The sequence below is a fragment of the Scleropages formosus genome, chromosome 20 (genome assembly GCF_900964775.1).
Source record: "Scleropages formosus chromosome 20, fSclFor1.1, whole genome shotgun sequence".
Taxonomy (NCBI): domain Eukaryota; kingdom Metazoa; phylum Chordata; class Actinopteri; order Osteoglossiformes; family Osteoglossidae; genus Scleropages; species Scleropages formosus.
In genome coordinates this window covers 18,457,111-18,581,626 of record NC_041825.1, presented here as the reverse complement: position 1 = coordinate 18,581,626, position 124,516 = coordinate 18,457,111, and the positions used below count along the sequence as shown (strand labels likewise).

The window sequence follows — 124,516 nt, the reverse complement described above, 5'->3', positions numbered from 1 at the left end:
AAACATTAAAAGCAAAATTCAGAAGCTGTTCATCTGCACCTGCGGAATTAGCAGGGGGCCGTGGGGCCCAACACTCGGAAAGGCGAAAATCGCCGATTTCCATTCAGTTTTGGCAAGGTGGAAAGCAAACTGGGCCTTACCCTTCTTGCCCCCAGTGCTCTAGAGCTGCAGCAATGCCGTGACCAGTGGGCCTGTCTGTTGGACAGAGAGTTGTGACCTCAGACTTGACCCTTGTCCCACCAAAGCCTCATTCCTGCCCTGGCATCTGCTGCAGTGCTGTCAGCTGTCACATCCCTTTCAGTTCCCCGTCATCAAGGCACCATGTCAGAGAGCGAGGGAGAAACAAGGGAGATGGATAGAAACAGGAGAGAGGAGAAGAAGCATGGATAGAGAAAAATACAAAGAGATTTTCACGTTCATTTTTGAATAGATAGGTGAGACGGTTATGTCAGAAGCACAGCCAGGGGTTCATGTTTGCACGGAATCAGTGTAAGTCTTACAAATATACAGTGAAAGGTTAGACAGTGTTGCTGCATCTTTCAATCTGCAGAAATAGGATTTATTGCAAGTGGCCACACGGGCTGAGATCGGAGTAAACTCCCATCTACAAATTAAGGCCGAAAACCTACGATGGAAGATTTTAACACGGATTTTCATGAGGCTGGATTCTCGTTAAGTCGGACTTGCATTGTCCAAACTGTAGTAACGATACACTTTGTGATGCTGCCTGTGGTCTGATTGAATTGAATGTCATGGTTAGAAGAAACTGGAGATGTTCAGCATGTGGCATTATCAGACAACCTTACCGTGGAATCCATCGTATGTGTAAAAAAACCACTGCCTGCTTCATTTGCTTCATCATTCATTCCCAAGTGTACGTTTGTTTATATCCATCTAGAATATAAGATTTACAGGCAATCATGTTATGAGGATGGTGGAAAGGATTATTGTCATCTTGAGAGCCTAATGATGAGCTGTTTACCTTTGGGTTTCCAATTACAGTTCTGCATTAATGAATTGGTTTTGTGAGTTTGCCTTGTTTTCACTCAAACACAGGAATCCAATTATTGCCCGTTCATTAAGAAGAGAAGAAAGAAAGGAAAATGCCTAGTTGCTACCCTGTGATGCTGATTAAATTAAATCGGCGTGCTCTTCCTTTGGGGGCATGGTGGCGCAGTGGGTTTGGCTGGGTCCTGCTCTCAGGTGGGTCAGGGGTTCGAGTCCTGCTTGGGGTGCCCTGTGAAGGCCTAGCATCTTGTCCTTGGTGTGTCCCCTTCCCCTACGCCCTGTGTTGGTGGGTTAGGCTCCAGCTTGCTGTGACCCTGCTTGGGACAAGCTGCTTCAGCAAGTGTGTGTGTGGGTGCTCTCCCTTTGTGGTACACGCCAGGCAGTTCTCTAGGCCAGGTCTTCATGAGGAAGGTAGTCCCTGGCTTCCTGGCACCGGCAGATGCCACAACCTGGAGCCCCCAAACAGGACTTCTAAGGGCTCTCTGGGTATGCCAGCCAGAATGAGAGTGCTGAATCTTACAGTGATACTGAGGTGCAAAGATCCAGTAAATTTCACTGTCTCACAGAGGCAGCTTCAGGAAATTTGCAATCCCCCCCAAAATCACTCACTTTCACTAACTGCTTGTCCTGGTCAGAGTTGTGACCATCCGGAGCCCATCCTGGAATCATTGGGTGCATCCCAAGAATGATCTTTGCTATTTGTTCATTTAGTAAATGCTTTGTTCCAAAGCAACTTCCATTAATTATTTATTTGTATTTTACAGAGAACTTTGTCCAAGGTGACTCATGGTGCTAGTGCCATTGAGTCAAGTCCGACTAATAGCAACCATTTGCAATTTTGCAGTTGCACTTTTTGCATTTTTGCAATTGCCCTTACACTGTTTTCCAAGGCAAAGGAAAAGCAGAAATGGTTTTTCAGTGGCTTCTTCCATGCATGCCTGGGGGGGGGGGTTGAAAACATGGGACTAACATGCAAACTCTGCACACCCTGAGCTGGATTTGAACCCCACTGAACAGCTACACACTGTGCCACCATCTCCCCCATAATGCTAAATACACTACACTAAACTCTATAAAACATTCAGTCATTTATACAGCAGTGCAATGCCCCCCCCCCCCCCCCCCCCCACCACACACAGACACAGACACACACAAACACACTCTGATGACCCACAGGCAATTTAGATTTTTCCATTGTGCTTTAATATTATTATTAATATTCTTAACATTACAGCACCCCAAGGGCACAGCAGGCAGCCCTTGTACCTTGTAGCTCCTGGGCCATGGGTTCAGACAGAGGCTTGAATTCAGTTGAGTCTGTGTAGAGTTTGCATATTCTTCATGTGTTTGCACTGGTTTACTCCCACAGTCAAAAGATGTGCTTCAAGGGAAAGTGGCACTCTAAATTGTTCTTAGTGGATGAGTTTGCGTCTGTGGTTGCCCAGTTACACACTGACATCAAGTCCGTGGTGTATTCTACTATGTCCACTAGACTTCTGGGCTAGATACCAGACCACTGTGACCCTGCAATGACAAACACTTACTGACGGACGGATGGATGGATGGATGGATGGATGGATGGATGGATGGATGGATGGATGGATGGGTGGGTGGGTTAGGGTTAGGGTTAGTGCTATCTGATCATGGCAAACCCTGCCTTACAACATACTGTAAAGGCTTAGCATTGGAAGTGGCTTTGGAGAAAAATGTCAGCTAAATAATAAATGTAAATGTAATGTAAAAGTTTTTTTCCAACCATGGCTCGAGGCCAAGTGCAAAAGCTGCTATTGAAAATAGACAGATTGATTTCTGGACTATTTAGTGCTGCAGAAATAGGCATTTTGGTATCAGTACATTACAGCAGGAAATGCTGAAAGCTGCCTGGTGGCTGTAGAATTATCTAAACTATTACCACAGTTACAAAGGTGGTGGGGGTTAATACTGCAATACAACATCACCAAAAAGCCTGTATCTTTTTGTGACTGAATGATGAGAGGCAGTACTGTACATGCAGCCCGCCCAAGGATTGTTCGTAATTTACATTTGGATATGATTTTTGTTTGAATGAAAAGAAATGAAAGTAGAAGATTCTGCCACAGCCACAGCACACAAATCAATCTGCATTCACGTTTGATGCACAACTGTCGCTGCCTTTATAAACTAGTTTATCGGCCATTTGACAAGCACCCTATCTGCAGATTGCAAATTCAACGGCGAGGCCAGGCAATGACTTCACGCTGGCCTCCAACAAAGGACCCACTTTGAAATTCACAGTAAGATTAGAAATTAAGTTGGCTCACTGCCCTTTTGTCCCTTTAAAAAAAAAAGAAAAAGGACCGGCAGTGAACGCAGATGACTTTTCTGGATTGGAATCAAATTATATCCTTTGAAAACACGAAAGATTAAAAGACGGACCCCACATTCCCACCCCCACTTACCAGAAAAGGTCCTCTCTATTAATTCTTTCCCTCTCTGTTTTTTATTGGCATCTCTTTGTGCTGGTCTGCTGTAGTCTGCCTCCGAAGTGAAGGAAAAATGATTTTCTCTATGAACCTAATCAGGGTGCAAAAACAGCAGTTCAATGTCATGTAGTGCTCTCCTTATATATGTGGGGCAGTGGGTGGGAGGGAGTACCACTGTGGTGGATGGAATTAAAAAACAACAACTGCAATGTGGACCTCAGCATGGTCACAGCTGGATGTGTGCAGTAAACTGAAAGAAAGAAAATCAAGGGTGATGTTGGCGGGAGGGGGTTGTGGTGGGGGTGAGGGTGTTACAGCCGTGTCTTCCGTTCACATAGTAGGAGGCCACAGCTGCCCGTTGAGCGGCTGCTAATTGAACAGCATGTTTTGCCAGAGGGAGAGTGGAGGCGTCTGTGCTGGACTGCGTTGGGAGAACCCCATGGACAGACGGTGGGTGGGATCTTCACCTTCACTAACATACTTTAGACTATGACTAGCTACATGACAAGTGACTGCAAGCCCACGCTCTCTAGTTCTCTACGATAATGAGCCTACTGGGGTGACCAGTGTGCCACAGTTTCTTCATATGTCTTCATGTAAACAGTCTTTTTGGTTCTTTAGGGTCTTTAACCTTTTGAAGTGTTTAAAGAGCAGAGCAGGGCAGCTGCTATAACAAGTTATTTAAGGGTTAGACGTGCAGACGCTGCCTGCTTGGAACCTGAGAGATGTTTCATGCAGCTGACTTACAGGATGCAGTGGATAAAACTCCTCAGAACTGACCTTACGGGTGTGGATTTGGCCGTCCAAACTCCCTCGGAAATGTGGTATCCATTTTGGTTGGTCAAGCTCTGCATTACTAAGTCAGTCAGGATGATGTGTCAGTAGTTTACAGGAAATGGATCTGAATGTGAGTGAAAGTCACAGCACCAGTTTGAGACTTACTGATGTAGAACTCCATCGATTTTTGACTCAGTTCCTGAGATTTGTTTATTTTTTTCTAAATAATGGAATTGGAATGCTGTGATCTCCTGTGTCTGCCATCTGACGTGATGTGTGATTTGAAGGTAGGAGTTGAATTAAGTGTCATTCTCCACACCTTAGCCAGAATTGGGCTCACCGAAGGCAAGATGGAGCCATTACGCTGTGGTGTTCAGTGTGAAAGTGTCTGTCACAGTAGCAAGGGCTGTTGTTTGTCATCCGTTGTGAAGACAGCGTGAAAATTGCCTGACAGAACAAGCTTTTTTTTCCATGGATCATCACGCTGAGTGTGAGCGAGACTTACACACGTGCGTTCCACCTGTCGCTTATGTGGTCTTACATGGCTAGGGAACAACACTGGCTCAACAGCGGACCTAAACCCCAATGTCATTTTGAGTGCTGTTATTTTTTCAATCAGTTATAAAATTCTGCAGTATAGTAATCAACCTAAGGAATGAAAATGAAAAAAACAGCATTATATTTTGAGTTATGAAGCCACTGATTTAACATATCAAACTGAAGCACAGAATGGTGAGGAGCAACATTAGGACAGCTCAACCTCTATCAAGACAAAATAAAAATATCTTATAAACAAGCAAACCCTGTTTTACCTCTATGAATGGATGGATGTGCCATTGAAACAAAGGGAATGGAAGAGATTTGCCACTGCCTTCTTTCGTGCATGTGTGTGGGGCGCTAGCACTGGGAGAACATGCAAACTCTGCCCACATCGAACTGTGAGCCAATGGCCCATACAATGGTACTGATTGAAAGAAGAGCCATTCACAGAATCACTTCAAGATGATAGAGTGCTGTTGTTACAACAGTGTTTTTCAAAGTAGTCTTTTGTTCTTTTTTATATGGCTTGTGCATCATCTCTGAGTCAGTGTGGTGCTGATGGGTAGCACAGGCTCTTTGATGAAGAACTGGGATGCACCATCAAGAGGAAGCAGGGAAGAAGCACTGCATTGCAATGAAGGATGAATACTTTCCAGGCGGAAGACTGCGGGCACATGCTCCAATTCAACAGATGAACCCAGGGTACAGATTGTATTTCCTCTGGTGACAGCAAATGGAAACCAGCTCGCACGTGTCCATATCTCTGTGGAGGCTATTTGAAGTGCGGGCAGTTGTTAAATGGCCCCTCCCCCATGGAGTGAACTATCTCCAGTACACCGAGTGCTCCTCACAGGAGTGATGTGAGAATATGTCCCTTTCACTGAGAGGATCTTCATGAATGTACCTGTACGTTGGCACACCTGAGACGCATGAATAACTAACACTTCACTCGAGCTGTTCACTCCTGTAGCACCAGTGACACTCCAACGTAAAGCTCTCTATGGTTGGGTGCAGTGGTCAGTGAATTGCAGCCATTACTGTCAAAAGTGATGCCATAATCCCATCGTTCCAGGTCTGGTGCTCCTAGTGGTTCAATATCCAGTGCAATCTATAACTACCCTGCTTCAGCTGACAACCTCATCTAAAAATATAACCTAATGGAGCAACATCTGTGCCCAATTGGATATAATCAGACTTCTGGAGAAATGCTACATGTGTCAGTGTAAGCACAAATAAAAATCTCAAAGATATTCCAAGGTATTTACCCCTGGATTGTTTTTTTTTTTTTAAAGCATCAGAAAAGGCAGCTCTGCAAACAAGTAAGTTACTTGTAAGCAGTAGTATGACTTTACTATGGCAGGGAAAGAGGATGATTAATGGGATCAAACATATTTTTAACCTTTGGAGATAATACATGCTGTGCAATATATAAACATTTAAATGTTTTCATAAGACAGCAATATTTTCTTAGTTGCTATGTTTAAGATTCTTATTTTCAGAATTACAGTTAAATTCTTTTGTCTGTGATAGACACCAACAACCACTGTTTCATTTCAAAAACATACCATCAATTGACTAAATCAGTGAAACAGTTCTTAATTAGTGGAATTAAGGTGAGTACAAGACTTCGTGACGTGCATGGTATTTCTTTAAATGTCATAAACGTATTTTACTACAACGTCGCTATTTCAGTACAGTACTGCAGCTGCTCGCAAGTCAGTGAACAAGCAAAACTGAGACCAACACCTCCAGTTCCTGTAGCGGCCACTAGATTCCGCTGTTTCGTCCTTTGCCGTCAGGCGGATGGGAGCGGGACTTATCCATGGTGCTGAAGTGTCCTTAAGCCACGTGTAGAACCACAGTACGTACAATACCACATACTATTTCATTTTCATTATTCCATTCTTCCCGTCCTGGGTGTGTCCCCTCCCCCTCCAGCCTTACGCCCTGTGTTGCCGGGTAGGCTCCGGTTCCCCGTGACCCCGTATGGGACAAGCGGTTCTGAAAATGTGTGTGTGTGTGTGTGTGTGTGTGTGTGTGTGTGTGTGTGTGTGTATTCCATTCTTTTTTTTTTACAATTACCTGTTTTATGCCGAGTATATAACAATATTCTGTCATTATCTCACCTGTTAAAATGAAATTGCATGTAATTCTTTTATTATGCTAGTCTTTTAGAAAATACACATGAAGTAGTTAAACTGTGTGTCCGACAGCACCAAAAGGACATCACTGCTCTTCTGGTAAACATTTATTTACCTTCATCATCACCCCTTGCCATCTGGCTATTACCTGGATGAGACTTCATTCTCCCACCTGGCCTACTGGACAACAAATAGCTTGAATGACGATGATTTCAGGGTGTTATTGGTGGCTTCAACACTGACCGGCTCAACTGCCCCAACTGCCCTGTTGGTGCATTGGTTCAGATCTCCCCTCTGATCTCTCAACCTACTGCGGGCAGAAATTGAAAAGGCCTGGAGAAAAAGGCACTGCTTTGCGTCCACCATCGGAACTCTTTCAGCGAGAGAATGAGTTTTAATTTAAATGTTTGTATTTATTCATTTAGCTCACACTTTTCCCCAAAGCAGCTTACACTTTTCATCCATCATCAAACAATTGCTTGTCCCAAGCAGGGCTGCAGCAAGCCAGAGCCTAACCTGACAACACAGGGCACAAGGCCAAAGGGGGAGGGGACACACCCAGGACAGGACACCAGTCTATTGCAAGGTACCCCAAGCAGGGCTCAAACCCCAGGCCTACCACACTGTGGGCACCAGCTGAACCTGCTGCACTATCATGCCCCCATTTACACTGTTCACACACACACATTGTCTGAAACCACTTGTCCCAAGCACGGTCACAGCAAACCAGAGCCTAACCCAGCCTAACCCAGCAACACAGGGAGTAAGGCTAGAGGGGGAGGGGACACACCCAGGACTGGATGCCAGTCCATCAAAGGCACTCCAAGCAGGACATGAACCCCAGACCCACTGGAAAGCAGGACCCAGGCCAACCCATTGTACCCCCCTCTTACACTGTTCACTCACACACACACTGTCTGAACCACTTTCCCCATACAGGGTCGCGGGGAGCCAGAGCCTAACCTGGCAACACAGGGTATAAGGCTGGAGGGGGAGGGGACACACCCAGGACGGGGCACCAGTCCATCACATCACAAGGCACCCCAAGCGGGACTTGAACCCCAGATCCACCAGAGAGCAGGACCTGGTCCAACCCCCCCCCCCCCCCCCCATATACTGTTCAGCTAATTACAATGATTTATCCATTTACACAGCTGGACAGTCTTCCTCAAGCATTTTTAGGGTAAGCACTTTGCTCAGGAGTACTACTGATGGAGGTGAGATTTGAACCTAGAGCCCTCTGGTCCAAAGGCAGCGATTCCAACCACTGCCCCACCAACTGCCCCATGGCTGGTAATACAAACATACTGCTTCGATTCACGTGGAATTATGTTTACACTTTTAACGTACTTTGACAAGCAGTTAGGGACCTGCGCTATGGACAGGGTCAGTAGCGCTCTTTTGGTCAATGGACGGATGGAGCAGTTCGTGTTGCCGGAGCGCAAGTGAGTCACCGAAGAAAGGCGTCAAACACACGATTGAAGTGTGGAAAAGACGGCTGTGTGCCGTGACTGAGCGGTAGGTGGCGCTCGTCAGATGATGAAACGCGCAAGAGAAACGGGAGACACACCGCAATTCGTCCACCCTCCCATAAAAGACCGCGCCGCGGTCGAGCCCCGTTCAGTGAGCTCCAGGACCGGCGTTCGATGCGCGAGCCCGAGCCGTCTCTCCAGAACGCGCACCGCACGGGGACGCACACGCCTCTACTCCCAGGTGAACTACGGGTTTCTCTTGGCATAAAGAAACGCGGCTAACGGTTGTCGGTTTAATCTCTTCTTTTCGTGGAAAAACGAGCCTGATTGTGTGCCGGAGGAATCATGACATGAGTTCCAGCAGGGCGACCCCAACCCCCAAGTTCGAACTGCAAAGCCATCGCGGCGGGGAATGAGTAGGGCTCGTGCCCGTGGCCCCCGCTCACCTCCACCTTCAAGTAACAAGACTAAAAACTAACTAAGCAACTAACCAACTAACTAGCGCTTCTTCGACGCTGCACGTTCGTTGCAGACGGACGCATGGATGCGCCGCTCGTTCGGTTCGGTCCCTCCAGGTGCGAGCGCTGGGCATCGGCGCCGCGCGCGTAACACGAGCCACCGGCGGGAGAGCGCGAGGAGCACCTCTTTGTCACTTATCAGTCTGATGTCCACCATGTCGGGGTTCCGCGCTTCCATCGCGTCTTCTGGAAAATGATAGAGCTGAACACTGACGGTAAAATAATGGTGAGAAGATGCCTTGTGACGTTCAAACCGTTCAGGTGAGTAGAAACGGCTTTTTTTCTCCTCCACCTTACCTTTTAAATGCGTCCCCCGCAATCATTCCGCCCGCTTCTCTAAGTTTCTTCGTGTCCAAGAAATCGCCTCACGAAGTCGGCGGTGAATAATGCCTGCCTGCATATTGTGTCGGTGACGTGTCAGTTATACACGTTCATCGTGTACAGCGCCTAACAGCACAAATCTGCCATTTGCGTGCGTTGATTGGGCAGTTCTTGTTTCATGTCCCTTTTTGGCCACTGCCGCGCAAAATACGGATGTATATTTGAATGAATAACACGCAGAGAAGGTGACTCAAGACCGAAATAACGTTGCTCGTCGTGTATTTTAGCCAATTATGAACTTGGGTGACGGGAGTCGCGATGCGCGCGCGCACGCGCGCGCTCCCAGTTCACTCGGCGCCGGCGCGAGGCCGCTAACGGCTCTCTGCGCACGAGACTCCCGCCGTCGTATCTGTACAGCGCCGTAATTCCAGCGCGCGTCAGGGAGCAGAACTTCGGGGTGTGAGAAGGACAAGTGAAGTAGGGATGCTGCTTCGGCTCAGGAGGGATGAGTTTCACCACAGAAGTGGGCTGCATTTATGAGAGAACTTTAGAGTTATTTCACCATTAATAAAATAAAGCTCGTACTTCAGTAACAAACGCGCACGACTTCAGACTGAAGCTTTTTTTTTTAAAAACACTACTAATGTCATTCTCTTAGGCTTAAGTTAATGTCTCAGGTGATCCCCAGCTTTACAAAACTGATGACAGAGAAAGGCATTTTAGATGCCCGTGGCATGGAACTGCTCCTCAGAATAGATATTGTTTTGTTTACGTAACTTTTTGTTGGCAGAAATTGACATTTCTTTTATGCTCGTATTCTATGTGTATTTACATTTCTGGAAGCAGCTGCCGTTTTTAGACTAGAACTGTTCCTACGTGTAAATTTTGTTATAACTGGAAGTGGAAGCCATGGAAAGACCATGGCACTTAAAACAGTTTTTAATTTATTTTAGTTTTATTTCAGTTTTAAAAGAATACTTTTACATTTATTTACAACTGTAGACACCTGCATGGGGTTAGCTGATAGCAGAGTAGTTAGTATTGCTGCCCTTGCACCGCAAGGTCCTAGGTTTGCTTCCCACCTCTGGCTGTAGTACCCTTGAGCAAGGCACTTACCCTGAATTGCTCCAGTAGAATTACCCAGCTGTCTAAATGGGTAAATTGTAAGCAGCTTAATACTGTAAGTTGCTTTGGAGAAAAGTGTCCGCTAAATAAATGAATAAATGTTAAGTGTGATATAGTATTAAATTGTGCTCCTGTTATGCACTTTGTCAGAAAGCACGAAGCAGAGAGTGGTGCCTCAGATGGCTGTTAAACTTTCTCTGAGCTACACTCGGTGATATTGTCACAGTAGTCTACGTTTCCGTGCGGTACACTGGAAATGTTCTGCCATTCTTCAAAAATATGAAGAATGTTGAGCTCTTTATAAACGCCAGGCCCTTTCAGATTTATACCCCTGGTCTAGTGGTGAACACAAGCTTAATACTGCACGCCTCACTCACAGCATCCTCAAAGCCTTAGAAAGAGCCCAAAACGAGTGTTTTTCACTGTAATCAGTTGTAACATCAACTTAATGAATGACACAGTGTGTATAAGGGACCCACTCGACATGGTTAAGAACACACACTTGTAATCTTTAGGCTTTTAGTTCTATTCCTTGAAGGGATCTTGCTGTAGCACACTTTAGTAAGGTACTTAAGCTGTATTGCCTCCATTGTGCAACTGCGTAAAATCATCAGTTAACAGCTGATAATAGTAAAATCGTTAAGTTTTCCAGTCCAGGGAGTGTAGCATCCTCCACAGTGCAGGAGAGTGAGTGCGAAGAACCTGTGGTGCAGTGTGACAGGGACAGGAGGCTCTGGAAAACATGTCAGAACTCCTGGAGAACATGCTGTCAAGGAACTAAAGTGGTCTGCAGTGAGCCCAAGGCGAAGATCTGATAACTGTGCCTGTTTTAAACCTATTATAATGCATTGGATTTCTCCCTCTGATCCAATTACAAGACTGAAGCACTCACTTAAAGCCTTTTAATTACAAACACACAGGGTAGCTGCCACGGAGCTATCACATGCTCAGTTTCGGAGACAACTACACAAGAACAAGTCACAGGTATCATAAGGAAAGTGGTCACATGAAGTATGTGATCTGAGCTCGTCTCACTACCAACCTTAGAGCGGAAATTTTGGGCAAAGCATTTTGTGAAGTGACCAGTCCTATAAATCTGAAACTCTAGTGGTAGTCAGCTAGGCCATGTCCCAAAACAACTGTTCTTCACCTGGATTAATTAAGGACCAAAAATCAAGCTGTACAAGTTGGTCCCATATGGTTATGATTGAATTTTATTCATACAATGTGCTAAGAGAACAGATGGATGATGTTTATACTTATGTTTTAGTGATGATTACCTTGCTTGGGAAAAATGATTAAGCAATGCTTCACCAAGATTTAACTAGTAGGTAGTGGTAGAGGACATTATGTGTAAAAGCCTAAATGGCACAAAATTCCTTCTAGTACAGCATTTAAATGGAAAGTGTTAATGATTATTTCATAGCTGTTGTGGTTTCAGCTAGTCCAACAGATGTGGAAGTTTCTAGATAATTCTCAGGTGTCCTTGTTCTGAGCGATTTGAAGTCTTTGTGGCGGAATAATGTAACCCCTGCCCCCAATTACTGGGGGTGGCATAGGTTTTGCTGTAACAAGGCAGTCATGAACACTTTCTGAGAGTGATCAGTGGGCTGCGCCAAGGGACGCATTCTTTGAGGATGTATGAAATGCCTTTGTCCTGAAACATTTCGCTATACCTGAGCAGCAGGCTGTGCAGTGGTTAAGGCTAAAGACTTGTCATCTAAAATCTGCTGCTTAAAGCCCCTTACTGCTATATTCCTGAGCAAGACAGTTGATTTTCATTGTTTGAGTGAAATGTCCCGCTGAATTAATGTACAAAATTATATAATTTTGAATAAAAGCATAATCTATGTTAGTTTGATTAAAAATAACATTAATTGGCAGCCTGTTGCTGCTGCATTGTTCCTATATGGAAACATGTGAAGCCTCTTTCTTTGCTTTCCAGCAGAGTGGACGCTACGTGTGCTGGTTCTGCTCCACCAGCCACAATCTGGATCGGTGCCAGGGCATCTCTGTTTCCATGCATGTTGCCACCATGCGATGGAGACAGACCCCCCTCTTTCTGCTCTGTACCGAGATGGCTCGCCTTTCGTGCATTAACAGTTCTCACAACTCTTGTCGCTAAAGCTGGTGCCAAACACGCATCAGAAATGACAGCCTTGTTTGAGGTCCCCGCTCCTGACCCTGTTAGCTCTTAATACTGTATTCAAAGTGCAGCTCACTGCTGAGAAAGAGATTAGAATTATTCACGCTTTAGTCACACACACGGATCTTGGAATGATTTTGTATATAATAACATTAAATATTTATGTTGCTCATCATCAAGGTGAACAAAACAACATATAATTAGCTTGGTAATTGGTAAAGACCTGTGTTACTGAGATGGATGCAATGGATTTTGTGGTTTATTATTATTATTATTATTATTATTATTATTCGATATACATAGAATCACCTGAGCCTGGCCTTTGACCTTTTACTAGGATAGACAGTTTATTTTATTAAATAATGTGTAATTTTGAGGTGTTTTTGTTAAAAAATCTTCATATATATTGTTTGTGTAATGTTATGAAAAGTCCAGTTAGGTTTCCTTTGAGGTTTTGTTTTCCTCCCTGGGGAAGAAGTTGAGGTTCCCAGGGGTTGTCAAACTTGTGAGTTTGGCCACACACATTTGAGGGCAGAATAATTCAACTTTTTTAATGTTGTGGGCTTTGGTTTTTGGTCCCAGCTAGGATGACGAGCGTTGAAATGCAGGCAGTCCCGCATACTGCGAAGAGCAAGCCATTATTGCACTGGAACGTGCAAAAGAAACAGTCATTTGCATGTGTTTACACATGCAAGCCACTCCTGTGGTAAAATTCACTGCTGGAGAAGTCTCTACGAGCGTGAAATTGGGGGAAATTCACCCATGTGTCAGTTGGCCCTCTGGTCTCCTGTGTCCAAAAGCATTATATCAACCATCTGGGAAAGACACGGACTCATGGGCCAAATACTGTTACATGTTTTTCCGGTGAATTTTCTACTGTTCCGCGACTTAGAAGAACTGCAGTGTTTGAAATGTAAAGTTCTTTTTCAGTAATCAGGCTTCTGGCCCTGGGATTAGGAAACTTGAATAGAGCCATAGAGCGAACGCTAGAAAGGAAATCAGATCTTTAAGATTGCTCTTGATCCCGCTCTCAGCCTGACGTTTCTAATTGCATGGCTTTTGCTTGCTGTTCTGAGACGACTTCTTTTTTCTTCTTTTTTTTCCACTTTTCCTCTCTCTCCTTCTTTGTCTTTTCCTTGGCTCTGCTCTCTTCTGCTGCCTCCTCCTTCCAGGATTTTTGTGGTGGGGATCGGCTTCTTCAGCCTGTGCTTTCTAATGACCTCCCTAGGGGGGCAGTTCTCAGCCAAGCGACTGGGGGACTCGCCCTTCACCATCAGGACTGAAGGTAGTGGCTCTCTGCTCCATATCTGTCATGCATGGGGATGTGGGGAAGGCTGGGGGCAGGATGAGATACGAGATATTTGGTGGGAGTGTCTGTGCTTAAATGACCAACACGCAAAATAAACATAGGACTAAACAAACCCCAGCGTGTCTTGAGCTTTCACTTGCACACCAAACTGCTAATGGTCCACCTGGCCATGCAGCGGAGGCGTCCACTTTCATTACAGTGTCTACATTAATGCTTTGTCAGGGTTTCTGGCATAGCGGTTAAAGGAAGTCACAGGTGCTTTTTAATTACAGCAAACAATCTTGAATTACTTTTCAGTAATTTTGTGCAACTCCCATGATGTGAAGTGTGAACCTTAACCCCTGAAGCCCTGACTGCAAACATTAAAGGGATCTAAACACACAGACATGTTCCTGCTAAAGTATCTACTATATTCCTTGGTAATACTATCTGCTCTCGTATGAGAATCCCCAGTACCCTAGTGGCCTGTTTCTGCACTTCCTTAATCTGCCCCCCAGGGTCCATATATAGGCGGCAGGGGCACTGTACGAGTGCACTCTTTTCCCCTCTTCCTGTCTCTCTCAGAGCAAGGAGAACACGTCCGGTTTTTTCTGGCGTGGGACCAACCACAGGGTACCATTGTGTCCGAACCCAGTATGCCCCTTCCCAGAACTGTGAAGTAAACCTATAAATGAGGCTAATCGTCTTGTGTAATGCACCAGCATGGGGAAAACGGGGCAGGGTTTGTGGGGGTGGGCTACTTGATTAATTAACCACTCATGCGCCACAGTCTGAGGTGGCATCTGGCCCAGGCTCATTAAGCAGTGCACAATACCCATTCTGGGATGATCCTGCGGGCAAAACATTTTGTGTGTGTGTGTGTGTGTGTGTGTGTGTGTGTGTGTGTGTGTGCGCGTGCACTCACATGTTGACAAAGTGGCAGAGGTGGGAGTGTTTAATGCAGCAGGCTAAGACAGGCACTCACAACTCCAGTGTACTCCTGACACATCCATGTGCTGGATCTTTGTGTCTTTTTTAACACTGTAGCACTTCTGTAACAACTGTGCACAATCCCCTGGGAGCATGCACACACACTCACACACAGTATTTTTTAGGTGGGAGCAGTGACAAGGGACTACTTCACTGGAAAGAGGAGTTTGTGTCTTTTGCTTCCGTTGTTGTGTTGAGTGATGCTCTTTCACAATGGTAATGTTTCTTGGTCTCATTCATGGAATGCATTTGAAGCGCAGCTGACAACAAATGTATTGTCAGGGATTTCACCTTGCTCACACTAAACACAGAAATACGGAAGACTTTGTCATGGCTACACACAAATCCTTCAGTTTTCCCTATTCATTTTCCCCTACTTGCCTAAAATAATGATGCTGATTCAAGGGCCACTATTTCAACTCGGACACTAATGCATTCTTGTCTGAATGCTTTTACCCTGTTCTGAACATTTCTGGGTGTTTACTGAATGGTAGTAAAAATGACATTTTTTTTTTTTTCCCCTTGGCAGCTGAACATTTCCTCTGAAGTGGCACTTCCTCCCATTGCTGTATGTTGTTGCAGAAATGCCCATCTTTATTGCCGTTTCCTGAGCTTCCTTGTTTGGAGAGGGTTCTGGGTAACTGCGTGTAGGACACATTAAGAGAGCTTTGCTAACTTGGCCTTTATTGGGAGCGTTGTTGTCCCACTGGATGGTGGCTTTGCGTTGGGAAAGGCTGTTTGTTCTGGAGGGAGATATGAGTATCTCACCCCGGGAAGAAAGGTCTTATGGCGGTGATGTCAAATGAGGCGACACTAGAGTATTAGTTTAATTCCCTTCTATATATGTTGTATCTTATTTTTGTTCCATGGATTATTACCCTTAAAGATTTGCACCATATTTCTTTTTGAACACCCAACAAGCTAGGCCAGCAGTCTAATTCATCAGCAGTTGAGCTGCTCTCATCCAAGTGTGTGTGTGCGCACGCAGGAGCGAGTGCGTGTTCACTTATGCATTTATGTACCTGTGTGTGTGTGTGTGTGTGTGTGTGTGTGTGTGTGTGTGTGTGTGTGTGTGTGTGTGTGTGTGAGAAAAAGACAGCGAGAGAGTGTGTTTGTGTGTGTGCTGGAAACTGTACTGTTAAGAAGGCTTACCTTTGCTTTCAGACAAAAAGCACAGGCTTGGCTTGATCAAAGGCTCTCCCTAAAGAACAGTTTTTACCTGACAGTTTGTATTGGTAATTTTATTTTTTTTGTCAAATGTAGCATTAACGAATTATGCCTCAGCCAAGATGTATTTGCAGTCTTCAGGAGCTACTGTTCTGCTTTGTTTATTTCCAAAGGTTCCGGGATTCAACAATTAACAGTTAAGTTATTTTGCATATTTGAAATTTAGTGCTGTGCCTTATAATGCCTAAGCTGTGCAGGTGGATGTGGGTTCGATCATTGCTTAGTTTGTGTGGAGTTTGCACACTCTTCCTGTGTTCATGTGAGTTTCCTCCCACAGTCCAAAGATGTGTTTCTGTGAATTGGTGACTCTGAATAGTACTTTGTGTGTGTGCGCATGTGTGTTTGTGTCCTGTCTACTCTTGTGTACTCAACAAAGTACATTTTCTGGAGAAAAGCAGGAGAATGGTTTGAAATAACAATCAATGCACCCATAGCCCTGATTTACAGTTCGAAATCAGCTTAATCAGAAATATGTCTTACTTGTGTTCAAATGTTGTACAAAGAAATAACTGTGTAATATTTCAGGAATATAGCTTTTCCCACTGCCACAAAACATGCAGTTTGGCTCACAGTGCAGAACGAAAGCCAATCTTAAGTTTTGTTTACCCTCCAGGCATTATCCAGGAATATGGTACAATAGGAACTTTCCCTTCTTTGGGACTCTGCACTTCTTCCGTTTTTAATTTTTTAAATGTTTTCTACAAGCAGAGGAGACTGTTCCATTTTCTTATAAGAACATTTAGAATATCTGGATATATCATCTTGCGCTCACTGACCAAAATTTGGTTTCTGTATTCCAGAGATTTCCAAGGGTCAAAAGGTAAGCCGTACTTACTTTATTGTATCACAGCGCAGTCCGTCCCTCATCACGGCAACTGACAGGATACTGGGCCTTACGAAGGAATCAATCACACTCATTTAAGCAGCAAATTGTCTCATTTCAAATTTGAAAATTTTACTGCAAGTACTTCAGATCCTCTGTGAGACACACGTTTCATGGTTTAAAAAGTATGTTGGCATCATACTTTTCCCGGAATAAAAAATGCATGTGTAATGAGGTAGGAATGAAAGCCTGCTGCCGCTGATAGCTATCGCCTAACTCCAAAGGCACACAAAACAAGAAGCAAACAAGTTTGTCGGTAATGTTAGTTCTCAACTCAGGTAGCCAGTGATAGCCCGCTTATTAGCCTGGAAGCAGTAGGAGTCCTGATACACTGGCTCTCTCCATTGTGAGAAAGGGGACTGGCCGGATAGTTACTGGAAGGGTGATTTCTCGTGCTGTGACATCTCTGTGCCTCAGCTGTTGTCAGCTGGAATTGAATTCTGCACAAAGCACTGCTTCTTCTCAGAAAAATAAAAACGAAATCCAACTAAAAGCACCGGGCCAACAATGCAGTAATAACATAATGCAGTAACAAGACTAATTTATGTAGAAATTTGTAGTTCCACAAAAGGTTTCTATATCTCAGCAATATTAGGCAGTATGTGGCATTTCAGCTGCTCTGCCTTTGAAATCTAGAACTCCTTTTATTTTTTGTCAAACAATGGTGCATTAATTTCAAACTTGACTACTGCCATAATACTTTTGCTGCGAGCCAATGACATATTTTACAGTCAGAACAGTTTCTTAGTGGAAAAGATAATGGAGTTCTCTTGTAAAGTCAGTATACACAAGAATGCAGCCCTCTCAAGTGCATTTATGTTTGGAATGCCATTTATTATAGAGCCATTTAAACTATAAAAGGAAACAATTATGTTATGCTATGGTAGGTAGGAGATTTTATTAAATAAAAGGCCATGACAGTACAATTGACAATGTGATGTAGTGTACACAATTAAATATATAGTTGTGTATACAAATATAAATACATCAATTCCTAAGAGCAAAGAGCAGGAGATGTAATTTTTACATTCATTTTACTATCTATCTATGAAGCAGATGAAGTAATTGCATAGTGAGATTCAGGAACGGAAGCTGCAGCATTGTGGTCTGGAAGAGCTCTTCTGTGTTTTCAGTGAAATGAGACGCTGCAGCCCAGCCCCAAATGCCATTTTGACAGCACAATCTGTGGTTTCAAACACTCCCCTTGGCCAACAAAATGAAAAGAGCTTTTACCAGCCATTTCCCTGTCCCTGTGTTCCTTGGTGCCCTCAAGGAGAGGTGTCCTCTTGCATTCCAATGCAGTTGAAATGCTGGGCGTGCACGGGTGTTCGCCATCAACGCTGAAATGTGCCGTGGCAGACCGCCTCTGCTGTCTGCCTGCCGCTGGCGGGACTCTTGCTACAGTGCTGCATTTGTGTTTCTGCGCAGGATTTATTTATTACCTGTGTGTGTGCTGATGGGGGCAGTTGCTGCAAAAATTTGTCTGCAGGACTGAAGAGGAACATAGGATCTGATGCCTGAGAGGTTTGACATTAGAGATTTCCTTATAGGGGTCGGTATTTCTCTATCTTTTTTTTTTTTTTTTTTTTTTGTATATAATGACTTCACTCACACTGTTTAGGTGCTTCTGACACTGATCCAGCCAGGCAGCTGGATGAATGACCGTGATATTTTGCGCGCTGTCCGTTTGCTGCTGGCAGTACTTGCACCTGACACTAAATGAAAGACTGTGTCCCTGTGGGAAATCCCATTACATTTTGCAGGAGCTGTTGCACACAGATCCCTTGTGCATGACCATGGCATCTGATGACACACAGGGCAGTCTGTGGGCTTGTTAGGAGTTTGCAGGGTATAAGATTACTCTGCTGGAAAAGATGCTGTGCACAAAGTGGGGATATTATGTGGGACTTAAATATTGCCCTCACTTCTGTTGTGACAGCAGAAATAATCAGTTATCCCGATCACTGTATGATCGGGAATAATTTCATCTGTGTGACATCTGCATGTTCTCTCCATGTTCACATAGGTTTCCTCCAGGTGCTTTGGTTTCCTCACACAGTCCAGAGTGTCTTCAAGGTTAAATGGCAAATCAGAATTACCTGTAGTGTGTAAATGTGTGAGGTGATATGTCTGGCTGTCCTGCCTAGTCCCTTATGAGACTAGAATGTGGACCGCTGCAACTCTGCATTAGGACATGCGGTTGTCAATATCAAGTGACTGATGTTGGGAGAGCACTGATTGCTGGTGATAGAGTGGATCACACACTCTGCTATGGTATAGTAGCTGCAGATGTAAGTATATTCACATATGGTGGAAACTGGGGAAAAAACATGCAGATGTAAAGACTGTTGAACCACAGATCCAGCAAACCTTTTCTTCTTGGTTTCCCTTCTAGTGTAAACTCCGTTTTAACAACAGACCGTTGTACATCCATTTTTCTTTCTCATGCATTTTCTGTGCATTTCTTGTAAATGAACTAAGGCATTAAAAGAAAATTATGACATTAAAAAGTATTGGTTTAATAAACTTCTTCTTTGTCCTTGGCATCATGAATTAGAGGCTGAAGTGTCCTCATCCTTTCCTGTTATTTTCAAAGAAAAATTCCTCTTGAATCCCACAAATTAAAATGTATTGTGTGTGAGCTTCCTCAGGGCTACAACTGTGCACTGCATTGACCTATTGATTTCTAACAGCATTTGCCAGCTGGAGAAGCTCCTTTACCTGATAACTGCACAGTAACTATAAATACTCAGGTAAAGCATATGCATGGTAAGGTGATAGACCACAGAGTATTTGTTATGCAGAAATCTTTGTTTACCTAAATTTGTCACACATATACAGTTGCCATCCATGGTGTGTCAAGGCAGACCAATAAATTAAATTTGTCCTGCTAGTTTGATTAATCTTTGTTAAAGGATTAAATTACTTATTTATTTTCTATTTATGCCCTAGTCCATCACTAGCAGTTATACTTCAAACTTAAAATTCTGGAAAACTCCAATTGTAATGTCAGTTTCTGTATAATAACATGTGTTCTGTACTTTAATTGATGATGATGATGATAATAATAATAATTATAATAATCAATTATTACCTAAACTAGAGTAACACTGCTATCTCAGTGCCTGGGTGGTGCCAGAGAATGTGGGTTTGATCCCAACTCAATTGATGTGGAGTTTGCATGTCCTCCTCGTGTGTGTGGTGAGGGTTTCCATCAGGTGTTCTGATTTTCTCCCACAGTCCAAAGACATACAGTTCAGGTGAATTGATGACTTTAAATTGCCCTTAGTGTGTGAATGGCTGAGTGATGGTGTGTATGTATGTGTGGCTACCCTGTAATGGACTGGCATCCCCTCCAGTGTGTACCCGCCCTCAACCTTGCACTTAATGATTCCGGGACAGTCTCTGAGTCATCACAACCCATGGATGGATGGATATTACATTAACTGATTAATTTAATTGATAGCCTAATTTGATTAATCAGTTGTTAAAGAATTAACAGAATTTTTACTCATAATTTTGTGATTGCATGTTTCTAAGGAGGCGATAAAAATCATAAATTGTAAATATATAATTATTTCAAATTTATGTGAAAGATGTCGTATATAGCACTGTATTAATGGATTTTGTGACTTATGGGTGTGTCAAATCTACTCATTTCTTGATACATTTTCTTTGTGAAATGGATTACATTAAAGCGTGATGTCCTTCCACTGTATGTACCTTACATTATTAGAGTGCTCCTCTGTGGTTAAAGTGCACATAGAAGGTTTAATACTTATCACAATTTTTTTAAATGTTAAAAATGAATCAATTTTTCTTTTTTTTTTTTTTTTCAGAAGATAATGACCCTACCCCAAAACCCTCTTTCTAAAGTGCACCGCTCTCAATCATGAACGTAATGTACTGTGGAGTGTTAACGATAAGACTGTACACAGTCAACAGCAGAACTATAAAAGCTGAGCAAGTGCAGAGAGGGGCACTCCGGAATGTGACAAATGTCATATAATTGAGTTGTTCAGTGGAATGAGCTGCCCTGGACTCACCCTCGCTGCAGGTTTGCACTTCACTCACATAGCCCTGTCAATCACCCGACTGTTTATCACGTTTTGCACGCACGCTCAACTTCATCCATGAGCTGTGAGCACATTGCTTCCAGGGTAAGCTGTTAATGCCGAGCCCTGAGACCACATTAGTCAGGAAGGGGCTTACAGATGTGCTCTCTTGCAGTATTTACCAACTTTAAACCATTTTAACCTGCCAGCCACTCGAAAGCTGTGGAATTCTGGCATTGTGCACCTGGCGAAGAAATGGAAATGGACTTAGCAGGCCTGGCGATAACAGAAGAGTTCTTAACGGAGCAAAACTCAGATTAGTTTCTCTTCCCTTCTTTGTCCCCTCCCAGAGATAAGTGTATTCATCAAGTGCCTGAAGTGAGACTGAGTAATTGCAGGCCAGTGTGGTTTTGGGCACGCTGGAGTCTTTTTTTTTTTTTTTTTTTTTTTTTTTTTTGGAGTTCCGGATCATGGTGCTGAAAGCATTTACCAGCAGCCTGTCCGCCGGAGGAAGAGTCTGCCTTTTTTTTCAGAGCGACAGTAATGATCACCGAGAGGGCACATAAAGTCATTTCCTTGACAGAAAAATGCTGTGGAACCAAACAAAACAAAATAAAAAACAAATACATAATTAAATATTGCTATCCAGCGAGCAGAGCACAAAGATGGGGTTTTTCATTCACTATACTGTAAACTTCTTTTGGCTATAACCCTGTGCAGTACTGGAGACAGGAGGAGAGAGGCAGCAAATCAGCACCACAGGATTAATGCCAGTAAGATTTTTTTAGCAAGTTAATTTTTTTCAGGGGAGCAAGAGAGCACAAAAGATTTCTGCACTTCTCCATGACTGACAGCTGGAAGCAAGTGCTCTTTCAACAGCTGCTGCCAAAAAGGAAGCCGAAGTTGTGCTTTCCAGTCCCAGACTGCATGCCAAAGGAGGTGTTCGGGACCTGGGGAGCACATATATTCACACTGGAACACTTCTCTATTTCCACATGCCATTGCTCTAAGTGTTGCCACTTCTGGACAGTGGCATAAATGTGAGGAGGGGACCAAAGCTGCTGCTGTGAACGTCAGAAAACATGCATGTTTATATGTGCCTGAAGTGGCGAGGCTCTGCCGGAGGGACTGGCGGCGAGGTAGGGGCTGAGGGGTGACTCATGAGCTTTCTCCGTACGTGCAGTTTTTTTGTTCATTTTTAATTCCTATTGAATTTTTTATAGTCTCAAAAAGACACAGGAAGCTGAAGCGCAGGAAGACAGCTGACGGCAGAGCAGAGAGATGAGAGTCAGATCCCTTGGAGCAATAAAAGAAAACTTTCCTGCACAGGGAATGAGAAATAGACAAGGTGTTTCGATGACTGTGCACGCAGAACTGAGGGGAGCCTGTCGTTTCCTGGCGTCACCTTGACGTGCCATTTGAAAGCAGCGCTTAAAGGTTGCCAGCAAGAGAGAAGGCCGTCACTGAGTCTTGTGTGCTGCTTTTCTGTTCTTGTTCTTTGTTTCCCACAGAGACCCCCCCCCCCCCCAAGCCAAGGGAGGTCTGTTTCCATCACACATTCACCCCATCGGATGCAGCCGCTACACCATGTTTTCCCACGCTCTGTCATGATTTTATCTGTGCTTTGCCATGCGTTGCCCTGTGCTCTGCTATGTGCATTCCTTGACACTGAACCCTCTGGCTGCACTCTCTGCCCTCTTTCCGCACTCTCCCCACTGAGTATTCCTGCCCTCTCCTGTGTTGTCTTGTGCTCCACTGTGTCTTTCCCAGAGCTGTCATCTTTTTCCATGTGCTCTGCCTTGCATTTTCCTTGTTTCAGGTGTGTGTAGGCATCTGGTAGTGTAGTGGTTAGCGCTCCTGCCTTTGGATCCAAAGGTTGCAGGTTTTCCCCACCTCTAAGCAAAGTATTTACCCCAGAGTGCTCCAATAAAGTTACTCAATGGAATAAATGGGTAAATGATTGTGAACTTACTGCTATAAGTTGCTTTAGAGAAATGTGTTATGTAAATGTAATGTGTGTTTGCCGTGCATTGTCTGTAACTGTGCTCATACATGTGTTTTCTGCTCTCTCTCATACAGTTTCCCATGCTATGCTCTGTGGTTCCCCATGCTTGTGTCAGACTCAGCATTCCACTGCTTTTGTGTTAACCAACCTCATGTCCGCAAAGAAATTTGCAATGAACATGATGGCCTTGGCTAATTCCCCTCATCTGCCACTCACAGTCAAGTGTTAATTTTGTTTGCAGTAAAACTTTTGTGCCCTCTTGTACAGCTGCCATAAGTGACTAACTTGTACTGTAAAACTTTCTCACATGCTGGATGAAAGCAGTGAAATTAGCTGCTGAAGATAACAGGGATGCCCTGTTAAAAGCAGGAGCATCAAACTGCCAGCACCACAGCTTTCACAAGCTGACAACAAGCAAACGGATCTCACTCGCATTTCCAAACAAAGGGAGGAATTAAGGAGAGGCCTGACATTGATGGTGTATTGATTTCTTTCCACTTTTTTTACAATCATGTCAGCTTCTGGCATCTGTGAACGACCACCCAGCTTTTTTGAAGAAAACACTGTAAGATGTGTTCTAGCTTTAATGCAATTCAGGTTCTGCAGATTGCAGTTTGATAGGTGTCTGCTTGGAACACAGGTGGATGCAGGGAAAACTTCTCTGTGGTTCAGGGGATTGAAAAGAGACAGAAATCATCCTAAAGAAAACACATTTTTAAGACTGTTGTATTGTAGACATTATAACTGAGCAAAACCACAAGTTCTCATAAAAATGAACGTTCCACAAACATTATTTGGGTGCACGAAAACACAGGCAATCCAAAGTGGCCAGAGAGGCTTACTATTGTTTACTTTTGTTTACTTGTACAATCGGTGAATGTTTTAGAAGAGCTTTTAAGAAGCAGTGTTCATACATGGTCATCATTTGGGTACCCTAGACAAATAATTTATTGATCTTAATTTAATATAGTTTTCAGAAAATATGCATGATGTTAATTGGATGATGGTAATACCTTTCAGTGACTCATTACTTTTGCATTCGAAGACCCATATTGAATTATGAGTGCATTCACATTTAGTAGTCATGAAAACCGCTGAAACTACTCAGCAGTGGTCGATATTGGTGTTAAATGTGGTTTGAATTGCAGTAAAATGTGAGACTTGAAGTTATTTGTGCAGTTCAGTGAGTGTGAAGCAGTGGCGTGTGCTGGAAAGCACCAACTCTACTGGATTGGCTCTGGCTCTCTGACTCAATCTCCCTCAAGCTCTTTTGCATTCCTCTCAAGGGAAGCACGCTGACTGGGAACCATGGTGATCAGTCGTCCATGCAGTTCTGGGCAGATACACCATCTTAACCAGAACAATTGACTGTTCCTTGGGAGAAAATGTTTGCTAGAGTGCAAATTCAATAATCCTCATTCTTTGACTTAGTGCTTTTGTATAGTTAGTTTATGTATGATGTTTAAATCAATTACTACACTGCCTGATGGCTTTATGCCCTTCAGGTGTTGGACTGAGGAAGACTGCTGAGAAATAGTACAATGGACAGATAATGCATAGTGCCAGAGCTGGAGGGTTACCTAATTTACTTCATGTTAATGACAGATTGGTGCTGCTCTGTAATATACCCGGGTATGGAAGGTACCACATCCTTAAAGCTCTAGATTGTGTTTGGAACAGCTGAGATGAAAATCTTCAGATCAAGCTCTTTGTGATGGACTTTAGGCAAATGCAGAACCAAAACGCATCATGGTGATTTCATTTTTCGTTGGAGCCCTCGAGACAGAAGCAGTTTAACATGAAAGTATGGTAAAATGTCACCTCATAAGCTGTAGCGCTCAGCAGCTTTGGGTTACAGAGATTACCGTGTCACCTCTGATCTGCAGAGAGTAATCGGTAGGGGTCCAGAAAGGGAGTTGGGGGGAAGGTCCTCCAGGTGGATTCAACCAAGGGAAAACACAGCAACTCCCTCTTCCCACCCTACTCCTCCTCCAGCTCCTCATACACATTTTCCCCATCACTAACAGTGTGGAGTGGATTCAAGCCGGCATTGTTTCTCTTCCTGAGGAGCTCGGCCACCACCTCCCTATAAATAGTTCCCGTACCACGGAGGCAGAGATATTAATAATTCACAGCAAAAATAAACTCAGAAGGAAAGAAAAATAAATAAGCTGTTCCTTCCGTCAGTCAGTCCCATGGGAACTCGGTGGTGGGGGTGAGGGGCTTGATGTTCTGCTGCTGTTTGTGTTCTTTGTCAGCCTGGCACCAGGACCAGGCAGCAAGCAGTCGACAATGAAGAAGTCAAATCAGAAGCCCTGGTGTAGCCACTGAGGTCATTCAGGAGATGAGCATGGATGTGTGATCCTGTGACCCCCCCAATACCTTATCCTCAGTGCATGAGGGTTCATCATAAGCAGTGTAGCTCATTTGATTACTAGGTGGCATGGTGGCACAGCAAGTAGCGCTGCTGTCTCACAGTGCCTGGGTGGTGTGAGAGAATGTTGGTTTGATCCCTGCTCAGTCTGTGTGGAGTTTGCATGTTCTCCCTGTGTCTGTGTGGGTTTCCTCTGGGTGCTCTGATTTCCTCCCACAGTCCAAAGACATGCTGGTCAGGTTCCCACATAGTGTGTGAGTGTGTTTCACTGATGCATGGATGAGTAACCCTTGTAAGTAGTGTATCTAGCAATGTAGTCACGTTGGTGAATAAGGTGTGGGCTAGTAACACTGCATAGTATCTGTTGTAAGTTGCTTTGGACAAAAGTGTCTGCTAAGTGAGTAAATGTACTGAGCAGAGCATTGTGGGCTTTACAGAAAGTGCCAAAAGAAATACAGTATGTTGTACATGGATGTCAAGGGCTTGAAGCTGATTTCACCAGGACTCCAGATTAAAGCAGCTGTTTTTGTTGTCTCTTGCTGCTGTTGTACCACCCTAAATTCAATATTGACACTTTTGTCAATTCACGGTTCAATGATATGACCCAGTTCTCTGATTTCCAGCCACCCGCAGAGCCCGTATTTTACATTTTGGAGCGTCAGCTCGTATTGCACATCAGTGTGCCTTTAATCCTCCTTGACTTCAGTAAATATCCAATTTGTTTGTGATTAATCGCTAGAGAGTATTTGAAAATTAATGTAATGTTACTCATCTGTTGAAAACCTTTGCAGTAATATTGGAATAACACTTGTTTGGACTGGAAAGATCCATGTGCAGAAAATGTTGATTTCCCACTGCAACCCGCATCGGACAAGTCTATAGCCACCTGGTGACACCAGTAGAAGTTCTTCTTGCTCCCTCTGACCACTGACTCAAGAGCTCTGTCCCTTCTGCCAGTTTGGCCAGGACCGTTTCTCATGTTGCCGCACTCATGTCACATGAGTGATGCAGGCCTGAGGCCACCAGCTCTCTCTGTTGCTCCACAGGCCCAATATCTCCTGAACACGACTGCCATCGTGGATGAGGGAGCGAGTTAGCGTGCCAGAGCAATGAAGTGTGCTGTCGAACACTACGGAGCAGCTTTTAAAAGGGTCGCTGTCTGATGGACGCTAATATATCTGCTGAAGCGTGAATTATTGAGACAGGCGCAGACAGGGAAGGGGAGAGGCAGGAGTGCATATATAAAATAATGATGAGGTAGAGCGGAGCATTTAGACACGACTGAGGCACAAATGTGGTAGGCCACCCGAGAGAGATATGACCCCCTCCACCCTACCTGACCTGGAACCCTCACCTTGTCCATTTCTATATATTAATCTATGTATGCAGTCAGTGATTTGAATGGATGGACGAAAAGGCCATTGTCACATTTGCTTTCTCCAAGGAACGAAGGAGCGTTTCAGCCGGCGACTGCAGGAGTGAGGCCCGCGCAGGCGAGTCAAGGCAATGTCAGGTTTCATTTTCCTCGCCCAGGATGGAGGGTACCCCCCTTGCTGCGGCTTTTTTCACTGTGGCCTGAACCTGTGGTACCTTAATCAACTGAGACATTAATGGGCTTGTCTCCCGGGCTGACCGTACTGCGGAAGGATCTGTAATTTCAATGCAGAGGCAAACCAGAATCATGGAAGGAAAGCAAAATTAGTGTTCTTGGAAATGAAAAACAAGGATTTGTTTTCCAGCATACAGTATCTACCATACTCTGTGAAGAAATGCTCTGCCCTCACCAGGCCTTGGGTAGGTTCAGCTATCTCTTTCTGCTCCAGTGCAGGGCAGACCACTAAAGCGTTGGTCATTTTTGCACATTGCCGGCAGTCATGTTTGTCCCCGGCGTCATCCGAGGGATTCCGTCATGCCTTGGGCAAGGCAGGCTCAGAGGGCGTCAGATGTGGGAGTCGAGGTCAGAGCATAACATTTCTACAGGCTTCTCTCTCTGCGGCCGGAGTGTGGCCCGCAGCCCCTCGCAGCATGAAGTCGACAGCGCTAATTACTCTGTTTTAATGTCTAATTACAGGCAGGATGAGGAAGGTCAAAACTCACAGCTTAGTCTGCCGTTGTGCCTTTCTCCTTGAAAAACATGGAGTGCTTTTACTCCGTGCGATAACGTGGCTTTATGAACATTGCGTACGATTCTTAATTTATTTTACTTACATTTATTATGTCCTATAAATGTAACTCAACACACCTTAGTTGTACTGAGGTGTAATTTTAAAAATACTCTATGTATTTGCTTAGACACCTACTCACAGAGGATATAATATACAGTATTCTTTCTAGTTCGTGCTCATTACAAATTATTTATTTCGATGCGTTTCCTTTGTATTGACTTTTTTTTACATTATTTATTTTTTAAGACCAAAAGAAACATACATTCTCAGGTGTTGGGGTAGAGGCTCTTACATAGGAGCAGCAACAGCACAAAGAGCAGTATGAGTAGCACATGATCCATAGTAAGAACAGAAGCTTCTGGAAAAGATTCACAACATGCTTTCTGAAAGGATCGATCTCATTAGAAAAGCAGGGTGTGTGATGGGGGAATGCAGGATTTAAAAAAGATTAAATCACTTGTGAATAGGTAGGGTAAGATAAGAGTATGTGAGGTTGAGTAGAATTCAACTCATGGTGACCACTGATGTGGTTTTCACCGTAAGGCAGGGTATGGAAGTGGTTTTAAAATTGACTATTGTTTTTTTTTTTTCCAAGGTGGTGCGGCGGTACAGTAGGTTTGGCTGGGTCCTGCTATCTGGTGGGTCTGGGGTTCGAGTCTCGCTTGGGGTGCCTTGTGACATATTGGTGTCCTGGGTGTGTCCCCTCCCCGTCCAGCCTTGTGCCCTGTGTTGCTGGGTTAGGCTCTGGTTTAGCGCCACCCTTCTTGGGACAAGCAGCTTCAGCCAGTGTGTGTTTCTTTTTCCATGTGTCTTTGAATTGCTAAAACAGGGAGACCATGCAATCTGTGCTGGATTCAGATATAATGGCAGTTTTACGTCCTGCAGGGCACCAGCACTACTCGCTGTGCCACTGTACCACAAAAATATGCACTCTTGTAAATATAGTCTTTGTTTTCTACTACAAGACAGCCTGAGAAGAACACTGGGCACAAAGGGCGCTAAAAGTGAGACAATTTGTGTGCCGTAATAGGCTCAGTTCTCCAGACTTCACTGAACTCTGTCATATCTCCCACTGAATTCATATTTCTAGCTGGAAACCGAGGGCCAAGTGTGCTACCAGCCAAAGTACAGGGTGAGTACACAGTTTTTCTGTGCACATGAGGGCGACTGGAGAGGAGTCACAAAGAGCGTGTGCCTTTCGTGTATAACTCCCCCAACACACACACACACACACACACACACACACACACACACCGGCACAGGCTCTCAAAGTCAGAGTGTTTGTTACAGGGTGAGTAATGCACAAAAACTATCAATATATAGTATCACTGGCCTTTGTCCTTAAGAAAGAAGATTTTGCTTCAAAGCCCACTTGATGCCGAATTGTCTCATTTGTCTGCCAGTTAATGTACATCTCCTCTGAGTTGTGTGCATTTTAATACCTTTTCTTAAAATTCCTGCATATACACAGTACTTCCACTGCTCCACATGGGTTTTATTTAATATTTTGCATCGTTTTTCCCCCCTCATCCTTGCTTTTAGTCTTAATTAACAAATGCCCTCTGGTGTAATTTTGGGTAATTCTTTGCCTTCATAAAAAAAAGAAACTCCTTTATAAAAACACCCATGTGTCAGGGAAACAAGGCAGCCATTTCACATAATTTCATACCAGAGTTTATCTTGCGATGAAAACTGCACACAGTGCAACTGCTTCACGCACATTAATTAAAAGCCATCTAATTCCCCGTTTGGAGATTACTGTACATCTGACAGAGATGACGATCAGATCATGTCCAGCTGTCATTCATCACAGCGGTGCTCAAGGTACAGTGAGCGCTATCACATGTCATATCATTTCCAGACTTTGATGTTATTTGGGCGAGATAACACTATAAAAACGCATCTTCTCACTCACAGGGAGATTGTTTGCTCTTCCTTCACTACTGAATGTGTCCTTGGTGTTTTAAGCTATGCGGACATAATGACTGCAAACATAGGCCCTGCTCTGTATGTTTATTGAATGGATATGATTATTTTATGCGCTGAGTCAACATTAAAGCCAGCCATGGAAAGAGAGACTGAAAGTACTTATGCCTGATGGGATGCTAGAGAGATTTGTCCACTGGTGTAATATTTCACTGTCTGTTAATTTCCTTTATATATGTACAAATGTAATTAATCCATGTTTTAATTCTAGGTCAGCAGGTACATTAAAATGATTAATTACATGCTATTAGGTAGCATGACAGTTACGGACAAAGACTTGCAGACAGTTAAGTAATGAATTAATAATCATGTATATTTCTGCAGTATTTGATATTAGTAGCAGGGTCATATGAAGTCCCATCCTTGCAAGATGTCTACATTTCTTTTCATTCGAAGACTTTGCATATTTCATTCACATTTGAGACATGCCTATAGTACTCTAACCCTAGAACACGGGACTGGGGAAATATGGGATGCTGCATGGGTGCCTCTGTGTGTGTATTTGCATTGACACTGCTATATCGTCAGTTTCCCGCTGGTGGACAGCTGGATACAGACTACACCCTCTTATAATGTCATAATGTCACGCCCTGTTGTAAGAAGGAAAATTTTTTCCTGATTAGCCACAGTGAACTCATTCAGGCCTCTCCCCTGCTGTCTGAGACCTGCAGGAATCAAATAAATTGACTATCTTGTGGATTGGAAGGACATCTTCCAGCTTTCTGGCTGCAGGTTTGAGCTGGTCTGCAACCACCCTGCTGTGCTGGATGGACGGGACTCAGAACACAGAGCTTTCAGACTAAAGGAGCCTTTCAAAGCGATGGCTGATGAAGGCTGCTTTCAAGGAAGGAAGACTGGGAAGAACTGATTAATTCTTTCAAGTGGTCTCTAATTCAGCATGACTCAGTCTGGCTGATCGGTGGATTCACACAGGCATTTCCATCCTTCACAACATACTCCTCTGAGATGCACGTATCTTGAAGTGAAACTCTGGTTTTAACAGAAACACCTGCCATGTCTATTGAGATGTAAAGACGAGCCATTAATAGGGTGGCCAAGAGTTGCACTCAGCTTTACATTTGTTTTTATTCAGCTGATGCTCAACGTCCAGTGGTTTATCCCTTTATGCAGCTGGGTAATTTCTACTGGAGAAATTCAGGCTAAGTACCTTGCTCAAAGGGTACTGCAGCAGGAGGGGAGATAACACACGCCCTTCAAGTGGGAGGCAGCGGCTCTCGCCACTGTGCCACCTGCTGTCTTCTGCTGCCCTGCTGCTGCTTACCTGCCATTTGGGAAACCTTCAGCTGTTAAAAAAGCACAACACTGATATTTACTGCAGAGCACCTGTGTAGTTTTCTATTAAAACAGAGTGAAAAACCATTTGTCGTTCAGGTATTCATACAGTAATAGTGTGTATCAGGACGAGCCGCATCGTGTGTACAGTATGTCACCATTTTGTTCAGTGTGACTACACTCACATGGCATGTATCGGTGCTGAGTGGTCATGGGTTTTCGTTTTGACAGGTGCTTATGTCTGTACAAATGTGAAAGCGTAAAGTTATTAAGAAGCACATCAGAAAAATGATGTGGCAAAGGATCAGTGGTGGGGAATCATGTGTGCGTGAAGGTGCAAATAGGTCTGGCATTCTTTAAACTCATGCTTTGGGATTCACTCTGTCCTGCTGAAGCAGGCGATGCTCATCAAATATGGCGTGAAACAGAATGGGACAGCCAAAGGAAGCAAGCTGTGCGCGTAGCCTTGCTGGACCCCGGTCCAAGACCACTGCTGTAGCAGGACATGAGGGCTTTTGGTCAGGGTCCTTGCATCGCTGTGAGCTCGCTGCTTTCCCAGCTCCAGCGCTTTGTTGTGGAACAGCGGTGGGCATGCAGCCCAGTCCATCCCTGCAGTAAACAGTGGACTCGCACCTGATGGGATGCGAAGGGGCCCTCGGGAGCCGTCATTACGATGCACATAATCCTTGATAAGCAGCTCCGTTAAGGAGCGGCTGGAGGGGAGGGCCAGGCGACTGGCATGCCAGGGCTCTCCTGCGTTAGGGCTCTCGGAGGAGAATGCTTCTGGCATCCGCTCCTAGCCCCCACGGGACCCTTCCTGTGTGTTCTCCTTCATTAAAATTCATCTTGTTTGTGCCGCATCCCGACTATGGCTTTTTTAACGGCTTGAATGCCATTTATTTGCCTTACTTTTAACTGTGCTTTCAGTTTAAAGAGGGCCCTTACTTGATTCCTCAAATTGCCTCCCAGTGAAATGTTTTTGCTTTCCACTGTAATGTTTGCATTTTTCTTGACTCTGTGTGTGATTCTGTCTTTTGCTGCGGCTCATTTATGCCACATTTGCTGTGTGTCGCATCTAGTAAAAGCATATGCTGTAGTTACATACGAACAAGCTGATGCGATTTTATTATCCGCTCACTTGAGTGGTGCTACAATTCTTCACTGAAGATTCCTTTGTATTTAATACGGGGTTGGCTGTAATTATATATTGGGCATTAGTGTTGGCATTACGGCTTTTTAAATTATAAAAGAGTCATTTTGGTTAATTATAACGAGTAATAAAACTGAGAGAGAGACACTATTCTGAAACCATCTTGAGACCTAACAGACAATGTGTGGTTGTGTCGTGACCTCTGGTTCCTGCACTTGCTGGTCCAATTCCTCCATAGCCAGTCCAGGCAGGATGAGCTTCACATGGGGAACCCGAGAGCATAATACGTAACAGATTGCTTTTTGATTGGAAGTGGTTAATGAAATCTTTTTTACACTGATGCCTCTAACACAAAGTCGTTAAAGAGATAAGCCTTCGCTAAATGGCCCGTTTACATGCCAGCCAATGAGATCTCAGTGAGGAGTTCATTAAGAATAAATAAATTAATTAATTCATAACACACACACACATTTTCAGAACCGCTTGTCCCAGATGGGGTCACGGGGAACCAGAGCCTAACCCGGCAACTCAGGGCGTAAGGCCAGAGGGGACACACCCAGGATGGGACGCCAGTCCGTCGCAAGGCACCCCAAGCGGGACTCGAACCCCAGACCCACCGGAAAGCAGGACCGTGGTTCAACCCACTGCGCCACTGCACCCCCTCTTTAATTCATAACATAAATAAATAAATAAGTAAAGCTCTTCCTGAGATGTCTCTTGAAGCAGAACCATTATGCCCAGGCTCAGATGTGTCCCGTGAGCTCAAGGCCCTGTCAACTTCGAACAGACCATGAACTCTTTGTTTGCTATGTATTGCAGTATTATCATTTTACAGTGTGTTATTCTATAATAACATTTTCATCAATATTATTAACTGTTATAAGGTACCTTTCTGCCACTGCTGTAAAAATAATTTTGCAATACGTTATGGTCGAGGGGGCTTGCTGAGATAATGATATTTGTCAATTGCCAATTGCTGTGGTTCTTCATCAACCAAGTGACAGTTCAGTTAGGCAGAACTGTTATTTTATACACTAACAAACTCCAGCTTTTCTCATCTGCCAAAACATCTGACTCAGAAATGAGCCCCTGTATACCTGGGATTTAATCAGTGTCATATGCTCCTTCCCAGATATTTAGGTTTTCGTGAGATAAGGTTCTGTTCTGTAAAATTTTGATAACATCTTGAACATGCCCCAGGTCAGTTTGTCAAAATCCATACTGTGCCTATGGCATATTTGCTGATTTATTTTAGGGAAGTTAAAAACAATCTGTTCGACCTCATCAACACAGAGTTTTTAGTCAGCATGGTCTGAGTCTTTCTGGAAATGTTACTGACTTGGGCAGGAGGTGGTGCGGGGGTAGTAGAGGGGGTCTTGCGAGCTGGAGCAGTGTCTGCAGCTGAGACAATGTGCGTCTGCACGTCGGGATCACGAGGAATAATGCATTCAAATATATGCTAATTTATTTTCCCTGAAACAGGGTAGATAAGTGATTAACATTTCCTACCTGATCCCAGCATCGCATTTCTGCGGGGATGTGAGGGGGTGCCGGAGGTTGCCGTGGTTCCTCACGAGTTCACGCTGTGCTGCTTTCGGTCCCAGGCTCCCCTTCCCCTTCCAAGTTCCCTCGGGGGCACTTTGCCCCTCACTCCATCTGCGTACTGGGCATCCTTATGGGCATCCTGTTAAACAGTGGGCCGCTCCAGTTGGATTTGACTGTTGTGACCTGCCCCTAGATGGATGAAGATAAACTTTATTGAAAATACAGACCTCTGAGTAGGTACTCATCGCTTTTTATGCTTTTACCTTAATTTTGTTGCATAACTAATGCATTTTCTAAATCATCTACCAATTTTGCCCTTTTATTCTGTTATAGATCGTACAAATGAAAAGTTCCAGGAAGTCCTTCTTGTTCTCCTTTCCTCTTCCAAGGATAATTCATAAGCCTGTGAAAGCACTGGAACCCTGTGGAAAGCCACAGAGCCACTTCCTTTAATTGTCAATCCCAGAAACAAGGGTAATGATGGCAGATGTAATTTCTAGATGAGTCAAGCTGAGCAGGAAATCTGGCTGCTAAACCTCAGTAAATATCCTTGCAGCTGGGGTGTATTAATGTACTTTTTATGGGCATCAGGGTCAGCAGGGAAATCAGTTTCAGGCCAGTCTGTAGCCAGTGTCCATGGAGCGGTGTAGCCTGAATATGGTCTTTGTTGCCGGGATCTCGAAGATAGTTAAAGAGAACAGCCAATAGTAGACCTACATCATGCTAGTGCCAATGGCAACACATTTGAAATATGACAAAAGCCACATTAAAGTGTGTCATGAAGAGGTTTTGGGGTCAGCTTCACTCTCCAAACCTCTTAAAGTAACTTCCTCAGAAGGAAAGGGGAGGAGATGCAGTCAGCAGCGCTCAGCCCTCCAGCCCAGGCCTTTTCATAATCCTCGCTCGGCAGCACTGACACGTGCCTTTCTGAGAGTTTGAAAGGCACAAAAGCAGTTTTGGGCGACCGCCTCGCTGGCAGAGGCTGGAGAGCAGGCCTCGGAGACATGGCCAGCCAAAAGCTGATAACATGTGGGAACTGGGTCAGAGCCTGGGGTCAGTAGCACATGAACATGAAAGATATGCTTTTCACTCGAGACACCCAGGCAGCAGTGCATCAATTAATTTGTCTCAAAACCCCATTTTGGTCTCTCCACCTCCCTCTCTCCTTTTCCCGCTCTCTCTTCTTCCCATCTACACAGTGTTGGGGGGTCTGGAGTCCCGTGGGGTCCTCCGCAAGATTAGCGACATGCTGGAGGTCATCATGAAGAGGGTCGATGCCCTAGCCAAGCTGGGCAACAACAGTGACTCCCGCAGGCTCGATGAACTAAGCTCTGCCATCAACAGGTATGGGAAACCAGAGGCAGACACACCCCTCTGACAGTGTGCTGGGTTCATCTTTCAATAACACTGAAACTCTTACAGGAGAAAGATATATTGACTTTTCTAATGAAATATAAGACATTTTCTGTTTCATATAAATATAAATTTCAATAAATACACACACATTTTCAGAACCACTTGTCCCATATGGGGTCACGGAGCCTACCCAGTAACATAGGGCGTAAGGCCGGAGGGGGAGGGGACACACCCAGGACAGGATGCCAGTCTGTCACAAGGCACCCCAAGCGGGACTTGAACCCTAGACCCACCCGAGAACAGGACTGTGGTCCAACCCACTGCGTCACCACACCCTCTAAATATAAATGCAATAACTTTAAATGTATTTGGCAACAGATTCATCTGTGCATAAGTATTTAAGAATAAATTTGTATGTTATACATGTGGTGTACACACACTTTGTTTTGTATTTTTAATTAGTATTTATTCATTTAGCTGATGCCTTTCTCTAAGGCAAAATATGATATTGTGTACTAAGCTACTTAGTGGTTTATATATTTATACTGTTGGATAACTTCTAGTGCATCAGTTCAGGGTAAATATCCTGTTCAAGGGTTTTTTCGCAATTGGTAGTATCCTTAGAATGCAAGGTGATGACCTAAACCACTACACTACATATTACTCCAGACATCCCTTTATGCAAATACGTATAAATGCATATATTCTAATGCAGTGTATATTGGTACATGTTTTGTTCAGACATAACATTGGGTATGTTTCTACATGTTCTCTACTTATAGGCCTGTTGGAGATACTGACTGGTTTTTCTCTATGTGGATCATAGGAAACAGATATTATCTTTAAACATTCTGGATGAGTCTGCCCTCCATTTCCCGTTGGCTCCTGCTAGGTTCCCCTCTGAGGTGATCTCCTCTTTGTTATGTGCTCTGACAGCCCTTTCATGGTGGCATCGGGGAGCGATTTAGCGCCTGTCCCCGTTTCCCCAGCACAGCCTTGGCTGTCACCTGAGATGATCCCTCATTTCCACAGTGTCAGTGTCAGGGGGCATTTTTCAAAGACCGTGAAGGACATAGGAGAGAAAAAAACAGCAGAGAGGTGAGCCCAGCTGAAAGTGGTGTCAGATTCAGGGTTATGTATCAGCCATCTTTCCATCACACTGAAAGGCGGCTCTGCTGGGCCATCCTGGAGCCAAGGCCATATACACCACCCGTCTACCTGTCTGTGAAGTCTATACCTTCTTCCAAGCCAGGATGGAAAGGAGGAAGATTTCAGTTAAAGTCTAACTCTCCCCAGACGATTAGCCTCGGCTGAGCTCCCAAGCAGGGCGTACCCACCAGCACCTCATCTCAGGGCAGTGGTATATTCCCAGGACTCACCTTCCTGCACCCTCTCAGGTTCTGCATAGTCACAGGAGACCTCCTCAGCCATGGCCCCAACAATTTTTGTCATCTTCTGCTCAGGGCACGCATTTGAACATCAGCATATCCCTGTTGCCGGAGCACCCCCCTTTGGTTCAGTTTGGTGGCATCACATACTCCGGTGCGTTAGTAATTTCGCACAGTGTATCTAGCACATCATACCGTGCTCTTGAACAGACACTCATGTTCAGCACAATTGGATTTGTCTTCTCTTTTGTTGTAAGGGCTAATAATCTGCAATCATAATTATTACTGCTTGCAGTAATAGCTGATTATCTGTAGCCAGGGCATTTTCGTCTTGTTTTTTGTTTGTTATGTTGGAAATAAGTTAATGACCGTGTATACAATGAGAATGGTCCCTGCAAGTCTTTTGTTGGTCTTTCTCATAGAGATGGTCCAAGTGGAAATGGCAGTTGATTTACAGACGTAAATCTGTACTATACACTATTGCTGTTCCCCCGAGATACTATAATACTTTAGATATTAATTTATACTATACACTTTTGCTGTTAGCAATCTTCATCTGTTTTGTGAACTTGTGCTTTTGTGATTGTTCGTGGTAGTATCTCAGACTAACAGCATCTCTTGGAGGATCGCTCACAAGGGGGCGGATGTGTAGGGTGTGATTAATGTGCCTTGTTACAGGTATGCGGAGATCTTAAGAAAACAACACGTTTTAATACCTCTTCCACCATATTACTTTGATGCCATGTGTGTTGGAGAAATTGACCTCCAAAGAGGTCGTAGCAGCTGGAATACAGCTTTAATGAGCAGAGGAATGCATCTTCGGGAAGTGGGTCACGGTCTGTTGCCCAGCATCGACCAGGGGGCGAGGGATGGGACTGAGCGGGGAGCGTGACACAGAAACACATTTTCTGCACAATGCCTCTCTGGTGCCGCAGTTTGAACAGCCTTGTTTGTTTTGCTTACGGTCTGGAAAGCAGGTGTGTGACTTGGTGCGGCCGACCCGGCGGGCCCCCGCGGCCCAGTTGAGGTGACACAAAGTGCAGCCAGTCTGGGCAGAGGTCCAGAAGAGAGCCAAGGAATCCCGACTCTACCGTCGATTTCTCCCGCAGCGGGGAAGCGGATGGGTCCGCTGCTGGCAGTCAGAGTTTAATTCAAGCCTTTTTATTTTTTTCCCCCAGTAACTCACCGTGGTCTCTTGTTCTTTTTGGGTAGGGACACAGATCTGGCCCTGGAGGGAATGAGGGGGTGGTGTTGATGTCAGCGGGGGGGATGTTGATGGGCCTGTGCTGACACCCTCCGACAGAGCTTGGCCCCAGCAACTCCCATAGTGGTCGACACCACGCGCTTGTAGCAGGGAATGCGAAGTGATGTCTGAAGGCTCCAGCCATGATTTGCCCACAGGGCAGGCGGTGTTCAGGGAGGAAGAGCTCTGCTTTAGCTGCACCGGGGGGTTGGGGGGGTGATGCTCATGGCTTGCCACGCGTATAAACATTATAGATTCTGCCACATCTCTCAGTAAGTGCTAATAGCTGCTCATGAAACATACAGGGCAGTAAAAAGAGATTTTGTCAGGGCTTCAAGGCCACACAAAACAGCTGGCAGTGTGGATTTCTGATTTCACAGTGTCTTAGAAGTCACCATGGCAGTTCAATGTGGATGGATGAATACTGTGCAGTTTGAGGTGCTTATGCGGGAAGTGGGAATTACTGTGGGTAAAGTGTCGTGGAGCAATTTTCCTCTCATTCCTCTCCTTTTGTCTTGATCCCTCCTTTTCATCTCTTCTTTCCTTCCCATCCGTCATGTGAAAAATATCTATCCTTTCCTTTTTTGCCTACATCCTGTTTTAACAGATACGAGTCAGCATACAGTTGGGACATGTTTTTTCATTGGCTTTTGTTGTGTGTACAGCGCAACTTTGGCCACAGCCTAACTGTGAAAAATGAGAAGATCGTTGTAGAAACACACAAAGGGAATGTTTTACCTTCTGAACAATGTCACTGCTAGTCTCTCCAATCATGAAAATAAACAAGGCAATGATAATTAAATAGCATAGGGATGTATTTGCAGATGTGGAATAAGGAGATATGAAATCAAAAGATAATGTAATTATAATTTTCTAATTAAAAATGTAAAACCAAAAACTCTAAGGATGTGTTATCTGTTTTTTTTTTTTCCCTGTTCCAGAAGTTAACTACTCTCTCCTCTTTTTCACTCCTACTCGGGTCTATCACCCCCTCTGCGGGTGATGTCTGAAACTGACAGGCAGGGCGAGGGAGGTCCAGCGATGAGGTTACAGGTGTCAGTGAGTGGCGGAGGGGCCAAACCAGCTGCGAGCTGAGGGAAAAGGGATGGGGGGGGTCACCCCAGAGAGCAGGCAAGCTGACGGCTGGCATTTAAGGAAGGTCATCCCAGCGACTGAAGGGGAATATCTGTAATGCTTATTTAAAAAGTATTACAGCCGCTTCGCTGGCAGAGCTGTGCTGTGTCGCTGAGTCTCTTAAGCCGTGGCGGAGTGAATTATTTTTATATTTGGCATGCGACACATACTCTGAGCTAAGATAGAGATTATAGTTGTGTGTGGTGCACGCATACAGAAACCTCTAAAGGGGAGAAGGTACTGCCTGGAGTATCTATCCATCTTAAATGTCACTAATAAGGAATTTGGATCTGTATGCCAGAGTAACACTTCAGCTGATGAGAAGTCTAGGATGGAAGGAGGATTGCCCGCATGGCTCATTGGGGTTTATCCGGCTTCTATATGGCACACTCAGGAAGTCCAGAACACAAAGGCAGTGTATAAGGATGGGTTCCAGAAGGCTTGAAATGTCTCATAAAATGTGAAGGTCTTGACCAAGCTAGCATTGCTGGCCTGTCAGCTTTAAAACACTCCATCTGGGGAGAGAATGCTATTATCCATTTGCAGCTGCGTTTGTGTACTGTACTTTACACCTATGAATTAATGGCACATTCTTTCCCATTGACACGCATGCCGGCAGCTTAGTCCTTTACCTGAGAAGCAGTGAAGCCCCATCTCAACCCTCCATTAGTGTATGAGTACAGTATCTTCTCATCACATTGGTCCAGTGTGGCCAGCTTCCAGAGCAGTGGGTTCTTTTAGAAGGAGCAGCTGAGTAGGCCTGTGTTTTCTTAAACCACCACAAGGCTCACTTGGCACCTGATTGCTCTTGACATAAAGTCAATGAGCGGAGGGTAAGCTCTGCTCTCTCCTTGTTTACAGAAAGCCAGTGATGTCTGGGATGGTACCCATGCTGAGGAATAATATTTTTCTCCGCAGACTAATTTGAACCCTTGCGCCTTGAACAAGTCAGTCACTGCCGAATGGGCCGTGACACACCATCTTTCCCGTTTGGCTGTGGGGTCCCTCTCAACCAAAGACTCAGCACCACTTCATCTTTCCAGCCACTCCGTCTGGATGCATTTGTGATTCCACTCAGTGCTGTTACTATTTTGTCTTCATGTTTCATACCCACATTGTTGACACCACTTCCAGCCCATTCCCTCTGAGTTTGGTAATAAAAAAAACATTCACTTGTTCCTCTCTCTTTCTTATCTCTCAGGGACCAGCTGTAATGCAGTAAGTAACTTTGCCAGCCCAGCGAGCAAATTGTATTGGTGGTGTTAAAAGTTTTCCATTTCACGCTCCATCCAAGTGCCACACAATTAGCATTTCTCCTGCTTGTTAACGTCATTCCATCCCGGGAGAACAAAAAAGGTTGTTTCTCCCAACAATACTCTCATTAATAGAGTAGAAGTACTCTGTTTTTAGACTGCACTGAAGCACTTCTGTCGTTTTCAGTTTGGTTTTCCTCCAAGACATTTTCCATGTTGTAAGTAAGATGGGAGCTGATGAGCGGTGAACACTGAATGTTCTGGAGCAGCCTGTGCGGAAGCCTTAGTGATGATCGATTTTCCTCTGGGTGGGAAGCATTCAGCAGGCTCTCTGGGGGCTGTCTCATGAGCTGACTCCCTCTGAATTGGCAGGTTCCAGCCGGTGGGACTCTTCGAACGCATTCAGGCCATCGCCCAGAACGTGTCCAACATGGCTGTGCGTATGGAGCAGATTCTGCAGCACAGCATGGCCGTAGGCAGAGGTACGGCACGCCTGTGGGAAAGCCTGGGGGAGGTGGGGCTTTGGAGGGTCTGCTGCCACCTAGACTCTGCATAGTCACCAGCTTTCTATGGCCATCAGAAACCTGCTGCAAAATCACCATAAACCCCCCACGTAGTCGTCATACAACTATAAAGACACCACTTAATCATCTGAGTCTCCCAAACATACCTATCACAGTTATCGCAAACCCTCCACGTAGTCATCGCAGTCGTCTTGCACCCTCAACATGGTCATCATACAGTCATCACAAAGCCTTCACGATACTGTCACAGTCATTGCATTCCACACAGCAATCACAGTAATCACAAACCTTCCACATAGTCACCACATAGACACTGCATTGCTGGATAACCTAGTACTTCTTTACCGCTTTCTAAATCAAACTTAGGTTGTGCACATAATCAATACCAAAGGAGCAGAGCAGCTATAAAGTGTTCTCCTTGCGAATATTAATGTTGTCATTTATCAGGAGCATTCATGTAACTGCTACGGGCTCTTGATTTTCTGGTGACTTGTTTCCATTAAGCCCAAAAAGGTTTCTTTCATGCTCACCTTTCCTCTCGGTTCCAGTGCACTATATCACTGTATCTCTTTACAATACGTTAATATGGATTCACACGTGAATTTTTAAAAACCACAACTTTGATTTCATGGTTGTAGCATTTACTTTGTGCTTAGCAGATAGCAAGTGCCTTTATCACTTATTTTGCATTTGAATTAATGTGAAAACTCACACATTGCACAAATGTGTGCGTAAACAGAACAGGCTATCTGGTAGATAAACACTACTATGTATTCAGCTCTGCCTAGTTTACCATCTTACTTTAATGGCCACTTCAATTAAATCATTGCTTTTAAAATACAGAGGCATTAGTGGGAAACTTGGAGGATATGGAGATCATTTCTCAGAAATCTTTTCAGTTGAAACTTTTTGGAGTATTTATGTGCTTTAACTCTGATGGAGGCATATTTCTCTAAGACAAGTGTATTAAGTTCCAAAAACAAACTATAAATACACATCCTGTCAATGATCATGGGAGTCCATATGTATATTTGCAGGAACTGTGGGGTTTGCATTTTGGTTTTAATATGGAAACCCACAATGCAGACAGCCTCCTGAAAGCAGAGGGTTTTTCTCAAGCTTTTTCGCTGTCTCCTGCATAGACTCCCTCCTTTTGAAAACACAACTGATTTCTCCCTTGCCCACCACAGAATTTTCATCAAGTCCCACATATTCCTTTGGATGGAACAGTTGATGTAGAGCCATAAATTCATTCCCAATCACACCAAGGAATCTCAGAAAACAAAGGATCGTTCTAAATCACCCCCTCACCAAAACACAAATCCCCTCCCTGTAGCCAAGTAATTATATGCATATGACACAACAAGGAAATAACACTGATGATAGGAAACGATATACATAAAATGCTATTCTGTAATCAAAGATTCATTCAGATGAAGCAGGCGGACTTTTGTGGCTGGTGATTCATCTTGTTTCCCCGTCAGGTAGACGTGCTCTGAATGCGACTCGGCCTGCTCCCCCAGTCTTCATCTGATCGGCCATCGCACTTTTTCACTGTTTGTCACTGCCATTATTAATGTAATCAAATTGAATGTACTGCAATCTTTTGTCTCTGATCGCTCTCATTCGGCCTGAGCGGCCCCAGGGATAAGAGCGCTACCGGTCGTCTAATTAGGCAAATTGGAGTTGCCAGGGAAGAGTTTTAATCTGGCGGCAGCACTGCCAACCATCAGTTGTTGTGCCCCTTCAAACCCCTCCAATGAATGCAGCGGGCAGCCTTGGCCTTCTGTGTATGTATTTAGGTAGCCCAACAGTGCAATTAATGCAACCATTTACATCTCAATGAGCAAAGGATTTCTCTGAAAAACCCTGAAGCCCTAGGGGACACATGAATGCGGGAAGGAGAGCAGCCGTCCTATGCTCGAAGTGTTGTTGCAGGCTCCTGTTACAGTCTTGCAGTGATTCAGAGTCGTGAAGCTTCTTCCGTAAAAAGTTTATCACGTCTACCCATTTCTCAAAACCTGCTGTTGCCTTATTACAGTACAGTGCATTTTTAAATCATGTGTCTTTCTCTGGAAGCCAGAATGTCATGTTCGAATATCAACTAGTGCTGTTCATTTGGACAGGAAAATTAACTTGTATTAAGGGGTTACAAGTTTTTGAAACAACCTTGTGAGTACATTCAAATAAACATGATTTTATGGATTCTTGATAATGTTAATTAGTTAATGTGATTGTTCCAGCACTAAATCACATGCACAAGCTTAGTTGAGGAACCACGAGCATGTTCATACCTCTGATCCATGTTTTTCCAGTGGTCCGAGATGGAACCAGCAGCCAGTGTGAAGTGCCCAAGGACCCTCGGTACCCAGACTGCTCCAGCAAAGTGGACGTGAGTTTGCACTGTTTGTCTGCATCCTTTTGTTAACCATCACATAGTTATTTCCCATTCCCCTGCAAGGCCTTCACTATGTTCAGTGTACAGGTAGTCATCAATGGCCCTTGAAGGCCACAAAGTATACTGCTTCAGTGCCTCATTTCAATCAACAAGATCATCTCCACACACAATAAAACATAAGAATGAACTTTATATAAGCCTATATTATGCTTTATAGAATATTGTGGCAAGCATGTAAGCAGCAGACCTCTGGTTTGTTTCAGTGGATGCGGGCTCGGTGGACCTCAGATCCCTGCTATGCTTTTTATGGTGTGGACGGCTCGGACTGCTCATTCCTTGTCTACCTGAGTGAGGTGGAGTGGTTCTGCCCCCCACTGGCCTGGAGGAACCACACCAGGCCCCAGCCACCTAAGGTACCAGGCAAGAGACAGGTAAGTTTTCATCTATGCACAGTGGAATATGTAGGCTGAAATCTTGTTTAGGAGGACTAAGTCAAGCAAGTTTCCCAGCTCTTCTTATGCCACTAAGAGCTCAAGACAGGGAGTTAAATGGGTTCCACTGAGACCAGTAATTTGTGTCAGGTGGTTTACTGCTTGGCTGGAACGAAAACCACCTGGACTCTTTAGGACCAAAGTTGAATTTCCGCTCTGTAGAGAAACTGAAAGAGGCTGACCAAACACATCACACTACTGAGATGTGCCATTTCTGAGATGACACTAATGTAGTTTATTTTTCAAAGTGTAGTCGTCAAGATTTAAAGGTGTCACATGATTTTAAAGTGTCACAGCTTTATCTCTGGGTTGTCTCGCCTCCTAGCACTTGGAGTGGCTCTGAGACAGCAAGACAATCTTCTGCAACGTAACATGAAGTCAAACTCTGTGCCTCTGTAATAATACTATGCAAATAAACAGCTCTGCAATGCAAAGAAAGCTACTTAATCTACAGTGGGTCTCAGTGCTTGCTAGGAAGAATTCTTGAATTAACAGCATAAATATACAGGCAGTTACATCCCACTTGACCCGGTTTGCCTGCTAAAAGTTTTGATCTGAACATTTTATAACCCAGTCGGCTTTCCTGCCATCCTAATGACTAACAGTACCCTGAAGGCACAAATTGCTTCTAATTCCAAGTCTTAACGCAGCTTAATCTCTGGATGCTATTTAGAGAAACGTGTTAAGTTCATTTATGTAAGAGGACTGTTGCATGTCACATGACTTGCAGCTGTTTTTGACTTTTTTTTTTCCCCAGAAATAGTTGTTGTCGACAGAAACTGGAGATTTTCTCCATGAAAAAAGTGGATTAGTATTTGTTCAAATATGTATATTTTTGTGCATAGTCTGCAGCTGTTTACATTTATTCTCAGGCTCATCTGCAGACCATCATCAGGAACAACATGCATGCAAGTGTTTCTGGAGCTGCTGTTAGTTAGAATCTCATGCCACATACATAGAAAGTCTGTTGTGGACTAGGCACAAAATAGTATGAAGCTCTGCTGGTTTAAAGAAGCTCTTCTTTAGCAAACTCCTTATGATGTACTGCAAGTTCATAGGCTCTGCAGACTGCTGATGCCTCTGACCTTCTCCCCTCATCCCCCCCCGCCCCCCCCAGGCGGCTTTCCGCACGGACATCAGCACCCTGCTGGAGCAGGTGGGCACTGGCAAGGAGTCACTGAGCTTCATGAAGAGGCGCATCCGCAGACTGGCTGCACAGTGGGGTACTGCAGCCCACCGGCTGGACGGCAAGCTGCGCGGGCGTTGGAGGGACCAGAAGAGGGTGAGCGATCCACCACAGTTCTCATGGGTTCCATTGCCTGCTGAAATCCAGTTCAGTCTGCACTGTATGCTTCAGCCTCAGCCAGTTCTGTTCTACCAAGCTGAAGGGCATGAAGTTGCTAACATCTTTTTACGTTACCATCTATTGCCCCAGAAACTTGGAGCAAAATTTTATCCTCAGACAATGTTGTTTCTTTGCATAGCAGATGTTCATTCTTATCACTGGGCAACTGTTCGGAGAAATTTATCATTCTTAATTAAGGAAAGAAACAAGTCATATAGATGTTTGTAGCACATGTCAGAAGGCTTTGTATTAGCTGTGTGGCAGAGGAGGGGCTGACAGTCACAGATGGCCACAGGAAATCTGTCTGATTGACATTCATCCAGTGGGCCAGAACTGCATGGCTCTTAGTGGCCTGGCAGGTGGGGGAGCCCCCCCTTCAGGGACAGTGGGCTGCACTCATCCCAGATTTATGGCTTTTCTTGAGGTTTTTACTGTGCTGACATTTACTGGGAGCAGACAGGTGTACCAGGGCAGGAAGCACAGCTCCCAGTTGTCGGCCACAAATGAGATTGCCTTTTATTTGCTGCTGGCTAGTGGGCTGTTGAGTATGGAGTGGACTGGAAATAAAAATAAATCTATGATAAATTGGTGAAAAATTATAGTATATGCACTGGTCATGCTCCATGCTTAATGAATTGGTATGGGTGCTGGAGTGAAGGCCGTGACCACATTGGTGTGGATGGGGTTGGGTTAAGGTTGATGAATGTAGACCCGTTCTTTAGGACTGTTTCCTGTAATACACTTTTTGCATTGTTCTCAAATGTTCATTGCTTTAGAGAAGATCCACACACACACACACACACACACACGCTTTCTAAAGCCGCTTGTCCTGGCAAGCCGGAGCCTAACCCAGCAACACAGGGCGTAAGGCTGGAGGGGGAGGGGACACACCCAGGACAGGATGCCAGTCTGTCGCAAGGCACCCCAAGCAGGACTCAAACCACAGGCCCACCAGAGAGCAGGACCCAGCCAAGCCTGCTGCGCCACCACACCCCCACTACTTTGGAGAAGAGCATCTGCTAAATGAATAAATGTAAATGAAATTTGTTAGATGTTAATGCTGTTGTGATTCTGTAACCCTTCATGATGGTTTCTCTAGAAGCTGGGGAGAGGTTATCTAGATACTATACATCTGCACTCTTGATATTTCAGACTACTGTTTCTCAGCTGATGCTTTTAACTAAGCAGCTTCTAATTTTACTAGTTTAATAACAGCTGGATATTTTAACGTTTTAACTTTAGTTCATCTTCATCTCACTCTTGTTCAAGTGTAACACACAAGGACCTTTGCTTAACGTTGCAGTTAATGTGCTTTCCACGCTCTGACAATGGTGCAAAAAGCAGCTGGATATTCAGCATTCGTTTGCCTTTATATTCTTTCAAATCTGTCAGCTGCAAAGGTGCTTTCTTTTTTTGTGGGTTTATTTGATGTGTATGCAAGCCTGGAAATGGGATCATTATACCCTGTTAGGAGCTGCTCCAGCCAGCCCACAGTGGACCATGATGCCATTCTGCTCATCACTGCAGACTCCCGGAATAGGATACACAGTTCCCCGGAGAAAAAAGGGAAAGAGGGGTTTCTGTCTTTCCACAAGAGGAAATCAAATTATCCTACCTCCTTTTTCCACCTCACCAATCCGAACGCTGTTCTCAGTTGGCCGTGGACCACATGAAAGCTTCGCCATGATTTGTTTTTCCTACTCATTTACTTAATTAGTTATTTTAGAGTGCGCTAGAAGGGAAACGCATCACTTTCCTACTGCTGCAATCCATCAAGGGAGTCATTCTGGGTGAACTTTTTGCTACAGTCTGACATAAATACTGTTTGTTTTTACTTAATTTTCCAAGAGATTTGATTCAATAAGAGAGGACCTGTTACAAATTCCCCAGTTACAAATCCCCAACATTTAAAAGAGCTTTTAATACTGACGCAACGAGCTGAGCTGAGCTGAGCATTGTTTCAGACATTCAGCTGAAGGTTATTCAAACTTCTCAAAGGGCCCTTCCGAAGGGAGCGATTGTTCTGTGGAAATCCGTGGAGATTCGCAGATGAAATGGCAGTGGAGACGGTACGCGTCGGTATGTTTGTGTCTGGTGGAAATGAATCCGCCCCCTCTCCCCTGCTGGGTCTGCAGTCTATCGGGCTGATTGCTGATTAGTAGAGGCTGTCATTAATTTTCACCTGCATTGATTTCCCTGCCGTTCATGGCATGCATGAGCGCCCAGCTCAACTCCCTCTGATGCTGCGTGCTTATGTTGCTCATGAAAAACGAGCTGCTGAGCCATTAATGAACAGGTGCAGATGGGTACGTTCTAAGCTGATGCATATTGTGTGTAAACTATGTTTATTTCTGGTTCCGCTGCATATGGTGACTGATTGTGGAGAGTCTGTATTAACTGGGCTTCCCCTATGTCCTGCTATGCTTTATGACTGGATGCATAAACACCCTAAGGCTGAACAGAACTTTGCTCAAGTACAAATTTAATTGCCACCTACACTGTTGGGACTATCTGACTCTGATACAGACCAAGCTGGGGACTGGAAAAGGACTTCCCAGGTTCTCCCCCCCTTTTTCACTATCTCGCTCTCCTTCTCACTCCCTGTCGGGCCATAAGACCCACTCCCATCCTAGGGCCAGTAGTGATGAACTGACATCTCGTTGAAAATATTGCTCCACTGCGAAGTGCCCTGCCAGCCCCCAGCATTGGCCTGAGTCGCCGGCTCTCTGTAGTTGGTTTCACACACTGGCATTTAGGTGTTAACGATATATATTTAACTTTCTCACCTCTCAGACTCATAAACAGGTAAAGCACATTAATCAAGGCTCAGTATTGTTCTGCTCATAAAGCTGCTGTAATACACTGTTGTATGCAGAAGAAAGAAGAACAAAGGAAGAATGACCTGAAAAGGAATTCATCATAAGGCTGTAGGTGTGCCGCAGTCTGCCCATGTGAGTCTTGTTTTTTCGAATGCTCTTTTTGTCTGTAGCTCAGAATGGCAAGGTACTGAACGCACTTCCGAAGCAGTATGATCTTTCCCACACTTCTGGCTCTGCTTTCTGACTCCCATGGTCTCTCTTTGTTGGGCCGTGACCCATGGCCACCTTGGAGAAAACCGCACCTCAGGCTTTATGCCATTTACCCAGTCAGATTACTGCCCATTTCCCCCTAGGAGAGATGCAGGGGGGGCAGAGGTGAAGCTGACTCAGTCTGAGTTGTCTGAAAGCAAAGTAGAAATGAAACTTATAAAGCAAGGAGGTGGGGGGACCTGGTGGTTTAATAACTGCCTTGCAGCTCCATCCAGCTGTCCTGAAATTTTGCTCCTGACCTGAAGGACTCTTAGCTGAACTCTGCATTTAGCAGTTAACAGCACGTTGCCTTTGTAAAGCACCCGTGTTCCTATTCCTGCTACTTGAGAAACCTCCTGGCTGGTCTCTCCTCAACAGGGTGGATTACCCTGTTTGCTATCTGCTGGCTGCATTTTAATAACATTTAATTGATCTTTGTTATTAAATTTAATTTGTTCTATTTTTGGATTGCTCCCTTCCCATCATTTTGCCTCAGAGCGTTTAACAAAGAATACAACAAACAAGATGAGCCTAACACCCATAAATGTTAACAATGATACACAGTTAAAAACAAGTGTGGGGGAAAGCCAGAAGGCAATGGAGGAGAAGAAATAAAATTCTTAAGGCATGTATACGAGAAAAACCGCTGGGGATTGAAAGCCAACCCAACTATACATGCTAACACTATATAGTTTTGCAAGCAGTTTATGAATCTGTCAGCTGGTCATCCAGACATCCTCTGTCTGGTCAGCAGGTGGTCCTTAGTGGGTCAAGCAGTACAAATGGTGAGGGCTTGTGGTTCTCAACCTTGCAAAGTTTTCCCCACCCAGGGAAGACATAAAGAAGAAGAACAGATAAATGTATCTGGCCATGCCATGTACAGCTAAACGCTGACTCCGGCAAAGGCCCAGTTTCAGGGTTAAGCATATGTGAAGGGCGTCTTTGGCAAAATGGTGATCTTGTATGATCTTCATCTAAAAAAATACGAGACTCATGTAGACAACAAGAAACTGTCTTCTAATGCTCTTCGTAAACCCATCTCTTTCTTTCCATTGTCTTCATATGGTTTTCATTCAAAGTAAATTTTTTATCCCATCTGCTTGGCAAAGGCCAATTCACATGCTGTAGATGACATGGAGAAGTGGTAGGCGCTGTTTCTACACCCGGGGTCTGCCAGCAAAGTGAGCTTTTTAGCACTTGATTGCACAATGACTCAGGCATTACATGTGCAAAGCACAGTGAAAAAAACAGCATCCCAACGAGGTCCCTTTGCTGCCGAGCAGCAGGAGAGCATTTAATCACTTTAGGGAAAGTTCAGTCTTTTGGCAAGAGCTGGCAAGCCCCGCTTCTGGCACTGGCAGAGGATGCACAATTCATGCAAGCAGTAATGGAAGAAAAAGTAAAAATTCTTCAAATGACCAGTTGTGTGCAGATGCTTAGGTAACATGCCGATAGACTGCGAGTCACATATTCCGAAAGACAGTGACATATTCATTGTGGTTGAGCACTGCATGGTGCTGTTGTAACATGATGCCTGCTAGTGAAAATCCCAAGAAGGGGCACTTCTATGATACCCTAGAGTGCATTATTTGTCCTTAATTGCTGCAGTAAAATACCCAGCTGAGTAAATGGGGCAATATTGCAGTTTGCTAAATGTTGGTTAGCAGAATTAATAATAATAAAAATGCTGTGCTACTGCTTACAGGGTCCCTTATTAAATCTGTCCTGTGGTTTCAGTGTATGGATTATGCTGAGTGTTTGAGATGGGATTCCTGTTCCCTCTTTTCACAGATCCTGGTGCACGTGGGCTTCCTGACTGAGGAGTCCGGGGATGTGTTCAGTCCCAAGGTCCTCAAAGGTGGACCACTGGGGGAGATGGTGCAGTGGGCTGACATCCTGAGCGCCCTCCACGTCCTCGGCCACAACCTCAAGATCTCTGTTTCTGTGAAGGAGCTGCAGGGGTGAGTCCTGCTGTACCTGGGGCCTTACTTTAGCACATTCAGCACCAGAAATGAGAAACTCTACAGGTTTGTGTGTCACTGAAATAGCAAGATGGATTCTAATAGATGCTAACATTTTCACTTGAATTTCAGTCAGCAACAGCGTTTAATGTTCATATTGTGTTGCTTCAGCCTTGTCTATATTTTCTGTGGCAATCTTTGCATGGTATATATTTTATAAATGTCATACCTTCATACATTTTTCAGTAGTTGTGCTATTACTTCATTCAGTGACAGGATACCAGTGTTAGAGTAATGCGAGGAATACTGAGTTTTTTCACGAGACAAATATCCCAGGAAATAATATTTTAACATTAAGGTTTTTTGAATTGTATGAACTGAAAAATATTTAAGAAACATCTCATATCAATATATGAGTTGTACCAGCTCCATGTTGTTGTCATAATCAGCATATGTTTAGTTTATGCCACAAGAGAGCAATTAAAATCAGCCATTTGGGTTGTTATTTTATGTCTTTGACACCTTCCGTATGCCTTATCTTTATTGTGGAACCTGGTAATGCTGGAGAAGGGCTCTGTGGTGTTTCTCATATGTATAAATCATGTTCATTTCCCTCTTCGAACTAGTTATGCCCTAATGCAAGATGTAGCTCTGATTCCTGGTACAAACTGACCGCTCACATTATGGTCTGAAAACTTAAGTTGTCCAGTCAGTACCAAGATAGTATTACTGCTGCTCTGCAGAAAGGGCAGGGGCTGAGTAAATGTAGGGGTAGTCAATGTAAGCTGCTGGCTTGGCTCCTCTGACCAGTCTCCTTTCCACTGAGTCACTTCCAATGATTCAGAGCTTGTGGGAAATGGGCAAGCAGGCAGACAGGTGTCTCTCATTCACCTGCCACTCTCTACTCACTGGAGCTGCTGTACTCTCATGATGCTTATATGTGCTCTTTTGTCTCAAGAAAGAACTTGTTAATTTTACATTCATTTATTTAGCAGATGCTTTTCTCCAAAGTGACTTCCAATGAACTCTGTGTAATCAGCCCACACACCTTATTCACCAAGGTGACTTACACTGCTAGATACACTACTTACACTGGGTCACTCATCCATATATCAGTGGAACATACTCTCTCTGTCACTCACACACTATGGGTGAACCTGAACAGCATGTCTTTGGACTGTGGGAGGAAACCGGAGCACCCGGAGGAAGCCCACGCAGACACAGGGAGAACATGCAAAGCCCACACAGACTGAATGGGGATCGAACCCATGTCCTCTCACACCACCCAGGCGCTGTGAGACAGCAACACTACTCGCTGAAGCGCCATGCCGCCCAAACTTGTTGCTTTCACAGAGTACCTCTTACATCTATTTTTGACAGCTGGCACTGTCTCTGGTTCTAAAGCCCACCCTTTCAGCAGTCTGCATAGCCAATGAAACTTAGCTGTTTGAGCTGTCCATGGTCCTGTCTGTGGACTGGTCATGGTGTCAAAAATGCTTCAGCTGTCCAAGGTTCTGAATAGGGCCTGCATATGAGGTGTCCATGGGACTATAGAGCCTTTCCATCCTGAAGCCTTTCAGCAGAAACCTCCCAATGCACTCAGAATAACTGCAACATTTTCATACCGTATCAGCACAGCATAGTACAGGTCAGGTCATGCAGCAAATGTGTTCTCCAATTACTCTGTCCACATATAATTCACATCCAATTAGCTGACAAGCAAGCATTTCTGCTGGCCTCGCATTGAAAAGCAGCATTTAACACCAGACATGTCGAGACAGACATGACACTTCAGTCTCAGACCATGTTTAGCATGTGAAAATGTGTTATTTTTAAATTTCAGAGCAGCCATCAACCCCCTAAAACATGAACAGCAAGCTCTGGGAAGCATATTCAGGGAACATTAAAGGTACTGAAATATTGCAGACGTTTGAAACACCCTCTGAGCCAGTGTGGAAATGAATATGAAGGCTCTGCTAGGAGGACCTGATTTCGTTGAACCGTGCGATCATCAATTATGAACAGGCTGAGGGCGTAAAGACCTCCTGAATGGCTCGCCAGTGAGCCGCTCTCTTTCAATTCTTTTGTAATCACTCATCCTGACCGTACTTGCCATCAAATATGCCCTTTATCGCTGAGTCACATGAAGTTATGAGACTAATTATCTTATGACACTTTATCAAGGAAGGTAATGTGCACATCATAGCCCGATTGGTAAAAAGTACCTTCTTCACCTTTGAGGTATTTATTTGGTGCTAAATTTTTTGTGACTGATAGCATTCCTCCTTAGTGAGTTCGTTTTTAAATAATTAATCGTAAGTTATATTTATTGTCCTGCTAGGTATGGATTCTAGCATGAAATGTGTTTGTATAATATAATGGTTGATTGAAGGCTAATTTTCTTTAGGGTTGTTTAGTTTTCCCTTTTTAGAAACATGGGAAGTGATGGCATACACTTCAAAAGCCATGGGGAGCTTACATACAGAAAAAAATAACCGTAAAAGAAAAAATTTTCATGGCTAAGATAAAAAGAGAATAACCTCTTGTGACAATTCAAAGAATCGGACTAGCAGACACATTCATTACGGTGTAAACGGAATCCGTCACCTCGGCCTCCAGACACGGCCCTTAATCAGTCCTTGGCCAAATGCAGTTTGCTTTGAAGAGCTGTGGCAGAGCTTTGCTCCTGCTAAATCCAGGGCATTGCTACAACTCCATTCAATTAAAAGATATTTTTTGCTTCTGAAAAAAGAGCACATCCGCACTTCTATTCTAATCTAAGCAATTTTAAACTGGGGATACTCACTGTATAAAACACAAAGGATCACTTTTTTGTATTTACAGATGCATCATTCTATATGTGGCTAAACATAAAGACACGGAAAGTATTTTCTGGTGACCTTAGAGAAAGCAGCAAATAAAAGCAAGAGAAACCCCTTAAAAATGTTCTTCTACAGTTATGAGGTTTATGTTTATATTATGTCTCAATTCTCAGCAGCACTTAAAATAAGATGTTTTATTGCATTTATACAAAGGTCTGCTTTAAGTGCTTTTACAGCTGCAAATATGTATTTAATGTGAAAGAGACCAGAACAAGTGGATTTTGCAATTCCAATGTGTAATGTTCATTAAGATAAATAAGCACTTAATGAATAATCTTAATGAATTTGCAGTTTGGCTTCTAATCTCGTCATTTATAATTTTATCAAATTGATAGCTGGAAGAAGACATTGCATTTTACAGGGACATGTGATTTTTTTTTTTTTTTTTCCATCAACCATTTAAAATTGTGTATACACTCATCCCCTCTTATTCGTTCTTGTAATATCTGGTTTTTCATGTATCTGCTTTGCAGTGGGTTTGGCCTGTGCCTGCTCTTTGGTGGGTCTGGCATTCGAGTCCCACTTGGAGTGCCCTGCAACGGATTGGCGTCCCGTCCTGGGTGTGTCCCCTCCCCCTCCAGCTTTGCGCCCTGTGTTGGCGGGTTAGGCTCTGGCTTGCCGCGACCCTGCTTGGGACAAGCGGTCTCAATCAATGTGTGTGCTTTACAATTATTAAAACCACTTACTGTTAATCAGTCCAGATTTTCACTGATTCACTGTGGCTTAATGCGGTGCAGAGGTGGCCACATGGGTGGGAGAAAAGGCGTTAGGACAGCAGGTCTTGGGAACTGAAAGGCTTTATTAACAGAGAAGTTAACACAATCTATTAACACACTTTATAAACACAATCTAACCAACCTTTAAATCATAACAAAACAAGCAGAAACTCAGGTATAAAACCAGACAACAACAACAGAATGAATGACCAGTATCATACCCTAGCCAGCTCTAGGGAAGCCCTCAGGCTTTCTGCCAGTACTTTGCAAAAGTCTTTCTTTAGTCCTCAGGTGAGCTGTCCTTTAGTCCTTACTGATTTCATCTCACTTGTCAGCAGCTGGCCGTCATCCTGTTAAGGCAGGGGTGGAGGACTTTCCATCACAGAAATTCTTGACCCCTACCATAGCTGCACTACCCTGCAGCTCACACAGGTGCATCACAACATTTGGTCAGACAACATAAACTGAAAACTGTGCCAAGTGGCGCACTGCATTGAGGGAACAGCATACCCCCGCTCTCAATTGTGTTCTGGCACACTTGGTGTTTTGGTCCTCTGTTTTTGACTACTACACTTTCATTTTCAAATTATTTATTCATTTAAATGTGCTATATAGCCATATAGTTTTCCTCAAGTCAATCCATGCACATTACCAAAGTTTACTTTATAAAATGATTATTTGTAATTAATTTTTATTATGTGACCCTTCATGAAATTTCAACAAATGGCTCATCATAACCCTGTAGACTCAGTACACCTTAAAAACTAAGAGTAAAATAAAAGAAATTATGCATATATTTCTAGTTTAGAGTAACTAAAACATTAAATTATATCCATAAAATGTAATGAAAGGAAAGAAAATTCATTTTGCTTTCCTTTATTTCAGATTTAGAGTAAAAAAAAAAAAAACTAGTTTACAACACTGTACTCAATTCAAAAAAAGCTTTGTGAATACAAACAATATATAAAAAAAGCTCAAATGACTTCTACAAGCTTTGCTTATTAAAATATAATGAGTAACAACTTTTTTATGTGTTACATAGCTTCTTCCTAGTGACATAGGCATCATTTTGGGGTGAGCTTGGGTTGGGGTGAATTGGAATTTTTCCAAAAAGAAATTTGTTTCGATATTTGGTCAATTCTCAGGAATGAATTAGGACCAGTTAAGGAGGACTAAGTGTATAAAGATTAAGACTAAAAAATGTAAAATATGTATTCCATGTGTTGCGTGTGTTAGTTGTAAAACCGAAATGGCGTAGAAATGGGTTTGGTCTATTTAAACGATATAGGTCATGTAGGTGGCATAGTGCTAAAGAATCAAGACTTGTAATCGGAAGGTTATCAGTTCAGTTTCCACCAGGGACCCATGCAGCAGATCCCTCAGGTGAGGTATTTCAGTTTAGTCAACTTCAGAGCTCTAGCAGAAGTAGGTTGTGCGGTATCTGCTGTACTTTGTTCTTTGTTGATTCCCCTTTGGACTTGGACTGTCAAAGACTGATTTAATTGGCTTGTCTTTTACTCTGGTTTGTTTTGACGTGGAGCATGGTGGTATGATGAGGCTCAATGAATTCTGTGATTTTCCAAAACCTTCTCTTAATCTCAGATATTGTGTATCTTTTAGCTACAATTCTTTGCTTTTATTACATAACCTTAAACTGGAAAATAACATGTTATTTTAACCTTTTTGCACTTATTACATAACACACCTATTTAAATAATTGAAGAATTATTCTTTTAGCGAATATGAGTCATTTTGTTAGTGAATTATTGCTGAATATGTGTAATACGTGTTGTGTATGTAAGACAGTTTAATTAAATATTTATATAACAAAATATAAGGTTTCTGAGATATAATTAACAGTTTTCTAATAATTTAGGAACTCATTTTACACTTTGATCTCAATACATTAGTAGATCTTTATTTATCTAATTAATTTTGCTCTTATTTACATAACCACACTTGTACTTATATTATTTACCATCACTGTTCTATTATTGAAGTGATCAAGGTAATTGTGTTACCACCTATTCCAGAATGTGCTAAGAAGTAACACAAAGAAATTTAAAATTTTTTGGCTGCCCCTGTTAAAAATGGATCATGTTGTATTTTGGGCATCAGATGCTTCATGAAGCTGAGAGAGAAAGACAGTTCCTCGTTCTACAGCCTTGTTTTTAGACGCATACAAAACTGGCCAGACATCTGTCATCCAGCAATTTTTCCCCTCTGCTGCAGAGCCGAGAACCCCCAAGCCACACTACATCTCCGTGTTTGAAATGTCACGTACAAGTTTTACTCCACCTTTGTCACGCAGGATAACTTTCCAATATGTCCAAATTGTTTCAGATGAACTAGCTCTGCTGCTCAATTTGTCACTTTCTGTCAGTACTTGTACAAGGCTCTTGCAAAATGTCTGACTGTCCTTTTGGGGACCTTGATCTGCTCTCCTTTTTTGCTTTGGAGTGCAGACTGGATTGGCATTGAGCTTCTTTCAGGCCCTGCATCTGTAATGAAAGGACCATATCTTTTTAGGAACCGTACATCCCACACACACACACACACATTGTCAGAACCGCTTGTCCCATACAGGGTCACGGGGAACCGGAGCCTACCCGGTAACACAGGGCGTAAGGCCGGAAGGGGAGGGGGACACACCCAGGACAGGACGCCAGTCCGCTGCAAGGCACCCCAAGCGGGACTCGAACCCCAGACCCACCAGAGAGCAGGACTGCAGCCCAACCCACTGCGCCACCGCACCCCCGTCACCGTACATCCCAGTTCTTCCCAAACATAACACTTTGAAAGTAATAATTTGTGTAAGGTGGCTTCAAAACTAGAGGTAGTAGTGATAGCGGTAATCAAGAAGATCCAACAATTATTTGGTATTCCAGTGATATGCAATTTACCAGAGCCTTAAGTGTGAGCGATTTGAATTTCTTGCTATCCTATGTTTGCGCTAGCGTTACCATCATTAAGCCTTGCACATGGTTCAGCATTTCTCTCCCACATCCCTATTTCAGTGCTGAGAGATGGTTTCCATGGGCACGTACTGCCAAAAGCCATCTTTTTCCTAGTGTGTTGGTATTGCAAAGTAATTTCAGCTCCTCAGCATAAATGAATTAAATCACCGTGTCTGCATTCAATAACAACACCAGTGCAACGTGTTTAAAGGAGAACGATGCAGCCTGAGCCACAGAAGAACACCCGCAGGCTGCATGGGTGTGTTTTAGAGAAATTCGGATCTTTAAGTTATCTCTGTGGTGGAAAGTAATGTTCTCAGCAGTGTTGGTCGGTGACCCTGTTAACTTTCCAGTAGTGTCCAATGTTGTTCAAGCCTGGAGAAAGAACTTTGCTATGATCATAAAGCAATGGTTTCTGTGAGGTCTGAAATCTCATCTGTTACTTGTGCTTACCATATGCATGCTTTCACTTGTTAGAGAAAAGTGCTGCTGTATACATCACTTTGAGAAAGTTTCTGTCGTTTTAAAATTGTGACTGAAGGGACACAGCTGTACAGTTCAGTCAGAACGTGGCGTTCCTTACGTACGGGGGCAGCAGCGGGTGTACCGGTAAGGGCTGTCACCCTGCAATCCAACGACCATTAAGCAAAATAAGCACTCACCCTGAATTTCTCCAGTAAAAGTTACACAGATACATAAATGGGTGAATAATTTTAAAAGGTCACTATACAAACCACATACTGTAAGTTGCTGTGGACTAAAGTGTTACTGAACAAATAGTTAATAATGTGTACTGTTGGTAAGGCCCTGCTCTCAATGCCAAGCATCGTTGTTTTGTATTGATAGTAAACCAAGGTTTTTGTGCTTGTTCTCCTGACAGAGGGATGAAGGTTTGTAGTTTGCATGTTCCTTCAGTTCATACTGAGCTTTCTTTATATTTTTACGAAACCATTGGTTCATAGAGAACAGAGACAGAATATGGGGTCTTATCGGTCATGTAATGGTAATTATCACAGTGCAGCTATGTTGCTTTCAGAAAGTTAATGTATTGGTTGAAAGAAAACAGCCGAGATCCAGGATAAACGAGAAAAGAAGTTTCACCCAAAGATGTGAGATTTCTCAGAAGATGTTGCTCTCTTGTTAACGGTACCTGTGGAACAAGTTGCTTAGGATGTATCTGAAACCATCTGGTGATGGTTTGACTGTGTTAATGACAATCTGTAATCTGTGTGTTTGCTGGAGAAATGCTGGAGATGTTGAGCTATAACAAAAACATTGTAAAATGAAGCTAACGCTGCAAAATTAGCTCCGTTAAAGGCATCTTACCTGAAGCAGGGTAGCGACTTTCACTCTTAAATGTGATCATTTGTCTATATAGAAATCTGTTCCGTGCAACCTCTGTTCTCTTCCACAGTTTGCACGTAGTTTTCTTTTTATAGGCAGGATACAATCGATTATGTTGTGGAGTTTGTGTGGTGCATCTGCAGATGCAGGTGTTTTCACTGGAAGCCACATGTCTTTGTTTGAATGTTTTGGTGGATCGCCAGGTTTTGATAAATGGTTTCCCAAACACACGCACATGTACGTGCATAAATAGCTTACCACTGCATATTGCACCAAAGGAAGCAAGCCTTTTGTACTTCTGATGTTATTATTCTGTTGCTTTTTTGAAGCTTTTATCCAAAGCAAATTAAAATTCTCCCTGTATATTGAGCTAGACTGTTTACTGAAACAACTGAAGTTAAGTGCCGTGCTCAAGGCCTGGAACCAGCAGCCTTCAGGTTGCAAGACCATGTCTGTAAGGCAGGCACGTGTCATTTTCCCCAGTACAAATTCACAGTTCCATGACCACAGGAGAAGTTTTATCATTTGTGATGCTTCTTTGTTTTTTTTTTTTTTAGCTTACTGGGGATTTTGCTATTGCCTTTTAATTGTTCATTCTCAGTTTCGTATTGCTGTGTTCTGTTGCAAGGTTACAAGGGCCTCATTTAAATTTGAAATGGTTTTGTATTAATTCAGGAATGCAAATCAAAACTTTTTTTATGTATTTTTATTGTCTAGATTCTCTGTTTGAGGGTTCAGGGACCATCTCTGAGATTATTCTTCTTTTATTCTTCCTCCTTTTTCCTCCTCACATAGCCAGATTGTACTGAAATAACTGTTTACTGAAATAAAAAAACAATTTTCAGCACTGTTATCACATGTAAAATTGTAAAGATGTAGAAAATCATTTGTCTTCTAAAGTTATTCCAGTCAAAGGTGACTATATGAGAAAAACCCTTGGGAGAGGATAGTGACACATGCAAGTCGAGGAGAAGGTCAGCACACAGGAATCTGGAAATTATTCACTGAGATGTAAGAGATCCACCCAAGCATGAGTTATTAATAGGCGCTCTTCTGGTTTTTGTGCCTGTCTTTGAGGAGGAGTGCATCGCAGCTGCTTCAGCGAACCAAACCAGGATGGCAAGGGAAGGGTATATGCTATCATTACTCACAGCCGAAACTGGCGCAATCTTCCCAGCATGCTTTCTGAGAACCCGATTGTGTTCGATATTCATATTGCATCGCAGTTAAGACCCGGTTCTTCCCGGTCGAATTGTGCTGAGCATTGCCTTTAGAGGTATGATAGTATGGCAACACCAGTACAGGGGTTTCTATGGATGGAACCATACACTGGGTGCAAAACCAGAGTAAGCAAGAGGGAGAGCTGGTACCCTTACAGGCCCAGCACATTGCAAGGTTTTTTTATTTAATTATCACTTGCTATTTAGAATTGCTTTCTATAGGTGGAAGAAGGTGTGCGTGGCAGCTGTACTCCTCCTAAAATTTCCTGAAGTGTCTGGAGTGTCCTGAAGCGTCTGTCCTTGAAATGTTCAAGTGCACAACGCATGGTGGGCAGTGTCTCAGTTATGTCTTAGAGGCCGAGGCCAAGGTGATGCTGTGGATCCGTCTACGAAGAACAGGAGACCAACAGGATGCGCGTTTGCCTGCAAGGCCAGACATTTCAATTCCTTTCTCAGAGGTAGCAGGGCCCCAGTGTGGATCTATATTTAATGTGCACCTTATGAGACTTATTGGGAATAAATCAACAGCTGCATCTCTTTGTCAGCAGATTCGGCAGGAGCACGCTTCAGTTAATTTCAGACATTTTTCTCCTTCCAGTTCAAAAACCTGCACAGCACAGAGTTGCAGGGCACGGAGGAACAAATCAATTCTCAGAGAAGTTGGTGTGCAGCCTAGAAAATTCTAATCTTATTACAGGAAATCTGTTTTACAGAAATGTGTGAAAAAATGTGTGAAATGTAATTTACATTTTTTTCAGTAATGGGGAAATGAGTGAGCCCAGTTCAAGTGTGAATCGAACAGCATTTTCCATTTTTGTCCACGTTTCCTGCGGTGAGGAAATGGAGACAAGCACAGAGGAATCTGTGACGGTGACAAAAAAGACCAGAACACCACTGTAGCACAGCACAGGCGCACACTCAGTGTTTTCCCGTCAATCACCCACCATGGTTTGATTCATAAAAGCAGGCTGAACCTCATTGATCAGCCCTCCTGACAGTCTTGAATCAGTGTTGTCATTGCACGGCACTTGGAGAAGGTTTCTAATTCCAGAGTGTGACTAGCTGTTGATAATGACAACATCTGCTACAGTGTGAACCACCGCTGTGTTCAGGAGCTGCTCCTTCCTCGTCGGGAAGAGGGGCAGCCAAGCATTGGAAGTCGGGCTTGTTAATTCAGTTTCGTTTTATGGCCCTCGTGCTGTTTCCTGTGAGCTTTGGGTGTAATAAGCAGACAGCAGCAACGGACCGAAGCCTGGGAGAACACAAAACGGGAATGCTGCTGCAGATGAGTGTTCTCCAACATAAACTGATGGTCCATGAACTTAATTCCAGGCAGTTACCTTACAGATGTTGAGAAGGTCCTTGCAGGTGAGAACTTTCTCTTAAGCTCCATCAGGCATAGTGGATGTTGAAGCAGACCATCTTTTTGGTATTTTCTTCTGGGCGCATGTGGTATTATAATGTGTCCACCTTTTGTATGACAGCAGAGTATGAGTTGATTCGCTTAATCCGAAGAATTAATTGGGGCAGCTGTGGTTAGAACTGTTGCCTTTTGGACCCATAGGTCACACGTTCGAATCTCACCTCCGCCCGTAGTACCCTTGATCAAGGTACATTACCCTAAATTACTCCTGTAAGATTACCCAACTGCATTAATGGGTAAATAATTGTAAATACTTTAACACTGTAAGTTGCTTGGAGAAAAGTGTTAGCGAAATGAATAAATATAAAGTATACACCAGTCGTGCACTACAGTGGTATTGCTGTTAAGACACAGACCTCTGAACAGGTGGCTTCACCTAATGTTGTACCACTGTAATATCCATAAATGGATTGTGTATAAGGCTGCAAGGGGTCAAAGGGCAGCTGCGTGCTTTTATTTCTAGTTGTTAGAGTCTGGATTTAGTTATGCTTTTGGATTCACTCTCTTTCATATTTCCAAGTTTTCTGCCAAGTTGTGTACAGAACATCTCCAGGATGCAACAGGGGCTTTATCGATTTTTGCCAGTTAACACCTCACTGGACAAACTGACTCACTGTAGTCTTGGCACAGCTGCCTCTAAGGCTGCCACCAAGCCCCTTGGCCTTTGGATCGATGGCGTTTGGGCACTGAGGGGAAAGCGCTTCTCTTCACGAGCCAAATGGCTGAGCCTTTTTCAAAATCTTTTTTTAAGGAGTAAACCTTTTAGCACAAATTCTACCTTTCAGAGTGCACCACAAAGAGACATGCTTGAGTAAGGTTAGGTTTTCATTTTCAAAATAAAAGAATTGATTTTTGAGTGGGTTTGATACAATATACTGTATGATGTTACTGTGTAGATAAAGAAAGGGTGGAACTTAATCTAGCATTGATCGCTGTTTTGGTTGTCTCTCTTGTTCGCACAGCCATGTTTTACACTTCTCATCAAATTTCCCTGATAATGAAAACCAAATCTGTAGACGAGAGGCGTGCAGGGGAGCTAAAGCGTGTCATTGTTCTTCTTGTGGTGGATGTCAGATGTGAAGCGAGAGTCCAGAAATTAGGGTCTTTTTTGTCATTCATTTTGTCGCTGAATGAATCTTTGGTTATTTGGCTTTACAGACTTGTCATTGTGAGCCTGTTCATCTTGGCATTTATTAATGAAAGCGCTGCACCTTTGTAAAGTAGTGCTCACGTGGCAGAGAACTGTTCTCCATGGGGACTACGCTTTGTCTAAGTTTGCTTGAGCGAAATGTGTTTTGACTGATATCTTTCAACGTATTTCCGAGTGTCAGCGCCCCATTGCTCATTTCAACTGTTCTTTTTTATTGTCATTTTTATGCTCTGCATGCAAATTTGGCATCACCCGCAATTTGCCTTTGCATAATATATCTTTTTGCATTTTATTTGCCTTTGAATTATGTGTAATTTTGCATTTTATTTACATTCTTTGAATTATGAAATGCTAAATAAACTATGAAACGGTGTTTGTGTTTTTTGTGATTTTTCAAAAGCAGCTCTTTAGTTTGTGTGAACATTTGAAAATATATAATCCTATTTACCACGATAGCCACATACTAGGGAGAGGGGTTTTGAGGGCAGTTTTGGATTTTATTTGTATTTCAAAATAAAATGCTAATAATATACCCTCTAAAATTTTATTATAGTTAATAACATACAGTTTATTGTCCAGTGTGATTTTGTAGTATATCTCAAACCAAACAGGTTTATCTAAATACATCAGTTCTGTTTATTTGCTCTTTCAGTAGTGTAAAGCACATATAACGGGTTGTAATCTCATTATTTCTTTCTGTTTATCCTCAGAAAGGCATTTTTCTCCTTTATGTATTTGCTACTGAGGAACTGTATTATTCAGAAATTCTCAAGTTCATGCCAGAACAGAAATTGCTTTCTCTGAAGATTTTTTTTGGCACCATTTGAAAGTTACTTTTTCCTTGTGACTGATGAGAGACCTTTACTGTTGTTACTACAGCTGCTGCTGCTGCTGTTGTTGTTGTTTATGTGAAACTTCCATAAATGGTTTTAGCTGGTGGTCTGCTGGGCATTTTCTTGTATATCGTTCCATTGTTAATTCGGTGTATCACCTCAGCTACTGCTGCAGTCACCATTTTCGATGTGTCCCTAAAGGCCAAAATCCCTAACAGCTCGTAGCTGCTGTTCTGCTGAACAATTTTGGCATGTAATGTGCTGTCTGTACTTTCTATATGTGAATTGTATGGCTTTTGAATTTTTTTTTACCTCTCATCATTTTTTTTTTAACGATGAATAATGTTCTGGGGAGGCATGGTGGTTAATAGTGCTCAGTTTGTCTGAAGTTAGCATGTTCACCTCTGTTTGTGTGGGTTTCCTCCCAAAGACATGTGTTTCAGGTTTGCTGCTGGCTCTAAACTACCTGTAGTCTATTAATGTCTATGTGGCTACTCTGTGAATAACTGGCATCCTGTCCAGAGTATACTCCTATTATCCTAGTGCCCAGTGACTGTGGGATAGGCGCTGGGGTGTGGCAACCCTAATAAGGACAAGTGGTTAATAAAAGTGGGCGGGTGGATCACATTCTGGTTCAAACATTGTCTGTTCTGTTAGATGGATTCTAGTTTGTAGCATTTATAATTATGTTATGCAGCTACATTACTTGCATATAATACTGTATCCATCTGGATTGAGCTGCATATGCAATGAGGTGCAAAAGTATAAATCAATATGGCAGGCAGTACCTTGGGCCATTCCACACCTCTTGACATTAATTGGACCTGAGGGGAGGGAAAGGTCTTGCTTGGAGGAAATTAACACTAGATGTGGCCTTTAAAAAGGGACTGTAGGACTGAAAAATGAGATGGTGTTGAAAAGGATCCAAATGTTTGAATGTTAATGTAACGTCTTTTTGGTTAAGTCTTTCTTTTCCAGTTTTGCAAACAGGGAGAGTAATTTTGTACAACCAGCAAGATTGCTTGACAGCAAGGATGGTCTTGGCTCACCTTGAGACCAAATTACTCTATTTCCAGGTACTCAGTTTGGAGGGTTAGTCTTATTTGGGCACCTGTGGGGTATGGTTTTCACTTCTTAATGCCAGCTTTACAGTGCTTCAATGGATATACATCTATACATCCCTTAACATTAACTGCTTGCCCTGTTGAGGGTCACAGGGGTCCAGAGCACAGTAGGCCCAAGGCTGAGATGGGATACAGTCTAGATGAAAATAGATATTGTGTCCTTTATTTCTGATTTACCCTTTTCCTTATTTGTAGATTTTTATACCTCAGTTAAAATATATGAGCCATTATTTTTGGATGTAGACGGAAACGATTGAAGCAACTGCCTGACATATCAAGGGGAACTTTAACTCTTGCACCACATAAATGGTCAGCAAAGTCAAAAATATAAGGACATTTTCTGCACACACAACATTTCAGGTTTATAATAGCAAATGAATTGACTTCTGATGTGCCCAAGGCATTTAGGTGATTTTTTAAATTGTTTTTATTTTGTTTTTCAGTATTTATTGATTTCCTATGGAAAGGAATATTTATTGAGGGTGCTGAGGGAACAGAATATAACAAATATGCAAACAGGCAAATTCTTTTGAAAGACACTGATTAATATGATGTATTTTGTATTCGTTGTGGGTGTTGTTTCCAATAGCTGCCTCAAACTAAGATCATGGATTAAGGAGCCCTTTCCTGAGAACCTTAGTGGACTGGGACATTTCTGAGGTTACAGAAATTTCAGCTCAGCTAGAGAAGAATAAGGCTTTGAGCCACTCTGTCAGTAAAAATCCTACCACCAGCCAACCCCATCCCTGTGCCAAACTCATTTGTAACTTGCAGTGTCTATCAGACAAGAAATCCCTCATTTCCAGTCCTATAGCTTAAGGTCATTTTGATGGTGACTGGAATATACAGATTTGTTTTGGTCCAGGGGTGCTTCAGGAAGAAAAACTGTAGCCTGTTGTTGCTGAGATGGCATGGCATCCAAGTGAGCCCTCACTGTTTGAGTTTTGTTTTTAATTGCTGCTTGATTGTGTGGCGTTAAATCATTTTACCTGGACAAATGTGAATACACTTGTCCTCACAGCGAGCCTTTCACAGAATGTGGTCCCTTGGAACTAAGTTGGTGTAATATTCGTTTTCCTGATCCTTTTGTTTTTGTGTATGTGATTTGTGCAATTATTATTTTTGTGGAGTTGCAGAAAAAAATACTTGTCCTCAGCAAAAAACTGAAATAGTGTTCCGTTGTGTGGCTGAATGTGTCAGTCTGAAATGGAAAGTCAATAATAAACAGCAGAAAAAAAACTGACTTAAGCTCTGGAACAATTTTTTTGTGCCCACCAGGAAGCACACAAAATAGAAGGAAAGTCTTAGTAGCAGAAATAATTTAATAATGACAGTACTGAAAGCGCTTCATCTGAGCATATTTTTTCACATTTGTACAAGAAAATAAAAATATCAGTGTTGATGATGTATTCGCTAAAAAGTGTCCATTATAAAAATTCCACTTCAGTCAAAATTCTACATGACTTTGTTTTCTGAATAGCTTTGTATTTTGCAGTATATGTTCTGTCTCTCTTTACATTTTGTATGCTATGCGGTATCCATATTGTACATGTAAACTATACAGCATTTTAATAAGCATTTCATAAAAGTCTGTGATTGTCTGGTAACTGTCATAACGTCTGTCATAACAGGCTCGAACACATAAGGTACTAAAATGTCATTCTAATAACATTTCACAATGTAATGGCTCCTTAACAACACTGGACTCTTAGATTTTAATTGCTTTGAATTTTTATGGAATGTTGGTACAACATGTCTATACACAATGTTATGGCAGCCTTTAAGTGAAGGAATGTCCATGTACAGTACCAGTCAAGAGTTTCTGTATATGCATCCACTTGCTATAAACTAACTTTGATCATAACTGAAAAGGTTTCAATAAGTTTCTGTAAATGCACCCACTCCTCACATAACAGGATTAACTGATCCTGTGAAATCACCCCATTAGGTGAGTTCCCATTATGAGGGGGTCATGTGCACAGGATCTTTGGCGCTGAAGATCAGCCTATGTCTTTCAGTCCGCAAAACAGACAGACACTATGTCATTAGAGGTGCAATGCTGTGGACCCAGCTTCAAATCTCACCCCCTGCTATACTAGTCTTTAGTAACATACTAACACTAATTTACTCTAGTAAAAATTATCCATCTCTATAAATGGGTAAATTGTAAGTCCCTTCGGAGAAAAGCGTCAACTGAATAAATAAATGCAAATGTAATGTTTGGATCCCTGCTGTAGTACCCTTGAGCAAGGTACTTACTTTGCTGCATAAATGTGTAAATAATTGCAAGTAGCTTAACAAGTTGATTTGAAGAAATTATAGTTTTGAATTTGCTGCTTCACTTTTAATATTAGATTTTCATAAATTGTTGATTTTGACTGGTTGACACTGTCAAAGTTTCTATACCTAGTTAAATAAATTTAATGTGTTCTGTAATTTTCTTAAATGTTCCCACGATCATTTATCCCATGTTTACTTAGCTGTTTTGTGAAACGAAGTTCCGAACCAATAACGGGACGGAAGTTGTTTTGTGAATCATCTGTGCTAGGCTGACTGCGTGTATATGTGCATATTAAGATTGCATGAAGGGTATGTATGGAAGAAAAATGATTTAACAATAGGCAAAATGCCATTCCAATCAATATTAAGCCTGTTGGGTGAAAAAAAAGATTGTTTTCGCAAGCCATTCTACTGGCTTTTCAAAACTCCATAAAATGAGGCCTGAGTGTACTCCAAAACCAAAAAATTGTCTCTAAGTCTGGATTCCTGAAACAGTCACACATGCCAACAATGTGAATAAATCACTTTACAAGTTTCAGTAGATTTGACTGGTATTGTATCACACACATACACACTCTATCTGAATCTACTTGTCCCAAGCGGGATCATGGTGAACTGGAGCCTAACCCAGCAGCACAGGGCGTGGGGATACACCCAGGATGGGATGCCAGTCCACCACAAGGCACCGCAAGCGGGACTCGAACCCCAGACCCACCACAGAGTGGGACCTGGCCAAATCCACTGCACTACTGCACCCCTCTGGTACTATATGCGTTCTGAAATTTAAATAGAATGCAAGAAAACTAGAATTGGGTTTTATAGCAGTAACTGAAAGGCAGCTTTTCATGACCTTACTTCAGTCTTTATTGATCTACAGATCCTATCACATATTTTATGAATGACTCAGTTTTGGTTACTTCGCGTAACACTCTAATCTCCCCAGACTCTCAAAGACAAACAGAGTCAAATAAAAAAATCTGAGTTTACTGAGAAGTTACCAATAAACACATAGTTGATAGTTTGAACCATTAAGTGCCTAAAAGCATAAAAATACAGGGAACTTGCAGAGGAGTCCTGATAAATGAACATCGGTGATTGGTCACAGAAATTGCAGAAGCAGCGCATAATTGGTCACTGTGGGCCTGATTATCCAAGATTCTCGCAGTAAAGTTCACCTTGTTGCTCCAATGGCCAAGCAGAGATTTCTCTGATGACCTTGCCTACAGATCTGGCCACCTGTCAACTTGCAGTGAATGCAATGCATCATGGGCCACAAAATAATCCCCAAAGGGTCCTAAAACTGTTTGTCCCACAAAATAGCTGTGTGTTGTTCAGCCACCACAGCAGGCCTTCACCTTGGGCATCTGGTAGCAATATTCTTGAGAAACGAATGTCCAGTTTCCCCAAGAGGGGACTTTTGTAGTTTTGCTTTTCTTTTCTATAGACCACTACTTGGCTTGCTGCACTGCAAAGCTCACCGTTACTGGGTAGGCCTTACGTGTATGTTGGCAGAGATGGAACGGCATGCATTGCTGCCTTTTGCTCTACTTTACTCTTGTCTACAGATTCTCCGCACTGCGGAAATGGTGCCCCTTATTTAAAGTCAACACTATCAACTTGTATGGCTGACAGAGTTGACAGCTGTAAGGCTAAACAGTATAATGTCTGCCTGACACTGAAAAGCACATTTTTGTTCTCTGCCAGGATGTTGTGTAGTACTTGACATAGATGGAAGCATACTCTGTGATGTGTCTGGTGTGCAATGGAAGACAATAGAGAAGTACTTCTGTAGCAATGGTGGATGGATTTTGGTCTTCACCACACTTTACTTTGTGTGCTGTAATCTAAACAGTGCAATATTTAGGGCATTTTTTTAGAAATACATTTTCAATGAAGGCCAGTAGACAGGCATTCTGAGGATAGCTGACATGCAGGCTGTTACTTCTTTGCCAAAGCCAGAACAAACAAGGCATTCTTTTCTTCTTATGCTTTCGATTTTATGATCACTGTTATTCATGCATTTTAAATGACTGGAGGTCATTTATAATGGTACCTTCAGTTTCAGGTTCCATGGTTTTTTAGCTATTAGTAATACACAGTACAGTATGTTATATGCATTGGTGAAAAAAACAGCTTTAAGCTTTGGCTCTTGTCTGACAGGGTATGTGAGGGTATGGAAGTTTTCTTAGGTAACAAAATAGAGAAGGACAGCCATGCTGGTCTTGCATAGAAAAGCTACACAATGCATCCTACCCTTCTGCAGCTGCAAGGATTTTAAAAATGCCTGTTACCTCCTACCGAATAGGCAATATGTCATTTGGGAGATAATAAAATTGCATAATGAAAACAAGGAACAATTTGGAGCCAGTTGTATTTATTGTGCTGGAGAAATGTGTGCATGCTACTCACAGAGGAAATAAACACTGCGTCTTTCAAATTTATAATCCTGCCTTTTTTAACATCGGCCAGGAACAAACAGGGTCACGCTCCGAAATTTGTTAACAGAAGCCGGAGCAGAGTGGAAGCACTATCAACAATCCCCCTCTTTTTTCTTAGCGACAGATTATCATGCGGATACAGCCATCAGGGTATACTTTCCTCCTAAAAGGTCGGAGATCATTCCAAAAGCAAGCAGAGATATCTGAGGGGTTGAGGGTACCAAAGTTCCTTGGTGAGTGCTGTAGGAGGCTGTCCGCTCTGCCATCAGTTCAGATTTGAGGGAAATTTTGTATTGCTGTAGCCTTGAATTAAATTCTCCCTAAGATGACTGAAAACACATCTCATCTTATTCATGAAGAAATTCCCCTTTTGAACTTTAGGACATTTAACTGTTAACCATGGGGATTCTGTTTTGAAGAAAAAGTTTTCTCATTTTTTCAGCCTTATATTTTTCTTTGTACACAAAGAAACAGACCATTCTGCACGCATGTGCATGAATAGTACCACAGCAGAGCCCTTGGGTGTAGCAGGTTGCATAAAGGCCTGGCTAACCCTGCCTTCTGCCGCACTGTTCTTTTGGTGAATGCACATAGGACCTCATCGGCTCTTGGCCGAACTCCACTCGGCAATCCAATGACTGTTGTGCTGATTGCTTTGTGAAAAGCCTTGCGGTGTAGCGAGATTGTGCCCATCAGCTCTTCAGATTTCTCTCCTGCCAGTGGTCATTTTAAAGGCCAAAGAGCTAAAATTAGCAAGGCATCATTTGGGATTCAAACATTTTTTGTCATTACCACTACAGACCTTGTAATTACCGAATCTAATAATGTTTCTATGTACTTCAGCAAGTTATGCTTTGCAAGGGCTGCGTTCCGGGGTGCTTCAGACTTCTGTCATGCATGTAGCAGTAATGCCATGTTATTCCTGTGATTTAAGCGAAGCAGTTTGCACCCCGAGGCTTCCTTCTACTTTTCCGTGAAGAGCCAGACAAAAGCAGCTCTCCTGCCTGATCTCCCAGAGAATATCGATGCTAATAATAAACACGTTTCACACACAATTCCTCTCTGGGCTTCTGGTCACTGGAGCATTTATTCACAGTTAAATAAATAAAGGTAGCAGGAAATGAGTGCTGTTGAGGTCAATGTTTTTTCATCACTCAAGCAAGTCAAGTGCAAAAGACACCATTTGATAGATAACCATGGATTCATTTTTGAATGCTGTCTTGTGATTTTTTTAAGGAAATTATTAAAATTCATTCACATAAAGAATATAGGCTCACCTTCAGAATCTTTAAAAAGGCAATCGATTACCTGTCCTCTGCAGAGGTGCCATGTATGCATGAGTGTAGATTAAATTCTGCTGTTGCCACTTACAGAGACAGGTGAGCTAGTGTTCGGTGACAGTGCACCACAGTGGGCCAGCTGGGGGGGGTCTTGGCTTGTGGTGGAGGGGAAGAGGTTAACTGGCTGGGGATTTAGCGCTACTGGCTCTGCATTTGTCAGGGACATCACACGTCTTATAGCGGAGAGGGGTTCGGAGGGGCTGGTGGAATGAGGCCAAGTTTGAGTTGAGCGCTGCTAAGAGCTGTCACTTCAGGTGAGCTTTCTCCCTCTTTCCCCAGGGAGAGAGGTAATTAGCTACTGTGCGTGAAGGGAAAATAAAGATCTGTGTGTGGAGAAGTTTCATTGTTGGAGGGTAAGGGAACCCCACCATTTGCTAAGCTGTACCTGTTGATGGTTTACTACTGAAGCTTCTTTGGTTAGGCAGCGTTGTCCGGTGCGTTCAGTGTGCTCTTTCATGGCTCCCGGAAAACTGTGGGAGGGGAAGTACGTTGTGACTGACGGGCCTGACTGGGGCTGGCCAAACCAGAACCCCGGGATGTATAATTCCCTGCTAATCTGACATGTACACTGGTTTTGAAGAACCCACGCCCCCTGTCAGTGCACGCCGTCTGCCAGCCCCGCTCTGTAATCCATTTAGAGTGTTGTCTTTCACGGCACTGCTTTCTGCACACAAACGAGTGCCACTCGCTCCTTAATCTCATTTCACACTAGGAATCTAAATTAGGCTCCTCCCCTCCCACCTCAACACCCTCCCGTACCCAACACCGCTTTTACGTTTTGCTCAAAGTGCGCACGATAAAAGGGCGAAAACAGCGGCTCGCCTGCACAGCAGTCTAGCAGAAGAGCTCCCGCTGGCTGGGCTGGTGCTATCTGCCACTCCCACTCTTCGACAAGGCAGCGAAGACCAGCAATCCATGCCTTAGTGAGGAACATCATGAGTCAGAGGCCTGCAAAAATATATACAGTACGTCTATATATTTATGTATATATATTTACAGTATATTTCAGAAAAGCATATTTCAGAGCAGTGCATTCACTCCACTGAAAGCCTCCTATAAATATTTAAATTCTGTCTCTGAGGAGAGGTTTAGAGGCAGCAGACTAAGGTGTTACTGTCAGTTTTGTTTTCTGCTGCAGGATCCTTGTGGCAGTGAGGCCACAGCACCAAGCCTGTAGCTACCTTGGGGTTTGTGCTATATTTTTTCTTCATCAGTCTTGGCAAATCCCATTAAAGTTACATGAAATTACTTGCACTTTGAGTTGCGACTTCATCCGACTGCATTGTGCTTCCCTTTTGTCCCTACGAACTTAGTTTGAAACTTCAGTCGGGGCTCTGGAAAGAGGTTAATGATGTTGTGCCTTTCACCAACCGACATTCATTCCTGCTTTGTTCAGATTTCCTCTCCTTGCCACCACTGCAAAGTCACTGCTTCGCACGAACAGCAAAGAGCTTTTCGCCCAAAGACCATGAAGCGGGTCTTTGTGATGGAATAAGATCCAGAAATGTACCCAGCTCTGCTGCTCTAAATCAGGCTGACTCTAAATGCACCATGTGTGTCCCCACCGTGGTAGCAAACCTTCCTTTCAAAAAGAAACGCATGCTGTTCTCGGTGTCGCTGTCAGCAGTAAAGAACCCCAGATGTGCATTGTGCATTTTGTCTAATACAATGGGTGCAAGATTTTTACCTTTTCTAAAAAATCTCGAAAAAGAGCTGTGCACAAAAAAAAAAAAAACAGCTGAGTTCTACCTGCATTGTACAGAATAACGAAAAAGGATGTGGAGAGGGAGAGAGCAGCTCTGTCCCCTGCAGCCTGTGTAAAGCGCCAAACCACATTATACTCATGACACAGGAGCTTAAAGCTCAAATCGATACAGTTGTTATCAATTTCCTAGCACCTTGTTGCCTTCCGTGAATTTCTCCATCATGGCCAAGTGCAGACTTTTGACACAGACACACACAAATGTATATACATATATAGAGATTTTGTCCGTGTGTGTGTGTGTGTTCTGTCGCTGCTGAGAGAAGCACGCAGCTATTTTCAGAAAAGGTGGAGCAGTTAATTGGAAAGAGGCAGCTAACAACGTGCCATGTAGAAAAACACATCTGCCGAGATGGACCGATTGGATGCAAGGGTGCCAACATCAGGGCTTTCGCTCTCTGCAGGGTGTTGTGAAACTCCTCCGTCTCTCCACCATCACCACCCCCAGCTCGGTGTGGCTTGGGCATCTGTGTCATAGTGTTCAGAGATCGACGAAGGATGGAGGAAAGCAGAGAGCAGCCAGAGCGAAGATGGTGTGCACAGTGGAGTGGATGAGTAGAGGGCCATTAATCAGCACAATTACAGCACTTCGGCTTTCAGCTTCTGCTGCTCAAAATTAAAAGCTGAAAAGCATTAGGCCAACGTGTCTCTTAGTGCATGCTTTCCAGCAGTCTAAAGGACGTTAATGAGGTGGACAAAAGCAAAACAAAAGCCAGAGAGACACAAATGGAAATGGACACGTTCCTTTTGTATATCAGTTACCGGATAACAAAACGCGCTCGAAAGCTTTGACATGTCGACTCACCTAAGGACATTTGAATGTTTGTGAGAAGTGGGTCGAGCATGAGGAATCATCGGTATAATGCTTTATAATGAGGTGAAAATGTGTCACCTGTTCAGATTTTTCCCCTTTTAACAGAAAATGCATTTGAAGCTTATTGTTGATGCTTGTTTGTTCCTGTGTTAATCTGTTGTCTTCTGTCACTGCTTTGTGCTGCTGTGTCCTGATGCAATTTCCTTTGGGCCCAAGTGTTTATCTAGCTATCATTTTGCTAAATGAACTGCTCACTCAGGTGGACACTCAGCACTGTTGTCATGGTCTAATTGCACAGATCAGTCACTCAGAACCTTGTTGAATTTGGGTGCGCAACATTCTGCTGTCAAAGAGGTTTCCTTCGTGACGCGACACCACATCCCAGTTCGCAACCTGCGTAATCCGACAGCTGTAGGGAGAACAGGGTCATCCTCTTTGGAGCTGGACAGGGGTGAATAGGTTTTTCCTCCAGTTCCCCCGGAGGGCTTAACCAATTAACCAGAACATCTCTCTTATGCTGTAGTACCAAGCCACATCAGTCCACATGTCCCATAAGAAGCACAAATTCAAAGCATACACACACCTGGGCTGGCAGACCTGTCCACAAAACCGAGGCATGTATTGGCCAGCTGATTCTTTCGCTGTAAGGTGTTTGGAGTGAAGTGGAGCAATTCTCTGTGCTCCCCCTCTGTGTTACCACCGAGGTAAATAAAAAGCAAATTTCAGTTCCCCTTGTGATTCTATGCCACTCACACACCTCGCAGCTGGGCCACCACCCCCTTCTCACCTCCTTCTCCTCTGCTAGTATCTCAAGTGTGTTCTAGCCCTGGTTCTCCAGCACTGGATCAATTGTCAATAAGGACTGTCCATTACCTACTGTGTCCGTTTCTGCAGCTGTTCATGCACTCATTTGCCGTCCTTGGCAGAGTTGGCCAAGATTTTGTGGGCCCCATAAAATACAATTACACACGTTTATGACTACCCTTTCATACGCTTTGCAATTTTTATTGTCAGCGAACACTCGAGCTGAAAATACCAAATTCAGGAGTGCAGGTATTGTCCTTAAGGAGCAGTAAACGGTGTCTGAGCCACAGTGTGAACTCCTAATCCTCTTGTTTAGAGGTTAGTGACCTATACCGCGATTCAATTTTCCACTGCATCTGATACGTTATAAATTGTTAGCATCTAGGGCTGGAATTGTAGGTGCAGTGAATCTGTGGTAACACCTCCGACCAGAACCACAGGCACATGCACGTTCTCTCTTTTGATGGAACTGATCTGTTTAGCCAGTGTGATGCATCTCCCCTTGCCACAGTCAGCCTCTTTAACCCTCCCTGAGAAGGTGCTGCATTTAATAGTGTAAAATCAGCATCAATTTAAAGAAAAATCTTTACATCTGTATAACAAGGCTTGAAATTAGACTGAGCTGGAGATATGTTGATTTTGGTAAGCAATGTCGTTCACTTTTAAACATGGTGAGATCTTAACTGAGATGATGACTGCTAGAGTTACTGTGATTAATTAGTGCTTTGGTAAGTATTTTTGATGAAGGCTTAATTTGTTATATGAGCTTTTCAGTGTGCAATACAGCACATTTTGCACACTCAGCTTTAGTGAGCATTTATCAATGTCCATGTCCATACATATATGCTGAAACGGCTGTCACTGTTATTGGAGCAGCTCTCTGCTTATTTCTGAAGATTAAGTGTAAAAACATTCAGTGAAAGGATTTTTTACGTTGTTCTTTTCATATTTGCGTGTCTCCTTGTACACTCAAGCTGAACTGACACACTCTGACGCTCTCATCACTTTGGGCAGTGTTAAATGACTTATTGCTAGAGGAAGAGGCAGTAAGAAGTGTGTAATCTGGCATGTGTGTGCACACGGCCTTTGGCCCTATGGAGCATCTTGTATTACCAGCCCAACAGTGGGTGATCCCTACAAACTATAAAGATGTGCAGATAAGTACACACAGCAGACAAATTGAAGAAATGTTTCTAAAACACCACCGGGTGATTTTTAAAAAATCATAAATGATGGTAAAATGCATCTCAGCCACCTAGTCATCATCGCCAGCATATTTCATAGACATCTGAGATTTATTGAGGGTGTCACTGAGGGATATATTTGATGTTGTCTTGCTGCAGTACATGCTGTAAAAAGTGAATAAATCTGTCCTTTATTAATAGAAAACAGCCTTTCTGTAAAAAAAGGCTGAAAACTGAGAACCCTTTTCATTATGATTTAGCAAAATTTGACTGCAGTTCCAGTCAAAGTTTGCTGACAGAGGAAAACTGCTTTGCCACAGGGAAACAAATGCTGGCCAGAACATTATGCATATGCAGGAAGGGGGAGGGAGAACGGATGCAATACAAACCATTTTTCTTCAGCCACGTATCAGCGCTTGCGTTAATGGACCACTGCAGACTACAAGAGACAGCGAAAGACAGAAAAACAGGCTCTTGGCGCATGGTGCCAGCTGACATCTCACATGGGAGCTGAGAAAAATGTGTGCTTTGCTATGATTCCTTGGCTGGAGAGTGTAGGACCTGCAGCTGTGGCCCCCTCTGTGAAGCAGAGTGTATACACATGCTTTCACTCCCTTGTACATCACTTTTCCCTTGTATAGGATCACTGTCACAAACTAGATGTCTGTGTTAATGTCCAAGGCTCTGTTGACCTCTCCCCGTGTGGATTGGGCAGTAGTCCATGCACAGCCGCAAGAGAGGTCTCAACCTCGTGACACCCCTGTGTGCACAGTGCTGGCCCTGCAGCCTATGAAACGTGATGGTAATGTGTGCATGCAAATGTTTTATTGTTTTATTTTTGTATTGCCATTTGTTGTGGGTGACCTGCAGAACAGAATGAGGCTGATATCAGCCGAGATGCATGTGAAAGGACGAGCGAGGGAGCCACAGCATGGGAAGTCTGCCTGCTACCCTCCTCATTTAGCAATCAAAAGGAGCTTCTCTTTCTGAAGTTGTTCTGTATATGTCTTGTTTCGCCAGCAAGAAAAATAAGACACCTGCTGACACAGACATGCCATTCTGCACGCACATATGGGTGTGCAGTATGTGTCGGTATACTTACTGGAAACATGGCTTATTTAAATAAGGAGTCTGATTATAGAACAGATATGTTCTAGAGCTCTGTGTGGGTCTAACTGATCAGGATGTCCATAGTCATTCCTATACAAGGAGTTGCTGTTTCCTGGTAAGTGTGTGGGGTTGGGGTTGTTCTGCTTCCCACAAACTTGCCCCTATGTTTGCCTGCATGTTATATGTAGATCAAAATGTTAGATCAAGAGCGAAGCCCCACACCTTCAACAACCAGGAGTGAGAGCTACTGCATGTTCAGCACCACCACACACTCAATCATGACAATCCAGTGTGTGCTGCTGCTGATGCTAGCCCCACACTCCCATGGCCTCACCAGTCCCATGATTTCCTCATTACACCATTTATACTCATTTGTGTTGGAGCTGTTAGAACCTGAATAAAGAAGACATTGAAAATGGGATTATCCCGCAGTCACGGGAAACCACTGAATGTTGCAGTATTTTCAATTCGTCGAGTGATTGAAAAATTTGCACCGACAGAGGAAAATCACTTTTGGCTGTGTTTCCTGACCCACACCAAGCAATAAAGGCATCTATAGAGGTGCGCAGCTGCTTATTAAATGCCCAGAAAAATGAAAAGGAACAAAGCCATGCTGCCCAAATAATGTATTATGACTGGTTGTCATGGTTGCTGTATTGAGCAGTGCGACTTTGCTGGGTATTTTAAAAATGGGTAAATGAAAGAGATGGGGGCAGTGATTGCAGGAGGTGATGAGTTATTGTGTCTGGCTTGCTTTATAGCCTCCAATGTCAGTGGCACCATGTCCCCCATTCTAGCGTTTTGATAACTATTTGTTTTATCACAGAAGCAAGAGTGTCACAACCCCCTAGACTTATTTTAAAAAAAATTAAGATCTCGACAGTACAGCACAATCCCAGCAAATGGTATGCGGTGATTTAGGGAGACACATCGTTTGGTTAAAAGCCATTAGCACAGACCAGCGGGCTCTTTGGAAAGAGTAAATTGAGCATGGAGCTCTGGGCTGTGCGAGTTCCCCGGTCAGCGTTCCGGGAGACTCAATTAGGTGCTAACAAACGCTGTTTCCTGTTAGAAACAAAGTTTCACGATAATGATGAAGTGGTTTTCCAAGAGTCATCGTGACTTCCTAAGTCATGTTATTGACCTTGTTGCACTTTCCCTGTGAACGTTTGGGTGCTAGCAGACAAGCAAAGACAAGAGTCCTTACACTAGAAGTGTAAAGGGTGTTTCAGTGTTTGCAGTGCAGTTAGTGTTTGTTGCCACACAGTAGCCACATGTGGAGTGTAGCTCTAAAGCCTTTGTTATTGGAATGTATCCTTATGGATAAAATTTGAAGCATGTAAAATAAGAGTGCAGTTTCTCTAGCGATGGCCCATATGTTGATGGGAGTGAGTGATTCTGATTTAAAAAATGATAAATCAAGAACGTCTAAACAAAGGGTCATTGCACAGAGGCGCATGGAAGAGCAGTTCCTGTATCAGTACGCGGGCAGAGAAAGTGAGAAGATAGAGCTCTATTAACGAGACCTCGGAAAAGCAGCAGATTTTGAAGAGGAGCCCGGGGGCCTGGGGTCTGAGGGCGAGCAAATCCAATAATGGAACCAAAACAGTCGGGAGGCTTAAAGGGCCAATGCACAAGGCAGGGAGTGTCGGGAAACGGCTGGCTCTCCTGAGCCCAGACAATGTGAGCACGGCCTGGAGCTCCTGTTAAGGGATATAATGAGAAATGCTGGCATGGGACAGTAGAATGGCTGGGACATGCTCCCTGCTCCAGGACAAGAGTAGTTATACACATGACAACATAGAATTTTCATGCCTTATTTATTTTCTCTTTCAGACAGCTACTTTAAACTGGTTGGATTGAGATTATTTAATCGCCTTCTCATTTGGGAAGAGCACGAAGACTGAATATGTCCAAAGGAATTGCATGGAATTGTGTGGTCCAGGATGACAGTGATATGGTTTTGTACTTTTCCCCTCTATAGTTGCGTAACCATGTGAAAATAGGGTTCTGCTCAACTCTGCTTAGTTTTGACAGGGAAGACTAGACAATTGAAGGAGATTAGCAATTCGGAACAGTACAAGAAATTATCTTGCATCCAAAATCCTTTTTTTCTTTTGATCATATCTGCACTAATTGGCTGATGACCACATCTTTCCTGAATGTTACTGTTTTCTAAGAGAGGCACTGTGGATCTTTGGTGCACAGGGCCTGACTGAGTGTCAGCAGGCTTGGAGAGGGAGCTTCTTTGAAATGGTAATACCCATTGGCCCTGCTGAAGGTATCAATTCATTGTAGGTCTAATGACTAATGTCTAATGTCTAATGAATCCCAGACACTCATCCACAACACCTGCTGCTCTTTCACTCCCACTAGTCAAGTATTTGGCAGGAGGTCCCAGGGATGTGTGTTTGTGGGGGGATGATCAAATACACATGCCAAGAAAGTGCATTGCTGTCAGTCACACCTTAGACTAACAGATGACATTCACTGATAGATTCTGTTGGTTTAAAGTGGGAAATCCAGATTTCCCTACAAAGCCATTGTATACTTGTCAAATTTCAAACCTGACACATACTGTATATAATATATAACTATATATATAGTGATATATAATTATATACTGTATGTTGTTATATATGTGCAATTATATATAACAACAAAAACTATCATTGGAGAAAGTCAAAAGCATGGAGAAATATTTTATTGCACTGCATTGCAGTATTTATTTACTTAGTTACTTATGCAATAACTTATGCAATTTGACCTGGAGCTCTTTTCTCCACACCTCAATTGTGTGAACTACCCTTGGCTGTAAGGTGCTGGTTAATGATATCACCCAGTGGAGTAAAGAGGATTTTTGTAGGATAACTTTCAGAAGCTCTTTCTTTTATGCAACTATCAGCAACTTGTTGGGAAATTATATGTGCTTGGTTCTAAGGGTTATGGTCGCACCACACTGGGTGCATTGGTGCTGTGACCCAGATTCTCTACGCTGCCATCTATCATTCAGTGGAGGTCATTGTAGATGTTTGAGGGTGTACATTTCCACATCAGACTCATGCAGAAGATAGCATTCTGATAATTAAGATAAATTCTCCATCAATCCAGTATTTCCTGACATGTCTTGTACACACTGAGTTCATCAAGTGGGCTAATACTGTTTGAGAAAGTGCTTTTAATAAGCTATGATTCATTATGAGACATTATTTATTGAACGTAACTTTTATTTTATCTCGTCTCATTAAAACAAAAGGTAAAGAAGTTGAACATTTTAGATTCCAAAATTGCAGGATTAGGGTTTCACTGTTACGGAACATTAGGCTGGACTTACTGAGCCTACTGAAATTTGGTTGATTCTGTGATTTAATTATCCTGCTCTGTTTTTGCAAATTGCAGATTTGAAGTGTTAACCTACATTGTTTCGTAATGTTTTTATCCTGCAGTTTTTTGCTGATTGTAGAAGGCCGTATTATTACTGACATCAGCTACAACAAAGACTGTCCTAAATGGCTGGCAGAGACCCAAGTGAGATAGTTTGAGGAAGTAGGTTTCCAGTCAGTCTACAGTAGCTACCTGTCTGTTTATTGAATGTCAGATATAATGCCAGGAATTATTATGTTGCTGAAACAATAACAAGAAAGCACATTGTTTTAGGATGGAAATGAATGATTGGTGATGGTTCTGTTACAGTCTTAACGCCAGAGAAACAGGGATGAATTTGAAATTGAATCCAGTCAGGCCTGTGGCACATTACTCTGAGCACATTTGTCATGAAAGGGAGAGAAAATGTGGTGCACAACTTTCGATCAAACATTTAATAAGGCTCTGTAGACTTGCAACAAGAGCACTGAGATTTAAAGGGGCCGGATACGCAAAGATGACTGCATAACCCTGCCCAAAGTTAAAGCAGCCCAACCCTCACTCCCACAACAAGCATCTCTTGGGGTGCCATGGTCGTCAGTCATCAGTCTGTGCACTGAGTGAAAATGATCCATTAAGTGCAACTTGATGACAGGAAAGCTGAAATGATAAGAAAAATCCTTTCAGCTGTGAGAGGTCCACCCAGGGACTGGAGGGAATCAATTCGCCACAGCAGTTTTACTCCTTTTCTTCTGAAAACCGAGTCAGCTCTGTGTCAGGGAGGCTAACAGCAATATTTGACTGGCCTCTTTTAATGGAAAAATAGCTGCTCCAACTGCTGGCATGTAGTGTGGGGATAGGAAGCAGGGGGAAGGGATGAAGAAGAAGCATTTCAAGAAACTAGCTCTCTTACTGGGTGACTTCTGCCCAGGCCTTGTTCCACTCCATTGTCAGGCTATGCACTCTCTCTAATTACATCTTTAAAAGCGTATGGGCAGCGAGAGGCCAGCAGATTCCTCTCAACTGCACAGGGACACAACTGATGCATTATGGGTAAGCGGAAAACGCATCCAGTGGTTCCCAGACATAATGTATCAAGACGGGTTTCACACTTCTTGGGCCTTTGACTCAGTGCGTCATAAGGAATTCAAAGAAAGTGATTTTGTCGATGCTGGGCTCCAGTGTTTTGACACAAGCCTGTCAATGCAGATAACATCTCCTTTTTCTCTCTTTCACCCAGTTCTAACAGCTTGACTGTAATGATTCATCACTCAGTGGGATCTAATTAACAGCTCCAAAGTTTACCTTGGCACAGGGCGGTTTTGACAAAAGTACAGCACAACACCGACACAGGTCATAGATGGGAGTTGAGGGCTCACAGAGAGACTGCGCGAGCAGAACTAATTGTGGACCAAAGAGCTGTGGAGGCTCGGAGCCGGATTCCAATGCTGTTTTTTTCAGCCACCACGTTTGGCGAAAAACCGCGTTGCACGAGCGAAGCCCGTGCATACAGCACAGAGCAATGGCTGCAGACGATGAAGCCTTCTTTTCCGTGATTTCTGCATTGTCTGTCTAACATGCAGTTCCACCGACCACCCTGACAAATGGGCACTTAGTGGCTTGATGTGTAATTAGGTTGAATGGGACTAGACGGGGCTGGAGGAGCTGGGGGAGGGGTGCGCCGAATGTGCCTTGGAGATGTAGAGGACGCTGCCATCGCCTGTCATGCCACTAGCATTGACTCTAATGGAGCCACGTTGTGCTCACCTGGATGAGTTTGTTTCATCGCTCACTGTCAGCGCTCTTAATTGAATGGACCAGAAGCTGTAGAGGTGCCACTGCAATGGTGAAACAGCCCAGAGCTGCCCAGGTCTGAAGTGACACCTCCATATTGCACATCCCAAGAATGAGAATAGGCCTTGTGAAAATCATATTCTCTGTGGAAAATTGTTCTGTCACGTATCTGAACCAGCTGTGCTGTACTTTCACACATGTGCATTGTTCCGCCTCGCTTTTTGACACAGGGGCAGTACGTGTCAGGGTTTTATTTTTGCTGTATTTGCTGCTTTGCATCTAGAACTCAAGTGCAGAGGCAGTTCTTTCTGACAGCCTTTCACATGAATTGCCCTTTGTGGTTCTGCACTGCAGGTTCCTTGGGGTGCCCCCTGGAAGAGGAAGTTGTCCCCTCACGGGCCCTTTGCCCTTTGACCTCATTTACACAGATTACCACGGTCTACAGCAGATGAAGCAGCACATGGGCCTGTCGCTGAAGAAGTACAAGTAAGTGAGCCGCTTCATGTATGCCCTCCCTTTACCTCCTAGCAACAATGCAACTGTGTGCCATCTCATTTTTCAGTTTTCATCTACGAATGAATGCATTAGTGGACGTGAAAGCTAATCTCATGAAGAGCTTTCCCATTGGGGTTTATAGTGCTCTTCGAAGAGTCCAAGAAGGTGCCCTCAAGGGTGTGCGGGTGGGGGTGAGTGTGCTTGGGGGATGAAGGGTGAAAAGTTGTAGGTAGACATGGTAGAAATGACGTGATAGAAAACACGCAGGTGTACTTAGAGTTGTGATGCATATAACGTCTTTGTCAAAGCACTAATATTGTAATGGGAGTGTTCGTGCCACACCACAAGTGGTGGGGTATCGATTCAGCTGGAGCAGAGAGATGGGAGCGTACTCTCGCAGTCGCAGGCGACCAACCTCATATTGACATCTGATAACGGAGCGCACAGACGCCATGTATTTTTAAAACCCAATTATATTCCATGGAGAACAGCTGAGCAGGTCACAACTCTGTCTGTTCTATGGTCCTCTGAAGTAGAGCCCTCTGTGGTGTCTGCAGAAGTCAGCCTTATGATCTGTTTACGCTGCACAATGGAAAACGTATCTCCAGTTGTTCTTTTTCAGTGTGTGTGTGTGTGTGTGTGTGTGTGTGTGTGTGTGTGTGTGTATATATATACGCATGTATACATGTATATGGTGGCTGCTGGTAGTGTAGTGGTTTGAGCTTCTGCCTTTGTACCCAAAGGGTTAGGGTAAGTTAGAGTTAGGTTGTAGGTTTCAATCCCACCCCAGCTGTAGTACCCTTGAGGAAGATACTTACTCTCAATGGCTCGAGTGAAATTGCCCAGCTGTATAAATGAGTAAATAATTGTAGGTAGCTTGACATTATGAGTTCCTTCAGCAGGAACGAGTCAGCTGAATGAATAAACGCGTATATATCACAGGAGGGGTGCGGTGGCGCAGTGGGTTGGACCACAGTCCTGCTCTCGGGTGGGTCTGGGGTTCGAGTCCCGCTTGGGGTGCCTTGTGACGGACTGCCGTCCCGTCCTGGGTGTGTCCCCTCCCCCTCTGGCCTTACACCCTGTGTTGCCGGGTAGGCTCCGGTTCCCCGTGACCCCGTAAGGGACAAGCGGTTCTGAAAATGTGTGTGTGTGTGTGTGTGTATATATATCACAAACAGTGTGACGGGGTGTACAAATGTAAGCTGTTAATACTTCTAACACTTAATGTGATTGCTTACACCCCATTTCAACCATATCAGCAAAAATTTCCCCAAGTACATGCTGTAGCTCTACTGTCCTGTATTGTTCACTTTTCAGTGCAGTTTCAAATGAGTGACCTGTGGCACTACAAGACTGATGTATAAAAATAGTCTAATCTATGTTTATTCATTTAGTAGATGCTTTTCTCCAAAGCAACTTCCAATGAGCTCTATGTAGTGTTATCAGCCCACACCTTATTCACCAAGGTACTAGATACACAGCTCACAATGAGTCACTCATTCATACAGCAGTGAAACACACTCTTTCTGTCACTCGCATACACTGCGTACTGCAGATGGTTTTAGAAGCCTGATGTCCTCTTCCACCACCCAGGCGCTGTAAAGCAGCAGCTCTACTTACTGTGCCACTGCGCTTCCCAAGAAATCTAATCTGACCATCCTCACACAGGTTGACTTGTGAAAACAGGAGACATATTGGAAATAAAATACAGACGGGAATTTGCATGTCAGTTCTTTTTGTTCCCATTTGTGCTGCAGGGAAAAAATAAGGTAAAAATGAGGTTGGTGGAACCTATCTATGTAGACTTAGCCTTGCCTAGTTTGTCTTAACAGTCTTTGTTCCAATCAGAATATTTTGGAAAGTAACTTTTAGTAACTTTTTGTCACTTAATACAAAATGGCAAACTAATACATATTTTTATTGACGCAAGATGGTAATGTTTTACAGATTAATTAATGTTTTAATTAAAAACATAATGGAAAAACTCAATTAAAAAGAAAAAAAAATCTCCATGACAGGATCTTTCCCAAGTGCATTGCTTTTCTCTTCTAACGACAATGATTATTTTACAATACAGTGTGCGTTGGCTCCGCATTTGCATTTTTTATATGCATTTGCGATGTTACTTGCCATGTATGGCTTGCTTTCTTCACACCACTGATTAACAGACAGAGCATAGGTTAAATACATAAACTGTCTGTTTCGGCTTTGGACCCACCATCTCATCTGGTCATAAACCAGCTCCCCTGCTGATGTGCCATCAGTGCATATTTGATGTATTTAGTACTAGTGTTTCCCGGAATTCCCAGAGGTGAAGAGGAGAGAAGAACAATCACTGAAATGCCCTAAATTGCACCCAATCATGTGGCTGGACCATGCTGTTTATCAACATCAGTGTCTGCCAAGAGCTGAAGGCTGTTTAATTACTTCTGTTTTATGTGCAGACCCAGGTCTTGCCTCATTAATAATGTCTTTGCGTGGTGCGTTTTCGATACTTTTTCATTTCCGCACAAGGCAAGTGGCCTCTTAAAGATGCTGAGCAGCGAATGGTGGCCGGCCCTAAATCAGACCCATCCAGTAGGCAGAAGGGCAGCATTGATTCGCTTTCCATCTTGGCGAATTTACGGTGCGGGTGAAGCGCATGGATAGCCCCGCTCCGGCCCCCTTTCTTCCTGCAGCCTAACTTGTACTACGGTCCGGACGGGAATGTGAAGAAGACACCGGCACCGGCAACCCAAAGGCCAGACCCAGGATGATGGCTCACTTGGACTGTATCGCAGGACATGATTTATAGGGCTCCTGTCTGCTGAAGAACTTTTACAGAAAATATTCCCCGGGGAGCAATGAACTCAGCATTGGCCCACAGGCCCTGAGTGAATATTTAATGTAGAGCAGGCAGCATTCTGACTTCAGTAGGATTCTCCTGCTGTAACGTAAATCGGCGTATACTTTAAATTTGATTCCCCTCCCCACTCAGGGGAGGTCTTATCTCTTTGGAGGAAATCCAGCATAGCAAGTGCGGGGAAGCCTGAAGTAACATCTGTCATTAATGTTTTATACCTCCCCCTCTCCTCTGACTTGGGGCCCAGTCTTCGTTTAGCGTATCATGTCAGGTTAGATAAGCACGCTGTTTTTTGGACACGCAGCACAACCCTTCGTGCCGGTCGAAAATGCGCGATTCATTAATTCGACTTGCCATCTGCACATGTTGGATCAAGTGTCAGGAAATGCTCGTGTCACCTTGACTCACAGCCTTCTGAGCACCAGGAGAAGTATAACACATTTTTGAGCTTGTCAGCGGAGTTTAAGAGGATTATAGTAAATTGCGCTGTCACCGGAGATTTAAATACTCGCAAAAACCAGCAGCCTCTGAAAATCACCAACTTTTCGTCTCGGAGATCACGGATTTTGCTACAATTTGGCATAGAGTAATGATTTGACAGATATGTCAGCGCATTATCAACTGATGGTCAGAATAACTTCCCACTGTAGAAAAAAAAACACAGAAACTGCAGTGGCATCTGATGGACTGGTGTGAGAAAAGGCCAAAGGCAAAAAACCAGAGGACTTATATTAGCAGGACTTCCTGAACTTTTTCAGCTTGAGGTCCACAGGAGAATTTCTGGATTTTTCCAAAACCCAGTTTCACCATATAGGTACAGTATATGAGTGAATTGTGCTGCACTTGTAATACTTTGTGTGAATAATGCAAGAATCAAGACAGATGTGCAACCATGAAATAAATATATAGCACAAACTGTAATATTTGTAATAATTAGTAGGAGTCCATAATGAGTACACACATTTCTTCTGTTAGCCACATTCAAATGCAAATTCATCGTATTTTTTTCAAAAGCAACAGTAATTACCCATTTGCTCATACAAACAAGACCATTCCTTTCTCATGGGCAGTAGCTGTCCAAACACAGAATCAAACATCCAAACATCCTTCCTCTCACTAACAATAGTCATGCAAACACCGAATAACACACTTTCTTTTCACTAAGAACACACAACCAGTCAATTTAGCTGAGTGGATGCGATGTAATTAAGTGAATTATTTAGTCATACAGTTGGCCAGACTTAACGAGACACATTTCCAATACAACACTACTATCTGTTTTTCTCTTAATAGTTTAATTAAAACTAGTAAAATGAGGAACTGCCAAATTACTCTGTCACTCAAATGTGCTTCCTGAAAGTCGTTGTTTTTACCTGGGAAAACTCGGGACTTGCTATCATGCTCTCTTTCGAATTTGTTCCTTTTTAAACTTTTGTCACCCAAAATGTTTACACATAAAATGCGTTGCGGGAGGTCCTTGTTACTACTGAGGGTTCAGATGAAGCATAGAAAGCAATTCGTCTCCGAACTGACATGTCATAGAGAGTCGTATGGGTTGACGCTGGCCACAGCAGGGTCTGTTCTTATTGACTGCTTGAAAAAACTAAAATAAAAAGCTGTCAGAAACTGTGATGTCAAAACTTTAAGTAGGACGACTACAAATTCATTATACGTCATAGCTTTTCTCCTGCGGTTTATTACTCACAATGTACACGTCCACAGGCTGCTTTGAGTCGACTCGTAGCGTAAGAAGTAATACCGTTAAGCATTGGCTTCAATATCATTCCTGCTGATGTTGAAAAATAATCAAAACAAAAAAAATCAGTTGAGTAGGAGCACTCCTGAGAGTAAACTTTTGGAGAATATTTTTAAGTGTCACTTGGTGTCAACGTGCACCGTGTCTACAGAGGGAAAAGTGCCTTTCTGTGCTCACCGTCAGATCATCCCTTAGCTCTCTACCAAAGAGATCAGGCCCGAAAGAGACCAGACCCGAAGCTCTTCGGCGCTGGCATCTGCGGTCGCATAAGTTCTGCCTTTCTGACAGAGCACTCACATTTGCTACAGTCCAGCCTGTTCAGTGGAGGGCAGACACAGATGGTGGGCTCATGTGTGTTTGTGTGTTTCAGTTTGTTTGTGTGTGTGTCTAATTATGTAACTGCAGCATTGTGTGTGGCTGGGGTGTGATCACAGCAGATGGTATGCATTGCAACTGAAATGTGGAGACCTGCACACAAATCTTTGACTGTGCCACTTTTATTCATTTTTGTTCATTTTCTAATAAACATTCCAATCTGCCAAAGTGCCATGCTGCAACATTAAAACTTTCAATTACCAACTAAGTACTGTGTGGTCTCTAAACTTTAGCCACAGTGTGATGCATTAATATTTCCAGTTCAGCTCTATGACTAGCACTAGCAGTAGGCTTGCAGACACATCTATTTATTCCTTACTTTTTCAAAAGGTGAACAAATAATAGGTTAGATTCAGAAGAAACCATCACTGGAACATTCTGTCCTAGCTATTGCAGATGTAAAATGCTATTTATGCGCACAGTATGATGGAACACATTGTTTCAATGTGGGAAAATGTAACTACATTGAAATAATATAAAAGTATATAAAGTGTTATATACAGTATATAAGGTGACGTTTATGCATATTCACGCACTTTTCAGTTAATGTGCATTTCTGTACTTCTGTTCCTGTGCTCTCATCTTCTGTCAGATGTCACATCCGAGTGATTGACACCTTTGGCACTGAACCCGCTTATAACCACGAGGAATATGCCACTCTGCACGGCTACAGGACCAACTGGGGCTACTGGAATCTCAACTCCAGGCAGTTTATGACCATGTTCCGTGAGTATACAGAGCGGGGCGCAACCTTTCAGACTTTATCGTCTGGCGCCCCCCAACATTGAGTTCATTATACATACGTGTCAGGCCTTGGACTCTTCTTTTTTGTCCTGGGGTATGGGAGTTTTCAAGTTGTGCGCTTAGCAGGTCATGCAGCACAGGACAATTACAAGAAGACCACAACTGAGAACGTCAGCGCTGGGGTGCATCCGATTCTCATGCACCGGTGTGCAGAAGGTGTACCCCTCTCGCTCTCTGGAGTCGGCAGCCGTTGCGTGATCAGCGGCTGAGGAGGCGAGCCACGGCTGCGCAGCTGTCCGCTGCGATTTGTCACTCGCGCTCCGAAAGAAAAACCGAAGGCACACCACAGGAAAACAAATGGGCCTGTTGATGTGGCTTGGGTTCAGGCTTCTGTCGGAGGGGGCGGTGCGGGGTGCACAGCATATGAGATCCATCAGAGCACAGATGGTGAAGGCCCCCAGAGCGAGACAAAGACCCCATCGCCATGACGCCTGCCAGCCGGGGATGGAGCCGGGTTGGCAGCTGGCAGCAGTGTTGCCAGCTCTGGCACCCAAGACAACTCAGCTGTGTCCAGACAGAATGCTGAGGGGGCATGGGCAGCAGCACCCTGCTGCACCCAGATGCTTTTCCTCAAGATATGAGGAAAAGAGAGAAGTGGAAACATAGCCAGAGAAAAAGATGACAGGCACCGTGATTCTTTTATCAAAGCACGTTGTCCGTGTATACATTTCCGATTGACTTCGTGTCCATCAGTTCAGACCTCTGTGGTTTCTGCTCTTAACCGTTTCCTCTCTTTTGTCATGTTTTATTCAGCACAGTGCACTTCACTACATCCTGACATTCAGCATCAATATTAATACCATTATCGTGGCTACTGCTCATATAGGTGGTGCTGGTAATGGTTCTAATTTGGCCTCTTTATTGGGCCTTCCTCAAGCTCACACCCCGGACAACTCCTTCATGGGCTTTGTCTCAGAGGAGCTGAATGAGACAGAGAAGCTGAACATCCAGAGGAACAAAGTTGATGACATGGCTGTTGTGTATGGCAAGGAGGCGAGCATGTGGAAGGTAAGGGGCTGTAGTTCTTTTGTCACATTGTCTGTTATCACAGAGGAGGCTCTGGGATGTTGCCTTGATAGAACAAAACAAGGGGAAATAAAGCAGTTCCCAGGGTAAGGAGGTCACAATGCAGCACACACATCCCTTCATTGTAATACAGCATTCCTCCTTTTCAGAAATGAGATGTAAACTGTTCATCATGAGGTCATCCCTAGAGGAGCAGACGCACTGTCGAGTGATTGCATTTGCAAAATTGACTAAAGTGAGCAGTTACTCTTTTGATTTCAGAAAATTTCCCTTCCTTTATTCAGTGCAATCCACTCTGTATACACTCATGAAAGATTTTTAATGTGTATAGTGAGCTTTGTCAGAAAACTAAAGCTCAAAACTGTCACTTTGTTCCAACATCTTTGTTCCTGGAATCCATTCAAGCAGTTTTGGATGCAATGTAGCTTCAAGTTAGTGAAATGTGTTGCACAGCATTTAAACGCCATCTGGCTTTCCCTGTGAACAGTCACTGCTTTTAAAGTTGATATCTGTTGTTGTATTTGCACACGTTTGTAGGCAGCACAGTGTTTTGCCGTGGTTTTTGCACGTTCCTTCAGTCTCAGCTTGTCCCCCGTTTTCTGTTCTTTTTTCCTTCCTTGCACCACTGTGTTCCGGCCTAACCTGCGATCTTCAGCTCCAGGTATGCATCTCCTCACTAACTCGAGTGGTGAAATCCACCTGCGCATATATTGTTAAGATAAATTTAAACATTTGGGGCAGTGGTGATCTGTAGCCAATCTCAGAAGTTATAGGGAGTAAGACAGTGTGTGTGAGGCAAGTCCATCATGGTCCCCGATTTACGATGGGGTTACATTCCCCGAAACCCATCCTAAGTCGAAAATATTGTAACTCCAAAATGCATTTAAAACACTAATACACACCTCGGCGTGACAGACTGGGAGATGCGGATCGCTGCCGGTGCTCAGCATCATGAGAGAGTGTTGCTCCCCGTATTGCTTGCCTGGGAAAAAAAATCAAAATTCAAAGTATGGTTTCTACTAAATGTCTATTGTCAGCTTACCATCATAAAGTTGAAAAAATCACAAGTCGGACCATCGTGAATCAGGGACCACCTGTACTGTATAAATGCAATATAATATCGTTACAGGCAAATTAAGTTCATCTTAAAGTTTTGTTGTGCATGCAAGTGTAATGAGACAGTGTATTAACAAAACATTATTGTTTGCTTATTAATTGTTTGTACTGGAATTTATTTGGATAAAGTAACCACTGTGATTTTAGACTAATTTTCAACGGAGCACAGGCCAGGACAATTCACACATGACACACATAAACAGAACAATAAACACAATACATATGAAACAAATATGAGTGCATGACTATGATGAATAGTGCAAAGCTATTGCATGGTAGGTGACAGGTGTTGAGTACAAGTGGTTTGAATGTCAATGTTTTTTTTCTGAAGAACATTGCGGAGTGCTTGAACTGGAGGCATTATGATGTAGAACCTACTCTACCTAGATATTTACATATGAATTAAGCAGCATTTAAAACTAAATCTTGTGGCTTTTATTCCAATATAAATATGAAAACGTTCAGGAGATTAAAATGGAAGTTTTCGTTTACCTTGGCTTTTTCTGGGTTCATTGGAGTCTTCTACTGCGGTTTGTGGTTTGCATTTTAGATCAGCAGGCACGCCCAAACACTCGTAATTTCATGCTTGTGAGAAAACGCAGGCAGCGGCATTGTAAGCTTTTAGTAAGCACTGCCATTGATTTCCTGATTGTCAGCCTCAGGACGGTAATGGAAGCTGCTGTCTTCTGTCGACCTTGAGCTGCACAACTGCGGTGACGGCTGGTGAGGGTGTCTTTTAAAAGCCTGCCCCAGCAGATTAACAGCAATGCAGGGCGATGGAGCAATTTGGCACCTGCGCTGGCAAGGAAACAGAGTCTCAGTGAATCCTCTTATAATTAATGCCACAGATTTCACTCTCTCCAGGGTTCCCGCTGTGCTTCCTCTGCTCTCTCCCTCTTCTCGTTCACTCCCACCCCAAACCGAAGCTCAATTCCGATGAAGCTTCACTGTCACGAGCAGAATTTCTTGCTTTTTGGTAAAGCTAAACGTATGTGCATTAAGTAACGAATAAAGCAATAAAATAGCTAAATTAATAAAACAATAATAAATGTCATCAAATACTGAAAACATACTGTAACATGAAGAAAAATGAGCAAATCAGTAGGGAAAGTGTTTAAAAAAATTGCAAATTTCTGAACATTAGTTATAATAGATATAATTAGACATCTGTTGCAACCCACTGTGTTTCCCTTAGGCTATGACACGTACTAAGAGCCCGTCCACTGCAGAGGTGGCTCTCCTTTGCAGTGACCCCTTGTGCTGCACTGCTCCTGTTGCCTCAGATGTGCTACGTGAACTAGGCTTGTACAGTTCCCCTGAGGGAAGGCGAAGAAGCCCTGCAGGAGCCCTGCTTGGCAAACTCCTCCATCGTTACTCTCCTTTAATCAAAGTCACCCCCTTCCTCCGAAATCTGCTCATCCCTGCAATGACAGGGAGCCCCCCCTGCTGCAGCGTGTGGGAGGGGAAGAGAGGTGTATCTCCAGGATGAGCGCAGGAATGTGTGTTTAAAAAAAAAAAATCAAAGCACTTCTCTGCTGCTCACTCTCTCTGGATACACGCAGCAAACTTTAAAAGTCCCACAAATATACATCTGGTGGTGTGACCAGATGCATCTTTGTAACGTAACTAAATTTATTCTGTTCTCTTGTGTTCTTTTCGTTGTCTGACGATGAGGTTTTAAACCCCTTACACTGGTGATTTTTATATGTTGTTCCATGTGTGAGTATGGAAGACCCTTGGATATGGAGTTTGGATATGCAAGTTTGGTCACTTCACAGGCGACAATCTTTTCATATCTTAGAGTGTCCATTCTCCAACGAGAGTGTCCAACGCTTCATGTCTCTGCAAGTTGGTGCGAGTGTTATCATAAAGCACTGCAGCCATTAGAATTGATCGGTGTTGAAGAGAAGGGGCTTGGCTTATTAGCGTGTTAATTTATCCCTGTGATGAGAAGCTGCATCGTCACCCTGCCCGGGGTGAAGCCCCTGCTTGCCCTGCTTCTCCTGGGCGACATTTCTCTGCTTTAATTCTCTCTGTCTTCTGCACTTAGCGTAGGAGATAATCTTCTAATTGGCTCTGAAAATCCTCGCAGCGGAAGCTATCGATCCTACAGCCTCCAATTACAGCCACAGGCCACACAATGGAGTGAGAATAAGCTGCTTAACAGCACCAGGGTAGTCAATACTGAGACCTTGTTCATGTGTACAGTTTTTTTTTTCTTTTTGACATCCCTTGGGGCAGGGCTCCCAGTGTAAACTGCCAAGCTGTGTAGGCATTGGGGGAAGCAGTGGTCAAAACTGAAGGGGTCTGAAGCTGCTTCATTAACTGGCAGCGGCTACAGCTGCTTTCGACATAGTTTTGCCTGTTGAGTGGACATAATTGCCTCATGAGTGGCAGTGGTCAGAAGCCTTGTTGTCTCCCCAGGGCCAGAACTTTCATGCTTAACAGTTAGAACCATGTCTTACACTTCATGGATCACAATATTGAAAGTCCCATGGCTACCTAACTGTAATCCTCGTGGGTGTCAATGATGCAGACCTATGTTGGTTCCCTTGCCTCACAAACTTGCCAGCTGCAGTGATTTGCATTTGTTCATTTAGCCGACAGTTTTCTCCAAAGCACCTTACAATGTTAAACTATCTACGTATTTCATACAGCTCTGTAATTTTACTGGAGCAAATGCTGTACTTAAGGGTACTACGGCAGTAGGTGAGAGTTAAACTGGCAACCTTCAAATCTAAAGGCAGCAGCTCTAACTAGAGCTGAGATTCAAACCCCAGAGTTGGTTCCCCAGATTCATAAACCTCACAGGTAAGGAAGGTCAAAGCCATACTATTTAATTCCACAGTGAGGGAGGTGGTTAAGGACATTGGAATTGTAATATGAATTTTGCTGATTCCAGTCCCAGGAAGGGCCCAGCTGTTTAATCTTTGAGTATCATACGTAATTTCCATCATCCCAAAAATATCCATCTGTATGAAGTGGTCAAATTCTATGTTTCTGTGGTTAAAAGCATGAGCTAGACAACATAATAATAATGTTTCAGCACTGCTGCGGTGTACTATGAAAAGACATTATCAAGTAACTTGGCCTTGCCCACATGCCCAGCTTAGTTTCTACCTGTTGCCTCAAGATCTTTTTTGCTTTTTTCTTTTCTATAGATAAGTCCTCTTTTCTGCTTCTACCTTCATGCAGAGTAAAATAGAATTTCTAAGAGATGTTCACTTGCCTTGTTTACTGACAGCTGTGAGATTATCTGATGAACCTCAAAGGCACAGTAGGGAAATTAATTTTTTTGTATATCTGATTTACAGTCAGAATTTCACAGATGTAACTGCATATATGTTTCTTGTTTTATTGAGAGGTATTTCCTTTTTTATTCATTGACCTTTTCCTCAAAGGTCTTCCCAGATGCAGTTACCTGGTGTTCCAGCAGCATTAAAATACAAAGTAAAATGCATGCTGAATAGAGAAGTGCATTCCATTGCTTATACACCCCAAGTGTTCATCCGCCGCTGCCTTCGGAGCCTTGTTTTACCAGTCCCTCAGCTCCCCCCCACTGCAAGGTGGCTTCACTTTCAGAAGTTGGGTGTGGGTCTGGCAGGTGGGGGAGTACGCCTTGGGCTGTTCATAGCGCTCACTGTGAACTTTAAGGAGCTTTAGGAGATAGGAAACCTGGACCTGCTCATGGTTATATTCATGAGGTAAGACAGAGGGGCCACTTGCTTGATCTGTGCCCACCAGCCTGCAACATTCCCAGTAGCAAACCTGTCCCAACTTTGCAGCCATGGTGTTCTGATTGGATTATATTTCAGCAGCAACTCAATGATGTGAAACCCTTTAATGACCATAGCAGTGATCCAGAGTCCTATTTCACCATATGGTGTGTCTCTCTCTCCCTCTCCTCAGGGCAAAGAGAAGTTCCTGCAGATTCTGCACCGATACATGGAGATCCATGGTACAGTGTACTATGAGACGCAGCGACCCCCAGAAGTGCCTGCCTTTGTCAAGAACCATGGGCTGCTTCCCCAGCAGGAGCTGCAACAGCTGCTACGCAAGGCCAAGGTAAGGAAAGCCTCTTGGTCCTAGGGATCCACAACATGTCACTCTAGGGCAGCATGGCAACTGGAGCTCTTAACAAGTCATTTCCTTTTTCAAATTTCAACCAGCTCTTCATTGGATTTGGTTTCCCCTACGAAGGCCCCGCTCCCTTGGAAGCTATAGCCAATGGATGCATCTTCCTCCAGCCCAAATTCAACCCCCCGCACAGTTCGCTTAATCACGAGTTCTTCAGAGGAAAACCCACATCCAGAGAGGTGAATGCACTCTAGCTGAGGTCCATTCCTACAGCCTGGGAATTGTGTTAGACCTACAAATGCAAGTGTCTCTTTTCCTGAGGATATGTGAAAGCCCAAGTGCCAATAATCTTTGCCGACTCTCTGGCAGGTGTCATCCCAGCACCCCTACGCTGAACAGTACATCGGCCGGCCCCATGTTATGACTGTGGACTACAACAACTCCCAAGAGTTTGACTCAGCCATTAGAGAAATAATGAGGACCAAGGTAAACTTCCTTTCACTTTTCTAGACTTCTTTCATGTGATGTGTATATGAAAATGATGTATTTTCTCTTGTTATATGCTTAAAATTGCCTAACACTGTGGGACTGCCAATGAACCATCTTGCAATTAGGAAAGAGCATTAAAGCTCAGGGTTTCGCTTTTCTTCTGAGCAAAACCCTCAGGTAACCCTCACTGTCCCCACCCAAGCCAGAGGAAGGTCAGAGCACCAAGTTGTGAGGGCCCTGGCAAGTTGCCTGAGCATATGCCCATACTAAAATGGCCACCATCCCGACAACTAGCATTGTGTATTGACCACTCGGTCCTTTTCCATTCAGTGGAGGAGGGGATATGGTGATTAAGCATGCTAGCATACAGTCTGTTACTCCCCTCTTCCAACACATACTCGTGATCAATTGAACCTGAGCCATGTGGTCACGCCAAACTACCTGCCAGGTTGAGCACTGCTGCAAGCCAGAGCACAAGAAACAAATTAGCCAGTCTATGATGATGGCCTAGGATTGAAACATTAAGTTCAGAGGGGTTGGGTGGCCTGGCGAATCCTGGATTTTTTCAAAGCAGGAGGAGAGATGGGAGTTTTAACCGTTGCAAATTTTACTTAATCGGCAATGACAGCAAGAGGCAGCAGCCAGTCTGGAAAGCGAGTGTAGAGCTAATGAAAGGGAGAGCTAAGCTGGTGAGGTCGGGTGGGGAGATTAAATGCCTTTTTTCCGCTGCCTCCCTTCCGTTTCAATTATTCTGCGCGCCTTGCCATTCCCTTGGTCCGGTCATAAATCTACTTCCCAGGTTGCGTGCATGAGCAGGGAGGTGTGTGGGGGTTGCGGGAACCCCCAGTCTTTACATAATTAAAGGTGAATAAATTGAAGTGGGTGCCACTAGAGTGTCAGGAGTATGCTGAAGCAGGATGGTTTGAGGCATGCAATCCATGTTCAATGGTCTCAATGCAGCAAAACGAGGGCTTCGCATTCTATTGGAACCGAACATCTGGGAGAATGTATTTCTGCTTTCCCAGATCTGTTTGTCTAGTTTGACTTGCAACGATGTAGTGCTCAGATGGTTATTCTGAACAGTCACGCTTGAGCGACACCTATTTATGCTTCTTCCCTCTACCTGTGTCTGAATACAGAGACACACAACATGTAAACGCATGCATGTACAGACAAACAAGGATCCATGCAAAAACGTACACACGTGAAAGCACTGACACACCATGCAATCTGTGGGGTGCTCAGTACCAAGGCACAGCAGGTACTCAGCCATGCAGACAAAATCATTGTTGTCTTTCTGGTTCTTCTATCGTGTTCTCCTTTCTCCAGCTCCTCACCTCAGCTCTCCTTCTTCTGTTCATTATACGACACCGTTTCCAGGGAAACTTTTATTGCCATGGTAACATGTTTTTAAGATGTGCAGGAAGCAGGTGGTGTAGTGGTTAAGAAATTTGACTGCTGACACAAAGGTTTCGGGTCTCAATTGCAAAAATGCAACAGCTGTACCATTCAGGTACTTGAATTGCTTTCAAAATCCATTTGTGTAAGCAGGCATGACGTAAGCTAAGTCACTTTGGCTACAAGAATGTCCCCAGAAAATAAACAATGTATTATACATCACTCACCTTATGGTTTACTGATACTGCCTGTGAGACTCAAGTTTCAATCCAAGTAAGAATGACTTTAAATCCTTCCACATTTCACTTCTCCAAATGCATACTGATACAACCCTGGATTATTGTCTAAAGGATTTGTATTTCTAATATTAATTTTGTGGGGATTCCCTCTCTGACCAGGCAGATATTGTGGTCTGCAAACCAAAGCAGCTCCTGACAGACTGTTTTAAGACTTGTTGCCTCTTACTCACTAATATTTCTTTTTTATTCAATATTTTCAGCATTGGAAATTGTTTCTTAGACGATCAAAGAGCACTTAATAAGTAATTTACAGTTTCCATCCCAGTTTGGCTTCAGCTGACAATTCAATCTGTCCATGTAGACTGATTTTCTAAATGAAAAATTTTGTCTGTATCAGAGCCAAAGTGACTGGAGAGTAAATCAGCTCTTCATGTAACACTAAAGGCCTTACAGGTGGTGTAATTTGTGTCATTTACTGCAACATAATTTGAATTGGAATTTGTTTTCATTATTTTTTCCTTATGAAAATTCACCGAATATATAGATATATTTAGACATTCACATAAGTTTGCATTTAAAATTTTTCATTTGTATTTTCTTCCATATTCTCTAGGATCTCAGTGTACTTTAACAGTGAATACTATCACAAATCATCCGTTTTCAGATAACTGAGTTATGGAAAAAAGATTCTAATTTTGTTAAATACAGTGCTTTAAGTTTGATTTCAATCTGACAAAGCAAAAGCAATTAAATGAAATGCACATAATTACAAAGCTTGTCTTTTGATTAAAAGATGAAATAATTATATCGCAAATAGGAAGAGCGATAATATGAGGAAAGGGGAAATAAAACATTTTTTATTTGAAATTAATTTTGAACGAGGGTAGAGTTTACATGTCAAGGTTACCCTTTACTACTATTCATTATGAAGAACTGGTAGAACTGCATTATTATATTTTTGAATGTTAGGGTTCTTAGTTGGGTGGGAAAGAACACTTGGACCTTGTAGATATGTGGAGGTCTGCTTCACCTCTGTAATCTGATCTTGTTTTGGCAGAACCAGGTTTTCCAAGGTTGCCTGATTCCTGGGTCACTACCTAGCACATCCTTAAGCCAGTTGTTCCCATAAGGGCCTCATAGGCCCACTCTAGACCAGAATAAGCAAATGAAGGGCTTGAATCATTAAATAAACTGAATGAAAGATTCTGGAAGCTGAATAAAACAAATATGTATAACACTGGATTCCAGAGCATTGTGAGAAACACTGCATGTCAGTGTCCAAAAATTAGTTTTATAGCTCTGACTCACCAAATGTGAAATGTATAGAAAACATTAATTCTAACACACTTTTTTAATGACTCCATATGTTTCTTTAGGTTGAACCCTACCTGCCCTATGAATACACCTGTGAGGGAATGCTGGAGCGAGTTCATGCCTACATACAGCACCAGGTTGGTGTTGGACCTGACTCCATGCATGATCCCAAAGACTAGACACAGTTGGTACAGTTTCAATATTGCGTACTTTGGGCGCATTTACATCAACTAATTCCTACAAATATATACCACATACAAACACATTTACAGTGTATATGTGAACGCCAATGTCTCCATAGTGTTTTGCAAAATTATTCAGACCCTAGACCAATTCTCCAATTAACCCTTTACACAGCCGCTACTCCTGTATGTTACGTAAATGTTTGTGTACCTTTAAAATAAGGGAAAAAAAAGTAAAAATCGTAGGAAGGTGATCAGGAATCGTCTATTCTGAGTTTTATGCACCTACTTGTGCGATGAACATCAGTGCATATAGCGGAAAGAAAGTTTACTTACATTTACATTTATTTATTTAGCAGGCGCTTTTCCCCAAAGAGACTTCCAATGGATACTATGTAGTGTTACCAGCCCACACACCTTTATTCACCAAGGTGATACTTAAGAATTACACATCTGCAACTATGTCTCTTTTTTTCCTAATGTAATACACAAATTGTATTTCTCTGAGATGTACGTTGCTTTGGAGAAAAGCGTCTGCTAAATGGATAAATGTAAATGTACTGAGCGAAATAAGAAACTTAAACACACACATTGTCTGAAACTGCTTGTTCCATACGGGGTCGTGGGGAGCCGGAGCCTAACCCAGCAACACAGGCCATAAGGCTGGAGGGGGAGGGGACACACCCAGGACAGGACGCCAGTCCATCACAAGGCACCCCAAGCAAGACTCGAACCCCAGATCCACCGGAGGGCAGGACCCGTGCCACCCCACTGCACCACTGTGCCCCCCGACTTAAACACAGAAACTTAAATATTACATTTTTTTAAAGTGGCAATTTTTTCATGCTACAAAATATTTTTAAGAGCAAAATGTGCTGTTTTTTAAGTATCCAGTCTCTCTGCTGTGGAGGTTCCAGATTGACACACACAAAAAAAACTCTTGCCATAATGACACAGTTGCCTTACAGTTGGCATCTACCTGTGAACCACTGAAGTAACCTTGATATTTTCTGGACAAAATCCCACTGTTAAAGATTCAATAGTTAGGCTCAGAATCTGAATCTGAGGATATTAAACTGAAGATATTAGATCACAATAAAAAAATATAAATTAGAGGAAAGGGTAAAAAATAAATATGCCAGTATTTGGATATTCCAGGGGGTGCTGTTCAATTATCAGGAATAAGAAGGTGCATCACACCAACCAGCCACTGAAGGAAGAAGGAAGACCGTACAGAGCAAAATTGCAGGGAATTACTGCAAGAGAACCTGCTTCAATTTCTGAAATAACTGAATAACTGAACTCTTTTAAGCAGGACAATGATCCCAAGCACAAGGTCAAAACATCACTATAAAGGCTTGAGACCAAACAGTGAATGTCCCATAATGGTCCTGTCAAGATTGTAATTCCAATCCCATTTAGAACCTGTGACACTATTTGAAAATCACTGTCAATAACCAACCTGAACAACCTGGAGCAAATTTGTCTTGAATCATAGTAAAAAAAATACAAATGGCAGTGGGCAAAGCTGGTATTTATTACTCCAAAACTTAAAACTGTTCCTGCAGTTGCAAAAAGTGGCTCTTTCAAGTATTAATGTGTGGGAATTGAATACTTACGCAAACAGGATATTTAAATTTTTCATTTTCTTTATAATTATCTTCTAACATGAAAAATATATACACACACACACACACACACACACATTTTCAGAACCGCTTGTCCCAGACGGGGTCACGGGGAACCGGAGCCTACCCGGCAACACAGGGCGTAAGGCCGGAGGGGGAAGGGGACACACCCAGGACAGGACGCCAATCCGCCGCAAGGCACCCCAAGTGGGATTCGAACCCCAGACCCACTGGAGAGCAGGACTGCGGTCCAACCCACTGCGCCACCGCACCCCCCTGTGAAAAATATATAATAAATAAATAATTATTTTTGAGTTTTAGTGTTTTGAAGCAAAATACTTCAGATGTACCATTTGGTTTCAGTGTACCATTTGTGATTCAGTAAGGTGATAGAATTAAGGGTTTAAATACTTTTTCAAGGGATGTAACGCACAAAGCATATGCCATATAACATGGTGTACTCACACAGACATCTATAATTCTCCAGCCATCTTATTCACAAGGTGAAGACACACCAGCTTTAACGCATACTTGTTTTCTTAAGTGTACACATGGTCACATACACAGTATATACATACACAAAAACTGCTACTTTGCCAACATTTGTCTTTGTCTGTCTTTTTCATTGCTCATGATACAGAGGAAGCACAAGCATGTTGTCCTTCATTTTGTGAACTGCTGAGGCATTGGATTGGTTTGTGTGTAATCTGACATGACCAAGTTCACTGTTGGGTCATGAAATCAAGCATAGGAGGCCTGAGGGTTGCCACGCCAACCGCTCCATGAGAGCTGTGTGATTGGAGGGCCATTTCATCAGGCGCAACATCCCCACATGTCCTCCCCGATGTCTGCCCATCTCCTCTGGCCAGCAAGCCAGCAGGTTACAGTTCACACAACAAGCTGGCCATTATCCCTTTGTCTGTTCTTTTCGACAACTGGCTTGGCAGATGTGGTTTTCAGCTCTCTCAGCAGTGCTGGGGGTCTGGGGGCAAGGCGGGCTAAATGCTAAAGCTGTTGTAATAAACAGGGCCAGAGACGCAGTGGATGGCGCATCAGAGAATGTTATTATTGCAGCAATATGAAAAGCCTTATTGGGGATTTGCTAAATCACCAGCTCCATATGCTGAAAATGGATCAAGCCCTACTTTACATTAGCTGCTGTGGTACATTTTCACTCCCTCCGGGTGCTGGGGGGACAACGAGAAAGCGTATATGCTGAATTTAACACGGTTTTTGCATGTTGTTTTTTCAAAGGATTTCTGTGCACCTGATATTCCACTCCCTCTGGCAAACTCCTCTAAAACAAGGTCAGGGAGCCCATCAGGGCCTTTCATTGCCCTACCTAATTCCACCGGCCTAGGCTGGTCCTCCAGTGTCAGTGCCCCACCATCCTGGCCACCCCTGAGTGCCCTGCAACTGTTCATCTCCAAGGAGGCCCAGTCATGTGTAGAGGCATGCCACCATGAAGGGCTGGTTTGCGAACCTACTTTCTTTCGCTTCATCAACACCAAGGAGGCCCTCAGTCGGTGAGCCTTCCACTTGTCCCAGCTGACACTGTCTCTTTTTTAGATAACTCCTCATGAAGCAATGTCTAACTAGCTTAAACTTGGATTATATTTGCAGGTTAAAAGGAGTTTCTAGAATCTATAACAAGGCTTGAGGTTTGTTTGTTTTCAAATGTTGTGATGAAGGGGCAGCAAGAGCGCTGCGATGGTTACTTTTGCATGGTGTGTTATCCATTTCTCCTCAGGTCGGAGGTGCAGTGTGAGGGGGTGGAGACCGAGATGAACCACATCTTCCCTGCTTTCTCCGTGGTACGCAAGGAATGTGGTCTGCAGAAGGAAGCGCTGCTGTTTAGCTGTGCTGGGTTGAGTGCCAAGTACCGGCGCCTCTGCCCCTGCCGCGATTTTCGCAAGGGTCAGGTGGCATTGTGCAAGGACTGCTTGTGACATACCACAGATCCCATGTCTACCCCCTCCCTCCCAAATTGGAGTCCTTGTCCAATCAGCTGCAGAGTTCAGACCTACCAGGTTGACGGCCAGCTCCGCGGTAATGTGTCGTCAACTGGAAGGCAGCAAGTATGGTGCCTCAGTACCACTCCTAAAGTCGCATAAGAGGATTTCCCATCTTAATTCCGTTCGACATTCCACCCAGTTGACAGAGGGGAGGCATTCCAACAGAATTTGAAAAGAAAATGATGATGATGGCTGTAATTTTTAGATGTGGTCCCCTGTTGATCGTCAAAATCCTCCCTGAGCTACCATAAAGAGGCACTCCAATAATTCCTGGCTTGGTCCTCAGCACTGTAGAATCCTTCCAAGGACCCCATGCTGCAAGGACTATGCAGGATTGATGAACGTTTGATGCCAAACCCGGTAAAATGAAATAATAATCTAAAAGTGTCAGTTGACAGAACTGAGCAGAAACTTCCTGCTCTAGTACATTCAGCAGTTGATTTGACGGATTCCTCTCATCAGCAGCTGCTCGCTGGGTCATTTGTTGCCAGGTGGAAGTTCTCCAGTTCTGAGCACAAAGTAATGAAGATCCTCGTGCTGAAACATCCTGACAATGTGCTGTTGAAACACTCTTCAGCCGTTGAGTGAGTACACTGTGAATTGTGGGAGGACAACTCATTGTGGCACAGGACCAGCGCATGAAATCAGCTCCACGTTGGATCTGGGCAGTTGGACTCCACGGGGGCCCTTCCTTCTCCCGGCATAAACGACAGCGTGTGTTAGAATGCCCTGGGTGATGACTGTGCTGCACTCACATCCGTACTGAACTGTGAAAGAGAATATTTTTGAAGTGAACGACTCAAACTGGACTTGAAAGTCTTTGTAAACAAATTTGTAAAGTTAATTACAATAAAAGAGAAAGTGAATAAACAACTTATTCCTGCTTTCGTGCTTTAATTTTTTTGCTTTTATTTTATTCTGTTTTCCAATGTTTGGTTTTCCCTTTTAGATGTTACTCTGTTCGGAGTCTTCTCCTGAGCTGAATCCCATCTGACTATAAACTCCCCTGGAAAGAAAACAGCCTTAACCAACACAGAGGGCCGTATAGCTGTCTATAATGTGACCGGTTGTTTTGTGTGTGCACTTTAGTGTGTCTTAATTTAATTCCATTAAAGGCAAATTGAGATAAGCAAGGCTAACTCCCAATGTTTATTGGATGTGGAAATGTTACATTTGCATAAGATGCTCTCTGTCTATTGTCTTTGCATCACTTCCAGTGAATTTTCAGACTTAGTCCAGGTGCCCTGTGAAAGGAACAGCAATGACAACGGTTGCACCGTGCAAGCATCAGAAGATTAATGTGAGCATGTAGCATAAATACAGGCTTACTTCTGGGATGTAGTTCGTATTACAAGGGATTTTTTGCAGTGCAGAGCAAAAGCTTGTAGCAAATTCTGTTCTTGACTTAGTGTAACGCTGCTGGAAAAGTGGGGCAGCTAAATCTGGAATGTTTATTTCGTTGCCATTTCTGTCCAGCACTTCTTTGGAATATAGAAGGCTGCAAAGTCAGTTGTTGGTTGTTAGTTAATTGTTCAAAGCACAACTATTTTAACTATACCTATTAGATTTTAATAAGTTGTTGATAATATTTTTTGACTGCAAGTGACTGACGTCCAATCCAGGGGGTGAACTTGAGTCCTTGTCTTTGTGTCGTGTGCTTCGGGGATAGGCTCCGGACCACTGCAACCCTGACCTTGAAACTTACTTACTAATATGGGGGTAAAATATTTTGATTGGATATAGGAATAATATGTTCAGTTTAAAAGAAAGGGGAGCAGCGTTAAATGAAAAATTCAGTGTTGCTTTTATTATCACATTTTACTTGTTACAACAATCAGGTATTTTGTAATATTACATATCAATTCATTTACTCTCCGCAAATTGGTATTAGACTATGCTTTTAATAATTGTGCAGCTGACATAGTATCAGCTTAGCCTACTAGCACATTCATCCTGAAATAAGTGGACTGAGATGTTTGCACGTTGTTCATATGCCCCTGACATCTACAGCCGTCATCAAGCATCTAAAATGTCTCACCGGCACTGGAAAAACACCTTTGAATATGCCAAGGTGAAAGCGGACAGCGGCACTGAGAGAGCGCACAAGCCATAATCCATTACAGGGGTAATTATTAGTTACGACCTCCATGGCCAAAACAAATGAGGGCTACGTACCCAGGGCGCCAAGGATGAGAGGCGAACAAGAAAAAGGGAAAGAAAATAACAGAAACCAGCTATTGGCTTTGACTGCTGTTGGTGCTATTTTTGCCTGGCCTCTTCAGCCAGGAAGGGGTCAAGTGGCTGTCACATCTACCACCAACTGTGGTAAACTGATGGGGTCACCATCCGTCCCAGCACCAATCTCCAGTCGTTACGACTTTGCCATGGGTTCCTTGCTAGTGGAAGTGGGCCAGTTATAACTCCTCCACAGTGCTTGTTTTTTCATGGATTAGCGTGGAAATCACTGAGGGTTGTAAGAGGCCCGAGTCTCTGGATTAAGGAATCTTGGCTCGGTTGTTATCGGCTACTTGGCTGCGTAGATGTGGAATGATAGATGTAGAATCCGGAGGTGCCGCTGCAGTGATTTTGGGGGAGGGACCATAACAGTAATTAATGGCTAAAAAAGCGTGGGGGGTCAAAGAAACTATAAATATGGCTTTTTCGGCAAACCGATACGAAAAATCATAAATCTGTGCTGCAGCAGTCGGTTTTGATTGTACATCACCTCTGGTTTATTCCAAATGTCGGCAGCCTTTTGTCGGCAGAGTGCAGAGGGCACCACAATCAGCGGGGGATTTTAAGGTCTTCCTGGCGTCAAGTTGGAGAGAAAATACCCTTTCTCATAATATATTATTGGTGTGGGGTTCACAGGTCAGCTTACGCATCATTGCGCTTTAATGGCGCGGAGGAGGAGCTTGAGAGTTTGCCTTCTGCAAAAAGCAATAGCGATGGGGACGTTTCTGTGTAGGATGCAGGGAGCCAAATAATCAGGCCTCTGTTCTGCTGCATCTCTGATTCATTCAAAATCTGAATTCAGTAAGATTAAATGTGAGTAACCATGTAAGTCTGTGTGGAACCAGCGTGAGCGGAGCAGTTCCGAATATAAGTCGGAGCTGAAGTAACTGTTTAATTTCGCAGGCTGCTATCTAAAAATGCATATTGGGGAAATAAAATGCAGCGGCTTCCCAAAGGGCTCGCAACGGTCAGGACCATCTCACCAGCTCAGCTTCGAGCACTCAGGCTGGAAACAACATGAACGGTTCTTCTGCATATTATGCAGCTTGTAGATATATAAGAAGTTCAATTGCATCACACCCGAGTCACCAAGTTTAATTCATGAATAGCATCAGTCTTATAATACCGGAGGGATTCTGGGAGGCGCCGTGCACCGTTGCTTTCCTCTTCGCTAAATTCTGGTACCTTGCAGATGAATATTCCAAGCCTGCATGTTTACAAAAAGGGTATCCTTTGTTTGCACCTCAGGATAAAAGTAATCAAACTTTGTAAACCATCCCTTTTGGCCTTGTTTGCGCATCCATAAAATTACGCCTTTTTTTTTAAAATTCCTTTCAAATCAGTGTCTTATCAAATTGTTGTTATTTTGTGTTGCTGTCATTCCCGAAGCAGGCGGGTGCTGTTCTAATTAACGGCATTCTTCCTCGGAGCATCGCCTGCCTGCCAGCGTGGCGCGGAGGAAACCGGAGCCTGGAATGAGATTTTCGGCTATTGATTTCTGTTTGTACGTGGCGAAGCTGCCAGCTGGGAGAGGCAAATCCTGGTTTGATCCTCCACGAAAATGTTACGGAGCCTCTTGTTTCGTATCCATTCCTCTGTCTTGCTTTTCTCTCTAATTTGCCTTTTTTTCTTTTTTTCTTCAAATTTCTGTTTTTAGCTTTGTTTTCCCTTGAGTTTAATTTTTCAGTTTTCCCAAGCTCTCTTGTTTTCTTATGAACCGAAATGTTTCCTCATTAGTTCTTGCAGCTATTTTTAGGTTGCATTGCTGGGACAGATGAATCAGATTTCCATGAATCAGTTTTCCATTCATCGTTAAGTTACACAGTGCCCATGTTGGCAGCTGTATTTTCACCCACCCAAGTATTTTTTTCACCTATTAATACCTTTGGCCAGTCCATGGTGAAATACACCATACATATACTGTATATATGCATTGTTTTCTCCAACTACACTGTTACTGCCATCCACATCAGACAGGCTCAGTTATTTGGGTCTTGTGGAGCCACAACCTTGTCACACAGACAGTTAATAGAGAACTGGCCCTGTAACTGTGGAGGTCACTTTCAATAACAGCTTCTGAAAAACAAACCTTTTCTTTTCAGGCTCCAAAATCCATCCATCCATCCAATTTCAACATCCGCTCGTCCTGGCAGGGTCAACCGGAGCCTATCCCAGAAGCACCGGACACAAGGCTGAGGGGAGTACGCCCTGGATGGGACACCAGGGTAAGCTGCAAAACGTAATGTAATCATTTTTTCATTAGAACAACTTCATTAATAATCCAATGGCTAGTTTTTATCAGACGGTGAAAATGCAAAAAAAGAACATCATTTCGAGATGAATCATTCATTTTGTACAAACATGCTGCTCCATAAATTTTGCATTGTCTCATAATGCGGAAGAATAATAACCTTTCCTGCTAATAAATGTTTTCATTGAAGAAGTTTTTTTTTTTCCAGTCTGAAACTACAAAATCGTGGCTGCATGTTTTTCTAAGGTATAGCTGAGGCATTCCTGTGTTTGTAAGAACTTCCACTCCCGTCTATTGAAGATGCAAATATACTGTATCTCAGCCAGAAGGCATCTGTACGGAAAACTAATCCATAAGGAGCAGAATGGAAAAAAAACGTTGAATATCCAGCATATCCAGTATTGCATTTCCCCGTTGTTTCACCTGCATTTGTCACAGGCACAAATAAGGTATGTAACAGCAGCCGGTTGCGGTTGTGCGCGGTTGGAATAAGGTGGGTTCTGTGAAGAACATACACACATTTTAATGGGGCTCCCAAACATCTGACATGTTCATGAATTGCAGATTTAGCCCGTGAATGCCTTCCCTCCTCCGTCTCATCAGCATTAAATAAAAGGACGGAGTCGGCACCACTCCACTCGGCAGGTAACAAAAAGCGTTGCATTCCCTGCAGGATGGAATCTCAAGGTCTAAGACAAAGGCGACGACTGGAGGCGACCGGCGCGCCGTCACTCCGCGCTTCAAAGTGTGCTTTTCTTCCGATACGATTAAAATTTCAGAAAGTCATTTTCATGCAACGGCACGTTTATCAAAGGAAAGGCCCAACTTTTTTGTGTGGGGAAGGTGCGGCGGCGCGGTGGAGTCGGCGACCACGGAAACTCGATGCGACGCTCCTCCGTTGTACCGCTGCTGCATTTCTCTCAGAAAAGAAAGCACGATGTATGTCGAATTCTTCTCTTCAGCATGACGCTTATTTTTTTTTTTTTTATCTCTGGTTTTATCTCATGCTTTTAAGTGAACTATAATTTTTGTACTCATTAACATTCCATTGGACCTTTAACTAGGTTTATTTGTACCCATCTCCAGAGCAGTACTGCGAAGTCCCTCCAGGGAATCGGCAATCAGCCCTCGGGATACAAATCAGCGTCCCGAACCCTCGTCATCCTCCGCCTCCATCCTTCCTTCGGCCGTAAGGATTCACATCATCGGCATCGCATTTTATGTCTTCTTACCTACGAAACAGGTGCTGTTAGGTGTTGAAACAGGATTAGGTGAGAGAGGTGTATCGGAGCCAGAAGGTCACGAGGACACGGCCCGAACGAGCCTTTATGTCGCGTCTGTCAGCACACTGTCAGGCTGTGTGCTCTGTCTGTCTGGGGATCGAGTGGCGCGTGTCCTCCCTTCCATCAGCCGCGGGGCGTCGACATCAAACGGCACGAGCAGCCGAGCGCAACGAAATTAACAAAGCGGCTGGACAGGAAAGAGAGGGATTTTTTTAAAAGGCTGCTTTTAGGGGACCGATGTTAATGATCAGCAAGGAGACGCCGTTGGTGCAGCCTGCGGAGGATGAAGAGGCCGTTTGATGATGACAGATATACTACTGCTCCTTTATTCAGCCCTCTGAACTGCTCATGTCTGTATCATCCTTGGACTTGTTTGCATTGTTTGACTCACAAAAGGAGCAGAACAACAAAGAGGGAGGCAGAGAGAATGCATGAGAGCTGGAGTATCGCAGCACCGATAACACGCCAGCGTTGAGCGCTCACTACAGCGCACCACCTGGCAACCCGGGAATCTGGCAACCTGCCCGCCGCACTGAAGCTCAGAGGGTGTTTAATTCCCCATTTAAAGTGGCTCCATGCGATGGTGGCCAAAGGAGCAAGGGATTATTAAAATCCAGTCGGCAGTTATTTCAGCAAGGTGCCGCGGGGCAGGGGTGCAAGTGTGACTGAGACTGGGGGGAGGGGGACGGGGGAGGGGGGTTGGGGCTGTGCGGCGGTAGTGCGGTAATAAGATGCCCTCAAATGACCAGGCAAGCTCTGCTTCATAAAAGTTTGAGTTGTTTTCTCGTGACTCGAGGTCTGCCAAGCTCCGCGATGGAGCCATGAGGACGCGAGGAAGAGGAGAGCCTTACCGGGGGATCCGGGGCTTCGCGGGGAGCGACACGCGCAGCCCCGTCGGGATTTACCGCAACCCGCGGTGTCTCTTACACACACGTGCCTGCAGCCGCTAACATGATGCAAAACGTACGCACATCCATCCATGGACCATGTGTAATTAATGAGCACGTTCGCCACCGGCTGGCAGCTTCCCTTCTCATAACTGTATTAAGTATCTCCGAGGGACAATGGCAGCGTTTCATTCGCATGCAAATAATCTGAAATGATAACAAGCTTTAAACTTTTTAATTGGTGCAGCAACAGATTTTGTTCCTGCCAATTAAGCAGAGCCGATGCACCCTTATACGGCCGACACCCGCCTTCGTCACGGGGCGCTTGTTTTATGCGCCGCGGACGGCCGCGCTGGCACCGGCACCGGCACCGGCACCGGCAGCGTTTATGTGCCGCGGTAGGCGGCGGAGTAAGTGATTCTCGACAGACTCCAGCAGCACGGCACAGCTTTGATCTCTGGATTCAGCGAGGAGTTTCTCTGAAGACGCGGCTGCCGCCTGCCTTGGGGACAAGGAGCACCTATAGGCGGGAGGCTTTTGGAGTCGAAACGAAATAGCTCTGCGCCGGTTATGGCGTGTTTACAGACAAATAACCCGAAAAAGATCTCTGCCGGAACTCCAGCACAGGTTGTGAAGTAATAGCCCCAGAAAACAGTGAAGTGTCAAAAGCAGGTAATTCATCAGCGCGAAAACCGAGGCGCCCTAGTTTTCATGTCCTCCGCAAAGGAAAGAGGCTTTTCTCTTGGCGTGCGTCTTTCTTGATGATGCGCGAGTCTTCCTTGCGCCGTCTTTTACGGCTCAAAGAACCGTTCTCTCGTTCGAACACCGGCTACTAACGCACACTCGGTCGGTAATCTGTCGTGAAATAACAAAAACACGATTTGGAAGGAAAACAAAAAGGGGCCTCCGTGTCACATGCTGTTGTAGGACAAGGGAAGCGCCGGCAAAACGGCTAGGAATCACTGCCTCCCGTTTCCCAGAAAGCCACCCGGGCCTGCATTGTCCCTCTAGTTTATCTGTTGGGTTGAGATAAACATGCAAAGCGGAGGATGTCCTGAGGAGCCGGTAGTGTAGAGGATTGTCTAATGTTTGTTCTGCTCTGGGATGCTCGTATTTCTTTACTTTAGGCTCTGATCGTACGTACAACCAGTTCCTCACAAGGAAATTGCATATTTATTGATTTCTTCATCTCCCCTTGCAAATCTTTGCAAATACTTATCTAGAAAAGGCCGGAATAATGCTCCGCCTGTTTCGCTGCGTGGCGAAAGCAGAGGCGGTTCTCCGATAGCCCAACCTTCTCCTCTGAGACTCGAGCAGGTGTCTTTCTGTATGCGCATTCTAGCTACCGGAATTGCCCACCTGTTTTTGGTGCATGTGACCCACCCTCATTTTAGGCCAAGAGCGAAATACCTGCCTGCCATGCAGAAGCAGCTGTAAAGGAAATGTCAACAGCAGGGCGTTTTGCAGATGCCATAAACATGGAATTTGAGCATTTAATTTGCTTTATTAAACTGAAAGTTATCTGGCATTGAATGAGTTAATTCTTTTAGTTGAGTTTATCTTAATTCTATTGGGAAACACATCTCTGCCTATCAAAAGCACCACATTCACAATGTGACTCATTTATATGTGGAATGTATTATAAATGTAAATATAGAGGATGTGGTCATGGTACACTATCGTTCAAAAATTTGGAATCGCCCAGAAATACCATGATTAAAATGATAAGTTCTTTGAAAAACATGAAAATTTCCAGGTGATTACAAACTCTTAGAACCCTAAAGTAACCCTAACCCTAGTGTACATGAACAAACATGCATACATTATTTACTTTACAATAACAGTTCAGTAATAAAGCGCGGAGGTTCTCGGTTCCGGCTCCGTTGTGGTGGAACGACCTTCCCCCCCCCCTCACTCAGAACTGCTGAAAACCTGTCTACATTCAAGAAGGGTCTGAAAACCCACCTTTTCCGGACTCACTTGGTATGGCGTAAAAGTTCACGCACCGTAACTTCATGATCATCCCCAGATAAGCCTTTACATAGCCGCTACTCCTGTATTATATGTAAATGTGTGTGAGTGACAGAGAGAGAGTGTTTCACTGATGTATGGATGAGTGACCCAGTGTAAGTAGTGTATCTAGCAGCGTAAGTCACCACGGTGAATAAGGTGTGCAGGCTGATAACACTACATATAGTTCCCTGGAAGTCTCTTTAGAGAAAAGCATCTGCTAAGTGAATAAATGTAAATGTTTGTGTACACTTTAAAAAAAAAAAGTTGTAGGAAGGTGATCAGGATTCATCTATCCAGAGTTTTGTGGACCTACTCGTGCGATGAACATCGGTGCATAAACCGGAAAGAAACAAACTAGGTTTACTTAAGAATCGCACGTCTGCGACTATGTCTCGCTTTCTCCTAATGTAATGCACGCATTGTATTTTCTATGAAATGTACGTCGCTTCGGAGAAAAGCGTCTGCTACATGAATAAATGTAAACGTCAACAGACTGAATTACTTATAAGTGGGAATGAAATGTAGGACCCATTCTGGTAGGAGAGCGGGACTGTAGGCCAGGGCATTTCTTTAAGTCTAAACTATATTATATGTATTTCATCATCGCTGCAGTTTGTTTCCACATTTCACAGTTCCTTTCAACATGCTTCTGTCAAGCCGCAGACCATTCTAAGCCTTTAAGATCTGAAAGATACAGAGAAATATGAGAGATCTGGGTCAACCTGATCAGAATCATATGAGTCTCTTGCTAGTTTTATGACGTGTTTATACTGATAACTACCCCATCCAAAAAGTAGATACTGTTACTGTTGAGATAAAACATTCACCAAATGGAAAAAAAAAAAAAAATCAGCTACTTCAGTATTAATACTGTGTGAAAGGGAAAACTTTTCACCGCTTTAACAGTGAGGCTGTAGCATAATACTTCACACTTTGGCAACTGGCCAACCTTGTGTACACCGGGATTTTGAAAATTGACATAATTTAACTATTGTCACAGCATGATGAATTAATGTTTTCGCACCATTCACAAAACACATTAATCTTACACCGCAGAAATGTTTTGGAAGTAATGTAAAGTAAAGGATTTGGGGTACAGCCCAACAGTTCTCTGGTATACAGTCGGTCGTGCGGTTTTAGTTTTTAAATTCCTTTTTCTCTGCATTTTTTCCCCATCTTGGAACATCAACAGAAATAAAACATCAAGAGTAAAGATCCACAGTTTATTAAAATCGCAAGACAAGAACTGAGATGCTAAAACCGAGTGCCACGCAGGCATGACGAATCTCTGACTGCTGTATCTTTCAATTTACATAAACCATTCCTCATCAACGGCCCGTAAAAGGATTAATTAATCAATTAATCAATTAACATTTAAGCAGCTGGAGATAATGACATACGTGACAGATTTTTTGTGTAATTTTCAGCGCGCATTTTCCATATGAATGGGATATGAAAATCATTTTCGGAGATCAAATTTAAAAACCGTTTTTCGTAACGAAGATCCATGTCGGGCCGGATCATCACACGCCGTCAAGAAACTGAACGAAACCTTTCCAACACCCAGCCTCACCATTTTGTTTATGTGCAGGCAGATTTCCTAAAAGATACCAGAGCTGAGGGAATTCATTCATTTTAATGAGGCTAATTCTGCCCATCAGTAACAGCGGAAGGTCAGAGCATCTGCTGAAATCGCTCTGTACAGCATCCGGCAAAGGAGCAACGTGAAGTTTATGTAAATGTTCATCGTTATCTGAAATCTTAATCCCAAGGTAAACAAGCGCAGGGGGAAAAAATATGTGGCGGAAAAGTTTTTTTTTTTTTTAGATCTGCCAAACTGATCGGCTCCAACTTGTTTCGATTTAATTCCGTACCCGGGGATTTGACCGGAAGCACACGGATATGAGCGGAGTCGTTTACCGCACCAGCTGGAACCTTCACACGCAGTCTCATACAATTCCTTACAACTTCTTGAGGTCTATGCATATGGTTTGAGTGAAGGTGTGAACAGGAGAGGGGAAGGAGAAGGGCTTCTCTGTCCAGGTGCCGTGCGGAGAGAAGGAGTACGAGAGCAAGCGCCACCCGGTCAGCGTTCATTTGAAAGGTTCTGATCGCCAAAACAAACTTTAAAAAAAAAAAAGAAAAATCCAACAGGTATCTCACTTCTGCCCTAAGAGTGTGTGGTTTAAATGCTCTACTGAACCAGCGAACCACTTCATGCCTGCTCACCTGAGCACAGCTTGTTTACATCAAGCTGTGACTCTACCGTGTTTCTTTCAGCGGCGCTATATCACACACGCACATCGTCTGAACCGCTTGTCCCGTACGGGGTCGCGGGGAGCCGGAGCCTAACCCGGCAACACGGGGCACGGGGCTGGAGGAGGCACGTCCAGGACGGGACGCCACTCCGTCACAAGGCACCCCAAGCGGGACTCGAACCCCAGGCCCACTGGAGAGCAGGACCCGGTCGGACCCACTGCACCACCGCACCCCCTCGTAGTGCTATATCTTACTGAAGAAAATCAGGGAGCCACTAGAAGACATTTCTTCTGAAGAAATTTAATTACATTATGGCTGAACCTTCCACTAATCGTCGCACAGCTGACATTCCGAGATCCTGTTGGCATCCCAGTGAAACCCGGTCCTTATTGACACCTAACTCACTCTTCTGGCTGAACCCCAGCGAGAGAAAAAAAAAAAAAAGGTCTCATTCAGTTCTGATTTGCTGTTTTTCTGTGCTCCCTATTTTTCTGTCTTCAAAAAATAAAACATTAACCAACACAGGCTAAATCAAAGATTATGACCAAGCCAAGCATTGAGTCAGTCGCTTGCCATAAATCTGACATTACCGCTACAAATCTGGACTATCAGCTCCATTGCCTTTTGATAAACTGCCATCTGGTCGCAGGATTTGCTATTTACGTCGCCTGTTTCACCGAGTTCTATTCCAACTGCCGTTAACATCCCGAAACGAAAATGACAGAGTCTCTTCCCTTTCCTAGCCTGAATTAATTACCTCCTTTATTGCCATGGTAGCATCACACATACTGTGCGCTTGATGGTTTTTATGTCAAACATCTGCAAAGACTGTGCCAAGAAAACCCTCCGCAGAAGTAAATACTTCCTTTTATTGAGAACAATAAAAGTGAAAGAGGAGAGTCACTCGAGGTTGGGGAGGCGAGGATCCCGTCTTATCAAAAGCTCTCAGATGGAAACCTGGAAGGCACCGCACAACGGACAGCTCATACACACACGTACGTTGCAGTTGTCAATGCTTGTTTGCTGCTTTATTGTGCCAGTGCAAGAATGCAGTGAACTTCTGAGCGAAGGCAGAATATGATTCATTTGCCCTTCCATGACTGGAGAGGCAATAGACCCGGTTATTAATAGTAGCCACGAGCACAGTGGTATGATCCTTCTTACATATTGCTGGGTGGGGGCTGGGACAGGACATGTCCCATAATAGCTGGAACAGGTTTCCAACGATTCCGTACCGTCACCAGATTGTGCAGTAGGCCGCATAACGATATAGCACTTATCACACCGTAAGGCATTCAGTGTTACAAGCTATTAATATCAAGCTGAAATGACCTGTGATTTGCTGGCGTAAGTGGTATGAAAAAATATTGTCCCAAAAGCCGGATGACCCACACCTGTAGCGCGCCGTCGGCGGGAGCGGCCGTAACTGCAGTCTCGGCCGTGATCGAGCGAGCATGAATTAGAGGCGTAACGTACAGCCGTACCTCACGCAATTCATTCCAAATTCGTTCACCCAATTAAGCGAATTCACGTTGTAAGGGAATTTCTAACGGGAAAAATGATCGGTTCTCAGATGAAAATATATCAGGTAAAATACATTGAGATACTAAAACGAAAGGTATTATGTATGACAACAATAACGTTACCAACGCCAATAACAAAATTTATTCCTACCTTGTAAATTAATGTTTTTTTTTCATTTATTCGTTCATGATTATTGATAACCACTTGTTCTAATGCAGCGTGGCCGTGGTTCAGAGCGTAGCCCTCAAACACAGGGTGTGAGGCAGGGTAGACCTTAGACAGACACACTTTGATAATTTAACACTTTGAAAATGTAGCAGATGGTTATGATTTAAAATTTGCTAGAACGCTTTCTATGTCACTCCGTGAAGAACATCAGGACACTATACCATTAGAGGTACTGTGTAGCGTTACTCGAAAACATTCAGTGCTGAATGATCTGCATTTTATTGCCAGATTTAGGCTTCATTTAGCCTTTATTTCTGCTGCTGTAACTAGTACTGGTGCTGCAAAAGCTGTTTTCATGATTTAGATAACCGAGTTAATACGTAGATGCTTTAGATGCATGTCGCTTATTTCTAAAAGGTAGCGCTGGATCCACCGTTTCAGCTGTGATTTGGATTTACCTTACTGATCGATGGTTGTGATTCCTCGATATTGTCTGCCGCGGTGTAAGGCATGCCTACAGTAGTTGGCGTTGTCCCGGAGAAGTGCGACCATGTTAATAAACTGCTTGTCGGAGTACGTTTCCTCATCCAGTGTCTGCATTGAAAGGCAGCAATCGAAGCCGCCCCATCATGGCATGTGACCCCGGCTTGCGCTCTTCTGGCCACCGTTTCCACACTAATGTACAGGTCAACACGGCACATTTAACGAGAAAATAGACACAATGACGCCTCTGAGGGACAAAAGCCTTTTGTGTTGGAGACAGTGGTAAGTGAGTGCTTATCACTGTGTGAAAATTTCTGATACAAGTTGCTGTACGGTCTAAAATACCTGGTTATGGAAGTGAAATGGGCAGAAATATGCTTGAACTGAACAATAAGGCCATTTTATGAAAAAGCCTATACATTTTTATGAGCCGTTGCGGAGGTTTTTCGTAGCACAAGACCCCCTTGTGTACGGATGGGATGAAGGTATTTAAATAACTTTTTTTCCGCTGTTTTTCCCTGAAGAGGAGTTCTAGGTCACGCGAGGATCCGCTGAACACCGATATAAATTCAATTTGCACAGATTACATTGAATTGCTGCTATGGGTTTTTGTGTACATTTGTATGAGTAACTTCAAAAATGGAAAAGAGGATGTACATAAAAAATATATGAAAGCGCGACAATCTGTTGGCTCTATATTGCATCCATTGTGCATCACTTAGCTGTTTTTTATTAGTAACTGTTATTTTGTTGATGCCTTTTTCCAAAGCGACTTTCAACATTATGTTTGTACACTAAGATACTTACAGCTGTTTACAACTAGGTAATTTTTACCGCATCAATTCCAGGGAAATAAGTTATTCAGCAATATAAGCAGGGATTTGACGCAGGCTCCTTAGAATGCAAGGCGATGGCTCTGACCACTACACTACCCCCTGGCTTTGTAAAGGCCTCATTGTTCATTTTAGCTGATCGCTTTTCCTGCAATTTACATTTACACGTATGCATTTTGCGGACGCTTGTCTTCACAGCGACCAAAAATCATTCATCCATTCATATACACACACACACACACTGCCTAAAACCTCTTCTCCCAAGGGGGGGTTGTGGCGAGCCGGACCCTAACCCGGCAACTCAGGGCGTAAGGCCGGAGGGGGAGGGGACACACCCAGGATGGGACGCCAGTCCATCGCAAGGCACCCCAAGCGGGACTCGAACCCCAGACCCACCAGAAAACAGGACCCAGCCAAACTCGTTGCACCACCGCACCCCCCCTCCATTCATACAGCTGGTTCATTTTTATTGGAGCGATTTGAGATAAGTTCCTTGCTCAAGGGTACTACAGCAAATGCTTGCAGCTCAACTTTTCTTTAACAACTTCATGAGCCAGTGGAGAAGAACCTGTTCATAAAGGCTACCCACTTTCCGTTTACTGCAGAATGTTGTCACGTACTATAAAAACGTAACAGATTTTATAAGAAGCAGTTCCTACCAAATGCAAGTAAAGCTAAGGTAAACAACATCTGGGATTAATTGTGCAGAATCAGCATCCACGTTGCCACAAACATCACAAACTGCTCACTTAGCATTTTTTAATTGAACACCTCTCATTATATTCATATCTAATTACTAATTAGTTTATAATCAATGGGTGCTCCAGTTTAGCAGCTGCTTTCTGAACAGTTTCTCCCCTTACATGGCCTATACAGTAACAGCCTGGAGCTGTAAAAGAAAACAATCTCTTTTTCGCTTTACACTTTCAGCAAAAAGCCTTACATATACTAAGGTTTTTTTTATTTTAATCAGTTCATACAGCAGACTGTTTTTGTTGGAAAAACTCGAGCGAAATTACATTATTTAAGGTCACAACACCTATGATCTGGGCAAACAGCCTTACAGTCCCAAATCCAGACCCTTACAGTTAACACAAGTGCTGCATTTAGAAGAGATTGTGCTGAAATTTGATAACACTGTTGGTCATTCTTTTAAACCACTCTATCTCATTTTTTCGAGCCCAACACAGAAGCTTGGAGAGCTCTAAGTTTGTCACGCACCTTGATTTGTAGGATGGTCACGGTTTTTAAAATTTTTTTAACGCTTTTAAATTAAAAGTAATCTGCACAGAGTAGAGAAAATATACATACTTGGTCAAGAAAAGAAAACCACACAAAGCACACGTGCAATCCGGGCCACTGCAAATGGCACGGTAAACTATGTACTTCGTTTGGTCCTTTCCTTGCGTCCTCACTTGTTTGGCTGTTCTGTTATTGCATGTCATTTTCTTGCCATCCTGGGTCTCCGAGGAACAGATCACAAAGAGCTTTGATGGCAGCCGTCTAGACTCAGCAACAAGTTGGAAGAAAAATCAATGTCGAGTCCGTATCAAGGTGCATCGTGCAGGAAAGTCACGGCTCCCTAATCAATCGGATCTGTTCATTTTCTCAGGAAGGTGACGAACTGTGAGTTTATAAGGTGATCGTCTAGTAAGTCTGTTCTCATCTCATCACACATGGCTGTTGACCACCGGGAGATTCCTTCTTCATCATAGGAAACAGAAGGGCTGTGTGGCCACATGATGGTAACAGGCTGGTTTTCTTCTATCAAGATCAACCATATTATATATATATACACACACACACACACACACACACACACAAATAGCTCCCGATGTGCAATATGTAAGAAGGCTCATACCACTGTGCTCATAGCTACTATTAATAAGCAGGTCAACTAACAATGGCAAACTAGTTCAGTTGTAATTTTCATACTGTGAAAAACAAAGGCCAAATGTTGACTTGTAACATCTGATTACAGTATTGTAACGTGATATGTTTTGTTAATATCAACATGATATCATAAATTATAATATGGATTAACAAATCCGGCATCCCACTTACACCTTTGTATGTATGTGTTACACCGGCTTCCTTCTTCGTGCACTTTAGTGCGAAATTACTTGAAAGAGTATTTGAAAAGCATACCAGTTTGTGCCACAATGAATTGTGTAGAATTTTTGCTAGGAATGTGTTGATTATTACTTTTCAACACAAAGCTGAATCACTGAGATCTAATTTTGTTTTTCTGCAATAATTTTCTACTGTATTTACTGAGGGTCTTTGAATATTTGCCCATCAAGAGTAATTCACTAATTTTCTCTAACTGCTTGTCCTGGTCAGGGTCACTGTGGTTTGGAGCCTATCCCAGAATCAATGGGCACCGGGCTGGAGGGGTTCACCCTGGGCACTATGCCAGTCCATTGCAGCACCCAGAGGAAACCTACACAGCCATGAGGAGAAGATCCAAACTCCCCACAGACTGGGCCAGATTGGATCCTACTGTATGCCTGAACAGCCCGGGTGTTATAAGGCAGCAGTGCTTCCCGCTGCACCACCATGCCACCCAGCAAGAGTAATAAGAAGGTAAATTTATGTTTCCTCATTGTACAAGTTTAAAAAGTTTATCAACAATTAGGGAATGAAACATTTATTTTCATTTCAGTTCTTAACTGTGCAATTTTGTTGTATTACTTAGATCAAATGATGGTATTTGGTGAATAAGAAATTGCTCAAGATTTTTATCAAAGTATTCAAAGTGAGCAGGAAATGCCTGTTGGGGTTAGCTGCATTTTCCCTTAATCTTCAGCGTAGCTGCTTAGCACAAGATAAAGGGATTAACGGCAAAATAAAATAGAAAACGTGTGCATATTATTTTTTATTCTTGACCCGCATTGGTTCTTTGTAACGTACTTTATTCTTTCTTTTATTTGCACAGTGCGTCGTGAATAGCAATCCAGCAATTCTGCTTAAGCCGTTCCTTTCGAATCCAGCTGTTCCTCATGAGCGGTCACATAGCTAATTTCTGTGCCTGACCTCATTTTACCACTTTGCTGCTCAGAAATTCATACCCCATCCAACAAACAGCACCTGGTGGAATATGTCCTGTATTTCTCGGTGTAAGGTCATTTTTCATTTCAGCTCCGGGAGACTTTTATAACATCATAGCCAAGCAGAGGCCACGGCAAGACTCTGCCCACTCCTGCAGCTGCTCAGCAATACAAATGCAGTTTGCAGGCCCGTGTGCCGCCTACCCACGCGGTTCCCCAGGCACGCACGAGCGGTTTCTGGCACGTACTCCATCTGGCTATTCCGAGCCCTTCGCCAATTCCAGGTCCGTGCACAGTGGCGTGCCACGTGCCGACCGACAAAGCACATAAACGCTGCCTTTTCTCCTTCCGCATGTACTGGAGGAGAATCTGTGCTCTGGCGAGTCGTGCAAAGGGGTCTCCCGTTCTGCCAAGCGCCGATCCGTAGCGTTCCTCTATCAGCGCACGAAAGCCAAGCGCTCTGTGAGCGGAGCTCTAATGATTTCCTCCCGGCCCCGCAGTCCTGTCTCTCCATATCCCTAGGCCCTCGTGCCTTCGTGCGTTTCATTTGCAGTAACGGGCTAGTCTGGCTGCCCTGCGATCGGCCCAATGATCAGCAGCATAAGTTCATTTTGCTCCTCAATCCGAATTTAATTTCCTTCCGCGGGTTAATTGGTTGACCCTCTGAACTCGAACTTGCCCGTTGGAGAGCTTCTCCTCGCGAAAAGGGATTGGTATCATTTCCTCTGAGGAAATTGAACGTGGCTCGTGAGTATGAGGTGGTAATATTTTTCGTCCGCTGACCCACGGGCGTGCATGCCTTTGCGTTCATCTTCACCCGATTATCAGAGCTGCGCTGATGTTTCCCGATTTTTTTGATCTTGTTATGCCAAACTGTTCCTTGTCTCATCTACGTACACGGCTTCAAGTTTTAACACTTGCTAGGTGCTGGTTCTGAAAACAAAATGTAGGGATCTGCAAGTTTTGCTTGAACGTGGAAAGAAAAAGTGTCGCATCATCAGTTACAGTCAGCGGCAGATTTAGAAACTTAGCTTGATAGATAGAAAGGTGTAATTGCTTGCGTTTTCTCCCGGTCTTTTGAATAGTTTGCTAATCCGAGAACGATTCTGTTATTATAGTATTGAGCGTCATTTCGGTTTCACTGTGTATCGTACTTATCGCAGCAATGGGCGGCTTTATGATCTCACCCTCACGACTGGTGTCACTGCACCCGTTGCTCACTTGACTCTTGCCAGTGTCCATTTTTCTATTCTCTTTTCTAAGCCAAGGTTGAGTGGCATCATCATCATCATCATCATCATCATTCTTTCTGCAAATTGCCGCAAATATTACAGGTTGAGCCGACCTGCTCTAAGAATCCTGTTCAGTGTAACGAGTGATTTAGAATAAATTGTGCCACAAAACTACAGCACTCCACAGTCTCCTTTTGTCTGATGGGTGGGACGGCTCAGCCCCGGACAGGGCTAGAACTGCCTTGTCTCCACTTGTACGCACCCAGAGAACACAGAAACTCGTGTCACCTTTACTCCCATTTTCATTCACGCTCACTCACATGAAAACACGATGTAAATGTAAAATACGTGGAGAAAAAGTATATTCCAGATGGTGAAGGGGACGCTATAGCAAGAGCATTTGATGCGGGCCTAGAGATGCAGGCCTTGAAGAAGAACCAAGAGAAATGGCATGGCTGTATATGACTGTGATGCCACCAGGAGCTGCAGTCTGCCACCTGGAGGTTCCCACAATGTCCCGATACCCATACTCATAAATCTCATAATATTTATCTCATTGATAAAACCATTTGGATCCAACGCAGCCTGACCTGCCGGCTGGAAAGTGATCCAGTCAGTTAATATTTGTACATCGAAAAGCCTGGAAATGTTATTTTCCGTTCAAAAAGTGATGCCCATTAATCCATTGAGAGGTGGGAAATGAATTAGAGACCCCATGAGTACTAGTGTACCCAAAGCGGCACCTTTGCCATAGAATGGACTGTCGCCAAGCCTCTCGCAGAAATTGTTCAGCCTCGTCAAACCTGTCCAGACTAGACCAAGTTATTGTCTGGACATCTAAAGCAAGTCAGAATGAGTCTGACATGACTCACTGTCTAACTAGATTGCATACATACTGCTCTATTAGCTGCTGACAACAAATATTTTACTGATGCTATCCACACACCTTTGCATTTGCTTGCTCATTTCACAGTGTAACGTGGCCCCAACCGTAAACCCAGTGCAGGTTTCGCATTACTTTTTGCCAAACAAGTCATAATAGGATACATCTTGAGCCTTGTAATGCTAGATAATTGAAAGTTGCCTAACTTATTTTTATTTCGTTACCTTTTTGGTGAAGTTTCCCTTTGGATTTGCTTCCAATCTTGTCTGCGTTATTGAAAATCCCCAGAAAGCTCATAGACTGGGCTGTAGTGTCCTCAATAATGGAGAAAATCTTGTGCAAATGATGCAGAGCTGGTGATGGCTCCCTTCTGCATACTTTATGAACACAGCTCTTTTCTTTTGTTGCTCTAGCTGGAGCCACTGATGTGAAAGCGCATGGCGAGCCCTGTGCTGCGCTTCTGTGGGCTTGTCTTTTACTTAGAGCTTTGCAAGTCCCTGTTGTTCATCCTGGACAAAATTGGGCCCCGTGTAGATGACAAGCGGGCAGAGGAATATAAATGACGCGGCGGCATTTTTTTATAGAGCTTGTGAAAGCCGAAGATGATATCATGGCATTGTGAGGCCCCACCGCAAAAACGATTTAAAGTTGGTACCATTATCCAGGCTATAATAGGAACCCTTGGGCATTTGTCTTGCAGCTTGCATGGTTATTGGTGGCACGCCGATACTGCACTGTGTCAGAGTTTGCTCTTCAGAGAAAACCAAGATTAACTAGGGGTTACCGAGTTGACCAGGCTCTTCTGTAAATCCCACGTTATTACATTTCATTGTTCAAGGAAGGAAGCCTATCCATTAGCCAAGCTGCCAGAAGAGCCAATGTGATTTTGTAATTTATTACACTATTCATATAAAAGGAGGGAACATCAACTCAAAGCAGACTGGGAATGCAAACTCAGAAGCTAATGAAATTTTCAACTTTTTTCTTCTATCACGGTTACGATCTTCCTAAAAGTGGGTCGCAAAACGGCGCGCTCAAACAAATTCTTTTATTGTCTCCTGTCGCTATCTTCACGGAGCTCTTTCCATGTTGGAGCGATAGTGCGGCATGAAAGTTCACTTTTATCAAAGCAGAACCTTCTCCTCATGCGTTTTGCCCTAGAAGGAATTCCGGCTCAGATCGCTTGGAAAGATATTCACGCGGCAACTACAATATCCCGGCTACCAGGACAAGACTTTTTGTTTGTTTTCTAGTTACGGGAAGGATTGAGACTGAACGTTAGGTTGTGCGCATTTTTAATTTTGTAAATAGAGTTGTATTATAAAGCAAGTAAGCTCCTCATGACAAGGAATGGGATCTCTAAAACGGTATCTGATGGCAGGGCCTGACTGTGGCTCCTGCCTAAATGCATCCAAACACACACACACACACACACACACACACACACACACACACACAGAGGGACACACGCGTTTCCGGTACACAAATTTTTATTATTAATAGGATTGTTTGCACTCCTCTGGGTTTCGCTTTGCCCGCTGTCTGACTGGCATACTGATTGTGTTAACATTGTGGCGCGATGTCGTGCAGCTGTTTCGGTCCTCATGCTCCTCTCCAAAGGCAGCGCATCTAATTAGAACGCAGACAGTCACGCAGGCAGGCGAGGAGATGTGGGCAACGCCGGGGTGATGCCGCAGAAATGTAGCTCTGCCGATCAGACAAAAGCGATGCGCTTCTTCATTGTACTGTGAGACAAGAACATCGTAATACAATCCGGCTGGAAACAAAGCTGTCTTTCGGAAAGGCGCAGATCTGCCGCGAGAATCTCGCGTCCATTTTTCTATTCTTCGAGGGCCCGAAAGGAGGCGTGTCAGCTGTTCAGGTGAATTCCTGTACCCTTCGAACTCGTGATTTCTTCTCCATGACACGCTGGAGCGTGTTCCGAAGCGGACTTGTACTGTGGTTCCGCGGTAATAACGATCAAAATGCTCTGTGAGCGGAAGCCATGATAACTCAGGCATCTTGCGTCACATAAATAGCCCACCTCAGGGAGTACGGCATCCCACTATCCCCTGGGGAGCGTGAGACAGGGGTAGAGGAAAAGGCGACAAAGCAATTAAGGCACGCGTCCACAAAGTGAGAGAAATGAGGCATGCTTGAGGAATGCTAAGACCCGAACTCCGTCGCGTCCGTAGAATAAATTTACAAGATTAGATTTTCCTGCTGGGAAATTAAAGGGAGTGGAGTGCTCCGTAAGTGACTCATCGTGGCTCCTCTTTCCTCTGGATCTGGACATTCTTCATTAACCCGACATAAAAAGGCTTGCCGCAAGGGGTCGGCGTGGATGGAGTCACTAGTCCCTTGAGTTAACTGACTATTAAAAAACTTTCCTTTACACGTTAGAAAACCTCACTTCTGTAGACCAGGTGCAGAGCGCCACTTTCGTAATTTCAAACTAATAATCGTGATCACTGTCAGTTTGACTTATATTTGCATATTATGATCCCTCTAGACTAGATCCAAGGCCCTCGATACTAAGAAAGCCCACCGCAATAAAGGAAATGTGAAATTCTAGCTATGCTGCAGCAAAAAATTAAAAAAAAAAACATATATATACGAATATGAGATTAGTGGTTTCAATGATATATACGTTATATACTGTATATTAATACTTTTATTATACTTTAATGATATACACTATATATAGACATATATATAAAGTGCATTACTGAATTGTGTTAATTTGGAAATGGAACAGGGGGTGCGGTGGCGCAGTGGGTTGGACCACAGTCCTGCTCTCCGGTGGGTCTGGGGTTCGAGTCCCGCTTGGGGTGCCTTGCGACGGACTGGCGTCCCGTCCTGGGTGTGTCCCCTCCCCCTCCAGCCTTACGCCCTGAGTTGCCGGGTTAGGCTCCGGTTCCCCGTGACCCCGTATGGGACAAGCGGTTCTGAAAATGTGTGTGTGTGTGTGGAAATGGAACTGACATTTATAATATCTTTCGGGAGTTACTACATTACCTTCACATGTTTTTTTCTTTAATAAATATATTTTTGTATATATTCAATTTATTGCACACTACTGGAGAATTCCAGCGAGCAGGAGATAGAACAGGAAGGAGCAGTCTTGCTGAATGTATGAATGTAGCACGGCAGACAACAGCCTAGGATTCATCCTCCTGGTGTTTGTCTTCATCAGAGTGTGTGAAGAAGGAAGGCAGGTCCAGTGTCAAGGCTCGGCCATCGCTGCGCTACCCTTTGACAGGCCACCGCATGGCCTTGCCGTGTCGGGACCTGTCTGACATGACGTCACAAGCCGACTTGGTGCGCATACTGTCCAATCCCGCAGGTCACCACTGGTCACAGCTGGCAGCCTGTTTACCTTCCCCCAGGACCTGAGAAGAAGGTAGCGAAATGGCAAAGGACGTAGACATGCAACTGAAGGTTGAAGCCTCTCTGGAGGGGACCTGCTGAAGTACTTGTCATGGAGGTATTTAAGCTGAATTGCTCTGGGAAATTATCCAGCTGCATAAAAGCCTTAAAAATCACTTTGGATAAAGCATCAGATAAGCTACGAGGTAATAATAACTTGCCAAAGTCATTGAGTGGCTCTGCTGACATCTGGAGCTAATGTCAGCACTGGAGTGCTTGTGAACGAGTACTTGGGGGTAAAAGTGCCGTATTCCTCCGGTGCAGCAATCCCTTGCGAAACGTCGAAAGTGCCCTTGAAATAGGTTGAGGTTAGCAGCCCATCGAAACAAGTGTGACACCAGGCACTATTTTTTCAATAAGTTGATGTATCCTGCTTCCTAATAGCAGTGTTCTTGTTGCAGTTTAGGTCTTCAATAAGGAGCTTATAGGAGATCAAAGTCAGTTCAGACTTCGGATTGTTTTCATACACATGTTCCAGCTTCATTTGCATACCACATGCTATCGTATCATTTATGCACATACCTCAGACTCTGACTTGTGCTATCAAAGGAGTGGGCGTTTTCCCTCCATGTATTTGTACAGCTCCTCAATGACTCCCAGGGGGTATCGGCAGCCTCCGGCCTTGTATTTTCTCTCAATTACCCATCTGCCATGAGGATCCAGACACAGCTGTGGACCTAATTTAGGAAGGGAAAGGGAAGGTGTCGGCTCAGCACAAAATGTATCTGGATTTCTATCAGTTCTCTGCAGGCCACGGCTCTCCTGGGCTCGATGGAGCTCGCTGTTCTCGTCCGGTTGCCGACGTACTGACCCAGGCTCACAGATCTCCACATCCCAGACTAGCAGCCTCCATTCAGTTGCGTCCAAACAAACAGCTTGGGCACGTTCTCCTGTCGGAAACCATACTGCTTTTATAAAGTCTACAGTGCTGCGTGAAATTATGTGATGGCGATTTTTCTATTTTATTTTGACATTTCCATTTACGTTTATTCATTTAGCAGACACTTTCCTCCGAAGCGACGCACATCTCAGAAGATACCATTTGTGCATTGCATTAGGAGAAAGAGAGATATAGTTGCAGACGTGTGATTCTTAAGTAAAGTTAATTTGTTTCTTTCCACTATATGCACCAATGTTCATCGCACGAGCAGCTGCGTAAAACTCGGAATAGACGTTTCCTGATCACCTTCCTACAATTTTTTTTCTGAAATATATAGTATGAAATTTGAAAATATATATCAATCTAAATCTTACATCAAATTAAACTTATTAAATGAATAAATGATTGAGTTACACACATAATTCTTCTTATCTTCGTGGTTCAACCGATGCAACTTGCAGTTCACTTACTTTTGCAACTTCACCACTCCCATTTTTATACTATAGGCATGATTTCTTCTAAATCAACATATGGAACTGACTGACTCATAGATAGACTGCTTCTCATTAAATAGTGATTCCATGATAAAACTAAGGGACACAAGGGGTTCACATACAGTACAAATACTGTTCGTAGCACTGTGTTTGCAAACAATGTTGATGCCGTCAGTATTTGCTGTAGAACAGCCTACATCATTCAGCATTGTGGTCCAGCTGCTTTTTTGGGTTTGTGAACTGTGCATTCATTCCTATTATTTGGATTTCGTTCTAGCCATGTAGCCATAGCCATAGAAAGGCCCTTAATTTTGAAAACGAACCCAAGACAAGAGTAACATCTATTTGACCATGTTTTGATCCCTCTGAAATCTTTTCTTCAATTGTACAAGACTGTGTTGCTCCATCACTGTGAATCCCTTACAGGTTTATGAACTGTTATAAAACACATATCTACATGCCAGCTATGAATGCTGGTATATACTGCTGCCTTCAGTTACAGGGTGATAAATAATGTTTATTCGGAAATAGAGAATTTTGATTTCTTCTCCAGAGAGGTGAATTTGTCAAACATAAATTTACCAAAGTGCTGTTTTCACACAATGTTATGTTTTACAATTATGCTATTTTTAATTAATAGTTACACTAACAAATGTGTTCATACATGGAGGTTTAATACACATCTA

At 43.6% G+C, this 124,516-nt stretch overlaps 1 protein-coding gene across 1 annotated transcript; it reads left to right on the top strand.

The window, feature by feature from the left end:
- The first annotated feature begins 8,578 nt into the window (after positions 1-8,578).
- On the top strand, positions 8,579-100,716 carry mgat5b (alpha-1,6-mannosylglycoprotein 6-beta-N-acetylglucosaminyltransferase B). The gene is made up of 19 exons (XM_018761611.1): positions 8,579-8,641; positions 8,933-9,179; positions 13,683-13,795; positions 34,671-34,815; positions 40,218-40,327; positions 42,685-42,761; positions 43,031-43,198; positions 44,376-44,540; positions 49,463-49,632; positions 80,525-80,656; positions 86,231-86,364; positions 87,320-87,450; positions 88,124-88,129; positions 92,494-92,649; positions 92,754-92,900; positions 93,031-93,147; positions 96,164-96,238; positions 99,166-99,437; positions 99,662-100,716. Exons 2-19 carry the CDS (start codon positions 9,112-9,114, stop codon positions 99,858-99,860), a joined length of 2,385 nt encoding a protein of 794 aa, XP_018617127.1. The 5' UTR covers positions 8,579-8,641; positions 8,933-9,111; the 3' UTR covers positions 99,861-100,716.
- The last annotated feature ends 23,800 nt before the right edge of the window (positions 100,717-124,516 follow it).

What these genes read in the sequence shown, in the direction of transcription:
- mgat5b (XM_018761611.1), top strand. Translation starts at nt 9,112, where the DNA reads ATGATAGAGCTGAACACTGACGGTAAAATAATGGTGAGAAGATGCCTT. An exon ending in CTAAGCTCTGCCATCAACAG is followed by an intron (nt 34,816 to 40,217) that starts GTATGGGAAACC and finishes CTGAATTGGCAG; the next exon opens with GTTCCAGCCGGTGGGACTCT. An exon ending in GCAGTTTATGACCATGTTCC is followed by an intron (nt 86,365 to 87,319) that starts GTGAGTATACAG and finishes GCCTTCCTCAAG; the next exon opens with CTCACACCCCGGACAACTCC.